General features: G+C 38.5%; 3 protein-coding genes across 4 annotated transcripts; all 3 read left to right on the top strand.

Moving 5' to 3' along the window:
- The first annotated feature begins 39,258 nt into the window (after nt 1–39,258).
- HBS1L (HBS1 like translational GTPase) lies at nt 39,259–99,544 on the top strand. The gene is made up of 18 exons (XM_084513331.1): nt 39,259–39,412; nt 41,277–41,342; nt 43,068–43,205; nt 46,289–46,483; nt 74,416–74,524; nt 82,408–82,664; nt 83,111–83,276; nt 84,249–84,366; nt 87,171–87,317; nt 88,018–88,092; nt 88,864–88,981; nt 89,166–89,234; nt 92,318–92,422; nt 94,448–94,538; nt 96,064–96,172; nt 96,808–96,908; nt 97,766–97,910; nt 98,876–99,544. The coding sequence occupies exons 1-18, from the start codon at nt 39,370–39,372 to the stop codon at nt 98,885–98,887; spliced, it is 2,064 nt and encodes a 687-aa protein (XP_084369457.1). The 5' UTR covers nt 39,259–39,369; the 3' UTR covers nt 98,888–99,544.
- LOC311433792 (uncharacterized protein) lies at nt 47,417–52,123 on the top strand. The gene has a single exon (XM_084513363.1). The coding sequence runs from the start codon at nt 47,811–47,813 to the stop codon at nt 48,615–48,617; it is 807 nt and encodes a 268-aa protein (XP_084369489.1). The 5' UTR covers nt 47,417–47,810; the 3' UTR covers nt 48,618–52,123.
- Nucleotides 99,545–101,796: 2,252 nt separating the features above from the next.
- ALDH8A1 (aldehyde dehydrogenase 8 family member A1) lies at nt 101,797–113,063 on the top strand. 2 transcript variants are annotated; one of them, XM_084514566.1, is made up of 7 exons: nt 101,797–102,175; nt 106,493–106,640; nt 107,031–107,186; nt 108,339–108,488; nt 109,102–109,358; nt 110,154–110,315; nt 111,682–113,063. In XM_084514566.1, the coding sequence occupies exons 1-7, from the start codon at nt 102,038–102,040 to the stop codon at nt 112,132–112,134; spliced, it is 1,464 nt and encodes a 487-aa protein (XP_084370692.1). In that variant the 5' UTR covers nt 101,797–102,037; the 3' UTR covers nt 112,135–113,063. The 2 variants fall into 2 exon arrangements, with proteins under 2 accessions (XP_084370692.1, XP_084370693.1); XM_084514567.1 differs by lacking the exon at nt 101,797–102,175 and adding an exon at nt 102,185–102,292.
- The last annotated feature ends 31,116 nt before the right edge of the window (nt 113,064–144,179 follow it).

Raw genomic sequence — 144,179 nt, 5'->3', positions numbered from 1 at the left:
ACTAGTCTTGTTTCTGCTTGCTCTTTCTGTGTATGCCAATTAATAATGAAGGCTATGCGTGTGCTTCCCCTCCCTATGGCACAATGTGGTTTTCTCTAGCTCTCACTTTTTGTGAAAAGTAGGCCATCTACTGTTGCTTTCTAGTATGTATTATAGATCGCCCAGTACATGTCCACATTTTGCATACAGCTTCAAAAGTGTGCTGCACAAGTGGAAAGCATATTCTCCTGTGTATATGCAGCTATTATTTTCCTATTATTTTCCAGAAGTATTGTGATGCAAAAGTCTCCATAGCAAACTGAATTACTTATTTATCTATTTATCTATTTATTTAGTGGTAACCAATACATTTGGGTTATGTGTTCAACTGTCATAATCTTCCAGTTTTTTATTTTTGTAAAGTAGTGATTTTATTTTATTATTATTATTTTTAATCTAAGAGTTTTCCCTGAATAGATGTTTTCCAGAATCACACATTAAGCACTCTTCCCCTTTCTAACCCTCACCCCTCACTGAAGTTAAATGCCAGGAGATGACCAGCTAATTTAGACAGTATTAGTGACAGTTTTTGTCAGTTTTGCACGTTTTTGTTGTTTGGTTTTGTGTTCTTTATTTATTATTTTTTTTTTTTTTTAGTGTGGTTCTGAACAGAAAAGTGACTTTAAAAATTGAATCTTGCTAGTACACATATCTATTCTCCATATGTCTTCTGAGTCATATCTGGATAGTATATTGACGAAAACAAGCTCTAGTGTTGTCAGCACTGTCAAGCACAAAGAGCTGTGAAGAGGGAGCTGGACCATCATCTGCCTGTTGTACCACAAGGTCAGCAGTTGGGTTCTGATTTCTCGGTTATTTTTGGAGATGCTACAGAAACTGAGCATTGAGAGTGCTTAACTTCTCGGAGGTGAACTTGCTTTGGGTGCAATTGTTTGGACTTCAGTTTGATGGGGATATGACTGCTAGATAAAGATCAGATATAGCCATATACAGCTTTTCTGGTCCATACATTTAGGTCAAAGGTGGATATTTTTTCCTTTTCTTCCTGTGAGAACTGGCTAAGGGAGTTGTCATGCAACATTATTATTGGAAAAAAATTTCCTTTACTTAGTCACCTATTAGTCTTAAGTCTGTAATAAAATATTTACTACTTTGTTCATTAAGAATAAAGCATGAGTGTACTAACTTCATTATGCTGAGTTCATTTTTTGTTCACTTTCAATCATATATTATTTTTTAGTGTCTTGCCTGTCTGTATGCTTTCGCATGGAACTCTCACTAAAATGGTTTATTCCAGTTTCAGGTACAATGCAGTTTTCAGGGATATTCCCCTTTTCAGTGAGAAGGACAGGATGACGGTAGTTTCTCTGCAGCACGATTTTTTTAACACACCTACTTTACATAAGCAAACATTACAATTCCATCTTCTTGAGAATCTGATTCTTTTTAAACTGGTCACTATGAGAAGGCAGCCTTGCACTGGGTGCAATTGCTGTGCAAAATAAAAGGGGGAAGAAAGGAGGCAAAACCTTTTGTAGCTCTGACAATGCTAAAATGAGGTGGATCCTTAGTGCTTAGTGGGTAGAAATACGGCAAGTAGAGGCAACTCACTTTTCTTAAATGAGACAATTAAGGCACCAGCTAAATAGCTGGGAGGTGCGTATGAATAAGTAAAGCATCCCTCCTTATTGATCTATAACTTGTCAGATGTTGCTTTAACTCAGTGAAGAGCCCAATGTCTGCTTATACCCCCACACTCTGCACAAATAAAACTGGATAGTAGGATGGCTGTTAGGATGAGGTACCAGAAATCAGCTGTGGCAACACACCAACTAAGTGCCACTATAGACCCATGACAAATGACTTCTTGAAAGGCATGTTATAACTGTATGATTATACAGGAAGGGGCAGGAATTAACCTCAGATGTCCTAAATTTCAGTATGGTAGGCTAACATACATACACACACACAGAAACACACACATTCTCTCGTCTGGTACCAGCATCTTCCAGAGATCCAGAATGAAGCTGAAGGCATTTACCCTGGCTCAGAAGAAACGTGCTTCTGGAGGAATCTGGACAGAACCAAGAAACATTTTGAATGTAAATGATGAAGTAGTAAACAACGACAATGTTTAAATGGTCAGTCCATAGTTTTCAGGCTTGGTCAAATAAGTGTTCTGAGCTGATTTCACTGCTTAGAGCTGCTGTAAGGATGTTTTAAACATTGGCAGAAATCTCATACCAGTTCATACTTCACAGGTTCCTTTGATTGTGCAGCTGTGAGGGATAAAAACATTCAACTGAAGTAGATACATATTACACGTATTTTTACATTTTGTATTACTAGAGGTTCCTTCTGTTGGAAAATCATGTGATTTTTTGACTTCAGATACCTTTGGGCCTTGCAATGTTGCTGTTTCTGTTTAAATGTGCAATTGCAGGCACTCCTGATAATACCTCAGCATTTTCTGTGGAAACAGCCTGATGATTTTGCTGAGACAAATTTTCATGTGATTTTGCAGATACTGTTCACCTTTGCTCCTCATCTTAAATTCCCATCTAAATCTAAATGGTTCCGAGACAACTGGACATTGTCATAATATAGTCTGTACAACCTCTGTCTTGTACAAATAGATGGATGAACAGACAGATGAGAGTTTTTTCAAGCATCCATCACTGAGAAGGCAAGTGCTTCCCTGTGAAGTCTGTTTTATTTAGCTGACATAACAGGAGCTGATCTGTACGTAACTGTGCCAAGGAAGGATCATCTTGTCTGCACATTTCTTCCAGTCTCTGCCTTTGCTTGAGGATATTGAAGGCTGGTGATAAAGCAGTGGAAATTATATCTTGCCAAAAAAGCTTTGAAACCTTGCCCTATAAACCATGGTCATTTTTTTTTCTTTTTTTTTCTTTTTTTTTTTTTTTTATAATAGTTCCTCTGGAATTCCCCAGTAAGAAAACATACTCTTAACCTTTCCAGTGACATTTTAGTTGTACTTGGCAATCACACAGTTCATAAGTATTTTGGCTAATATTCTAGCCCAACTGGCTATTTCTCTCTCTCTAGTGCAGAATGATTGACATCCACTGTTCTGGCCTTCCTCAGACAAAGCTGGCATTATCAGAAAATCACCCTTTCTGTACCGCCTTACTCATATGTCAGAATTCAGAGAGTCTCTGGCATTTTTTTTACGTGTTCCAGTCTACTATGGAAATAGTGGTGTTTTTTTTTTTGTTTTTTTTTTTTTTTTTCCCATCAGGTTCTAAAAGCCTCAGGGCCTTCCTGTCTTCTGTTCTCAGTTTCCTCTCCAGGTTTTAGGGATTACCCTTACCCTATAGAGGAATACAAATTTTCCTTGTAATTTGTGACTCACTGCTGTTCAAGAAGGCATGGTATTTTGAGATTTTGTTCTCTACTTCATTGGGTTTTGGTCAGGCAAATGTAGTTTTGTTTGTTTTGACTTTCCCAAAGAACAATGGCCTGTAGATTTCCCTGACCTTGTGGTGGCCTTACTTTCTTCCACAGAATAAATATATTTAGATTTTTGTTTCTGTAACTGGGTGACATGCTGGAATATCCATTATTATGAACACTTTTTGTAGGACAATGTCATGCCTGACTTTGGAGTATATTACTCCAATAGCTTACTGGTAGAAATGTTGTGTAAGGAACTAGTCATGGAAACTTTACATGATTTCATATCAAAGAGGAAGAAAAGGGGACTGTTCTACTCTTACGTGGAAAAGAACAACACCAAGAATACTTTTTGTTTTACAGGAAATGTCTTTAAGGCATTTGGTTACAGAAACACCATTCTCTCATAGGGTGTTGGAAAAGACCCATCACTCTGTGTTCCTTTTCTATTTGATATAGATGAGCTGACTGCAGAGAATGACCTCAGGGTTGCTGTAGACAACAGTGAAACTCACAAGAGATTCATTTGTAGAATATGTGTCTTCATCTGGTCTCATTTCACAGGAGAGCAGCATGAAATGCACTAGCTACTTCCTTTTGCAGGCGGAAGATATTCTCCCCTTGCAGTTATCTCCTGCTCTCTCTGAATTAGTAATGGTGATGTAGGCCCTTGTTCAAGGAAACACTTTTGCACTTACTAACCTTAAGGAAACACTCAAACCTTCATGACCTCCTTTAATCACGCATTTCAGATTGGTACTCAGTACAGAAGTACAGAGGGCTCAGGACTTCCCAAATTAGCTTCTTGTGCCAAAAAGTGGGGAAATAATGCCAGTACCAAAGATTAACTTCAAAATTTAAAATATTGGCCAAATGGAGAAGTAGGAAAATAATTTTGAGAATTTGCAAGCAGGAAGGCCTACCCAAGTCCACTTGTGATACCATATCTTGGGGAAACATATCTATCTGCATGATGGCTTTGGGAGGGTGGTTACCTGAATGCACTGCATTCCTTCCAGGATTTTGCCAGTTTGACTTTGGTCTACCTGTATGCTGTGTTGCTTCATTCTGCAGGAGCTGTTACTGTGACGCCGGGATCTCTGGGCTAGTTCTTCCAGACATTGTCAATAAATAATGTCTGGTGCTTTGCATTGCAGCTGCCAGAGCATTGCTACCTCTAGAGCATTCTGTCCTTGCCTCACGTTTTGAAAGACACACGTTCTTCCAACGCTCCCTTTGAACTTCTGTAGCAGTTGTATTGTCATGACGGCGCAGCTCAACTAATTGTTACCCTGTGGCCTTCCCATATGATGGATCCTAATGAACAGGATGTGCGTTGTCCCCTCTAAAGTGCCTGTTCAAGGCTGGTTCCCCCCCTACCTATCTAGGGCAATGCTGGTGAATTTTAGCTTGGATAGTAATGAAGATCCTTGTATACTAGCTCTGGCAACAGAAATTAATTTTAACTGTTTAAAGCTCATATACTTACCATGGATTTGGAAGTCCACTTTCCAGGCTTCATCAGCTACTAACACAAGTAATAGACCCTAAGAAAAATGTTCTGCATGCTCCTCCTTAGTGCCTTTTGTTTGGCACACAACTGAAAAATGACCTTTCCTCTGGCATTTCCTACATTTTGCATTTCTAGCACATCTATGATAAAGATCAGACTTTAGGTACTACCTACTGCTTTGATTATATATGGTTGCTATGCTTTTCTGTGTCCTGTCATTTGTTGGAAATACTTTTTAAAGCCTGTATCAAATATTTTGCTAAATGCCTGACATTTCTTAGGGTCATATCAGTGGTGTTCTTTAGGATGCCAATGGTGTATGACTAGAAAGCCATCCATCAAACGTTTTCAGAAATAACAATTACCAGGTTGTCTCAACTTTAATTGTTCTTACAGAGTTACATCTTGGCAAATACTTCACAGCCTCCCTTTGGCTGCACTACCACTTTTTAGAGCTTTATTTGGACATAAAAATAAATTCAGTTCAGTACAATTCAGTTTCCTAAGGCTTTCAAGGCTTTCATCATTTTTTATTTTTTTTTTTCCCTCCTTGATTAGGAAAACTGTGATCAGTAAAGCAGTGCTCTCCATTTCTACCCTGTTGCAAACTAAGGGATTTCTCCTTTACCTTTAACTGTCCTTGTGTTAAAACTTGGTAGCCACGTGAGAATTCCTTCCAGTCTTGCTGTTCGGCAACTGTCAGTATTTTAGTGCTTTGAAGCGTTAACACCAGACTTAGGTTTTTGTCTTTACAGAGATAAAGTTAAAATTGTTTAGCTTGAAATCACACTGGAAAGCACATTAGTGAAAACAGTGCAAAACACAGTATGAAAGCTATTAATATTGTTCAGTGTGACTCATATTAATTTAGCTTAACTATCTATTTTGGATAGTTAAATAATGCATAAAATAATGCATATGCATAAAATGCATATGAATTGCACATGGTTTGAACTGATCTTACTACATCAACTTAACTGAAAATGTAATTTTAAGACTATATAACTTTTAATGTAGAGAACCCTTACTGGTGATACATAAATAATATTATTTACAATTAAAACTATGTTTGAAACTTATCATTATTTACTTTTACATTCACTTCTTCATATTCTGAGTTAGTAAAAACTACAAGCCAAATTATTGGAGAAGGTGCAAGATACAGAGATAAGAAGTAGCTGACTTCAGTGTTTGTAGATCAGTTGCCTCATTTCTGTACTGAGGTTTGAGCATACAAACTGCAATTTAAAAAGCTCTCTTAAACTTTTGTGTGGCAGTTTCTGAGGTGGTGGGTGAGGATATGTAAAAAATCATGGAGAGGAGGTAAAGTTTTAAGTGGGGTAAGAAACAGGTTGTTAGAAGTGATAGAAAAATATGTGTACATATGAATATGTGTAAGTACATACATCGGTTTAGACAGACGAAATCGAGACTCAGATGTAAGCCTGAATTTAGTTCTCAGTTCTTTAACAGGCTGCCTTCATGATGTCATATGTCTGCTTCTGTTTATAGCAGAGTCAAAAGGATTTTTCTAGTAATCTAAATGAGAGAAGAACAAAGCCCAGAATATAAAGCATGAAGCTCCGTCCTACATGGGATGACCTCAGTAGCAATAGCCAGCAGCAATTTACACAGGTACAACTTCCTCAGGTGCTCAAGTGTTCTCCTGGAGTTGCTGAGATCACTTGTGGGGCTAAGAGTTTAAGTGAAGAGGATTGCATGCTGCCATGGACCCACTGCATGACGCAAAGCACATCATCTAGCTTAAGCATGTCCAGCTTTTGGACTGTTACAAGTGGTAATAACTTTTCCATTCCTTAGAGGACGTTGCAAAAGTTAGTCCAGTAATGTTCATAAGAGTCACTAAAATGATCGTGATATAAATCAAATGGAAAGTTACTGAAGCAAAAAGCTCTCTGAGAGATATCTTTCTTTTAGAACAGTCTCTCCTGCTCCACTTCCTTCTTTCCACACAGGTCAGCAGGGGCAGACACAGCTGTATTGACTCTACACATTTTATTAAATAGTAGCTAGGCAATTTTCTAAAAGGGGAGCAATACTTATGCCTTTTTTTAAAGCCTTCTACATCTTTGGCCTGAGAAAGTTCAGCTTGGGTTTTTATATCAGATATTTAGGTCTGTTTCTTCCTGGAAGACAATGCAACATGGAGGATAATGGTATCAGTGTCACCCATACAAGTGAGACCCGATTAAATAAGGTGGGACTTTTTTTTTTAATCTTAATTTTTCCAAAGTTTATTTTCCATAACACTTAATCACCACAAATGCCTAGACTATTTGTGAGAAAAACTTCCTTGTTCATTTTTAATATTCTTATCCTTCTTCTGAGGCTGGAGAGAGCTCAAAACGCAAGGAGGATTGCTAACAAGGGAAGGTCTGATCTATAAAAGCAGGAAGAAAACAAAGCAAGCAAAAATTTGCATGAAGTATATGTTCCTTTAAAACAGCAGGGAGAAACATACCATGCCATATTTTTTTATTCTTACAGAACATGTTGTACAGCAATACTCAGAGCCTTCGTTACAAATGATAATAGCAACAATATTAACATGGGTCCTTATCTGAGACCTACTGAAGTCAGTTAAGGACTTCCATTGATTGCAGTGGATACTAGATCAGGCCCTTTCAGAACACATTCTGGTCAACTCTTGTCCAACCGTTATTTCATATGAGAGAAATGGGTTTTATCTCCTTTGTGCACTCTGGGCTTCTATCAGCAGAGTGACATCCAAGCGAGCGATCCATGCCCAGGAGAAGCCCAGGCTGTTGCGCTAGTGAAGTGAGGAGGGAGTGGCAGCTTTTAGGGAGCATCAACATGACACGCGAGGGAGAAAGGGAGGGGAGACAGAAAGAGTGAGGGAAAATAAATCACAGAGGGAGACTGGAAGGTGAGGAGGTAGAGAGGTATGAAGGCAGTTCTTCAGTTTTTCTAAAACAAAAATAGTCCAGTCATGTTAAGACCTGAGCAGGTGGGAAAGTACAGCTTCACAGCTTTAACATTTTATATTGTTATTCAGCTGTAACACAAAGGAGAGTTTGAAAAAAGTGAAAAATGTTCCAGCAAGTTTCAGAACAGGAAGGAGGCCATGCCAAATTACTGCTGATGTTCAGCCTTTACAGGTGTGCTGTCTTCCTCACCTTGATGGGAAATCCCCACGTTTAATCTCATAAAAAGTGGCAGAGTGATTGCAAGCAACTTCCTACCTGGTGTCCTTTTCTCCTGCATCCCAAGCTGCAGTGAGGACACAGGAGTGAAGACCCTGCAGGTTGCAGAAGACAGATTAAGTCCTCTTGCCTCACTCAGCAACAGTGGCAGCACGTGCAAGGGGCACTGAGTGGGGCAGGGGCCAGCGTAAGCTGCTCTCTGTGGCTTGGTCTTGCCCTGAATACTTTTTCCCATTTCTCTCTTTAGCAGGGAAGTGTTGACTGTAAGAGGAATGGGCAATTGCATGGTATTATATTGGAGTGAATATGCTTCACAGGGAAAAAATACTTTAAACTCTATCCTTGCTTGTCCTTTCTCCATTATACAAGAGGAACTACATGTTAGTATCTCCAATTGCGTATTTTGTTGCCCCAAAACCAAAAAGGACAAAAAAAAAATATTGGAAAGGACAAACTAGAGCAAAATACATCACTTCCTAAGGATCATAAGATCCTAATTATTGGATTCCTTCAAAATACTAGCACATTTTTATCAGACAATACCATTCTGCTGTCAAAATACAAATATTTTAGAAAGTATTTTATTTATTTAATAGTTTGAACCTTACTGGCAGTATCAGCTTCTGTATGTTATTTCAGTTTTCTTGTGCTATTTCATTTTTACTTCACTCATTTTATATACATATATATTAAATTTGCATTAGCACTAATATGCTGTCTGTATTGTGTTTAACAATAAAAGAAAGAATAATAACACATATTGTCAAACTGACATCACATAGCAGAAACACTCTAATATTTAGAGTTTGTTTCAGTATAGTTGTTTTGGTGTTTATACAGAAACCTTTTGGAATTTGCTTTCTACAACAAACCTCAATATTTTGACTATTAGCCCCGGATCTGTAAATGCAATTTCTTTTTATCTGGCAATAAGATGCTAATCAGCACCATTTTCTTCTCAATTTTCATGGGGTGCATATGAGATCAGACATACTTCTTGTCTCATTTTCATTCCTCTTACCCACTCATTTCCATCCTAATGCTACAGCTGTAAAACCAAGACCAGCCCAAACCTCTTCCCTGTGCAGTTGCTCAGCAGTCTGGGATGAGAGTAGAAACTCTTCTCCTTCAGTTTCTCCTTCTGTAGAAGCTTAGATGCCAGGATTCTGATAAAAAACCTAGATAGTTGAAGCAAACCAAGGCCACATCTTACTGATATAATTTGGGTGAGATGGTATCTTATTTATTTATTTTTATGACATATTAGTATGAGGGAAAGAATGGAAGATGAATAACTCGATGAGCTCTTGTAGTAATTATGCAAACATACCACAAGAAAATGTACACTTCACAATAGTTGGTAGCAATGCACATATACATGCTACTCCTGTATATGCAATGAAAACATACAACGTTTCTCTAGCACTGTCACTGGAAAATGTGAGTTGTTGAAGAGCTTTTTCTAAATACAGAAAAAAAAATTAATTTATTTTTTATTATTGTTTTTCACTGGTTTTGCACAGAGTAAATAGAGTATTACAAATGAAGTGTTTGACTAAGATGAACTAAACAACAAGTTAGAACAGGCCTTGAGAAAAAAAATCTATTAATTATTTTTGAATAATTTATATCTCTTGAGATTTTTACTGTGATGAAAGATGTAATTATTTTTTCACCAAGGGTCTGATTCAAGGCTTGTGAAAGGTTATAGGTGATATCACAGTTTCATTAAAACTAATTGGCAAGACTCCTCCATCAGGAACAGATTTTGAACATGTAACTTGCTTGAGTTTTGAAAATTCAAGCCTTATATTTTGAGATTGAAATTCCTGTTCATGCAAGTACAGCTTGTAAAAAATAATGAATGGAAAGTTGGGTGGAAATCTTGTAGTGCTTGTTCAATTAAATCAAACTGTTTTCAAATTAAATTTTCCTCCTGTTGGAGGAACAACAAAATGTTGGCATCTCAGAGCCTCATGGGAGTGACATCACGAAGATGCACATTGATGTCCCACTTTCTTTAGTCATATGTCTGGCTTGCCAACAAGTTGTCTCGCTGAACCCAATCAAAATTTTACTATTGAGTGAAATAGGGGGATAGCTAGGAACTTTATTTTCTTTTACTTTTGATTAAACACAAACCTTTCTTAGCTGTTCTTTTTACCTCACCATTTCCCTTCCCTGTGCATCTCCACGGACATCTTTTGTTTTATACAGCCACGGCCTTTTCATACTCGATAGACCATGTGCCACATGGAGATCAAATTTTCTCACTCCAGGCAAAGGCCGCCTTATTGTGATGTCTTCTGGGCTGCCATCTCTCTGTGATCAAAAAACATCCCTGTTATGTGAATGTAAGCTGATTCTGACCAGCCAGGAGGAAGGACAAAAGAGGAAGGATGCTAGTGTGGTTATGGTGTTAGCCAGAGCCTCTGGGGATGAAGGTGTATTTCCTGCTTCTGCCACAAATGGCTGTAGTGGCCTCGGATAAATTATTTAATATGCTGTATAAGCCCCTAAAATGGTAATTAGGCAACAGAGAACACTTTAAAAAACAAGGCCCTGAAACACTTGCTTTAGCTGGTTGTGGTCTGAAATTCATCAGGCCCCTAAATTTTTGTTCCTATCTGCTTGTGTAAAAAAATAGTGCAGTGTGGACATGACCAAACAGCTCAGTGCCTGGCTCATGCCTGAGCCTGCCTGGCCAAAAAAGCCTTGGCACTTCTCCACCCATCTCCCGCTGGGGACGCGGTCTGCTTGGCAGGCTCACCTGCCGCCAGCCCACCAGGCTGAGTCCCCCATGAGGAGAGCCTGCTGCAGCTCTGAGGGGCTTCAGGTGGCACCCCCACAGTTGAGGTGCTGCTCCAGCCTTTGGGAAGATGAAGTGTGAGGCCCTTTCCTGGGTGTCTCCCCCCATCACCCAGCCCCATGTCCTCTGCTCCTGTTTGTGCTGCAGAGTGTCCCAGGAGTGCACGAGCAGGGTTTTTCCTTCCAGGTGGAAGTAACCTGGGTGTGTGCAGTAGGAGCACACCTAATGCACTGCTGTGCTGAGGAGCTTTCTGTGCGTAGTGCCAGCCTACAACTGCTCTCGATTAAGTCCTCCTGAAACACTCACCGGATGGACATGGGGACCCCACCTCCAACCATTCCATGCAGTTAATTCATTCCCGTTGAGCTGCTCTGCTTTCTAATGTCGACATAGGGTTAGGTGCTTAGATGCTCAGCTATGTCCCTTTTTTGTACCCAGCCTTAGAGTGCTCCGTATCTCAGCTCTCCATCTAGAAAAGAGGATGACTGTACATTTTTATCTTTCCGGTGTGTAATTACTGGATTTCACCAGTGTTTGCTTGAGAAAAGATTTCATGAAAATAAAAAATATTTTTTTCTCTTACAAAGATAAATGGTAGGTCAATTCTGTGCTTATTTAAATACAAAGAGCAACCAAGACCTTGGAGTTCTTTTCCTCTACTTAGACCTTTGCAAAGAGTCAGAAAACCCATTGTTTTTTCCCTGATTTCCTTTAGTAAAAGGCAGGCAACTGTCCTGTTTTTTTTTTTTGTTTTTTTTTTTTTTTTTTTTTTTGTTTTTTTTTTTTTTTTTTTTTTTTTTTTTTTTCCAAGACTATGGCTAAGGAAGGATGGGAACTCCACAATCTGTTTTCAGTGTTTTGTGGACTTTTACATTTCCCCAGTGTTTCTTAAGTGAACTATTCTCCACACCTCCTTTTTCACAGGTGTAATTAACTGATGTACATTTGACCTCCTTGCTTATCTCTCTTTGCACTTTGCCACTATCAGGTGGTTAGTCTAACTTCTCCAAAACTGTCTTTCTGTCTGTATCATTAAAATCTTTTATTTTCATATCCTGAATCTCCTAGTAATAACATAAAAAAGAAAAAAAAAAAAAAAAAAAAAAAAAGAAACAGCCTTTTTTATATTAAAAAAGGGATACATTTCAACCCATGCTAATTAATCTTTGATAAAATCTTGAGGAAGACAAGACAATTGGAGTGTTTAAGCCCTTTTAGCCAGTGAGGAAGAGCTAGGGATTTTAACAGAACTGTAAATACAAAAACAGTTTAAGATGTTTTGAGTATTTAAATCTTATGAAGTACGTTTTTGACAAAGATTAAAGCTGAGGTAGAAGTCTGGCATCAGAACACTTGAATGACTGGTATCCAAGTGACTCTGGTTTGCGACATATTTTTAAGCTCCAGAAAGTCCAAGAAAATTCAGAAGAAAGAGATAGGTACACTTCCTAGATACCAGTCAAAATGATTACAGTAAGTTCCTTGGGCACTTGTTTACTGCCAGAGAAAGCTTAAAGATTGTACTTTCCTTGGTTTCAGGATTGTAGCATAGATCATGAATGAACTGGATTAAAAACAGAATTCACTTTTTTGTGTGTATCTATTCCTTTTTAGAGAAGACAAGGTCTGTATATTAAGTAACTAGGCAGGTGCATAGAAAAGCAATATATAGTTTCAATATGAAAATGACCATCTCTCTGCAGCAGCACCCTGTAATATATGCTTTATATAACATGATCCAGAATATGTTGTGATTGTCACTTCCAGAGTCTTCAGAGTCATACCAGCCTACTGTGCCCTAACAGTAAATTTTGGATCAGGCCCTTGGTTTCCTTTTCTGAACTAAGACCTGTCTCACTTAAAATCCTTGAACAAGGCACTTGGGGAAATCTTTTCTAAAAAGTCCCCCACATTTTGGGTTCTTCTTTTTTTAGACAGCCCAATTTAGACACCTGCTGGTAAGTGCTTAAAGCCAGACAACCGTAAACAGAGGCATGCAAAGTCAGTGAATACTTTTGAGCCCTTTCAGCCTTATCTCTATATGGCTGATTAATTTCTGCTATGATTTGGGAGGCCCAGATGAGTTACATCAGGGCTGAATTGTAAAATACAAGTTAACAATTAAAAAAAAAATATTGATTTTTTTTTTTTTCCAAACTGGTCAAGATTTTTAAACTGTAAGGACTACAGGTAAATCTTCAAATCTATCTGCCTATTAAATATGGCCTGCTTGGATGGGGTTCTTTGTCTCTGTTGACCAGAGATGAACAAGACACATTTATTAGCTTCCATAATTTTAGGCACATTAGTTAAAGACTGAAGTGAACCAATCACTTCTGACCGTTATTACCAACAAGAAGTCCTGAATTGCGACTTAAATTGAAATTACCAGGGATGATATAATGAGAAGAAAGCATATTTGATTGTTACTGATTTTCAGTGCTAAGCTCATCATTGTCATGTGGAATTAAAAGCATAATCAAGAAATAAAATATTGAAAACAGAAATCCACAAGAAAAAGAATCTGACTCATAAAAGGGATGCCCTTACTTTCCCTATTGGTAAAAATGAATCACCTCTATGTGTGAGCTAGGTGAAAAAAAAAAGATCAACTGTAAATATTGCTTTCTTTTTCCTCCCTTTTATCCTGTTCTTGCACATACAAGCTGTGGTTGCTATGAAAAATAAATGACATTTGCTGAAGTGACATCCACAGAGGCAGAGTCCCAGTGATACTCAGCCAGCTAACATGGAATTTAATCTACCTTCCCTTATTCTGTTCAGTCATGGGCCGGATAGCATGAGACTAATTTTTAAGATTCAGTTGATCTATATTTTAATTTAAAGACGGTACCTTGCTATTTGGGAAGGTTTGTACTTGGTTAAGATGTAGGTGTGTTTTGCCTGAGCAGGCTTTTGAGTCTTTGATGCAGAAACTTTGTGCTTACCATTTGAGTTTACTATGTTTGATCAATCTTTATGGCACCTTGGTGTCCATAAATAAGCCTAGTCTTTTTCTGTGTAATCTGTAAGAGTAAAATAAAGAGATTCAGAACTAAATGTAATTTGACTGTGAAGCTGACAAAAAACATGGGTATGATTCAGTACTTAATGGAGATCCTGCCCCTCAGCTTGACTTCAGTGGATGCTGGCCTATGATATAAAGCCTAAGAATGGGATGTGTACCAATGTTTGGTAAAAAAACAAAAACAAAACCAACTCTACTGATTAACTTTTTCTTTTCTTTTCTTTTCTTTTCTTTTCTTTTCTTTTCTTTTCTTTTCTTTTCTTTTCTTTTCTTTTCTTTTCTTTTCTTTTCTTTTCTTTTCTTTTCTTTTTAATTTTACTTTTTTGACAAAAGATGACAAGATGACATATAAAGCAGAAATGTATATTTCTCTCTCTCTCTCTCTCTTTTTTTTTTTTTTTTTTTTTTTTTTAGAGACAATAAAACTCAAAAATGCTCCAAATAGAATAGCACCAACAATTCTGACTAACAATACTCATGTACTACTGGCTGTCATATTAGCATTTGAACAGTTGGGGCCAGACTACAAACCAGCTTATAAATCTAGCAAACTTATTTTTTCCAGGCAGGGTTATAGACAGCTTTCACTCTCTGAGCATCTGGACTACTGTTTCTAAATTAACATTAAATGAATGGTGGAAGCGTGGTGCCATCCCCAAAAGACTATTGTCATTGAAGTAGAAACAAGTGTAATTGTCAGATTATTGTCCAACCTGCTCTTGAAATACACCCATCACTCTGGCAGTGAAGTGACTAAAGTCTTCTGCAATATGTCCAGAAGACTTTAACACCCATCTTCATACCAGCACATAATCACTTGTATTAACTGGAGTGGCCTTTAAGTCAGATCTGTAACATTTGTCAACTTCACAGTATTCCTCACCAAACCTCTCCAGCACAGGCAATATCCTTCAACCTCTTACATGTATTTAGCAGAAGAACCAGGATGGCTACCAGGATTTGCAGGAGGACTGAGACACAGAATACATCCACTATGCACTCTGGATGTGAGTAACATACTTTTGGGAGCTCATAATACAAGCACATATAGGGCACTGTCAGAAATCTCCCTAGCAGAGAGTAAACCAAGATTTGCTTTCTGTCCTAGCCATGTGATGTTGTCTCTCCTCCAGTTTCTGGTCTGCCACACTGCCAAGATAGTTCCTCCTTTTGTGTTTGTGGTGTTTTGCTTCTGTGTAGCATTGGGCAGGTTTCTTGTTTGAATTTTGGTTCACTAAATTTTCACCATTCTTCCCATTTAAAAAGGCTAGCGTGAACTGTGATCCTACTTGTGGCTGCCCACAAGTTTCTTTATGTTGGATTTCCCTTGTACTGTGCAAGTCATTATTGAAATATTAAATACATCTAGAGTTGGAAGAACCATGGCAGAATCCACTTGAGATACTTTCTTTTTTTGTTGGGGAATTGCTGGTAACTGGATTTGAAACTAATTTTTCAGCCAATCTTATCTACCTGATGGTCACTGTATCTAGATTCTGCTTCCATATGAAAACACCACATAGACAATGACAAAACTACTGTGGTTGAGATACAGCGTATCTTCTCCTTCTCCCCTGTATGCTAGGTCTGTTAACCTATCAAAGAAATAATTTACTTTGGTTTGAAGTGAGCTGTTCTTGACACACCCTTGTTGCCTGTTTTTATCACTTTATTATCTTCAAGGCACTTGACATGGATTGTTTAGTAATTTGTTCCAGGATTTTTATAGACTGATTAGTTCATAATGCCTGGTATCTTCACATCTTCCTTTTCCCTTCTTTAAAAGGTGTATGTCCTTTCTCATTTTCAGGAGACTCCTTTGTCCTCCCTAAGTTCTCAAAGGAAATCACTCATATCTGGGAAAGTGTCTCTGTTAGTTCCAATTTCAGCTAACTTGGCTACTTCCAAGTTTTGCTAGTTTTCTTCTAGAGTAATTTTCATCTTGCTCTGCCAGCTAGAATGCAAGTCACTTATCTAAATCTTCCTTAGAAAGAATACACTTGCTCTTTCTGTGCTCTGCCCAGTATTTTTCTGTCCTTGTTAAAATACATTTTCAGACAAATGTCTTGATTTGATTGCAACTTATTTCTGTGTTTGTGGTGTGAAGGCACATTTACTTTCCTCTTACATAAAGCAATGGATCTATGCATTTTTTTCCTCTTTTCTAATACATTTGCAGCTTTTTTTTTTTTTTTCTTGCCTTTTATGCTTCATGATAATTTAAATCTCTATTTCTGAGATTTTCTGAGGTTTTCTTTTTTTTTTTTTTTTTTTTTTCCCCCCCACGAATATGTTTAGTAAATATATTTGTAAAATAATATGCCTCTCAAGACTGCTTGCTGTAACTGTGGAAATCCTAACCTGAAGGCCAGGAAATACAAGTTTAAGTACTACTTACCTTGCAAAATAAAGCTTCAAAATCAATGAGAATGAAAGTGAATAAGAAACAGACTACAATCACTGTTCAAAAAAAAAGTGACCTCTTCATCTGACTCGAAGCCGAAAAACAGTAACTATGTGTTATATGGCATTATGAACTAACTCAAAGATACTATATACACACACACACACACACACACATATATATATATTTTTGCCTGTGTCTTCTAATATAAGGAAATTCTAAAAAAAATAGTGACTGATACTATCAGGAAGATTGTGCTAAGTGTATAGTGGGTATACATATATATATGAGCTATTGTTTTTTCTGTAGAAGATCATATTGTAGATTTGACAGGGGAATACCATAGCTATATTATGAGATGGGTTGTACTGATCATGTAACTGACCTAAAATGTTTGGAAAATATCATATATACTTCACAAATAGCTTCTGTGAATACTTATTGTCCCTTGCATGATCATGCACCTTTCTCTCTTGTCTTTAGAAGTCTGTGTTTTTCTAAAGAGGATGTGTTTTCTTTTAAAAGCTGCTGTGATATGCCTTTGAGCATGTTTCATTTGCTGTTTTGACTGGCTTGACTTCTCACTTCAACAATGCAGCTGAACTACAAGTCTTGCATTAATTTTAATTCATCCTTTTGATAACATTAATAAAAAAGAAGTCATTCTTATCAGGGGTGAGGATCAAGGAGGATTAAGAAGCTGAAGCTTATGGAATAGAATAGTGTGTGAATCAGGTTTGCCAGATGGGAAATGAAAAGATGAAGAAAGAGGAGTAGGGGAAGGCTCATGAAATGGAGGAGGAGGAGGAAATTGGGAGTAGAGTGTTACTGTGAAACTTCAGGCTTTGTGGGAATTGACGGTTATCAGACTTGCCTTCAAATATCCCAGAATTTTCTTAGGAGCACTATGATTATAGACAGTACAGTTCTGACATTGATTGCAACAGAGGAAGGTGGCTAGCCTCATTATTGTACTGCATGAAGATGGGAGCGGGTCACATGCGGCTGCTGTGGTGAGATCATGCGATATGAGTCTGTGCAGGGGTGTGAATCGCTAAGTACTTCAGGATGCCTAGAGTAAAAGGCAGAGAAGGTTCAGATGCAGGCTGCCCAATGACCCAGCTCCAAGCCCTTTCCCACCCATTTCAGAAGGCAGTGGTGGGGCATCTGAAGGAAAAGTTGCTTTACCTCTCACCTGTCATCACATCCTCCCCCAGTATCCCTCTGCCTGGTCTCTGGAGATACATACTGAGTTTTCTTGCTCTTGGCCACATGTGGATTATTTTAAGTCACCTGAAGGAGCAGGGAAATTGACTGCAATGGATGGGTATCAAGAAAGCCAGGGAGCAGACTGGTTATGAATTAATGAACACAATTGTGGCCACATTAATTTAAAATAGAGACAGAGTTATTAGCATGTTACTATTCATAAGGGAATTTGCAAAACACTGAAGGGCAGTTTGTGCCTACTCTGCGGTGAAAGTCAATGATGGCTAGACACCTGACTCTCTTCCTTCTGAATCACTTATAAGGGCTGAGAGAAAATAAAATTAGGGAAGAGGTAGCCTAAGGAGTGTTGCAGGGGTGAGTGGAAATGAAAAGGGAAAGAAAAGGAACAACAAAACTTACCCACATTTTGGGCTTAAAGGAGTAATATCTTGACAGGGAATGGCAATTGGCAATGGGTAGTATGTGAGGCAGAAAAATACATCTGCATGCATCTGCAGAGAGAAGTATTTTTATTTTTATTTTTATTTTTATTTTTATTTTTATTTTTATTTTTATTTTTATTTTTATTTTTATTTTTATTTTTAACAAAAGAGTATTCCATGTAATTGCAGATTTCATGTTAAAATAAGTTGATGCTTCATTAGAGCATTTGCAGTGTGGCTGGTCAATTTGTAGATATATATAGACATCCTCTGGAGTCCAAGAACCTTTTCTCTGACTTCCAGTGCTATGTTTAAAATAGCACTATGCCTGTTACTATAACACAGCTTTATCATGTGCACTATTCAAGTCTGCCAAAATAAATGGGGATGCAAAGGGAAGAGGGACAGTGGCTGACTGAGTAATGTTCAAACTGTCAAATTCCTCATGAACAAATTAGCTGATCCTAATCTAGTTGACAATGGGAAACTGTCCAGGATTTTTTTTATTATTATTATTATTATTTTTTGATATAAGATGATGTTTTATTGGAACTGAAACAACTGCTTCATTGGCTTTGATTACATCCTTCCTCATCAGAGTGCTTGGAATGGCTATCAGAGAGAAGTCTTATTCCTTGCCTTACACATCTTGCATGTACATCAGTACAACAGGTTGGGGAAGGGGAGAAGGCGAACATCTTTACTGAAGGCAGCCTGGAGAGGAAAGCCTACAGTAGTAGAAGTGAAAATGCCAAGGGGTTGCTAGAAGGCTAAGCCAGAACTGAGCCGTTCCGCCATACAATACCAAGCAAGACTTTGTCCTGGTCTTTCTCAAATGGGGCCTTTCCTTATCCATCAGCTTGGAATAGTTATGTACTCATATTTTTTTCTCCTTGAGCCTGTTGGAATCAAACCTGACAACAAATGCAAAGACATGAAAGACTTCTGTTGTTGAGTTATGTGAGTGAACTGTGCCAGTTTTCTTGGGAAATCTCTCGGTGTGCATATGATGTGCTTAAATATGGTGCTTAGGAAAGCTCTTCAGAAGTCTGTTCTTCAAGTTTTGTTCCAGTTCCAGCAGGCTGGTCCACAAGCTCAGCTTTCTGCTTGAAGAATGAACAATTTGTTACTTCAAATACCTTTGGGTTATAGATTAAAAGTGAGGTTTGGCTAAGTATCAGTGGATGTTTGCTGGATGCTGGGGAACTAAAAGGCCACAACCAGAGGGAAGAGAAGGAATCTCACGTCTTCTGTTCAGAGACAAAGACAGAGGAAAAGAAAACCCTTGAAAGGGGAAAATTAAGAGTTACAGCAACCACATATTAGAGCTAATTGCCCGGACACTTTACGAAATTTGATTTCAGTGTGGGGGGAACTTAATTTGCTCTTGGCAACAGGGTAGAATGCTTAATTCAACTTAACAAAAATACGTTTTTTGAAAGAGGAAACAAGACTGACAGAATTTTGGCATGTCAACAAAAGGCAAGAATACAAAAAGAAAAGGATTAGTGAAAATGAAGATCAAGAAAGGATCAAAAATATATTGGCTAGAGTCCAGGAAACATTTGTTACATTTTATAAGCAGCACTATTCTTCCCAAGTGTGTAGAACAGAGGAACTAGCTGATCTTTACCTAAAGCGATATTGGCCACCCTGCGTGCTAATGAACAGATGTCCCCATAGGAATCAGAAAAGCATTGATCTCCATACTGTAACTGAAATGGAATAAACTGCCAGGTCCACGTGCATTAAAAACAAATGGCAAATTCATAAGGGACTTGCACAATTATATTGATTAATAAGTAAATATTAATGTCTAATACATTAAATATGACACAATAAACTGGTTTTACACTTCATAAAAGCTTTTCTTGACTTTTATTTCTACTTCTTACAATACAAGGACTAGAGTCACTCCGTAAAATTATCTGTAGAATTATCAGGCAACAGGTTTAAGTGAAGGAGCATATTTTTTCCAGGTGATGCCCAAGTGCCATAGGATACCAAGATGTCCAAAGTATAGATGACTTAAAAGAGATCAGATAAATCCGTATAGAATGTGTCCCTCAGGAGGTTTCAGCTTTCACCAAAACTGCTCATTGCTGATAAATACCAGCATTACTCAGTACTTGGCCTTGTTCCTTATGTTCTCTCCTTAGCATTTTTGCTGGTGGCTGACACACAGGTCCAATACGGAACTAGATCGGTCTTAGGTCTGATCCAATATGAATATTCTTACAGTCTACAGTCTAGACTTGCATTCCTATGCCCTGATCATATTTCTGCCCTATTTTTCTAACAAACAATTTAGGAAAAATTGACACCCAGCTGAGATTCCCAAGTGAGACTTGGTAACTAATACGTAAGCACTCCTTTAAGAAGTTGAGTGGATTAGCTCAAATGAGGTTGAGAGTGGTTCAGTTAGCCTCTCTGAAATGGACTAGGAGTATTCACATGGTGAGAAATGATGTCTCAGTGCAGTGCTCAATGAATAACCCAAGACCAGCTTTTATTTCATGTGGTTGCAATCACTGATGTATGCCTTGGAGTAGAACGAAAATTTGGAGCAGAATTACTGGAAGAATTATCTGACTATTGATGTTTCCCATCCCAAATTTTCATATTTCTTCTGTGTAATAAGATGCAATGGAATGAATAGACTGGAGAAATTCTTCCTGTGGTCTCAGCTAGGAAGTGTGTTGTTTATTTTATTCAAATAATTTATCTGCAAAGCAGATTTAACTTGAATGACTTTCTGAAACTATTCAAAGTTATTCCAAAACTGTATAATGTCAATTTTCAAACCTCTTGCCTGCAAAATTTGTCTGGATACTGTGAGACTGCTGGGACACTTTTTACCATGCCTAAATTCCGATCAAGAGAGGAAAGAAAAGGTTTAGGACAGAATACTGTGAGGACTGTCTGAAGGACTAGTAATAATAGAGCTGAGTCTGTCACTGCTAAACCCTGTCTAAATGGACTTTGCTGACTTTGATTTAGCTAGTCTCAAACAACCCACAACCGTCTTTTTCTGATATGGAAAAACTTTTTTTTTTTCAGTTTATGTTATGTCATTTGGAAAGGGATTCATGCTTGACTAGAAGAAACGTTCTCATACCTGACAGAACGTCCATGGTTCTATTTTTATCTGTGCAATGATACTGGTGTAAGCAAGTGATTAAACATTCCTGCATAAGCAAGGTATGAGTCACTGGCTTAAACAGAGGCCATGTTAGCAACCAAAAGATAGAATCAGATGGCATTCCAGTGGTCTCTGAGCATGAGCCCTATTCCCAGTTCCTAGGAAATGACCATGACCACCAGAAGTAAAAGTAATTTATAGTCGGAGTTGGAGCAGTCAAGTTCTAAATGTACCACACTAGAAATGGCCTTCCAAGAGATGAGGAACAAGAAATGCAAGCAATCTTAACCTAATAAAACACTAATATGCTTGTTTTGGGGCTTACAAAGAAGATGCACGCTTGTGACATGAAAAGCTGTCCAAGCCATTTGTTTGAAAAAACGTTTTTGGAAACAACTAGAGATTGTTATCAGAGTTTTTTAAAAATGGCAATGAATCATCAGAAGTCATTTGCAATGACTCATAATGTGGTCAGAGTTTTCATATGTCAAGCAGGTATTTTTCTTAAAGAATACCTTTTGGTATTTCTTTTTATTTTCAGTTATTCAGGATATTACTTAGTATTTAATCTTCTGCAGAAGTTCATACTATTAGGACATTTGGCTCAGACTGCCAGACTAGCTCATCGTGCAACACTACCTTCTGTACCCCTTTCAGTTCAACTCTTGCATGCTTCAATTGTCAAAACAAAGAGGGTTGAACTCACCTTTGGGTTCCATTAATTTGAGAGATAAATCTACGGGTAGGTACTCAAGATTGCAAACTGCCACAAGATGGGTTTCATGGGCTTCCTCTCTTCCAAGGCCAGCTTTTGTGCAATTGGGGCCTAATCCAAAGCCCACTGAAAGCCCACTCATGTTTGACTTCACTGAGCTTTGAATCTGGATTCTCGCTTAGAGCTAGCAGCAATATTGTTCGTCGACGTTACTGCCTGTCACATTGCCAGGACGATTTAGCTGTCTGCTGGAGCAGTGCTTAAAACTCTCAAGGCAGAGGGATGCAGTTGAGTTCCAGACTTCCTTCTTAACTTCTGTCTTGTTAAGCACCTGTGCAATAACAGTTCTTAGAGGTTCAACAGCAGCTAGGTGGGTAGGATTTCATTTTCCTGTAATGCATGATTTAGTGTGGTACCATACTACTTCCTTCAGGATACTAGCCTAAAACCACTCCACCCCAATTTCAATAACACCTGTTAATTATTCGGTAGAATTTTTTATTTTGACTGTACTCGGTCTCTGGGGAAGATTTGTGCTGATGATTTTAAAGGTAATTTTCCATTTGGCTTGTTATTTAATCTTCTTTTCTCTATTGTAGGTGACATACATTGGAATTTTTCATTATTTTAGCAATTAGTGCAGAACTGTAGCTTATAATTATGATCTATAAATGTTATTGCTTGTACCTGCAGTCACATCAGGAAGATGTAAAAAATGTAATAAAAGTACTAGAGAGTTTCCCCACATTTATTTCTTCAGAAGTCAAAATAAAAACAAATGCACATATAAAATCTCTGTACGTATTTTTAAAGACATCTATTGTGTGTTAATTTTTAGGTAATTACTTCATTTTAGAGTGGTTTGTTGATCTGGGCAGAAATATTCTTCACCAGTAAAATATATTCTTATATATAGGGATGGATTCTTAATGCATGTTCAAATTAAAATCAGGGAGTTTAAAGCTGTAATGCAGTTTTGCCAGTAGTAGCCCCCACACTTCTCCCTCCTGGCATTCTTGGAGTGAAATCCAAGGGTTTGCTGTAGGTGGAATAAGAACATCTTGGGGAACAGTTCCTGGGGCACCAATACATCTCTGCTGGGCAGAGCAGCTGGGATCATGGGATAATCTGCAGCAGTATCCAAGCTGACTCCCCACTGCTCTTGTTAATGCTAATCTCGTTTGCAGACAGTTTTGCCCTTTTGTCCGACTCACCAAGGCTTGCACTGAGTGGTGCATGGATGGATTTGATGAAGAAGTCATTTTGATTCTCCTCTTCTGGCATACTCGAATAAAGCTGTGGAGGCATGTATGAAGTAGTGTGGTCTACAAATGTGTTATCTCCTTTCTGTTGTTTGACAGACTTTTGATCCCCTGCTGACTCATAAAAAGGCGAGTTGGCAGAGAAGCCACGGTGGGCCATGTGCCCCACTGGTGATAGCAATAAAAAAACAATGTCTTGGACTGGAAGTTTTTTTCAGCCTTTGTTTCAGAAGATATTTTTCATTATCAGCCTTTGCTTTGAAACATATATTCTTTCAATTAATTATATTCAGTTTTGGTCTTGTAACAGTTTTGAAAGTGTTGCTTTGGCAAATAAATAAACGTATATACAGCATACGAAAATACTTTGGGATAGTTTTTAATTTTTTAATTTGACTTGAGATTTTTGTCACTAGTCTTTGGAGAAAATTGGTAGTGTTAATCAAACTGAAATAATAATCAAATTTGCTGGGTGCCTATATTATAACAGCTGTAATTGTACATTGTATTTGTATATTCAAGTAAGCATTTGAATATATAGAATTGATGCATAAACATATAAAAATATTCCTCAGCTATTTTGTACACATATTTAATGGCATTTAAAGATGCATTTGGGGTACATCTTCATGAATATGCTTATTGAAAAGCCTACTGCATACTGAATAATTCTGGTGATTGCAAAGATTTTTTGTATGGTTAATTAATAGGTGGTTCTATCAGCAGAGGAATTGCTGGCTTTTTACAGATTTGAATCCTTTGTTCCTTAACCCTTTCCACCACAATAGTCCCTTCTCTACAATAATTCCCTCAGTACCTCAAGAGGGAAAGAGATGTTGATACTGTGGTTAACTTGGGGGTAATACTTGGAGGTATTGTAGTATATCAGTGGCCAGACACTGTGAGTGAGTACATTGGCCAGTAAGGTAAATATTTTTTGTAACTGCCAAGTTCTCCTTCCCTGTGCTCTATTGCAGTATATATGTAGAATGCTATTCCACCTAGAAGCTGAATTCCATGAAACACTGAAAATCATAATTATCATTAAGATGCTTACCACACTTATAAGTTTGTAGAAACTGGTCAACGAAATCAGAAGATATTGGGCAGGAGGCACACAAAAGAAGGGACAGAAAGACCTCTGGACAGATAGCACAGTCAAATCCTCATTACATTAGGAAACCAAGATAAAAAAAATGAAGCCAAGCTAAATAAACTGAAAAATGAGGGCATCTGACTCATCTGAGTATTTTCCCCAACTCTTCGTTAATTCTAGGAGTGAGTTTGCCACAGACAACTCTATAGTTGTCCTGAAACTAAGTTTTCACTGAAAAAGTACAAAAGCTAAAACAGCAACAACAAAGTGTTGCATGGTCTTAGTGTTGTAAGCACAGTCTTCCAAAGAAACTTCAGTAAATAAAGCTTTTCCTACTTTGTTACATAAAGTCTGGAGTCGGGAAATAGGGTAGGGAAATTGTACAACACATGAAGATAAGGGCTATAAATACAATGTTCTTGCACAGTATTTCCTCTGGTCTAGCTAGAATGACCCATAATTCTCTTGGTTTGGGTTCTTTTTATCACAAAAACAATTGTCAAAACTTTTGGTGCTTTTGCATCCTCTTGGCCTAACTTTAGTGTTTCTTTTTTTTTTTTTTTTTTTTTTTTTTTCTTGCTTCTAGTCTTCAAGGTCTCTCAGCACCTGTTGACTGTCTCATTTCCCACACTTTGTGTCATCATGTGATAACACCAGCTGAAGGGCTTCTTCTAAAACAACAACCACAGAGGCAGTCTGTGGTTTTGAGAAAGGCACATCTTGCAGAGGGTGATATCCAACACTGTTGTGATGCCACCTGCATCTATGTTTGAGGTAGTCTCAAAAGTAATGTGAATCATGTGTGACTATATGAGTTCCAGAGGTCCAGTGTAGGACCTTGAAAATAAAATTAACTACCTTTAGAGAAGTAACTATCTTAGCAAAAAGAAACAAATTTTAAACATTGAAGTCAATTACCTCCATTAAGGTACTTTGGGGCCCTAGCTATGTCCTCACATGCCACAACTCCTATTTCTTAGCTCTTTCCCAGAAACTATGGCCCCAGTCTCTGTACCACATTCCCATCCTACCCTGGGATCCCAATAGAAGTTGTATCCATAGAAGGTCATTTTTATTCAAACTGCCCCTGATTCAAGGGCTGTGAACATCTACTTTCCTAAGACCTCATTCCCTGCCTTCAGACATATTGAGTGAAGAAGGAAGTGACATCTCCTGCCTATCTGAAAAGAAAACTCACCACTATCATGACAGAGTTATGATTGGACAAGAACAGTCAACAACTCCCTCCTTCCTCCACAAACAGATAAAACTAGGATGGTATCAGTAGCTGTCTCTCAATGTTCAAGCACCTCAGCTTGGAGGGTTTGGCTTTCTCACGTCACTAGTTTTCACTAGAGTATATGATGCTTTCTGAAAGATAGGTACCGCCAAAAAGAATACCAAATCATGAGAAATACTGACAAAAACCAATAGGGTATATGATGAGTAAATAGAAATTTCAACTACTTCACTAGCCCCCAGAATGAATGGGAACCTGAACCTGTGGAGAAAATTTAATGCTGTAAAGATTAACAGTGTACTCAAATTCATACTGAAAGATCGTCTGTGTAATAAATCTTGACTTCTCCTCTCACAGACTACAATTATGGTTGATTTTAAGACAGTCTAAGAAGACAACTGTATAGAGTTATGATTAGTTTGTTTCCTTTACCTTCACCTTTCTGTAAGTCCTCAGATTTTTCAATTATCAGTTTTTTAAAGATTTCTATGCCGTCTCATTGTTTTATTACATTCAAAATATCTTACCATTGCATACATCAAAGCTGTGACTTTTCCCTCACACACTGTTTTCGTTTGGATAAAACCAACCTAGTGTCAATCAAGATGGCTACCACCTGCCCATTTTCTCAGCAACTATGGTCAGGTTTCCATAGCTAAGGCAACTGCTTCATCCCACTGCTTTCAGCTAGCCGTTAGCCTGCTGTAGAGGATAGCTATTACATCACATTTTTATCTGAGGGAACAAACAGGAAACAAAATATGCAAGAACTGGGATGCAGGTTGAAACTGCAAGAGCACTCATCTCGGAGACCCTGAGGCCCCCAAACTATGATGGGGTGTAGCAGATAAGGTTTTTAGACACAGAAAAGTCAAGACAAATAGAAGGGAGGAGTGAAGGGATCATGACACAGAGAACTGAATAAATGACAAAGAAGTACACTGCAGATGGAGAAACCTAAGAGAAGAATGCTGCAAGCTTAGATAAAGGTCACTGAGCTTTTTTATCCTTGTAAATAAAACAGGGTTCAGGCTCATACTCATGCACCCTTCTGGAGTTGCTGATACTTTTACAGTTTTATCACACTTCCTAGCATGGCTTTAACCCTAGACAATTAGAATTACCCTGGAAAATGTGTGGGTATTACAAATTGGACAGCACGTTATATGAACGTTTCCATTTAGGACATTTGGATAAAATGGGTCTGGATTCAAGCCACATGATGTCTATGGTCTTCAGGGCAATCTGTTTTTCTTAGTTGTATTCTTAGTTGTAGCCTGTAAAACCTGTTTCAAAAATGGAGGTAGAAAAAAGTGGCCAGGAGTTTTTGATGCAGGCCTTAACTTTTTTTTTTTTTTTTTTTTTTTTTTTTTTTTCTGATTTTGAAGCATTTACTCATGAAATTATCATAAAATAATACAGTCTAAAAGTCATGCACCAATTCATAGAAGAACTCATTCAGATAGTTGCTGTAGGAGGTCAGATTATGTGATAACAGCAGTCTCTTCCTGATTGATAATATGTAAAATGGTCAGTATTCCCGGACAAGAGAGAAAAGAAGTTTGTCAGAAAAGAATAATAAACTTGCAGAGAAAACATGTACAGGTGAGTTTAACTAACTTGAAGATAATAGCTGCCTCAAGTTTAAAGACAGGAACTTACGTGTGGGTCATAAAGTGTAACACGAACATAAAATATTGTCTTCTAGCTCTCACTGATGTTACCAGGAAAATCTCATGGTCTTCACCAGCTAGTGGATGAAACACAAATAAATGAAATATTTCCAGTTATATACTACTTTTATATATTATTCTTGATAGATTACTTTCTGTCTTTTGTACACAGATCAGATTTAATTGTTTTGTAAATGTTCTCTCACTTTTATGCAGATCACTGTTTCCTTTTAGGATTTTTTCAGGGGAGAGATTTTGATTTTTCAGAATCAGGTGGGTTGTGAGAGCAGAGATGGAAATAGTGAAATCATCTCATTTTTGTTTCTCAGTGGGAGGCCCACAGGGAAGAGTAAAAACTAGTTTCCTCAGCCCAGACAAGTTTAGCAAGATAATGTGTGGTGAGGGTTGAAATATATTCTCTGATCATCTGCAGGCCATGGATTTGATGAGCATAGAGCCCTTATTGTTGATGCTGTACAAATCCCCCAAGAGTTGTCACACTCAAATTGCATAACCAACCATTCAGTGTTGAGTAGAACAAATATACATTACTGAATGAGGAAACTCTTTGAGAAATATTGTTATGTGAATTCTCACGTCCATGAATCAAGCAGCTAAAAAAATGGTTCTTACGTATAGCTAATTTTTTTGATTGATGGTGGCTTAGCTGTAATTCCTTATCAGAAAGGAACGCCATAAGTCATGATTGCATGGTTAAGCCTGTGGTCTTACCCAGCTGCCTGCAGATCACTCCCAGACCCACGAAGGCTAGTGTTTGACCCTAGCTTCTTCCCCCAATCTCCTTTGACTCCCATGCCAGTGAGTCACCACCATTTTTGTTCTACTTCCAACCACCTCACCACTTGAAAAGCTCTGTGCTGGCTTCACTTCCTGGTTTTCTGTGCTAAGTTTAGTTCACGAGAAGCTGCTGAACTTCTGTACACAGGTAACATGGAGCAGGGGTTCACCACAATTGCTAAGGGTGAAGCCAAGGTCACCAAGAAACAGGAAATCACTAGCTGAAGGAGCAAACACCATTGACAGAAGAGCTATTTGTTCATCATTTAGGAATGTACCTGTAGATGTGTGTGTTCACAGAGGCTGGATCCTACTTCTCCAGCCCACACAGTGCATTCCCCAGCAGGAACCCTGCACTCCAGCCCACCTCACCACTAACCTGCACTGCCCTGGCACAGTATGAGCCTTCTTCCAGCTGAGGACATTCAATTCCTACCAGCAGAAAGTCTAATGAAGAGTAATTTGAAGCTAATACTTGCACACACTGACAATAGAGCTCTACAGTTTGAAATATGTACTCTGCACATCTGCTGAGCTGTGGTTATACAAATCACTCTGTATTTTTATTAGACATTTATTCATCTTCTAAAGTCAAGAAGGGGAAAAGCATAAAGAGTAAACAAAGACAGGCTACATATGGACTGCAGAGAACTGGTAGAAATTATTGATTTTTCAGTAATGTTTAATTGGCTGGCTTTCCAAAGGTCATTATTTAAAGATTTGGAATCACTGTTATTACAAATGTCCCTTTTCCTTGAAGATTTTGTCATGGGGAACATGAATATAGAAGAATCCATTATTCCCTCCTTCCCTGGGGCTGCAATTATAATGTTAGGCCAGATAGTACCTATTACCTGCCTGCTTCCTGTTATTTTTGGAAGGATCTTCAACGGGGTGAAAGTGCTTATTCAGGGTGTGGGAATAGGAAGGTTTTATTTCACTTCAAATATAAACTCGGTATTGAGCCAGTATTTTACAAGACAAGCTAAGGACCAAAAAACATTGAATTTCATGTGAGTCTTACAATAATATCAAATAGATTTGGAAGACACCCTGAAATAATAAGAATGAACATCCTGTGAAGATCTGGAGACGATGTTGCATTATCATTCTCAGCAAATGCTCTACACCATGTGTCAGTGCTCGCAAACAGCATTTTTTTCACATAACCTCACAGAGTACTATTCACACAGTTAAGCGTGTTAGGTCTGTATCAGGCTTTCACTATAAATAATCACATTTGCTTATACCTTGAACAGATTGTTTGTTTGAGCGTTCTCATAGGAATAAAACTTGTTACATCGAAGCAACACTTTCATCCATTCACCAGCTAAAATAGTGTAACTTTCTTCTCAACCTTGGTGATGCTAAGAGATCAATTTTAAACTATATTAAAAGTCTGTCTGTGTTTTACTTCCTGCTACTTTATAAAGTGCTACAAGAGGCAGTGTTAGCTAGCAGTCTGAGAGACAGAATAGCAGAAAGACTAGCAATTTGTTTGGGTAAAACTTACATAGACCTACTTTTACGTGTTTTGCCTTTTCTGAAGGAAATATATGCAACCATTTTGACTTTCCTCAATTTTAATTTTCCTTTCTTGATATGTACACCTTTTTGTGGCAATAATTTTGCCTTCCATTTTCATTTGTTTGAGTTATGTCCCTGGTTATCCCCCAAAGACTCCAAGATATCATTTTGTACTTTGCAATAGCTCACAATCGGTGTGACTAATTAAGGCTTTTTTAACTTTCTTTGGTGAACAACACGATTTTCTACCATTTCACACATAGCTTTGGATACTTCTTAAAATGAATGCATGATGTAGAAGACAGGAAAATCAATTTATCTGGTCCTATAACTAAACAGGATTTATTTATTTATTTATTTTTAAAGCATGTTTCTTGCATCCAGGTTATCAAATGGAATCCTGCAAATTTAATGTGCAAGCACGTTACAGGTGTCTGTAAATGCATTAAATGATTCTCATTTGAACAACGTTAATATATTTCAGAGACTTACATAATTCGTAGATCTCATACAAATGAAAAACTACTCTAAGATCAGAAGAGGATTCTCAATACAATCTATTGGTATTCATATTTGTTGATATCTGCATTTGAAATACCACTGTTATATCACTATTACTTTTGTGGGCCAGACTTGGAAAAGGACCACATTGTACTCATCAGGGTGCAAATACAGAAAAAAATAAAGATGATCCCTTTTCTAAAGTATTTATAACCCAAGACAAGCATTCTTTCTGGTTGAGAAATAGTTGCGTTTCAACGTAAGTTATTTTTAAAAACTTCAAATCAATGGATCACAAACAATCTCTTTTTCCTCTTCTGTTCGAGAAGTGATCATTTTTCATGATATGCACTCAAAGATAATGTGTCAAGTCTGCTTTAAAATACTGGAAAGTGTCATGTCTTTATTCCAAGGTGAAGGAAGTCTTGTATAAGCAGACAGTACAAAAGATAAGCTCCTATATTTTTGTAAACTGGCAGGCTCCCTCAGCAGCCGGGGAAAAAAATCCGGCACCACACCCAAGCTTCTTTACGGCCCTTCCCTCAGGCACAGTTTATTATCTGAAATGCAAACTTTACCAAGCAGCACGACACAAGGTTATTTCCCCTGACTAAAACTACCCCCAAGGGCCCCTGCAACCAGGAGTCAACGGATCCAAACGAGTTTCTTGGGCCTTAGGAGGCCTCAATTGATGCCTTGCCTTGGGTCGAATAACTGCTCAGGACAGGCTGGTTCCAGTGCTCCTCTCCCACCCTTCTCTGACTCAAAGGGGCAGCCGCAGCTATTCGCCTCCTCTTTTTTTTTTTTACTCAATCTTGTGTTTTCACAGATAACATCCATTGACATTTTCTCACTGCCTGAGAACACAGATAAGAAGTTTTCTATACCTATTATTATCTTTTGTTGCTCAGCTCATGGTTCCTCTAGCAGTAATAGGGTGCCTCTCTAAAACAATTTACTCCACTGGAACTCGATGTACAATTTTGCAGTTTTGTTCTACCAAAATCATCTCCTTTATATGTTTTATTGGTCCGGTTAATGTCAAACTGATTCATGAAAGCCAATGCAATTATCTCCATTGACTTTCATGAGGTTTGGACCAGGCCCCAAATGCATTTCTATAAAAAGATGACCAGAATCTTCTAGCTGGAGAGTATTAGAATTCTGCTGTGGCATTTATTGAGAATGAAATGTGGATTTCCACATGAGCACAGCTGAATTGAAATGAAGTAGGAATATCTTTTGTTTCTTTTGATAATAATGCTTGTACTGATCCTGCTTGTAACATTTCAAATAATTCTAAACTTTCTTTTAACAAAGCTAAGTGACCAATACAGGATGCTGGCATTGCATCACAGCTGTAAATTATGATGTCAAAATTATGGCCTGTAATCCAGCAAAGCACTGATGCATCTGTCTAATGTTTCACCAGAATAAGGTTTCTGAATGGCAAGTAGATACTAAAATTTATTACTACAGGTTAAATTCATTCCTGATTAAATTTCATTGAAGTCGCTTTTACCTGCCTTGCCAAATAAATTACACTGATTTAATTCATCTACTTTTAATACTGCTGAGTATCAATTATTAAACACTGAATAGAAGTAATTTCATTATCTCCTGAATATCCTACCATCAACTTAAGTAATGTGGATAGACTGTGACTATTTATATTAAATACTTCAGACTCCAGGAACAGTTTCTGCCAAATGAGACAGGCTGTTCAGCAAACTGCGAAGTGATGAAACCCGGATTCTTCTGCACAGTAACTGTTGCACCCCAGATGCCCTTCACAAATGAAACCAGGGCTGTCTCTGCATCTCTGTGACGCTATCACTGGGCCCATAAAATGGCTGACTTAAAACTTGGTACATGCAGGACATGCAATTGTTCAGTTTTGGATGTTTTTTTTTTTTTCTGTCTGAGTGAGCACTCATTTGTGTCCTTCTCTTGTATTTACCTCACCACTGAATTTTGTGAAGGAATATATGTCAACCATTTACCCATAGGGATGTCTTCTACAGAAGCTTGTGAAAACAAACAAACAAACAACAACAGAAAACAACCAATCAACCAACCAAAAAAACCCAAACAAACAAAAAAAACAAACCACAACCACCCAGATTACTGATGTAGAAAGAAAAAAGAACTTAATTATTGATTTCTGAGAGTGAAGATCAAAGAGAGGGATCAGATTCAGGGACCAGCTCTGTTCATACATGATGTTGTTGTTATCAGAGCTCAGACACGTTAGCCTCTTCAAGGGTTGTCTGCAGGAATGATTTGTGCAAAGTACACTTGATTCAGCATGAAGTCTTGTGGGAAATGATTTTATCCATAAAAGAGGGATAGAAATAACTATTTCCATTGTGTACTTGCTTTTTTTTTGGGGGGGTGGGGGGGAGTGAGGGGAATGACTTTAGCTTTTAGGAGAACCTAGCTTACACTACAACATTGTGATCTTTTTCAGTAAATTTACTGCATGAATACAAATATTAAAAAGATGTGGACTTCAGTGCAAAGGTGAACATTGATACCTCCAATCAGCAATAAAATAATATAAAGCATATTATAATTTTAAGTATATTAAGCAAAATTTATATGTCGTTAGCCTATACTCAGAAATGGCTTAGAAAGTGAGAAAACCTTTCAGAACAGGATACTTTGGAGGTAGGACAAGCTATATCAGTTAAGCTTTTGACACCATTGTTAAAACATTGATTCATAGAGCCTAAACCATGTTTGTTTTTATAAACAGTGTGAGTATGAAGACTGGGCAGATGAGTAAGGTACCTGCAGTTAAACTGCCATTGCACACAACGTAGCTGCTGCAGCACCATAAGGCCACAAGTTAAATGTTCATTTTTGTAATATACGGTGTACAGACTAGGGAACTTTGGGCTGCTACTGTTGTTTTTAATTGGTGTTTCTCCTTTACACTTTGTGGCTAATGTTTTCCTATTATCAAGGTCTTGCATATTTTCTGCACCCACCCAACTCTGTGGTATTATATGTATTTTTTAAAGGTCTGAGTGACAAGTACATTGATATAAGTGAATCATCATTTTGCAGGCATAAAATTTTATCAGATTGGTTTTCAAGTAGATTTATACATTTAAGAAAGTGCATCTGCCATACAAGATTAGCGCATGGAAGATAGGACATTTGTTCTAATAGCAAATGATAGAATTTTATACTTTATACATGTGAAACAAACTAGATAGTAAGTTAGCAACTTGTTAAGTAGTTCCTGGTTATCAGATACATTAACCAAAGCTGAACTTAAAGGACATTACTGTGAAAGATTAGGCCAAGTTTCCATTCCTTGCTTTATGTTCCAGGACTCCATTCAACCCTAGGGCAAACAACATATCCTAGGTTGATAACCTAATGACAAAACAAGAAAAGAAAAATAAAAGACCATATGAAGTGCAGTATTTTCTTTAATTGCATGATGAATTAGCAATACCTGCTATGGGATTCTGTAGTCTGCAGTACATGAGAATTAATGAAGGGAAAAAAAGGGACTTGTTAATTTCATGTAGAAATACCCCTTTAAAGTGAAGATTCTGGGGTAAAGAAAGTGAAGACTTTAGTCAAAGACAGACTACAATCTCAGTCAGAATGACTTACTCATGTAGTGATGCTCCCTGTCACACTTCATAATACCATGTAAAGCTTTCCATCCTGACATAGCCAAATTACAAAGATTTTGCAAGGTGGACACATGCCACCATGGTGTGGAGGGCAGCAGGCCATACAAGCCCTGCCATGCTGCCAGTAAGGGGGTACTTGAAATGAGCCTAACAAACACTGTATAGCTGAGATTTTTTCTCCTTCAGGTCACCCTATGACTTGCCTAGAGCCCTAGTGTGAGTCTGCACTTCAAGTAAAACTGATACAGATTCACTAAGTTTGCCAAAGCCACAATTAATATATAACTATCAAATGACGATTCTTCTGGATGTCTTCCGGCAGTCTGAATTTATTCTTCCTCTGGGAGTCGTGATGTTTTCCATGTATTAGCCATGTATTGTTTGTTTGTTTGTTTAGGGCAATAGCCAGAAAGGGCAAAAAACAAGTCCCAGAGAGACTAGTATATGGAGTTTCCTTGACAACACATCCAGTCTGGTCTGCCCAGCTTATAGTTTATATAATGGAGTTTGCCAAAGGCTTGTCCCAAAAACTCAGAAGTGTAGGACACAGAAAACAAATTCAGAGTAATTTTGAGATAATATTCTAAAGTTTAACAAGCTGCCTTCCAACAATTTAGCTATAATTATGCCTCCCTCAAGGATATGTGTGTCAGCATTTCTTTTTAATTTAAGGCCTATACGTCTATATGAAGAGATCAACAGTGGAATGTCCTGGTAAGATTTGCATGATGAATGACTGTAACCAGGGAAGTGAGGGACTTTTCAAACTATGTTAGTCCTACTTTGATTTGCACCTATGTTGCTTAAAAGATATTTTTCAGAATATAAGTTCTGTTTTTCTGTTGAGTGAATAGAATAAGATCCCAATGGTGTTACTGGAAACTTGCCTGAATCCCTATGTTTAAGAAATATATTGCACCACAGATGTATTGGTGAAGACATACAGTTTATGATAGTAGCAAGGATCCATGACAAACTTGTGACTGCTAAGTTAATGTACACAATCACATACAAGAGAATGGTGCTACACCATAAGTATATGAGTCATCATAATATGCTTTAGCACAGATACGTGCATCTTGTTTAACCCTGAATCATAATGACAGCCTCATGTTTTGTCTCTTCCTTATGTCTGTAGCTCTCAATAATTTATTCTGTCAGTTGCCTGTAACAATTAAAAGTGGACTGAATCATTTATATGAAAATTTCAATCCCTTCCAAAACTTTTATACACATTTTTAAATATTTGCTGTGAACATGTTTAAATACTCTCATCATCTACACAAGTATCTAAACTTTTTGAACCCTGCTGAGCTTTTGACCTTGATATTTCTTCTGGAAGTGAATTTTACAGTCCAATTCAGTGTTGAATGAAAATTGTTTGCTTTTATCAGTTTAAATTTGGCCTCCTTTTAGTCTTGAGTAATTCCCTCTTTTTCTACGAGTGGAAGAAACAAACAAACAAGCAAACAAAAAGAAATAAAAAGAAACAAAAAAGAAACAACCAATGGCTGTTTCTGAGCCACTCCCTAGCATATGTTTTGGTCATGTCCCATTTTCTACATCTCCTCTGTAAGACAAAGTCTTAATCGTTTCAATCTTCATGTAAGAAATTTCCCATGCCCCTGATGATTCTCATCACTTATCTCACCCTGTATCAACTGTACACTTCATAAACCAATTAGAAGTGAATGCAACTCTCCAATTGTAATCATGTCATATCTCAACTTTTCATTTGCATTCAATGGTAAAAACAATTGATCTAAGATTTTCAGTGAGTGCTTTACTGTGGCTATGTTTACTATGTTTTCAGCAACTGTACTTGAATTCAAACTCCTGCTTTTGTAGCTGTGTGGTTCAACAACAGCACCCCTCCTCACAGAGGAGCTGAGCTTCCCTTTCTGGACCATCATTTGGTTCATTCCACATGAGAATTAGATGGAGAGAGAGCTGGGAGACAGCAGGATGACAGGAAAATTTGGGCTTGAGCCCGAAGCGGTCAGGGAAATAAAGACATAGTGAAAGTCTCTCAAATCCTTACTACAACGCTAAGCTTATAACTTGTGAGGAACACAAAATGCTCCACATTAAACCATCCAAACAGGCAAATTTTCCACACCAGATTGCCAATTTATTACCTATTCATCTAACTTATTTGGATCCTGTTGAAATTGTATAAGGTCTAGACTAATGTAAATCACTTTAACTCAAACACAAAACTTGCTGTTCTGCAGATAGATCCATTCTCAAAGAAATAAAAAATATATTCAACAAGCTCATTCATGCTGTAGGAAATTGGAAACCCTTGCTAAGTTACCATATGTACAAAATGATCATTTATTAATACTATTTGCCTTCTGACTCTTAATCAACTTCTGATATAGACGATTTCATTTTAAACAAAAACAGACATATTTAATTGGCTGCAGTTCTTTTGATCTAGTAGGATCGTTTATCAGCTGGAAGAGTACATAGTGACATTGATAATATCTATATTTTAAAACCTAACACACATAATGCATATGACATCTGGAATTATGCTGCTCTTTTCCAAACCATGTCTTGCTTAACTTTAGTTTAAAAAGAAACAATATTGAAATTGGCTGGATATTTTTTAACTAAGAATGTTATAACTGCTAAAAAGCTGGCTAATTTCATAACTTCACATCAAGAAAAAGTAACACCATTGAAAGGATTTTCTCCTTAGCTAAACAAATGATTAAATATTAAAATTACTTTATTCTGGATTATTAAATATTGTATTAGTTTTTTCTCACTGTTAGGAAAAAGAAAAAAAAAAAAACCAACAGTGGTGCTGGGGATAGGATTGCTCAGAGACTGATGAAAAAAACAGATTACCAGTACTGCCGCCACCTGGATTGAGTCTAGTGGTCTTGGTACACTTCCTAATGAACACGCTTTAAAATAATATATAATCTCAGTGGGCAGGAAGGAAACAAATGCTCATAGTGCTTACCAGAAGTGACCTCGTTAGTCATTCCTCAGAAGTGCTGGAGGCAGACTGACACGGTTCTCTGCTGGAACTGTAATTGCTGCTGAAGGAGTAATGTGTAGTCAGACTGCTTTGCTACCTGGTGAATACCTTTCATGAACCTTGCATCCACTTACAAATAGCACTAACTGAGCTATAGCTAGGGCTTGAGAACTAAAGCTCATTATTTCCTGAACACTTCAGTACCTCGTCACCTTCCATAAAATTAGAGTGAAGGAAAGGCAAGGGATGATCACTGTGTATTTATGACTCTTTGATGATACTGCTGTACTATGAAATAAAAGGGAATTTCTGTATGAAATTCTTGTTCTTGTTTTGCTTTGCAGATCTTTATTTGCTATAAATTACTATACTTTAAATGAATAAAAAGAGCCACCTCCAAGTTTACAGTTAATGTTGTGGAAAGACTGTACAGTATGTTGTCTCCTACACTGGGCTTAGATAATCTTTGTATTTTTTAATGCTATTATATTTTTTTCTTCTTTTAAATATTAATTTTGAAATCTTGAAAACAATGTTACATTTGAATATCAAGCAAATGAAACATGGGTTGTATCTGCAGAGGTCACAGTCACTAAAAATCAAGAGCGATAACATGCTGAATGTGAACATAAAATTCAAACATGAAAAAATGATTAGTTGATAAGCAGCTGGTGATTTGTGTAAAAAGTGTGATTAGAAAGGATAAAAGAAACATCTTTGGAATATGATGGTCAGGTTTTAAATGAGAAATGTTACTACTTGAGAGAGAAAAAAAAATCTAAATTTACGTGAGTAACTTTTATTGGACATTTAACATTTGAAAAATGGGATCTAAGTAATTTTGGAGGCTGAAAAAACTGCTATTTCCAAGTTAGAGCTGTTGGAGGCAGACTGGGAGGATGTTGTGAGGGTAGTAGTGCTACAAGATCTTAAGTTACCTTACTAAAGGCTCAGATAGTACATGCTGAAATCATTTTTTGAAATTGGAAGTGTGTCACTCAACAGGGGATACCACCACAACTCTGCACACTGTTACACAAACCTTTAAAGGATGTGGATCACATTTTAGAATTTTCTACATACATTCCTGTTGCAAATTTATTTTGAATGTATCAGTCTGCTCATCTAGTTGTCGACTTCCGCTGCTATCAGCAGCAATGGGAAACAGCTATTTAGAAATTTCACACATTTCTGTTGGGAATCACTACTGTTACAAATGGTTTTGGTACATTTTTGTAAGCAGCCTTAATCCTTTAATAACAGGATTTCAAAACACTCAAGACCTTCCAAAGGATGTTTTGTACCATGTAGAACTATCATACAGCAAAAGTGTAACATTAAATCATAATGTATAGTGGCAATTCTTCACTTCTGTATCTTTGACCCATATCAAGAGATTGGGACAGATAGCGATTAACACTTCTTCTGTCAAACCTCTGCCGTAGAGAACATTTGTGTCACTGAAGGTCATCAGTACACCAACTGTACTTAGGAATTTTTGTTTCCAGCTCCCCTTTAATCTTAGCGCCATGTGAAAGACATTGTATAGATCATAAGTTTGTGCAGCTGCATGTGCTGTTCTGTACAAAATAATTAGAAATATGCAAATAACACAAGGAAACAATCTGCACATTTGCATACAATTTGTATATGAACACAAACTTTGGCTTATGTTTAACACACCCTGCCTCTGGCGGTGACAAGGAAGGATGTGGGGCAGATAGTGACAGTTTTGGCTTGTGGGAGGGGACAAGACAGTAGCCAGTTGCCAGCTGGAAAACCAGGGCCTGTGTGCTTGTGGGGATGTGTGTCTGGAAGGTGGGATATCTGGGGACATCTGGGCCATGCAAGTGGCTGGAGGAGGCTGGATTTGTGGCAGTGTCTGAGGAGGACAAGAAAATGGTAAATAAAGTATTGGAGGTCTCAGGTGGAAGGTAGAGACATCTGACTGGAGAAATATTGGTGGGATCACCAGCCTAGCAGCGCGTGAGCACGTGGATGAGTGCAGGTATCTGGGGAACAGGTGAGCCGTGGAGAGAAGCAGCAGAGGCTGTGGGGCTGGAGCTCGGCAGAGGCACACCTGTGTTAGGGGCCTGGGAGCACCCGTGGGTCTGCGACTGTGCCACTGAGGCTGTAGGCGTGTGCTTGTGCTACCTGGCCTCAACTGGCTTTTGGGTGCTGCCTGTCACCGCATGGCAATGAAGTCAGAGCACGAACACCACGGAGCCCAGCACTGAATTTTGGGCATTTAATGCTGCCAGTAGCGACGCTGAACAACGCAGCCTGCATTCACCGACAGCCGCCCATGTAAGCGGGTCAGGCACTGGGCTGCACTGGGTGCGGGTGGCCCTGTAAGCTCAGTGTAAGTGCTTAGACACGCACGGTTCCAGCAGCTCATCACCTTTGTGCTTAAAGAATAATGCCACAGACACTGAGGGTCACACCTCAAATGTCCGGACAGTGAGGTTGGACGGCTGCGTGCAGGCGGGCAGCGTCTGAGGGGAGCAGCACCCACCCCTTCCCCTGCCCCTCCACCCCCGCCTGCTGCCACCCAGGCAGCGGCCGCGACAGGCGGGAGGGGGGGGGGGGGGGGGGGGGGGTGGAAGCACCGCGCATGCGCGAGGGCTGTCCGCGGGCGGAAGGGGTCTGGGCGCGCATGCGCAGGGTGACTCGGCCCGGCCCGGCGGAGACCAAGATGGCGGCCTAGTCCCGCCGTGCCAGCGCCAGCGCGGGCGAGCGAGGCGCCCGCCGCCATCATGTCCCGGCACCGCAACGTCCGAGGCTACAACTACGACGAAGGTAGTGGCGGGCAGCGGCCGCCGGCGGAGCTGCGGGGGCCTCCGCCCTCCTCAGACGCCGCCCCGGCCCCGGCCCCGGCCCCGTGGCGCTGTGGCAGCCCCGCGGCGGGGCCGGGCCCGGTGCCGGGGGCTGCCGGGGCGGGGGGGGGGCAGGGCAGAGGCGGCCCCGTCCCCCCCCGCGGGGGTTGGGCGAGGCCTCGGCCCCCGGCCCGGGTCCCCCCGGCCGCGGAGAGCGCGGCCCCGGCGCGCTGGGCCGAGTTGCGGCGGGCTGGGCTGGGCTGATCCGATCCGATCCGCCTGCCCCCGGCAGCGACCGCCTCCCGGAGGCGTGGGAGGGGCCTGAAAGCCGGCCCGGGGGTAACCGAGCTTGGGGTGCTGCGCCCGCGCTGGCCAAGGGGTGCCTGTATTCTGCCAGAGTACGGGGGAGTTGTCCTAAAGGTAGAGCTGAGCGTCTGGGGAAGAGCCACCTCCTCTGTGGTGTTTTACCCCACAGCTCGTTCGTTCCCTGCAAGCTGATGTCAGGGCTTGGTTCTTACCTGCAGTACGTTGACTTTCTTTGTTTCCCGTCCCATTAATTTACGCAGACTGTCAATTGTGCCCTTCACTCAAAGGTTTTGTTTGTGTTGGCCCTGGGTGTGGAAAAATGGACCTACATTCACTTGATACTGTTTCAGATAACGCTTTTAGGAGCAGCTTTTTTGTTGCCACTCTTGTCAGATACAAAACATTGCACCTGTCCACTGAATATTTCTTGCAAAGAGTGTAGGCCAGGTTTTGTGCTGTGTTTTTGCAACTTTTAGGGCAGGTCATTTAAATCTGTGTGAGCCATTACCATTGCATGGCCTGCCTTGCAGGTTATACTAGTGCAGGTATACCTAATAAATTACCAAATAATTCTGTGCCTCGTTTGGATGGATATGTTTGTAATGTCCCAGCTCAGTGGTTGTTAAATTGATATCAGAGTACCAGAGTACAGAATTTCCTTGTAGCTGCTAGTTTTTCCCTTTCACTCTTTTTTTAAAAAAAAAAAAAAACAAAAAACAAAAAACAAAGCAAAAAAAAAAAAACAAAAAAAAAAAACTCAAATGCAGTAACATCCTTTAAAAATGTTTTTCATGTATTTCATTCTTACTTAGCGAAAAGTGCAAATTTATTTTCAAGACTTACATAATATTAGAATAATTTATTTTTTATTTGGAAATAGATTACTTTCTCATTGTGATTCCTGATAAATAATTCTTAATATGATTTTTATTTCTTAATTGAGAGAGCATATGTCTGTGTGTAGGTAGTTGAATAGGATTCTTCCTCTTTGGTTGAGACAATTTTGCGTAGTCAAAGGGGATTGTGAATTGCATTTTTGCCTTATTGAACTTGAGTTGGCAGGTGGTTGACCATGTGGATAGACCGGAGAAGAGAGGTGAGAAATTGATAAGTATGGAGTAGAAATACCAGTGTGAGTTACTGACATAGGGATCTCTCCGTGGTTAGGCTACTGAGGTGTCAAGCAGAAATATCAAGAGAAGCGCCATGGATAAAAGCCTGTGGAACTGTAGAAAGTTGAGTTTGGCTTATGAGGACTGTCTTCCAAAGGAGATGATGAAGGAGGAGGTGTGACGCATTGCTACTTTAAAAAAATTTCAGCTAAGGAATAGTGTATTAAACGATTAATTCTGTTCTCTAAAGAGAAAAACAATTCTATTGTTGCGGCATTGAATTTCTTACCTCGGCAGATTAACAGTACTTACTTCTGAAATACTGGAGATACGTAATTTTTTAATACTGTATATGAAAACGGTCATTTGAACCAATGCATTAAATATTTAGAAATTGTGCAGACTAATCTTAATGGTTTTGCTTCATAGATTTTGAAGACGATGATGTGTATGGCCAATCAGTAGAAGATGACTATTGCATTTCTCCTTCAACAGGTTAGTTCCAATAATTACATGTAAGTACTGTCTACATGTTCAATCATGCAATTTTATTATCTTGGATAATGGATGGTCAGAATGTACTTGAAGATATCAAAAACCTGGTTTATGGGGATGTGTTGATGGTCTTAAAACTTATGGTGTCTTTAAAAAGTGTCAGTAGGACCTGGCTGGGCATAACAGCTGTGATTCTGCACCTGGTAATTGACATCTCATACCCAACTTTGAGTAAATGTTTGGCAAGGAGTCTTATTGTGGGATGCACCACTGGTCCTCAGTTCTCATGCAAGATTGTGTGGTGTTAAAAAGCCTCTGTGCTTTGGGGACATTGCAAAACAGGAGCAAATATAGTGATGTTGTGTGCTTGGGTAAGATGTGATTGGAGTGGCTGAACCTAGCTGAATTCAACTTGACTGTAAAACCATGAGGTTGTGTTCATCACACAATTCTCTGAAAGATTATTAGTTCAGGGTTTCCCCAGATTTGGTGGCAGTGTTTCTAGAGCTGAGTAAGCCCCAAAAATAGTATAGCTGATGTTAAGCTTGTGATACTGCAGGTAACTTGACTGGATCTAAACCCACTGCATCTGTGATGTAGTCTGTGGCCTCTGGCTGCAGGTACTTGAGTTAATTAGGTCTTTAAAAGTCTGCCCCTCTGTCATCCTGTTCTTTTTAGATAAGCTAATCAAGTTGTGTGTTCTTGTTATTTGTAGTCATGCTTCCTGATTTAAATTAAGATGGTCTCATAGTCAATTTCTAAGTTTAACTGCTAGTATTTTGCAAACATTTTCTAAGAAATAAGGTAGTTTCATATTTGGTGATGAACTCCTGTAATGTATAAACTACTAAATTGCAAAATTAATTCTGGTGTTTGTGCACAGTAATTTTCTTAAGGATTCTTTCTATTTAATTCTTTGTATAAGAAATAATCTCATATAATAGTCTTTTAATGTTAATAGTTGTTTCAGTTATGGTGATTGAATATGAAATAGTATCTGTTTGGGAAACAGTTGCTAAGGTAATACTACTTCTGGATATTGCATGTGGTTTCAGTAAGTATTTCTGAGCTCGGTAGAATATTAAATTTACAAGGACATCAGAAACATAAGGACATCAGTTGATGTTATGCTTTGTACATTTCTGAGAGTATGTCATGAGGTCACGTTCAGCATGAGCTGTACATACATGTCTGTATATATGTTAATGTGCTGTTAAGTCAGAATGGAGTTATGCACCTGTTAAAAGTTTGGTGTGAATGTACATTTTAACTCATGACCTGTGTTTCCAGTGAAATTCCACAAAAAGAAGAATGTGCTCAACTGAGCTAAACTGTTATCAATAGTTTAGTAGTGCAATACTGTAAAAGCAGCGTTTATTTTCATGCTTTTGTTTTTTCCTGGCACTGAGTTTTTTTAAAAAAAAAAAAAAAAAAAAAAAAGTGGAGTAAGGCTATGAAGATGTTAGGCCACAGGTGGTAATTCAATATGAAAAATACTTTTTCATATTGAATATATTTTTCTGGAATATATTTTTCTATTTGAGTACTGAACTCTGTAGAATAATTTTGTTACATAGAGAGATACAAGGGTTTTGCCCAGCCTGTCTTTTCACTTGGTGAAGACTGGTCAGCATCTTAACCTTTTTTTGTTGTAGATAGGTTTTGGTTTTGAAGGAAGAAATAATATTTGAATTGTTTTAATACTTTGCTTTTTACCTAATATAGCCGCTCAGTTTATCTACTCAAGACGAGACAAACCAGCAACGTGTGCTGAGCCGTTAGAAGAAGAATATGGCTACGAAGGTACAGAAGATACTGCTGGTTATTTTGCATCCAATCATCAGTTGGATGATGTTGATAGAGGTAATTATAGAAAAACAATATTTCTCAGATGAATCTCTTTTATGACTTAAAGACTAACTAAAATAATCCTAGTTTAGGGTTTATTACATGAAAAAGACTTGAATTCATTAAAATTTATTATTTTGTAATCTGGTACTAGAATAGCATTATTTTGTAAGCTGATATTGGAGCAGCACACTTCATGAACAGTAGCATTGGTGGTTCTTCAAATTTGTAACTACCTTTTGTGTGCCACTTGTAACTTTCTTGCATACAGTGAAATATGGTCTTAGTTTATAATTGGAAATGATGAGATTTGATATGAAATTCAAACATAAGAACAGCTGTACTGTTTCAGACATCTAGCTCAATGTTTTGACTAAAAATGGATGACTAGGGGAGAGTATAAGAAATAGAGTATTTATCGAATAGTATTACATTCAAAATTATTGCAGTTAGGAGTATTTAAGAGGTCTTCTAAATCGTGCTTTTCCTTGAAACAATGTCTGTAGATTCTTTTATCCTCTACAGTCTTCTCTAATATTGTTTTAAACCCACTAGGCTTTGGTTTTCATTCAGTCCTGCAGGTGTGAGCTCCAGGTTCCAAGCAGCGTTCCATGCTGATTGATGTGGGGAAAAAATCCTTGCTTTTGTATTTTAAACTTGCTAGCTGATAGCTTAATTAAATGTTTTGTGAAAAAGATTCACAAGTCTCTTTCCTAAGTATTAATAGCTAATTTAGTTCTTATTTTTGGGGGAATATTCAGGATTATTTTTATGATGTTAATAAGCACAAGGTAAAGTGTATCGGTGAATGAACAGACAACAAAATGTATGAATGAAATTTGTTACTTAAAACAGAACTTGCAGAAAATTTTGTAACAACAGACATCTAGATTCAATATCAAGTAAATTGGTAAAACCTACGATAATATGTAGACGTGGGTAAATCTGTTAAATTGGGGTGTAATACAGCAGCAGGAGTTAATGCTGCATAGGGTAACTTAAAAGAGGGTCAGTCAGTTTGTGGATAAAGGTAGTCTAGACAACACAGTAGACTGGGTTTTTGAGACCAGAGGAAGGGGGGAGAATCACTTTCCTCACCCTGCTGGCCACACTTCTTTTGATGTAGCCCAGGGGCTGGTTGGCTTTCTGGGCTGCAAGCGCATCTTGCTGGCTCATGTTGAGCTTCTTGTCAACCAACACCCCCAGGTCCTTCCCCTCGGAACTGCTCTCAGTCTGTTCTCTGCCCAGCTTGTATTTGTGCTTGGGATTGCCTCGACGCAGGTGCAAGACCTTGCATTTGGCCTTGTTGAACTTCATGAGGTTTACAAAGGCCCATCTCTCAAGCCTCTTCTGGTCCCTCTGGATGGCATCCCATGCCTCCAGCATGTGGCTTGGTGTCATCAGCAAACTCGCTGAGGGTGCACTCAATCCCACTATCCAGTGCTAAACAGCATTGGTCCCAGCAGTGATCCCTGAGGAACAATGCTCATTACCAATCTCCATCTGGACATTGAGCTGTTGACCGCAACTCTTTGAGTGCAACTATCCAGCTGATTCCTTACCCACCAAGTGATACATCTGTCAAATCCACGTCTCTCCAATTTAGGGATGAGGATGTCATAGGGGACAGTGTCAAGTGCTTTTCACAAGTCCAGGTGGATGATGTTAGTTGCTCTTTCCTTATCCACCAGTGCTGTAACTGTGTTGTAGAAGGTCACCAAACTTATCAGGCATGATCTGCCCCTAGTGAAGCCATGTTGGCTGTCACCAGTCACCTCCTTATTTTCCACGTGCCTTACCGTATTATCCAGGAAGATCTGATCCATGATCTTACCAGGTACAAAGGTGAAACTGACTGGCCTGCAGTCCTATGGGTCTTCCTGTTTTCCCTTTTTAAAAATGGGGGTTATGTTTCCCCTCTTCCAGTCAAAGGGAACTTCACTGGACTGCCACAACTTCTCAAATATGATGGATAGTAGCTTAGGAACTATAATCAGCAAGTTCCGTCAGGACCCACAAAATGGTCAGCAAACACATTGTCCAGGGTTCTTCATGTACTTGTTTTGAAGAGCAAATGTGGGAGAGCATAGGCTTCTGTTTGCGTTATGGATCAAGGCTGCTGATTTAAGTAACCTCGTGGAAGCTGGAGTTCTGTGGTGTTGAATTTGTTCAGCAGAGTTCTTTAATCCTCACCATCTTTGAGGAGGTGTTCAAATAAAGAACCTGCAGTTTTCTTCCTGTTGTTTAGTAGTCTTCCTGAAATCTGAACAACTGGCAGAAGGTATTCATGATATTCAAGATTTTCTTTGGTTGTGTTTGTATCTGATAAGAACACTACTTCCAGCCTCATGAATTTTCAGTCTCCAGTTGTGTGGAAAGTCAAGATGTAATAAGGTTTATTTTAGTTGGCAATTTTACTGGCTACTTTAACTTAAGAAAGTTTGCTTACCAAGTTGTATACTTTCTTTCATTGTGAGCTGTGCTCAAATTCTGAACATTAAAAATAGCTTCTATATATTTTTTTCACTTTTAAGATTTGATTATTTAAGTTTTGTTTTAATTTCCCTTTACGTTCTGTGACATTTTTTCATAGGAATGGAGAAATATGTTACAGATAAAATGAGATTTTGTGATCCAAAAGATGTTTTACAGTTTTAAGAAAGCTAAGATTGCAGGTAATTTTAAAGAGCTGACATGTTGATCCAGGGATGCTAGTATTTATTTATTTTTTGTTAGGGCCCGAAGGTCCCAAAAATGCTGTTTTATTTTAGATCTAAATTATACCATCTATAAACACTTAAAATGTGCTGTTAAAATTATTCAAAGTCATTTAGTAAGTCAATGCAGAATCCCATTTAAGGTGATTATTTGTATTTCTTCTCTGCGGTCAATTGTACATTAAGATTTTTCAGTGACTTTAATGAATATATAGTAGTCAGTAATATGTTCCTTGTAGCAATATTTGAAATGAGTCAAATATTCTGCAGGGTTTAGGGGTAAAATTTATCATGGCAAGAAATCAGGTGCATGGTGTTTGTAGGCTACTTTATTAAGACTTTATTTTGTGCCAGTTTATAACAGTTGTTTGTCTTTTGTAGCCCGTCTTAATTCATGCCTTGATCAAATGAGAGAAGTTTTGGCAGAGTCTGTACCAGAACAAACAATGGTGCAAGCAGTACTGGATAGTAAATTTGATGTACAGAAGGCTTTGGATCTCGTGCTTTCCCAAGGCAGTAAGCAAAATGTGAAGACCCACAATGAGGATGCTATGATTGTAGGAAAGACGACAAAAGGTATACTGCTATTTCATTGTTTGGATTCAAGATGCTTCATTTCTGTATACAATTTAATTTTGGCTTCACAAGCTGTGAAGGTGATTATTGTTGCATTAGTAATTTATTGTAAGTTTTAAAAACACCAACTTCTATTTCTGTGTTCTAAAAAGCATTTAAAGGAAGCAGTAGCTTTTCTTGGAAGTTGGAAGTCAAAACCTTAGTCTCGGCTTAAATTCAGACTGTAAGCAACCATCTGCATTTCACAGTAAATTTCTGTATTCTAATATACGACTTAATTGTGTGAATACATTTCCTAAGTTGTACTTATTGTTTGTTTGGTGAGCTGATATCTCCCATCCCAAATGCCTCTTTTTTTTTTTCTTTTTTTTGGTAATGTTTATACAGTAACTCTAGTGTTTTTGTTTATACTTTAAATCTTCATAACCTTTGCTGGCATTTCTTTGCTGATTTGTAAAGTTTCTTAAGTATTTCAGTAGATAACCATAATTTAATTGTAGAACAGTGGATATATATGTGAGTAACACTTAGTAATTAAATGCCTTTTCATGTTTCTTCTTGATTTTTGTTGCTGCTGTCTACTTAAAAAAAAAAATAATGGATGTTTCGTTGTGACTGCACTTCCATCTGAAAATTATTGGCTATTGTAAGGTAAGGAGACTTACTTTGTTGTCCAGAAATATTTATTAATAAAGACAGTTTCTCTTGTGCAGTAGAAAATGTTGCTGACAACACCAGCAAACCTGGGCTTGGAAACTTGACAGCCAAAGCTGGTTCAGCTTGTTACTCCTTAGCTGCAAATGACAAAATGCTCCTTAATGTTAAAAAATCCAGTGTACCTTCATCTGAAAAGAAAGGATTGAAATCCTCATCACTTGTTCTGTCTTCTTTCAGTGATGATTTGTGTAAAGGATCACTTTGTGAGCTTGTGAATAATCAGGCAGAGAATCAACTACCAGAATGTGCTAATGTAGTAAGTTTGATTCCTGACAGTGAAGATGTTTGCTTTAGCATAGGAAGTAACCCATCTGGAAATTCTTCCTTTAAGAAGTTCAAAAGCAAGGAGACACAGGACTTGAAATCCTTGCTGACGCAGAATGTGGCTTGTGATTCTCTGAGTATTCAAGACAGCATTCCTCTTGTTTCCTCAAACGTTTCTGATGGTAATAGTAATGCAAATTTTTATAGTCCTCCTTATATATCAAGTGCTTTAGGAAATTTGGCTCTTGCTAATGAAGTCAGTCATACTGCAGATAGAAAGAATGAACTTCTTGAAAATTTATCTTCACTTGCGCAAAGTAGAAAACAAGAAAGCCCCTCTTCACAGATGGCTGCTTTGCCGGTGTTAAGGTCTGGAAGTACATCATTGGCTGACTTACTTCAGGAGCACCAGGAAAGTAGTGCAAGCCACTGTTACTCTTTGGCTGATCTTTATACCCAGTCGACAGGAAGTCTCACAGATAGGAATTTGGGAGCGTCATCATTATCACAACTAGTAAGTCAACCACAAACTTCAGGTGGGATGCCAGAGTTAACAGGATCTTTGTCTTCGCTAGCCCTCTCTACGGTTTCTCCACTAAAGGAAGTTGAGAACTTATCACTCTCTGATTTAATAGCAGAGGCTATTGAAGTAGATAATGCTCAAGAAAAAAAGGACGTCTCCATGCTCAGTGTAACTGAGCCCTCTAAAAGAACAAACATTGATTTAAGTGTCCTTTTAAAAAATACAGATGCATCTGCAGAACAAAATATAGTAGGACAGTCAAATATCTTAATTCCTGAAACAAAACATTTAAAAGTAAAGCAGGGAAAAAGTTCTGGTTTTGCTAAAACAAATAAAAAGATCAAAAGAGGGCTTGCTTCTAAGAGGCAGGACTTGTCTCTTTCATGGGTGAAGGCTCTGTGTGCAAGACCTTCAGCTTTTGCTTTAACCTTATGTCTTCGTTATCCTCCAAAAGGATATAAGCGACACACGACTGGTAGGCACAAAGCTTTCCTATACAGTAGACAAGTACAAGATGTAAAACCCAAGGAAGTAGCTCCTGTAACAGCCATAACACCGTTTGACTTCAAATCTGCATCTCCTGATGATATTGTGAAAGCTAAACAACAAAAAGCTTTTACAAGACAGTAGTGCAAACAAAACTGAAATAATTGATGTTTATATGTTGGTATGTTGAAAAAAAAAAAATAGGACCTGTTTATAATCCAGAATTGAATTTTTAAACTTTTTAATTGACATAATAGTTCTCACTACTAAATTGATAACAAATTTGTATGTGAACTTCTAAGGTGTTGCACTGAATATTTTTATTTTTGCCTAATTTTCACTGACAATTTAACATTTTTAACTTTTATGAAGTCTTGAACTTGAGTGTATAGATAATTCATGTACAAAATTCTGTAAACACGCTTAGACTTCTTAAAACACCCCTCTAGGGGTGTATGTGTATATAGTTGGGAAAAACACTGACTTATTTTTGTAAACAATTTAGTTTTGGTATGTGGTGTATAGTTTGGGAAGTGGGAACCTCAGTTTATATTACAACTGTTCTATTGAATAGTCTTAAAGCTAAATATTCTCCTAAGGTATGTTACTGAACTACCACTTGTTACTGATTTATTTCTACTCAATGTAGCTATTCTCTTCTGTCTTTATTGTACTTAAAATATTACAACAGAAATACCTTCAGTTTTTAAAAACCTCACTAACCTCAGGTTTTAATTAACGGTTGTGATAGGACATATATAGCTTTTTGATAGGACCAAATTTGTTGGGGAGCAAGTTAACAAAGTTAAAATTGTGTTCCCTACTCTTTCCACTCTCCAACCAGCTGTCAAAATGTGAGTTTTTTGTAGATACATACCTGGCATGTGTTTCATAAAAAGATTTAGTAGGATTCTACAGTTTATTCTCAAGTATTTCAGAAAAGTATTGGAATAACAATTCTCCTTTCAAATTTAGCATGAGAGTCTTTGCTTAATGGAAAAAAAAAACATTTTGGGCGAAACATAGGTGCTGTTTGTATCTGCATCTTGCATGTTTTCAGGAAAATTCCCATATTAGTGAATGTGTGTTCTTTTCTACTGTTGGCACCCATCACTGTTATTTAAAGTTTTACACTGAAGATCAGAATCAGGACATTTTGGACTTAATTGTTTAGCTTGTTACCATATTCTGATGCCCTCGTAAGTCAAATCAGTAACTGCATGTATGTTTCAATTTTTCTATTAGTATACATTAATTCTTTTAATATACTTCCAGTGTCAGTGTTTTAGATCCTGATCAGCAATATTTACAGTAAGGGTACTGCTGCAACTAAAAAAGAAATAAAATACGTTTGTATATGTACTGCCATACATTTATCCCTACTAAACTAGGCAGCTAGTATGGAACAGGAGATAAAATTTTAATCTATTTCAAATCTAGTTTTCATTCAGCATGTTGCATCAAAAAGAATGCAAAAACTTAGGCTTTTTCTTGACTTCAGGTTGCACTATAATTTTCTTTCTAAATCAAAACAAATACGTTCCAGTGCTCTCAGGTACAGATTTCACGTTCTGTATATTTTGATTGTTCATCTAGTTGATGCTAGCTGTTGTCTTTTAGGACTATGCTGACTATGTTATGTTGACTTTTAGGACAGTTTGAACTCTGACCTCTTGAATAAAATTGATATTTCTTATCCTTACTAATAAATGTTTTATCCAATAGCAGTGCTGCAGTGTTTATGTTCTAGATTACTTCTTAAATGTAGCTGTCTGTATCTGTACTTATTTCAAGTGCCTTAAAGCATTGAAGACTAAGTAATATCATCCAGCATACATACTATGTTCTCATAACTTCATCACCAGGAACAGACTTGATACGCATTTTTTCACTTTTTTTGTTGAGGATCTAATCCATAAACTAACATCCAAAGAGTTTCTGGAGCCTTCTTGGTTAGTGTCACGTGCCTGTTCAAGATCTGTTTCAGAGTTCTGGCTGATACAGATTGTACATACACACTATTTGCTTCATTTGTTAGTCTTAACAGCAAATTCTGATTTTTGAACAGCCCTAAATACTTTTTAGCAATCTGTTTATCTGGAGTTAGTCCAACTATTAACTTCATACTGCTATGAAGTTGAAATGTATTTTTCCCGCTTGGGCAAAATGTCTTACTTGAAGAAGTTTAATAATTAAAGTTCAAGTTTTCCAAAATGGTTCATGTTTTTCTAGTAGGGGAATTATATATTTTAGAAGTAAAATATTAGTCCAAAGCTTGATGTAGGCATGCCTGGCTATGCAATGAGTTGTTTTTGCTTTCTTATGTTCCAAATACTATTTGGGCTCTAATTAACGTTTTTGTAGGTAGAGTTTTCTAATAACATGCCTTTTTTAATTTTATTTTTTCCTTCTAAATCTTTTCTCTTGTTCTTGTTGAACCTTTCATTGTTTTTGGTCTGTTTTCTCATTCCCTTGACTGCTGTTCTTTGCCTCAGACTTCTTAGCATTTGTAATAATCTCAGAGCCAAATACTGGATATATACCAAGATGTATGTTACATGGGTTCATTTGGGTTGTTTGTACAAGTAGTAGGTAGCAATGTGTGGTACTTGGAAATCAGTTCTGGTATGGGTTTCATGTAGATTAGACTTTGAACAAGTGAGTGAAGCTAAAGGGCATCAGCATTATATGTTTATAGGAGGTCTTACTAAGGATTGATACTGTAGTAAACAATTTTGGATCTTGTTTGGTAGCTAAATTTTCATATATAAATATCTTTTCATTTGCATGTATCTCAGTGTTGTCAGTGATCTTGAAGAAGTAATACATACTGTTCAGTGTATAAGGTGTGGAGGAGGGATTTTTTCTTCAGTTTGTAATACGGAATCCTGAAATGAGCCTTGAATTAGTACAAACCTGCAGGCTGAACGCTGCAAAGCTATGTGATGGATAAACCTGAATTCCAATGAATTTTCAGCAGAGATTTATTTTGATGCTTGCAAAATTTTAGTTTTTTTTTTTTTTTTTAACTAAAGGTAATATGTTACTATATATGTTGTTCAAATGAAAAAGGTATTTTAATAATTTCCTTAGTTATTCCTTAATTTTCTTGATATTTTTCTTAATGAGAACCAGGTTTGTTTGATCGGTGACAGTTTAAATTGTCCTAGAATCACAATGCTGCATGATATTATTGTGTATGGTATTTTTGCATAGGAGCTCTGTTCTGTCTTTGCACTGAACTGTGTCTGCTTAATGAACATTAGATTTAGTTATCAGTCTGTCTGTTTTATGCTTAAAACAATAAGCTTATTTTATTGATTTGTGTATATATACATTTTTTCCCCCATTGTGCATCTAGTATGTGTTTGTGTCTAATATGAGTTAGCTGTGTTATTTGTTTTGGAATTCACATATTTACATTGTAAAATATTTGTGTCTATGTTGACAAATACAGACATGCAAAAGTTAATATTTAAGCTACATAGACCTACTCCTGCTGGTATTGGACTGTATACTCTTAAGGTATTGTGTACATTAAATTTATTTTGTACATATTTTTTAATTAAGTGGTTGCTGAATATTTTTTTAATATAAAATTGCCTTTTGGATATTGCTTTATGTGCTTAAATAAAATGTATATTCTGAAATACTGACTTAATTACAATTTCTTATTCCTTTACCTACTAGAAATGGAGTTGTAATTTAATGTTCTATGATGAATTTTTCTGTTGTGGAAACAGACTGTAATTCTTATCTAGGTTTGCACAGCATTACTCTTCTTGTGGAGGATTCTTCTGCAGAAAGTAAGGCAAAAACTGGTATATGCTAGTGCATCTTCAGATGGGATACTGAGACTCCAATTGGCTTTTGGTTACAAATGGGTTTTTGAAGTTATTTAGATGCTCTTAATAGCTTTTTCCAACCTTATCAGGGTCATAGAAAGGAAAGGATATCAGTGAAAAAAAATAAAAACGCTCTAAAAAAAACTCTAATACTGGTTGTCTAGCTCTTTGTTAAAGTAGAAAGTCAAGCTACTACAGCTGAATAAAACTTTCTAAATACATCTTTGATTTTTCTAAGTTTCCTTTTCTAGCTGAACTTGTTTTGGAAAGTTAGGAAAGTTAGGGTAAATTGATTTTGATTTCTATCTGAACTTGTTTTGGAAAATCTGGGCAAATTGAAAGTCAAAATACGAGAAGAGTAGGAAAATAACAGCGCTTGCTGGGATATGAGAAACGATTGCTGCATTGTACACTCTGGAATGTGATTTTAATGTAGTTATATTTAGATTATTTTTAATCACAACAGAAAATGATATATTTTTTTCAAAGAACAGGATGTTCGAAGCATAAAATTCAGATTTTAAAACCATGACGTTAAAACTTCACATATCTAGCTTTTATTTGTTATTCAGAAATAGCTATATGAGTAATTTCTCATTGAATTGTTCAGACAATTCTAAGGATCTTAAGCTTCAGAAGCAGCCAGGTACTTGAATTTCTGGAACTATTGTACAATAATATTTCGAAGAGACTAGGTGGTACAGAGAGTTAGTCTTTGTAATTTTGTGTTCTGACTTTTTTACTCTAATCATATAATTCAAATACACTTTTCAGTAATCAACAATTTCTGAAACTTAAAACGTAAGCAAAAAGTTTCTGAGCAAGTACTACTACTGCAAAAATGAATAGCTATGCAAAATTGTTGTATGAAGACAGGGTATGATTTTTTATGGAGTATAGGTAGTTAATTACAGTACCTTTTAGAAGGGCACTGGTCAAATACAGTCTTCTGTGTCTCTGAAATCTTAAGTGTTCAGTTTTGCAAAGTTCTTGTTTAAATATTTTTTATATTAAATGTTGATTATGAGTTGGGGTTAGGAAGGGAAAAAAGCAAAATTTCATCACATTATAATTCACTAACTATTGAAAGTGGTTGCTTATCTGGTTTTGTTTCTTTGAGAATTGAGGTAATTTTTAATTGATAATGTCCTTTTTTTCTGAAATATAGACAGTTGATAAATTCTTAAGTGGATTTTATGTTCAATTCACAATGTTTGATCTTCTGTTTAGATGATGAGGAAATGTCATTACTCCAAATTATCTATACTTTTATGTGCTAATGGTTTTGATGTTACAGGATTTTTTCCATGGCGATGTAAGAGATTTCTTTTTCTGAAATTGTTGTTTATTGTCTAGTAGAAGATATGGATGAAACAACAATCAAAGCCACTAGCAATTTATTTACTTCTCAGCAGCTCTCTTGCGCTTCCTAAATCACTGGATATAAAGGGACGGTTTAATGAGAATGGGTCTGAATTTTAGTAATGCTGTACTCTGCAGCAATTGAGTAATTGCTCCTTTACATAGGCTTGTCTTTTGAAGTACTTTTTTTTTTTTTTTTTAATAACCAACAGTTAAAGCTAATTACAATTTGTGAATTAAGGTGATTTTGGGAAACGATTCTTATGAAATGGTTCATAAGTTTCTGGTGTCTGTGTGGTTACAGAAGTATGTTATCTGGTTTGTGAAAACATTATGTTGCATACTTAAAAATGGCCTGTTAGAAACAACAGTCTCTGACTTCAGAGGCATGTCTGTGGTTTGATCAGTTAATAGATTTGGATATTTAGTGTTGGTAAGATTCCTTTAGGAAGCGACTCATTGCCCTTCTCTACATTGTTCTGTTAATAAAATGAATGCGAGATGACCTTCTAAGAACTTGTAAAAAGTTGTTGTGAGCTTCAGAGATTACAATGGTAGATTTAAAAGAGAGTTCATGCTTCATGAACAATTTGATAAAAATTAGAGATTTATGAACACACAGTGCAAATTGTGTATAATGAGAATATGGGTGCTCTAGAGAAGTTTTTTGTTGTGTTTTTTTTTTTTTTTTTATTGTGAGGTGTTCATTTATTACGTCAATAGCAGATTAAGATGGACCTTATCTTCATATTTCAATTGGCTATCTTGAGTCTCTTTGCATTTATAAAATCAGAGTGAAATCTTTTTTTTTTTTTTTTTTTTTTTAGGTGATGATGTTCTTCACATATATAGCATTGCTCAGGTGTCTGCTTTCTTCTGAGCAGTGACTACTCTGTGATATTTAGAGATTCCAACTTGAAGTGTGCTGTTGCAGTGTGTTTGCTCACTGTAGTCAGAGAAGCTGTAAAGTTGAAATTTCTCAAAAATGTTTACATAAAAATGGTACCTTCTTAGTCAAAAGGATCTGCATTCTGTGCATATTGGTTTAATTTCTGTTTGCTTTTTCTGGCTAAACTACATTTTCATTTCTTTTTACCCTTGTTAGTATTTCAGAACAAATACAGATACTGGTGAGTGAGCTAGATTCTATTCCATTTCAGGCACTGTTAACGGAATTGTTAACCACTTTATGACACTAAGATTTTTGGTTTTAGTGATGCATGAGCAAGAAGGAGGTCAGATCTCTGTAAATGTGCCATCCTTGCAGGAAATAAAAAAAATACTGTGAACTGAGTATGGTTAGTTTGATTGGTGGTAGGTAGCAAGGGATATAATTTTTTGTTTTATTTTTTTAATGAAGCCATTGTCATAGTTGAACTCTTTGGGGGCACCAGCTATTTTGTATTATGGTTGCTTCTCAAGACTAGCAGGGACCTTTACAGGGCTATATATATTTAAATACCTGATGAGAAACAAGCTTTGCAGTAAAGAGGCAAAATTGAAAGTAAGGCACCGGAAGGTGAAAAGCCTTACTCATGGTGTGCCAGATAATCTAGGAATAGAATGCAGGTCTCAAGCTCAAGTCTACTTTTCTAAATATTGGACTGTACTGCTTTGTGGCTGTTAACAGAGAAATGTGTATTTCTTCAATGGTGTTTATCGAAGATTTATGATTTTTATTAATAGTCCAGGTATTCAGATTATTGACGTAGTTATGAAGACAGTCTAGGCAGTTTCAAGAATACAGCCCACAAGCAAAACAACTAGATGCTTAGCTTGCATTTTCTTAACATTGTTTATCTTTCAATTTTCTAGAATTCTTTCTTCGCCTCTATAAATATCTTCCTTCACTTTTGCTTTACACAAAAAAAAAAAAGAAAAAGAAAAAGAAAAAAAAAAGATGCTACCACAGTGTGACTTAATGTAATTAGCTTTTTCTTTTCAGTCAGTTGAATGCAGCAAGGTTTGTTTTTGATCCACAATGATGGGGGTTTCTCAGTCCAAGGACTGTCCAAGTTTTGTCTTCTGGCATTATAGCCAGAATATCAGCCGGACATTGATATTAACAGGTAGCTTTGGTGACTTTTATGTTGTTATGGGCAGGTGAAGTTGGGGATCTTACTGAAAAAACTCATGAACTGATATTTTTCGATTTTATTTTTAGGGACAATTCCAAAGAAAGCTTGGAGGAAAAAAACATTCTGAAGTTTAATGGTGATGTCCAATATATTTTCATTAGCCAAGAAGAAACCCTGAGGTTTTACTTCCACTTATCATGTTATCATGCATGAAAATCAGTTGGCTATGCCCATATGGCTCAGAAGAATTTTTTCCCCCAACTTCTATTGACTTTGCTAATTATTCAGTAACAGCAGTTCTCAAATGCCTGCTAAGCCTATTGTACTTAGTGATACTCAGGTACTGCATGTATTCAGTCTGAGACAAGGAGAGTATGTTCTTTACTGAGTGGAAATGTATGAAATCTGACATGACTGATGATAGATCTTAAATCATGGAAAGTAATGAGAATTTAAGACTTCCGTGTTTTGGGTAAGAAAAATGTATACACAGACTTTAAGAGAAGTTACTGAATCTTGACATAAGGTACTGTGTGGGTTTTAGAAAGGAAGTGGCTTATTTCAGGGAAAAATGTGTCATCAGCAGTGAAAAGCTTTTTAAAATCCTTTGAGATACCTCTTTGAGCTTCTCCTTATATATATTGCACACCTACACTGGAAAAAGTGACACTCCAGGCCTTTTCTGAGTTTTCTTTTACGGTCCTTTAGCATGGTTTACCTTTTTCAGACAAAGTATACATCAATGTAGAGTTGATCATTTTCACTGTTGACTACATCATGTATAAAAGTTGGATATTTTGGTTGGAAACTTAGAGTGCTTAGACTAAAAATGGTTGCATCCTTTTTAGAAATTCAGGATTCCAGAAGGACCAGATATATTGGGGGAACAGTAGCTCTACTTGCTCTTATAGTGGCCTTCTATGTCAGACCTTTCAGATTATGGTAAAGATCAACTACCATTTGCTTTTTCTATGTCTGTAGAAGGTAAAGTGAAAAATGTACAAAAATCTCAGATGTGATTGCTGGAGAGCAAGGATGGTATGGTTGGAGTCACAGTTTTTAAAAATCTTGCTAATTGGAAGTCTGCAAGGTAATATACTCTTCACTTCCTATTTTGGTAAAACATATGTTTTTCTGTCATGTTTATGACAAATTCTTATGTATGTGAATTTTCTCCGTTAACATGTGAGAACTATATATCTGTAGATTCATTGATACTGTTGAAGGGCAGTTTTCTTCCCTTAAGAAGATCATTGGAAAGTCAATAGAGCAGTGGGTGCAGGAAGTTGAAGTTCCTTCTTTCCTTGTGTTTCTTTTTAGTCTGGGTGGACCGTTTCTAAAGTTGTTTCGTAAACACTTTTAGATAGTATTAAATGTCCATTATCAATACGTCAAGGTTTTAAATACGTGGTTTATATCGCATCGCACTGTCATATTTGGATAAATATGGTGCTGCGAGCGCCAGTCAGTCTAATGCTGCTTCAACTTCAACATGAGCATTCTGAATAATCAAAATCATTAAAATAGGAAGCAGGCTGGTAGGAGGAATTCACACTATAATGGTTAAAAGATGTAAGAAGTTAGAAAAGAAATAAAAAGTTATTTTCGTCATAGGATTCCGAAGTTCTGAAAAATGGTTGTAGAATTATGTACAACTCATGAAAACTATATGGTAAATAAAGAACCTCGTCTTGGAAAACATAACTTAAGGAAGTAGTCTTTCTGAAATTAAGACTACAGAGATATCTCATACAAGGACTAGTTTATTATTTTATACATTTTTATCAGGTCATTGATCGGATTTTTGTATTGTCTGTGAGAAAAGGTTTTTTTTTTTCTCTTTTTTTTTTTTTTTTTTCTAATTTATTGGATTGACAGTTGGAGTTCTTCAATAACAGTGAGTGTTCAGCTTTACCATTCCCAACCAACACTTACCCCACAGCAGGAAACAGAATTCAGGGACATTTGCTTTAATAAGATATTAATTTGAAGGCAGTTTAATTAGATTACTTATATTTTATTCCTCTGTTTTCTGAGGTAGAATACTGTTCTTTCCAGAGACAATCCACTCTTTGCATAATGTACCACTTAGCAATTCTATGGATAAATGACTGCTGCTGTAGTGCTGTTATATTATCGATTTGGAAGTTGTAACTTGCCTGAAGTTTACATTTGAATACTCAAAACAAGGCTGTTGACAAGACTTAGACAGTGGTATTTCACAGATGTACATCAATACATTTCAGCTCTAGAAAGTGGTTAACCTAAACATTAGAAGTATTGGTGTATCGAATTCAAAATTGAGGAAACAAATGAAGCAGTTTAAAATATAATCAGTTACCAAGAAAAAGGAGCTTGAATCCTAATAGGAAGCACATTTAAAAATTCAGAAATGAAATTAAAAGGCAAAAAAAAAAATCCCTCAAAGATGTTAAAATACAAGAATAAAATACAACATTGCATTACATTGTATGTTTTACACTAGATATATTTCCCTGCAAAAGCTATTGTTCCCTGTAAAATTTACATTATCAGTAGCTGCTGTATCTCTCTACTGTCTTCTGGATGTGTTTCTGCAGTATCATAGATTTGCTTATTCTGTGTATTGTTACAAAACTTTTTAGTCAAACTCTACTGTATTATGGCATCAACAGAAATTCTGCCCACTCACTACTTGTGTGCCTCTGTTTTTACCCAAAGTGTTTTGGCCTTGGGTGTTAAAATATTACCCCTTTTTAATCATCCTTCTTGTGTATACTTTCATGATATTATGATTCTTTTATGATGTCTGACACATTTCAGTGTTCAGAGTAGACACTTACAAATGCTTTCAGTCTCAGGTTCTTCTCTCCCTACCCGTGACATTTAAAATTTGCAGTCAGAATCTGTGGTAGAAATTTATGCTTAAAAAGCCATAAGCTTGGAAAAATAGGGTTGTTGGTAACTTTAATATGAAAGATACCTGTGTTTGCAGAACATGTGATGCCCAGTTGACAGAGACTGGGAAGAGCTGTGACTCGTTGCTTCAGTTCTTCCATATTTTTACTGCATTTAAAAACTCATATTAAATGGAAATTTTATATCTAATAAATTCCAGAATATGAGTTGAAGTTGTTTTGGGTACTCCTTGTTTGAGTCCCTTTTTGTGGTTTTAGAATCACATTTTCCTATTTTTCAAGTTTTCCTTTTCCTTATTGCTGACCTATGTAAACAGGAAAATGACTAACTTTGCTTGTCAACTAGGCAAGATGGTGAAACTGAGTATACGCGAAGCGCTACTGCATATGTAAGTTTAAAAAAAAAAAAAAAAAGGAAGAGTATTGCCACTTTTTAAGTAAACATTATTCAAGACGAAAACGTGATTTTAATTGTGTGATTTAAAAGCAATTTTTCTGGCAATATACATATGTTAAGAAATACTGTGAGGTGGTGGTGGCTATCTGTATGCATGCAGTTACTACTACAAGCGTGAAGTGTTTTAACTCCACTTTCACTGCAACATGGAAGAAGAAGAAAACATTGAAAAAATGAACTTCAGTCCACACAGGTTCCTCTCGGAAGTCCAGGTAAAGTGAAATGCACTTCTTCAGACTGGCAAGTGAACTCTCCTCTTCCCGATATTCATCTGCATCTGATAAAGTTTACAGAATTTATTTGAAACTCTATATTGTGTCCTACTATATTCAGGTTTTATACTAGACTTGGATACACAGCTTTTTTATAAGTCATCTTGCATCTCTGAATGGTTTTAGCAATGAAGAATGGAGCCCCCAGTGCTGTTTCATGTCACTTTTATATTCAGGGTGTCTTTTCCACATAACGGGTCTCCCTTATTCAGAGTATGGTAACATTCAGTCTCTAGTCTTTTTCTAGTCTTAATTAATCAATTCATCTTTGATAACTCTGGAATGCTGATCTTTGACTTGGGGCAGAGGAGTTCATTGGAAACTGTGGAATAGTTAGAGTTATCAGAGGAATAATGTATGTAAATTAATGCAAATGTAATATAAATAGGTAATGTAGATAATGTAAAACGGGCTTCAGTTATAAAGGGAAAAGTTTATGTAAATGAATTATGCCAAAGAGTAGGGCAAATTTTATAAACTTTTCCTAAATTTTAACACAAAACATTTAATTTTAAATGTATCTTTTGCTTCTTAAATGTATGCTACTATGTATATATATAATATATATATATATTTTTTTTATTATTATTATTTTTTTTTAAAAAGTAGGTTACATTTTGCCTTGCTTACTTCTACCTTCTTACCTTAGCATGACCAGGGTCTTCTCGCAACAGTTTCCCTGATAAATACAATTAATTACTGCCGAATACTAGGATATTGTATCAGTTAGTGAAAGCCCTACTGTCAACTTAATCAACTAATTTATGTTAGGTTCACTAAATTCCTAATAGCCACTGTTACTGGCAGCATACATAATGTGTTCCCTATGGAATAATGTCTTGTGTATAATCTGTTTTTGCAACGTTTGCGCAAACGACATGGTGGGTAGTGGTGGTGCAGGAAAACTGCCTTTTTAGCTTTCCGGATAGCTTAAGATTTGTCTCTAAAGTTGTACTAATAGATGTTTATATAATAATTGACTGCAGATGAATTCAGTATGCTTGATCAGCCTACTGCACTGATAGAGCTTGTGTTTGTTTTGCAAGTTAGATTCAGAGATCTTTAGCAGTTTCACACCTAGGTTTCAAAGATCCTTTGTCTGTAAATGTGTTGCCACTAACACATTTAAATAACAAAGAACAGTAAAGCTTTTATTTTTCAATATGCTTTGTATTTTGAATAGCCATTGCTTCCTCTGCAATTTTCCTTTTTCCTTTCCTAAGGTTAGACCAGATGATCTTAGAGGTCTTTTCCAACCTAAATGATTCTATGATTCCAACCTAAATGATTCTATGATTTAAATGCAGTCATGAACAGGGCAACATAGCAAAGTGGCAAACCAATTGTGTTTATTTTGGAAATGAGCAGGGTGTCTTAAATTAGAATTAAAGGAAATGGCAAAAGCAGATGCTGAAGCCCGTTGATCTGACAGATGAGACAACAGAAAAAATAACAGTAACTGGAAGAAAATAACTTGGCAGTAAAGTATGCCTCAGTAGTTTCAGACTGCTTTATCTAATCATTTCCTTCTCAATCCATGCGTGGAGAATGTGGTTGTCCTTCCCTAGGAATGTGTTTAGTAATGTCTGCATTTCTATGATAGACGGTTGATGTTGATCTATTGAACTTTAATCTGTGTAGCACTGAGGACAAAATTGAGATTTTACTTTTTTGTTTTCAAATGACAGAAGTTGCTAGGGTTTAGGAGGTACATAAGTTTAAAAAAAAAAAAAAAAAAAAAGTCCTTTACAGCACAGGAGTATCTGGAAAATGTACCACCAGAGAGCTCCTAGAGGTGATGTAACTACTTATATCAGAAGAGTTGTGTCAAGAGCTTTGAATTGTAGTAGTAAGATATAATTATACTAGCAAATCGGCATTTTCATTCTGACCAGTTAAAGGCTTGTCCAGTGGAGAGTTGTGAACATACGGAATAATATCCCCCACTGATTTGGATGTCCTATTGAAAACTGGTAGATTGGTTTGAAAAGACCCTTAAAGGTTTAATTGATGTTGAATGTTTTTGAGTACTTAAAACTGCCCATCTAAATAGAAAACATTTTAAAATCTTATTTCTTTTTAATTATTCTATGTCATATACATATTCTATGTATATAAGAAAATCTGTTAAAAATTAAGTATTGTTAATGAAATTTCTATAGAAGAAATGTGATGCTGCAGTATTTTTTTTTAAAGCTACTTAAATTAATATCTTAGTTGAGGAATAATGCCATAACCCTCCCTCCCCCTGTAATCTAAAATCATCATATAGTAAAGGAGTGGAAGAGCAGGTATTTGATCAATATCAGCCTCTTACTGGGATTGAAAAAGAAAAAGCAACACCTTGTTAATTACTTCACTTGGTTTTGATAAGCGTGTGTTTTGCTTCATTATTTTACATTTAGTCCTAGTAAAACAAGTACTATAAAAGGTGTATGTTCACTCAGCAAATTTCATTTGAACAGATTTTGTGTGAAATGTTTAACTTTACCTAATTTGCATGTGCAAAGGAGAACAATGCATTTTTAATGTCTTTTGTTTCCCACTTGTCCTTTCTTAACAGTTATTCTTTCTGTTACATTAAGAATGATTAAAAAAAAAATTGAACCTGCTTAACATTATACTCTTCAAAGTAATTGCTTTATTTATAAATTGACTTTTAAATGTGTGTATTAAACAGACACACAGCTTTTTGAGGTCATTCAATATATCATTTACCTCTTTACAAGGTTATACATTTCCAGTATCTTCTTAGGTTTTGGATATTAAGAGAGTGGTTGGAATTGCAAAAGAGGCGGGATTTTCAAGTTACAGTTCCACCTTTGAGCTATGGTGTTTTACAAAACCCTGTAAAATATATCTGAAGTACTTCTACTCTGTCCTTGTTCTTCCATAATTGGGAGCTTATCAATTGTGGACTGGGAGTTATTTCCTGGTTTGTGATCATCAGCCGTGAGGAACCTTTCCATCAGCTGTATGATTAAGGGATGACCTTTTTAGTCCCATTTCTGTTGGCAAATACCATTGTTACCGTCTCTAGCTTTACCTTTAATGAAATTGTAATGAATATTGTCATTTCCTTTCATCTTCTTCATAGGTAAAACTTTCAAAATTGTAGTCAGGTGCTGACTTTTTGCAAAATGGGTAAGTAGAGAACATCCATCTTTTGCCATTTAAAAGAAAAAACAAACCAGAAGGGGGCGTTCCTGAGGATTTACTATTGAATTAGCATAACATTGCAAGCAGAAATGCAGAATTTCAGTTAGTGAGTTTGTCTCCCTTGTACTCATGCAATTCCTACTAGTGTGATTAAATACATTTGTTTCAATTTGCTGTAAGCTGTGTGTATATTTGTGTGTATATATAGTTTTCAGTAATTGATGTACTGCTTGACCATATCTTTATTTTTTTTAATTGTACTTAATCTGTTGAACATTTTTTTAATAATGTCTTATGTTGCTAAACTGCTTTTTTCAGTAGCTGATGAATTCTTGACTATATGATTAAGTTATTATTTTGGTCCCTTGAAGCCACACATCTTTCACTCTGAAATAAGGTTAATGTGCCCTGTGCTATGACATTGCAATCTCTACTGTGATCCCTTAAACCACAGAGTGGCACCAGTAAACGTATTTTTTTCTTATACAGGGCTGACTTTGCAGAGAAATAGAAAAGTGAATGTGTAGTTTTATTTATTTAATATACATATATATACACACACACACACATATATGTGTATAAAAGTAAATTTGCCTGACTTTTAAGAAAGCGTTGATTAATTTTCACATACAGGTTATCTCTCTGACCCAGACAGGGTCTAGTTTGGTTGTAATGTTACCAGCAGAGTGGGAGAGTTGCAGATTCAGAGAACCTAAATTAAATAAGGTTTTAGCTAATCTTACCTTGGAAGTTCTCACTGCACTAATAGCTGACAGTCTGGAACTCAAGCTGAAAATACTTGCAGTTTCAACATGCTGAATTGTACAGAATTACTAAATACATTTTTTTTTTCTTCTGCAACTATAAAAGGATACATCATTAAGTTTCTGGAAAAAGTATGGAACAGTTGTGGAAGAGCTGAACATATATAACATGATGCCACTTTCTGTGTGCTATCGGTTTGCCAGTATAGTTTTCTTGTATATTATTTTCCATATTTTTAACTTCTTGCTGAGGATTTTAATTTCTTGCTGAGGATATTTTGGTGCATAAATAATAGTTGCGGGTTGGGAAAGCTTCCTCTTGTAAGATGACTTGCATTCCTATAATACAATCAGTGGGAATGTACTTGTGTAGATCTAGTCTGTGTGTGTGTAAAAGGTGTGATGTGTCTGAATTACCTTGAGGATGTGCAGGCAAATAGCACCATCCTCTGGCATTATAATATTGGTTAAGAATTAAACTTGAAATTACTGTCTGTTACTTTTGGAAATTGAATTCTAATTGTAATAGAATGTACATATTGTACTTTCAGTTTTACATACTCATTTTGGGTCAAGCTTTTAACAGAAATTCTGTTAATTTGCATGGGCTGTGTGTATTCTGTCGAATTAAGTGAGCAGCAATGGATGTATCTTTTCAGGGTTATCCTGCACATTGTGCTGACTCTGCTCTTTGTATGACCATTTATGGTAGGAAGTTGCACTTCAGAAATACTGGACTGAGCCTTTTCTAAATCTGTGAGAGACAAATCACAGTCATTTAAGAAAAATTCGTTGAATTAGAGAACACCACCAACGACTCAATGTTGTGTCTGTGTGGGAGAGTAAACATGCGTGGTACAGAACAACTGTAAATGTCTAACACACAATATTTTTACAGCAAATTGTTACTTTGATTGCAGATTGAGAAGGAACATTATTGGCATTGCTAGAGAGTAGAGCAAAGAAATACACCTCCCACAAATAAGGTTTCGGTAGTTACAGGATGAGTTGTACTGTGTTACGATTACATGAAGGATTGGATTTTAGTCCATTTAACTATAAGCAATAGGCATGAGAAATACCTCAGGGACATTCTCATCAAGAACTTGACGGATGAGAAAGTCACTGTTTTGACAGTTGTGGATTTGTATTGGACCTTTAAATGTTTATGTGTCAGAAACATCAAAAGGAGACAGCTGATACTTGTGTAATCTCTAGAAGATGACTGGCACTCCCCCCCAGCCCCTCCAGGTCTGCCTTTTTGTACCGTAGACCTCTGTTCCTTTTACGCTGGAGGTGTGATGGCTTAACGAAACTGGAAATCTTGAAATGAGAGTTTTACTCCAGCAATAGTGCCTTTCTTTCCTCATTAGTAGATAAACTGTGAATGTAAACCTGACTAATTGTCCGTGTCTGTGGAAAGACCATACCAATTACCTGTATATAGAGCTGAACTATGGGTTCAGTTGTTGAAGTAAATGACTTGAAACATCACTTCTTTGAGGTGGGTGCTGGTTAGAATGCCATATTAAGCATCCAGAAACTGGGAGAGAACGGTTTAATTTACTAAGATACTGAATGTTTACAGTTGTGAGAAATTTTATATGTAAAATATACTACACCATTCTCAGAGACATCGTTTTTTTCTGGGACATCAGGAATTCCAAATTACTTTCTCATGTTGGGTAAAGACAGTGTGATTAAAAAAATGTACTAAAGTGGTGAAAAATAAGTTTTCTTGAGGAGCTTGCAGGTACAGTAACAATGGAAAAAAAAAAAAAACAACACGTGAAAGGAACATGGAAAAATGAACAATTTGGCATTTTAGAGGGCAGATTGGAAAAGAAAATATTCGCGACTCATTAAATGAAGTCAAAGGACTCATTGCAATAAAGGATCAGAGAAAAAAATAGCTTTAATTGGTAATATTAATTTTGTAATATTTAAGTATTCAAATACATACAATTAGAAGCCCTGATTGGTAAGAAGTTCCATCAGAAGGTATTTATTTCTAGTAAGAAGAACTAGAGTATGTATCAGTAACTGACTGCTATTTCTGCATCATTTGTATTCAGTTGGAGATTAAGTGTCAGTGGCAAGGGACTGGTGGGACTACAGCAATTTTGGCTAAGTTCCAGACAGGGAAGAAAATGTATTGTTGCCTAAGTATAACACAGTCCACCCCATCCACTTCAACTTGATCTACTTTCAGTGCATGCATCTTTCTCACTTTCTCATTCTCAGATTTATTTAGTCATGGTCCAAGTTTTTCATTTGACTCTTATTTCTGCCTTAAACATTCATGTCACTCTGAGTTTTTTATTGCATTTCCATTTTTTTACACTTCATTTTTCCAGTCTCTGTAGCTAGCCATCCCCACTCTCCCTATCTATTTTCCAGTCATTGACCTTGATTTTTTTCCTCACATTCACTTTTTTTTTCTGCCCATTGCTTGTATTGCTTTTCAGTGTTGATCCTCTTCTCGTTTGTTCATGCTTAGCTTCTGTATGTGATTTGTCCCTGAGTATGTGTCCTCTTGCTTTTTCCTTAAACACGTTTTTTCCACGGGTTAAGTCATTAACATTGTCAATCTTTATTTATTTATTTTTTTTCAGCTCTCACCTGCTTTGTGTTACTGATTTCTTGTAATTGTTGATAATATGCTTGCCTTTCTACTTGCCAGTGATCACTTTGCCATTGGCTTCTTCTCTTGCCCTCCAGTTGGGTTTAATTTTTAATGATTACCCCAGGCAGGTTCACGCCTTTGGTTTACTCGTGTGGTAGGAAACCCCAGGGAACACAGGAGAGGTTGGATTTGCTCTCAGGTGTCAGGACTTAGTCCAGCCTGGCCAAAAATAGCCAGAGCAGTTATATATTTAATGTTGAAGTATTTGGCTGATTTAGTTGTTAAAATTTAGGCCATGTGAGCATGTGCAAACTGTTTTCTAAGGCCAAGAAAAAAAAAAAGTCATCAGCCTTAGGCAGGCACTTCACTTGAGCAGATGACTTTTTTGGACAAAAGAGTTCAACTAGCCAAAAGTTGTAAGCATTGACAGCAAAGCCTGAACAGTGACAAGTGCCCACTAACTCTTAACAGGTGAAGCTGGCAGCCTTTCTGCCTGTGCCTGCTGGGCATCCAGTTGTTGTAGTAAAGCAAGATATTCCTGCATCTTGGGTCATGGGGAAGTAAATTGTGGCGGTTGCATGTTGTGGGGACTGCAGAGAATTGGCCAATGTTGGAGACACAGCAGGCTATTTTATGATACTCCTGAGCATCATCTCTTCCCCCCTGCTGTATCAAACCTTAAAACCAAAACAAAAAATTCATGTAGTCAGGTGTAAGTAAGGATTTTTATTTTCATAATTTTTCAGTGAAAATACCTGCTCCTAGTTTCATGAAAAAAGTTATATTCACCTTCTGAAACTTTGCAGAGAAGGTAATAGTTAGAACAACAAGCCAAAGTTACCTGGAAAACCCCTGACTGTGGTTTCTATTAGGAAATAACCTTTCTTTTAAAAAGAAAAAAATAAATGTTCTTGTTTGGGGAATTGTTTTCAAGTAAGATCTTTAGAATGGCTGTGAATCAGTACTGGGGGGATGACTTAGCATATTGCCTTTTATTTTTATAGACTTTTATTACTTTTGTAAGTGATGGATGCATCACTTACTACATCAACAGTAGCATCTGTTGTACATTGCAGTTTATAATACTACAATCCCATATCTTTTCATAAAATCAGTACTTTGAGCTGATGTAGTTTAAATACAGGAGAGTAACATTTTATTTTGAATTTTCACAAGTGACATATTTATTAGAGCTAGTTGGTATTTCTTTTTTATGCAGGTATTTCTGTGGGTGCTGAAGTTTTTGGGATTACAGAAGAGTAGGAGAGACTTTCCTAAATGATCTTTATTTCCTTTCTGTATTATCCTTTATTGCTTATATATTTGCAAAAGAAAGGATTTCTGCATGTTGAACTTTAGCCACCAAATTGTTGCATGAGAAGGAACTTAAATATTGGACTAAAGGGATGAGTACATGGCAAATTCTATGTATGTAGGCAGAATGATAGCAAACTGTGAATTTGGGAAATCTGAGGTGTTTTAAGTTTGGTGGTTGTGTTATGTGGCAGTGTAGGACATGGCTGGGAGTCCTGGGTTTCTGGTGCTATTCTCAGTGCTGTGATGTGTTGATAATATTAAAACTGTGCACCACCACCACTGATGATCCAGTGTGCTCTGGGGCAAACTTAACTGTGCCAATAGATGCCCCTGTGTTCTAGGGCATTTAATGGAATTTTTGATATTTTTAAATAATTCAGTTGGATTATACAAAGAAACACTTTCACTACTGTGCATGTCTCTAACTTGACAGGTTTTTTATATTTCCTGATATTACTGTTTTCACTGCATGCTGTGAAATTTGAAGGGAGAAAAATAAAACTATACTGTTTTTTAGTAAAATTAAAGGATAAGATCTGTTGAGTTTTATGGTGTATATGGATAGAAACATTATGAAGCATGTTAACTGGGGTATGTTATGGTCAGAATTTTGAAAAAAGATGACTACAATGATGGATGTGTGTGTTAAATGTTAATATAAGCCCACGTACATGTGGGCAAATAGGTGATAGATGCTTCTGAGCATGAGATTATATGTGATGAGTCTGGCATCTCTTCATCTATTGTCTCATAATCCATATTTTGAATATTTTTAGCAATTTTAGGACCTTGAAGTTAGTTTTAAATTGTAACATAGCATATAGGAAGGAAATTATTGGGATATAGGCCTCAGTTACTAAATCTGTTTTTCAGACACGACTGTGTCTTGTCTGTACTTTTATTGCTAATATACTCACCAGTTGTACTGCCAGTAAGATGTGCGAAAAAAAAAATATTTTTTAATCAGTGAGTCATGAAACACTTGGAACAAGCTCATGACATGATAGCATAGAGCGCAAAACCAGTGCCTTGCCTTTTCGCTTTTATGCAGTTGGTGGATGTTGCTGTATAATCAGTTGACAAAGGTTTAAGTGACTTGGTTGTGGTTATATAGAAAGTCTGTAGCAGAGCATGGGATGCAAACCATATCTTTTAGATCAGAAGGCATGGTTGTGTGTATATTTTTCCATGGTACTGCTGATTTACACAGTACCTAACCCCTTCCCACCCCTTTATTATTGCTTTTTTTTTTTTTTTTTTCGCTTGTATTACTTTGTGTGGTTTATCTAGAGTGGAAACACAGTTTAATGCAATTTATTGGGAAGTTTTGTAAAGCATAATTTCTAGTTTGAGGATGAACACTAGAGTTGAATGCACATTTTACTATATATAATGCTAGAAAAAATGTTTAAAAGTAACTTCATACTGAAAAATCATTTTCTGATTCTAGCAACGGGTTGGTGCTGCACAGAAGGATGAAGATTGGATTATCTGTAGTATTACAATACAAATTTCTTTGTCGCAAAAATGAATATAAATTTATTGGGATTCTTAGGAACATGCAGTGTTCAGCTCAGGGGGCACTTAGCTTTCAGCACAGAGGTGTCTATCAGAAATAGTAGTTCCAGTAATTTCATTGGGGGGAAAAAAAACAAAACAAAACATACAAAAGCATACAAAAACCTGAGTGGACATTCTTGTTTGAAACCTTGTTACTTGAGATTAAAAAACTCAGGCTGTGAGTAAAAGGTAAAGATTGCATGGATGCTGCATTTATTATGTGAATAAACAAATTTCATTTTCAGAATGACCTGCATATAAATGTAACATTTTTGAGCACCATTTAAAAATAAAGTAGATGACTGAGGGAGGGCCTGCTTAAGGTAATGAATTCTGTCTGTTGTCAGTAGCATCTAGGCTCCCAGCCACATTCAGAATAGGAATTGTATGCAACTTCTTTCTTTAAATGCTCACACCACCTTTGAAAGCAGAAGGATTAATATGCACCAAGTAAAAAATACCTGAAGTATGTAAATGGCTTAAAGCTTTAAAGAAAAACTGTGATCTGGCCACAATTAGTTAATACATAACTTCTTTGATGGTGCTCTCCTTTGCCAGTGCTGCCTTTAGTTGCTTGGTACATGGACTTTCTTTTGGTGGACTGTCTTTTTTCCCTGGTAAAGCTAGGTTTAGAGGTTCCTGTCCCTTGGTGCTTTAGTACTCTTCCAGTTGTAGTAATGCAGCTGTTACGAAAGATACTGAAACAGAATTGCTGAAATAAAGTTTAAAAAACCCATAAACAACGAACCAAAGCAAAATTAAAAGCGCAAAGTATTAACTGCAGATGGGTGAGCAGACCTGTATTCATTTAAAGGAATTGCCATCTGAGAAGGCATAGGCTTCAGGCATGCCTAACACCATGATATTTTATTCCTTTTGTGTGTGTGTGTGTTTTTGGTTGTTTTGTTTTATTCAGACATAATGAAAATTCTAGTTTATTTTATCTTAATAAGGATTCTCTTTGTAATGATAAAGTTGAGTTTAGAGTTTCAGCGCCATTGAAAATTGTATAATTTTCAATTTTTGTATACAAAAATTACATTGTATACAAAAATAACAATTTTTGTTTTACAAAAATTGTATAAATTTTATAATTTAATGAAGGGAAGCCAAATTGTGAGGACCAGTCCCTGTGCTTAGGAATTGAAAATGATGACATTTTTTCATTGTCATCTGAACTAAGACAGTGTGGTTTTAGACACCCAATACTAGTGTTCATTTCTCCAAATTTACCAGTATAAACACTTTTTGCTCCCCACTTCACTTGGCATCAACAATTCTTAGGTGAGATGGCAGCTGTTTAGCAAACTTGTGGTGTTTTTCTGCACCTCTAATTTACCTGGGAACAGAGTAGACCAATAATCGACTGTTTTAAGTAGTGAAAAGTAACTCTCCCATACCTCCAGCAGAGTTAAAGACCAGTTCTTACCTTCCTGTTACTTTCAATGTAAGTAAACAAACAAAAACTGAAAAAAACTCAAGCCTCAAACTTTATATGCGATAAAGAAGCTGAAGTAATCTGTTGGTTTGTTTTTTTTTTACAGGTAATCTTTACAAACGTTTTTTACAAAGGAAGCCCAGAATTTGGGGAGTTGCTTATGGTAAAGGAAGATGGTTGACTTTATCCATGTGCTTTTGCTTTTCTACCATGAACACACAGAGGTGTTCTGATGTTTCACTTGCTTCCTGTGTATATGTATCTGCCTCCTGTTTTTCAGACTGAAAATACTTTATGTTGCCATCAGGTTTTAGGGTTGTACTTTTAATTGCAGTCACAATAGTTGTCACTTTTAGTTTGAAGTTGCAGAAGGTGCCACTAGTAATATTTTTTGAGCAAATCAAAAGGATCATCAGTTGGAAGACCACAGAGCAGTCACAGGGAAGGGAGAAGCAAAGAGAAGAAAGAGAAAAGATATTTGGTTGTTAAGTTGTCACACACTGCCATAGTGAGACTGGAGTAACTTCAGTGCAGGACTTTCTGTTACGTTTTGTATTAAGCTCATCCTCATTTGACAGTGAGGCAAAGTGCATCAATGCATATTCTGCTTTGTGTTACTGTTTTGACTTGTAGCTACAGTATACAGGTGCAGTGATGTCAATGTAGTCTTCAACAGCAAGTATCTGTCTGAAAACTACTTTGCTTAAAATATTAAAATACACTGGAAGTTTATTTTTTTAATCATTTTGAGTTGTGGTAACTATCATGCTGACAAGCCTTTGTATTTTTATAATTTATGAATGATTCACTCTAATTTTTGCTTTTTGTAAAGCTAAAGTGAAGCGTAGCAAGGAGGAATTGGAGATTCTTTAGTAGTTGATTAAATATGCAAAAGTCAGTATCTCTCCATTTCTTATGCACTCTTGGTGTAGGAAATATTGCCATTTAGTTGCTTACATTTGCACTTAAGAAGGTCCAAATTGCACAGTGCATGAAGAATGTTTATCAAGACTTTCTAGGCAAGTTTATATCCTTTCCCCTCAGAGACTGATTTCCTTGCAGCTGCTCTTTTCCTAATCGGATTGGGATTACCACTCCTATGCTTTTTTCAGGGTTTTAGCAGACCTCAATTGCTATAGGATACTCTGCTTATTCAGAAGTGTTTCTCTTAAGAATTGTATCAGCATTGTGCATTGACTTCCTTTTAGTTCCAAGGTGCAATGTAAGGATTTGCTTTTGATCTGTTAAGTGTTGAATAGTTTTTGCTTTGTCTGCTAAAGCAGATAAGCATTTATCATGCAGTTTTCTCCAATGCCCTATAGATTAGATAGTAAAGTATACTCCTTTCCTGGGCTTCTGTCCTTCGTACTGAAGCTCGTAATTATTAATCTTTAATGGCACCTGCAGTACAAAAACGAAGGTTGGTCCTTATCTCAAATGAACTGTTTGATTTTATTGTACTTGGTTATAAAAACACTGGAGTTGATGCTTCTGTCAGTAATACTACTAATGATTCTTGTTTGCAACACGGTTGTTGCATCTGTTTGAGTGCAGCCTTTCCACAGTTATCTTCTGTGGGTTGGTTTGCCCTTATATACGATCTTGGTTTTCTTCTTCAATCCACCTATACTGATCTAAGTGGTGTTTTTTTTTTGTTTTTTTTTTCATCTTTAGACAGCAACAAACTGTTTTGTGCTGCGAGTGGACAATTATTTTACTTTCTCTTGTTCTTTGTACTTTTATTTTTTAAATGTTTTTTCACCTTTTTAGTGTTTCCTATTTTTTTTCCTCTGGTTTTATTCCTTTTTCTCTAGTTTTAGATTTCTGTGATTTCATTTGTCGCGTCATGTGTTTTAGTCTTCAGTTGTTTCTGCTCAAACCTGTTTTCCTAGCCATGTTAAGTGTTTTGCATATGGAACCTTCTCTCCTAACAGCATCGCTTCATTGATACGACAAAATATTTCCTGAGGGTTCATAATTTAAAATGCTCACTGCAAACTGAAGAATTACATTGTCTTATGACAGAATTATGCTGTCTCAGTGATGCAGTTTTAATGAGTCGTCTGGTCTTCTAGATTTTATCTAGAGAGTGAATAGCGTAGTACTTCTGAAATGGAAGTCAAATTCTAGATTCATTAAATGTATTTCATCTCCTTGTACATTTAGTTTGGATCAGTCTCAAACACCCCAACAGTTCAGAGTTTAATTTCTGTATTTACAAGATAATATGTATTTTTTTTTTATATTCATATGTATTCAATATGTATTATATTCAATATGTATTTTTTTTATATTCAGTGACTTTTGATTTTGGATCAAATGTAGCAAGTTTTGCAAATAAATTGCAAGTTATATGCAGGGTACATGATAACAATTGTTATCTTGTTTTCTTTCAACTAATCTAAGTTCATGTTCACTATGTGTTTGTTTTTTATTTGCAATTTTGAATTCCTAGCAGCCAGACTTCAGATGTGGTATTTTCTGAGAATTGACTGTCATTCAGCTTTCAAATGACTTGTAAAACATTCATGTTTAACTGGTAGTTGAAGGTGATGTCTGCTTGGAAATTGTTAGAATTGAAGTAAGAAGAAAACATACCAAGTTGGCAACAAAAGTAATGCCTTTTTTTTCTGTAACTCATGTGAGTAACTTCTCATTCAAAAATAGGTAAAGGTGACCTGTGTAGAAGCTTGAATGTGAAACAAAATCTTAGTTTAACTGGTAGTCCTCCTCCTTTAATGTGAGAATTTTTTATCCTGAATCCTTATGATTTGTTTGGCAGTTTTATCATATGTAATTGTTGTTAACCATCATTTGTGGTATTGCCTTTATTTCCTTGTTACTGTTTTTTCTTTATTTAGTATAATTGGTATGTAACTATTAATAATATGCATACAAAGTACTTCTTCCAGAGATCTCTAGGCATTTTATAACTAAAATAAGTATCAACAGATAAGATAAATGAAGGAGGTGATGACCAAAGTAAATAAACTAAAAAAAAGTTGCACAACAGAACAGCTTTTTTGGTGTGCTATATGTTGTAGACATGTCTCTGGTATGTTTCTGTACCTGAAACATACCTTCAACAGGCTTGACCACAACTTATATATAACTTGCAAAGCACTACAAGCATGAGGTTTTAAAGGTGTAGTTGTCATGATTTAGAGTGCAATAAAGAGTTCATCTGTATGAGTAAGACCAAATGACTCCAACAGTTCATCTTACAGTAGGAATCTAAAATAATTTAAATAAATAAAAATTAACTTGTTCTTCAAAATAAGTCCTCACTTGTTTGTGAGTATTCAGAATCAGGGTATTGCTTGAAGAGTATCAGCATATTTTCAGATGCATCAGTAGGTAAAGATTATTTCAAACTTTCAGTTTAATTCTGAATTCAGGTTATTGTTTTTGCTTTTCTGTGTATATGATGTCCTTCAGAACACAAGATACAGTCGTTGTCACTCATACTGTATAACGTTGGAAGTATTTTCCCATAGAGAAGGGGAGAAGGGAATTATTTAACATATTAAAGAGGGGGTCATGGAAAGAAAAGAGCTAGTTTACTATTTTTATTTATACTACTCTTCCCCATAGTAAATACGTAGCTAGTTTGGGTATTTCTTGGCTTCTTAGATGTAACTAGGTAGGAGACAACTCTGGTCACAGGTCTCAGGAAAGGCCTGGTAGCTTGTGCTGCTGTTAGCAGTACCTCAGGTAGATTAGTGTTGTGTTTTTTTTTGTTTGTTTGTTTTTTATTGGTTTAAACTTGTACCCTTGAGGCTTGTCAATGTTAAGGCAAAAGAAAACCTGTAAATAAGAATTAGCGTAATCAGCTAGTGAGCAGCTGCAAAGCGTTTCTTCATCCTTGTATAAAATGCTTCTGGCATTCTGCAGAACTGCTATCAAAATAGCAAAGCTCTTAAATGGTGTGGGTGTCAAGCTGATCCTTGGAGATACTGATAAGATTCTCACAATAAATACAAATGTTTGTGGATTAATTTGAATAAATATGTAACAGATAAAAGTAAAAGACTGAAGTGTGAGACTTCATCATTATCACAGACTGCTATCTTTGGGTTGATGAAAAGGAATGTAACTTGTTAAGCTTTATATTTAACACCTGTTAGTCACAACATTAAGTTCAAACTTATTTTTGTCTATTACTAGGAAAATCAAGGGATTCCCAGTCAGCCAGAATGGAATCTGAAATTGTGCCAAAAGTTACCAAAATGACAGTGTCTGGAAAGAAACAGTCTATGGGATTTGAAGTTCCATGGTAAGCCAAAGCCCTCATACATCAAGGTACATCAGCAGCCCTTCTTTCAGACTGATGCACCTGTAGCAAGCTTTCTTCTTCTTTTTTTCTATTTTTACAGCAGTTTTAGTGTCACTCTCCAGAACTAACCATCTCAGCTTCTTGTTTGACTCACAATTACTTTCAGAAGATGGTACCTCACGTTTTGAGTTTAACAAATCCTTTCACTATGAATAGTGCAGAGAGATATCAGCTAGTCAGATTATTTAAACATCCGCTTCATAGAATACTGAACTTTCTTGGGGTTCGTTTATTTTAAATTTAGTTCTCTAAGTGGAATTATGAAATCAATAAATCTTAACTGCAAATGCTTGTTCTTCAAAGGAAGTAATACATTTAAGAATAATTTATGGGGAAAATAATCACTTATAGCTAAACTTTGCCTTCCTCTGCAGCTTTTATTAACTTTAACAGGTGTTCGAGGTACAACTGTTATAGAGAAGAATAGCGTAGTTGAGTAGTAGTTCTAATTTTACCCTAACTTGGAACTGTTGGGGGGATGCTCTTGTAAGAGCATGAAAACAGACATGCTGGATCAGAGTCCATCTACATCAGTAGATGCAATGCTTCAATAAATGAATAAGGACATGTTAAGCATGCTGGGAATACATTCTATGAAACGTCACTGCATGAAGCATTCTGTGCCCCACCGCTTCTTTTGCATTGGTCTGGTTTCAGCTAACAGTGGCTAATGGATTTTTCTTGTTTGGATGTGCTTATTCTGGTTTTGGGTACAATCTTGCTACTCTGTGGCAAGAAATTCCATAGTTATGCTCAGGAAAAAAAAAAAAATTGCAAGCATGAGCATTGCCATCATCCTTGCCTCAGCCTGCACTGCTTTCAGTTCTGATCCGGAAAGCATTTTTGGGAGCAAGAGGGATAGCATGGTCTTTACTTTACAGTATCTTGTGCATGTTTGGTGAAACTATGTGGAAAGCATTATGATGCATCTACATAGTCTCTTCAGTGCATTTAATACAAGGATGTAAGACCGATGTCATTATTTTCTTAAAACTTCTAAATGCAATTGATGAATGACAGTGATGTCTCTTAGCTACTTAGATGCAATAAACTAAATGAAGAATTCCTGGGACTTTCATAAATCTTTCTGTGCTATTTGAGATCTGAAATGCAGAGAGAGAACACAATGTTTCGTTTTGTTTTCTTTTTTTTTTCCCCCCTCCTCATCTCTGCTAATTAGTGACTCTGGGTGTGACAACTGGACTTGATCATTAAATTCCTGTGAACTTAATGTAATCTTCATCTTTTGTGTTCCTATTACACCTCTTACAAAATGGAGTTTGTTTTTTTTTTTTTATGGTGACTTGTGTGGATTACAATGATTTACATGAAATTTTATAAAAAGAAAGGAGTCATGAAGGAGTCATGAGTGAAAAGGATCTGCCAATTAGTCCTTCATAAGATCACTATTGATTACATTTTTTTTAGCTGTAATAATAACTATTTAAGATATTTATATAGAAGTCCAAAATTTTGTATCTCTGTTATTGATTAGTGACTGCCACACCTTGTGTGTGTGTGCTCCATAGGGAAGGATGAAATGAGAAGAATGCTTTTTCCTTTGCGGACTGGAATAATTCCTGGATATGCTAATGGTGACTCAGTCTTTGAGGGAAAGTAGTTGTTTCTAACATGGCTCTCTCAACCACTCTACTTCTCTTCATGGACCTAGAAACAGTTTGTATCCTGCTTGCTTCTATTGTAGTGACATGGTCTTTTTTGTGACAAAAAGTGTTTAATTCTCCTCGCTTGTTTCAGCAGTACTGCTAAGTAAGAAGAAACCTCTCTTCTTGTAGAAATTGTATTGACATTAGGCATTTATTTTTAAGCTAGAACAAATAGGAATGGAGTGGTTTGGAAGATAAGAGAATAAGATTTGGAGTATAACCAGTGACTAGGAAAGAAAGCCCAGCTGAAATTGTGAAGTTACCTGCATGCGTAAAGACCCATGCTTCAAGGAAATGGTTATGGCCTCCTTTCTTTGACTGATTATAGGCCTCCAGAGGCACTATCAAGTCACTAGGACTTTGACATGAAGAACTGGGGAAGGAGGCCTTGACCATACTTGTATCTTATTTTTCCTTCTCTGCTCCAGGACAGTCTAATTTGCTCTGTCTCATTCCTTTCCTAACAGATGAAATTTGACTAGCTCCTGTCTAGTGTATGTGTAAAGTCTGTGCTAAATATTATATTGAAGTTACATGAAGCGCTAGCATTGTCTTGCAAGCTTCTAATGGCTTTATAGCTTTTATTCATCCACTTATAAACTAATAAAACAAGGAAACAAATGGGGGGGGGGGGGGGGGGGGGAGACACGACATGGGGGACAATACACACACACGATATTTCTCCCTGTCCCAATTCCATGAGTGTCAGTGTTGTTTTTTTCTTCTGCATTTATCTTCTGGATTATTGACGGTTTACATGAGGATGAGTTGTCAGGGAACACAGTGAATTTGTTTATTAATGCCTAAGAGACTCTCTTTCTTTTAATTCTTTTCAAACTCTCTTCATGTTACTTATGCATTGATAAGTGTACTGTGAAGGGTTTGTAATAATACAGATTTCTAAGTACATAGTTTTGTTTCACTCACCAAAAGCACAGTGCTCATAGCAGTTTTGATAAAATCTAAATTCTAAAACACCTGTAATTTATTAGCCTTTTCAGTTTATGCTCCCTGATCACATTCCTGAATGTTCGTGTGATGTTGGTGCAGACACCATTGAAGGTGATTGTACAGCATGTATGAATTAATTTTTGTTATCACCTCTTATGGGATCTTAAACACGATTCTTGGACAATGTTTTTAAAACCACTGGCCTAGCATTAGCAGAAGTAAACATTCTTTGACTAGCTACTCAGTCTTCATGGTTAAATCTTGTTATGAGGCATGATCTCATTTTAATGAAGATTCAGTTATTATTACGTAAATGGATTATTAGAAGTCATGAATTGCTTTGAGCATTGATTGCCTTTGCCATGTGTTCTTAATAGAATTGTCTCTGGAAAATGGAGTTTGCTTGTTTCTGACAAGCTGCCTTTCTGGTGCTCTAGCAAAACTAATTACCAAGCTTTTTCTTCTTGTTAAATCACGAAGGAAACAAGAAAAGGTTGTGAGCAAAAAGGGGTGATTATTTTAACCAGCCTGACCAATATTGTGTAATTAATAATTTTGAAAGGGGAAATAAATGTAGACATTCCTGTAATGACTATAAGTACTCCGAAAGAGTCGGTTGCATAAAAATAATTCACTAAGCATCCAGACTAGAAGATTGAAAATAATATTTAAAACCTAAGTTATGCAGAGTTAATCTTTAGAAGATAAACTTTCAGGTTCTTCTTTGAATGCCTGGTTGTGTGAACCTCAGTAAACACAGTTGTATGAGGATTAGTCTTTTAATATGTCTTTTAACAGTGTATGTTGTATTTCAGTGTTTCTTACTGTTCCCAGAAAACAATGTAACCATAATATTTTACTCAGTTTACTCTTACTGTCTGTCTTGGCAAGACAACATAGGATGTTTCTAGCCTGGCAATTCTAGTTTCAACTAAATAGTAATCCTTGCCAGGCTTCTGTATGTCTTCTGATTTGCTAACAAAAAGCTTCAGTAAGTGCTTTTGACATTTGTGACTGAATTGCTGGTGGTCAAGCCTACTGTAATACATGAGCTCAGTGTAAGTAGAGGTGCTTAATTGTTCTGTTAGTTCAAAGAAGTACAGAGTTAATCAGTTTAATGGCTCCACATTAGTGAGCTAGTAGTGATGTGGCAGAAAGGCACGGATGTTGGCAAACCAAATCTGCTCTTGGTAGTTTGAACAAGTTTGTATACAAAGATGCAAGCAATTGGCTAGGAATTGTTCCTCCTCCAAGTAGAAATTTATCCTGGTATGGTTGTTCAACATAATTCAGACCACATCGGAACTTGGCTACCAGAGATGTTTGCTAATACATTTGACCCTTATTTTATACCCTCAACTGCCTGCAGTAGCAACGTATCACATACTAGAGTGCTCTCTTATATGCTCTGTCTTTTGACAAATTTTCAATTAACTAATTTTGAAAAATCTCAATGGGAAAGACTGAAAAGAATTTTCAATGTCATTCATTCTTTAGACTGTTAGAAGCAAAGCTTCTTAGCAATTTTCTGAACTTCTGTTAGTTGTTATCAAGCTTTCAATAAATTACTTATCTAGTTGCCATATCAAAGTCTTTTTTCCTGCATCTAACTGCATGTGCTTCTGTGAGATGTGAATTGTATGTTTCACCTGTGCATCTTCCTGTTCAGGTATCTGGTAATAAACACCCTCTCCTTTTCCCCAACACAGCTCAGCAAAAAGCTGAGATGGTGTAGAAGTACATCATACACTCTCTCCATTCTGATGTTTCTCTTCAGAAACAATGAGTCTTGCATTAGCATGGAACAGTTTTTTTCATGTTTCTAGAACATGGTGATATCTGAAACCTGTAGAAGTCTAAATGGAGCGGTCTACTAACATTTTCAAATATTATACCATTGAAATAGTAGCAAGGCCTAATGTCATGACAGCTGGAGTCATGTTTCACTCATTATTTTACTCGTATGTCTAGCACTTTCTCTGAAGCACCCAAATGCAAACTATTTGACAGTATTTAGCAGTGGTAATCACACCAGAAGGTACTTGTTAGTAAGAGAATAGTTGTTTCATCAGGCCTTGTTTCTTTGAGGTCTTTAGTTTGAATGTTGCCATTCAGTGTCCATTGTGTTTTTTTGGAATCCTTCCTGACCTAGGCTTACAGGATCTTAGCATGTGAGACTAGAAAAAAATATTAGTTAAATAAATATAATTTAGAAGCTTACTGACTACCTGTCTTTCAAAATACATTTTCATCTTTTATGAGGCTTAATGTGACTGTCTTTAATGTATTTTGAAAGGTATAGGGAAAACATAGTTTTGGGTTACATTATTTGCAGTTTCATCTAAATGTCTTCCTTTTAATTTTTTTCATTTTTGAAAATTTGGTTTTAGAAGTAATGCAGACATTGAAAAGGATTGAAGGGACTGACAAATGCAGTGGCTGTTTTGATATTGCTTCTTATACAGATGCTTCTCTCTAGAACTTAAAATGTTGGAATTTCAAGGAAAAATAACTGATATTGATATAAAATATCATATTTGTATTACAGTATGACTTTTGCATATAACAGTAGTGTTTCAGTGTGAAAGTGTGTTTCAGTGTGAAAGTGATAGATGTTATGCTGACAGTGAACTGAAGGGTGTCTGGGGGAAAAAAAAATGAGTCTTGATGTAAAACTTCGATCACAACTGGGAAGACTTCTAACACAACTGAATTTTAACTATATTAGGTTCTCTTAATACATGGTTCAGGACAAACTGGTCTGGTGTGCTCTATATAATGTAGGTGCTTTTAAATATGTTGCTAGAATATGTAGAAAGCTCTGTCACTGCAATTCTATGCATATTGCTTTCTATCAACTTGATTGTTTTCAGTCAATTTTTATGAAGTAAAATGTCTGTGAAGAAACATTGGATAATAATGCCATTCCACAGTAGATTTTTAGCTTGAACTTAATGGAATTTAAAAAAGAGACTTCTGTTCAGACTGATAGAAATGCGCTTTTCTTTTACCAGTAAAAGAATGCGTGAGCAACTAGTGACTATTTTCCTTGGAAAAATTTTCCTTGTAATTGCCTCTTTCCCATAACTGCATGTAAGACAATGATGAGTCACTGATTTGGGAAGTTTAGGAATTTAAGTATATCCTCTTATAAAGTGCATTCAGCTTGTCAATGTGCAATATTATATATGGGAGCTTGTCAAAGGCTATGCTTGATGGCACAGTACAACTGGTTTCTGAGTGTCGAATCAAAAGTACCATGACTGTGTGACCGAAGGTGTAGATTGATATTGACTTGTTTTCCCTTAAAAGGCTTAGAAAATGTTGATAGGGTAACTTTATGTAAATAAACATTATACAGAATTGTACATCCACTATGCAGCAGCACAGGTACTAACCTTCCCCTGCAACCATCATGGCTGGCACTAATTAAGTTTGATGTGTAGCTAATTTAAGAAAATTGTGGTTGTGTGTCCACCCTTGATGCAAGATTTCAACCTTGGATTGTGGAACTGTAGCCAAGAAACCAGTGTTCACATTTCTGCTTTGGGGTCTCACAATCTAGAGCAAAGACTTGGGTTTGGGCCTTACAAAAAAGATGTCAAAATTAATCATTCTGCCACAGTACCAGATACTTAGGTAGGTTCTGAAACTGAGTTAAAAAAGGGAGGCCTTATAAAATGACCAGCATTGGTTCCTGGTAGTAGAGAGGCTAAATTTGCATTCGATCTGAATATTTCCTAGGTTCAATGTTTTAGATTGTAACTCATGAACTGCTTTGTTCAGTAGGCTGACATGGTTGGACTTCTTTGTTTCCTGAGATTCAGGAAATGGAAAGGGACTAATACAATGAAAATATAACTATGAAGGCCGATACAATGCAACATTACTATTCACTTTCTGTCTGTATTATCAAATGAAGATTCTATGAGATGGGATTCTGATGTACCAAAATAAGTAGTTTTGGTTATAAAAATTGAAAAGAGGAAAACTGTGAAGTTAACTGTGGTATGTAAATGGAAAGCGGAGAGTGAAAAATTCACTCTGGACATGATGACAGTTCTGTTTCCTTTTGGTAGCTCTCTGAAAGACTGCTTGAATCAGTTCCATAGAAAGTAGCCTGCACCACAGTGGTACTGCATTGAAAAGGGTTCCAGTTTTCCAGAGGAGGAAGTTTGTTTTTTTTTGTAGGAGGCTTCTTGTAGAAGAATTTTTAGAAAAACTTTCAAAATACTGGAATGGCCAGTGGTTTGTGTGTTAAAGCTTGCCATAACATGTTCTGATGCCTGTAGTAGCTGCTTCTGTTTCTGTCTTGCTGTACACATTAATGACTCACCGTGGAGCTCTGTCAGCCAGCAAGAAAGCTTTTGCTGTCTTGAGGATGTTATTTAGGTTTTGCTTTTAGTGGTCATCTTTGCCATAACATGTTAAAAAAATCATATATCCTCAGAACATGTACGTGAATTATGAAAATAACCTTATTTATAAATGGGAGAGAAAGAGTGTGAGAATAATAGGAGAATAATGCATTCAAGATATTTAGTATTAGCGTTAGTATAGTAATTTGTGGTAGAACAGGGTGGAAGAGAAGGTGAGTTGGGAAATCCAAATATCTGTAGTTCTAGATGCCTTGTTTTGTACGTAAAATAGGTTTTCTCAGTGTTGATATGTGGCATATCTGTTATGGCTGTGTGCAAACATTGCTCCTTAAGTTTCAGCTCTTAGTATCTAAGTATATACTTATGCTTAGTATGTACTCATTGTATTGCTGGTATTGTCTCAGTAGAATATCACTGCATTTAGCTGTAGTACTTTTAATTTAAGTGAAAGCTGTTTTAGGATGCTTCAAAGCTGACTTCGGCTCTTACTTCAGAGATGACCATGTCTATGGCAGTTCATCATTTCTCTCCCTGTCAAAAGAAGTGGCTGTGAGAAGCTTTTGTTTATGAGTTTCATGAATTTAACAAGATTATTTCTTATCTTGTTTGTGTACACAGTACGTCTCTTGCAAGATGTTCAGAGCTGGTATCTGTGTAGTTTGCATCCAGTTGCTTATCACTTCCACCTTAATGGGCTTGTTTCTACTTATCAGATAATATTTGTCTGGGCCTTTTGTGATAGTGTAAGGAGAACTCCATTTTTCTCCTGTATTTCTGCAGCTTCTTTAACATTTGCATTCACTGTTCCTTTGTTTTATTTTCCCAGCATGATTGCTGAAGAAAATGGCCATGCTAACACACCTCAAAAAGGACTGCTAAATGAAGATGCTAGCATAACTTCTGGGGTAATTGAGGCAGTCTCAAAATCTGCTCTTTCACCCCAAGTAGCGCAGGTTTCAGAAGAGCAGAATGCCGTGCCTACTCCAGTAAAAAAGACGAGCAAGACAAAACCACAAATAGATGTGAAAGCAGAGTTGGAGAAGAGACAAGGAGGAAAGCAACTACTAAATTTGGTGGTAATAGGTAATACAGTTAATTACATTTTAGGCATAGAGATTTAAAAACTCCATTGATTGAATCTGGAAGTGATAAAGAAACAAAAATATCCTCTCTTTAGGAAAGAGAAATCTTATACTGTTTTCAATTCCATCTGTTTGACCATTGTTATGTGGACATTCAGACTTGGCTAGACTGTGAGGTTGACATAGCTTGGTTTTGACAGACTAGTAGTTGGGTTTGATTTCATTCCTACAACTCTTTTTAGTATGGATTTGAATGTGGTACATGGCTATTGCGCTAATTACCTGTTTCAGGAAACTGTCAGTGAGTCAAAATCTTATGGATTACATGAGCATTATTGGTGTATGTGATTTGCATATGTTTTTATTTACTTATTTATTTATTTTCATGTTGTACATTTATAATTTGTAAATTAGTTAAATTGAAATAAATTTTATTTTCCTCCATAGGACATGTTGATGCAGGTAAAAGTACTTTAATGGGTCATCTACTCTACCTTTTGGGAAATGTGAACAAAAGAACTATGCACAAATACGAACAGGAATCTAAGAAGGCTGGCAAAGCTTCGTTTGCTTATGCATGGGTCCTGGATGAAACTGGGGAAGAAAGAGAAAGGTAGAAATATATTTAATGGGAATTATCATCGCTCTTCTGAAAGAAAAGCATATCTACTAATAATGCTGTGGTAGAAATATCCAAAAAGCATAAAGATATTTACTTAACACTTACTAGCAAATATTTTGCTTTGTCTAAGTATGCATTATCAAAAGAAAAATAATATCCTGGTTTGGTACACAAATATGTACAAGAAATTGAGTATTTCTTCACATATTTCTGTGCTGGGAAGTGCAGAGAATAACTACAACGTACAAATGCTTGAAGTAGCCACATTCATTTAGAGCTGTTTAGACCAGTTCGTTTAGACCAGTTCATTTAGACCAGTTTATTTCTGCCAACTTTTTCTCATCTTGGTTATTGCTGTATGCTGTATGTATTAAAATGTTTGTATAAAAGGGCGTCAGAAGTGTAAATTAAGCACTGAAATTTTGGTTCACACGTGACTTGGATTATATTGAATATCAAATTTATCCTAATATATTATGAATTATTTTATTTATTTGAAGATCCAGAGGCAACTAAACATAATCTTTAGAAGTAGCATGATATCAGTTAAGGCGTGTAATTAATTTTTGGTATTTTATTAACTATGGGTGGTGGTATTTGTGGAAATACTGTGATGAGCCTTAACACTTGCATCCAGTTATCTATGATTTTTTTTAGTATCTGTCAATTATGCATTTAAGATCCAGACTTCACTGCAGAAGATAAATTGTCATTTTTATGGGAAAAAGTCTCTGAGTTGGTATTTTTGCTTGACTTTTTTGTTTCTTTGTGACTAGAGTTACTCAAAACAGCTCTAAAGGTCTTTTCCAGCAAGCAAGTTTCTTTCAACATTTTTGGTGCAGGCTGAATCAAATGAAAGCTGTAACATGTAAAATTTCATTATTGTTTTTATCATAACTTAATTTATATCTCTGAAGCTTTTAAAAACATTACTAATGGTGTTATGTGTATGCTTTGTTTAAGGGGAGTAACAATGGATGTGGGCATGACCAAATTTGAGACAAAGACTAAAGTAATTACATTGATGGATGCTCCAGGCCACAAAGACTTCATTCCAAATATGATCACAGGAGCTGCCCAGGTAGAGCGAGTCTAAAACTGCCTTTCCAAAAAATTACATTTTTTTTTTTCTTAAATTGGCTTTCTTCTTCTTTTAAATTCTAAGATAAAATGGAATTATTGATGATGCTAAAATACCTTACAGGTTTTTATGAGCTTACTAAACTTGAGAATTAATACATTTGTTTAACTTTAAAAGTAGTTCTTTTTGGTAAGCTACCTATTTGGAGGAGAGTTATTAGGGAAGTAGTTTGAACGCTAAGTTGCAGTTTGATTAAATCAGTTGAGCTTTTAAAGCTATTCAAATCAAATGTGTCATATGCCTACTCAAGAATTTCTTTGAACTTGGTTTTGCAGGTAAAGATTTTTAGTGGTTTTGAGCTTAAAGGAAAAAAAAAGATTTATTAGGTTTAAACAAGACATTATTCTATTTAATATATTTATAAGGGATAACTAAACATAATGCAGACAACAGAGTTCACACACAATGCATCTGTATTCTTCAATAGGACCGCATGCCACCATTGTTTTGGGAATGGGAGGTAAAATAAAAAGCATTGGGCACTATACATTGAATTTAGTATGGCACCTATATTCTCATATAGGTCAATTATTTAATTTATGGTAATAATAAATGAAGGAGGATAGCACATTGTTAAATGACATAGTATGTGATTTTTTATTTCCACTTAATAAGGCATCGTTTTTTAAAATGGTAGAATGAATTCTCTGAAGTTGAAAAGTTGGTGTGTTGTGACAGATTTTCTAAGTTACCATGTGGAGGCTTTTGTACATGCTGTTATTGCAATCTAAAAATTGAGAGTGTTATCTTAAAATCTCAGAATAGATACTATTACTGTAGTTTTACAGAGAGGGACTATGCTGTAGGAAGATTGGTTTGCCCCAAACCATGTGCTAGCTCTGTAGCAAAGCCTGGGTAAGATAAGAGTTCAGATGTTGTAACTCAAGGTTAGGCCACAGGGTGGTCAGAAGTTCTCAAATTATGGTGTAGGGTATGTGTAGTAAACTATATTGTGGAGCATACATTGCAGGGAGATCAGGATTTTTACAATTAGAATAGACTTTTTAGTTTCATAAGCAGAAGATGGTGACTCAGCCTCATTATTTTGTTTACAATTATTTAAGTTGGTTTGTCTTTTTTTGAAAAAAAAAAAAAAGTAGTACAGCCAGCAAGTGTTATGATGCAAATTCCAGATCTACCAGCAGTTGTATCAATTCAGCAGAAGATGAGGCTGGCCAACTAAGACTTGATGTATCTCTGTTCCCTCAGCTCTCAGAATTGTGAAGGGCCAGTCTAGTCTGAAGCCTATCGAGGAAATCACAGAAACAGCACATTTCTGGTGCCAATTAGAGTAGCCTCAGCACTAAAGAAATGGGTGGAAAGAAGCAAATATGGAAATGTCCCTGTGCCTTTGTATCATGGGGAATTCTCTTACACTGTGAATCCCCAACTGCTGTTAAACTAAATGCAAATCAGCCTTATCAGGGCCAGGCTCTGGCTTTTGATGCATACGGTTAATTCACTTAGGTCCCTAGGTATGGGATTTTTTTTTTTTTTTTTTATGATTCAGAAAATACAGGATGCCTTTTTCTTGTGGGAGAAGTTTACTACAATGCAATTCTGAGGTTCAGAGCTGTGGGAAAATCATCCCTTGCTGTTTCACTGTTTTCACACATGCACAGCCTCTCTGTGTAATATGAGGTGTGGGGAATTTGCATTTAGGTCAGTGGGAGGAAGACTCAGGACTAGGACAACATGCTATCTTTGTTCCTTCTGCCCTGAAGCTTATCTATGTAAGGAAAGAGAGAAAGCATGGCTTTTTCTCTTCTCTTTTCATTATGTCCAATTCAACTATCCTGTGAAATTGACTGTCATACAGCTGTTTTGACAGCAATACCTTTAATATTCACATCTGTTGCTGTTGCTTGGTTTATGGTGATGGTTTAACTGGCTGTTACTTACTAAAGCATGAAAAGTGTTTTGTTGTTTTGTTGTTGTTGTTGTTTTTTGTTGTTGTTTGTTTGTGTTGTTGTTTTTTGTTTTTTTTTTTTTTTAGCAAACATATACATATTACATAGCAGCATTTAAACTGACAGCAAAATCCCCTTCTTTTTTTTCACCTGTGCTTACATGCTGACTTTTCTATAGCACCATAGATTGTATGGTACCTATTTGCTTTTAATGTCCTGACAGAGATGATAAAACTTGTAAAAAGCTACTTAGTCTTTTCTACCTCATGAGTAGAAAACTCATTTTCTACTCAACACATGTTCCAGTGTGTTGAGTAGATTGTGAAATATCAACATCTAACATGCATCAGACTGCTTGTCCCAATTGTCTGCTGAGGTGATTTATCTGTTACTTCCGCAGCTTCTCAGTATGAGTGTGTCCAGACTCAGGCAGAGTTTTGGGCTTACCCAGCAATGAGAACTGGTCATTGTGCTCCTACCTGTTCTTAAACCTCTGGAGTATCGTCAGCTTTTTTTTTAAGCAGAGGTCTGTGCAGCACAAAAGGTACTCTGAAGAAGACAGGTTCCCCACACCAAGTATTGGCTTATGTTTAATATAAAGTAGTGGTGTATGACATTAGATGACATAGTGCCATAATACCTCACCAAAGTAGGCATGAGATGGATAGAACTAAACAATTTCAGTTGCATATGAAGCACAGCAGTATTGCTTCCATGTAAAGTGCACTCTGTGTGGAGTATTGCTGATTGACATATTTACTTGAATTATTACCACCTTTTACACAGTTTTAACTGTATGTTTTTATTATTATTATATATATATATTTAATCTAGGCTGATGTAGCTATTTTGGTTGTGGATGCCAGCAGAGGAGAGTTTGAAGCTGGGTTTGAGACAGGTGGACAAACTCGAGAACATGGATTATTAGTGCGTTCTCTTGGAGTGACACAGCTGGCTGTTGCAGTCAATAAAATGGATCAGGTACTTATCTAATTTTTTAATTTAATTGCAGGACTTTCACCTAGGGTCGTGTACCATAAGTGTAAGGATCAGTATTGTGAAACTAATAATATTTTGTTTTTCTTTCTTTGATTCTCAGCTCTCAGTCTCTTCTGTACAGATTTTTCTACACTTTTCTTCCTGTTCATGATTATATTTTCAAAGCATGCAAGAAGGGTAGTGTAGGTGCTAAAACGAGTAGGGAGATTGCCTCTCATAGGTGTGAAAATTTGGTATAAACTACTAAGCCACTGACATCTGCAAGGGCATTGTGTGGAGGTCATTCAGGTCAAATCCAAGAACTTTATTTAAACCTGTGAAGTGTGTTAAGTATTACTTGTTGCATTTTAGATTGTTACTCTGTCCTATATGATATTGTCAAATCTGAATGTTCTGTTTTGTGTAAATACTAAAACAAAACAAACAAAAAAAAAGATCTTTAAGGACAAACCAAACTTAAGGAGCTTGCAAGTTAGTTAGTGTGTTGATTGCTGTCATTAATTGTTAATGCATATGCTTTTACCTATTCAGCTGTCAACCCACCTGGAAATCTCATATTTACAACATCACTGGGTCCTGTGTGTGAGAACACCTACTAGTACTACAGACCTGATGACATGCAGCTGTTGTTTGTTGTCATTAGAAATCTAGTTTTATTGTCATAAACTATTTTCTATTTTAGGTCAATTGGCAGCAAGAAAGATTTCAGGAAATTACCAGTAAGCTTGGCCAATTTCTTAAACAAGCTGGCTTTAAGGTAATGTAAATTTGAGGTCTTTGAGTAGAATGAGCTGTTGTTATGGTCGGGTTATTTTGGATCACTTTCCTGCTGTTACCATGTGCACGTAGTATAACAGATTCCTTTTCTTACTGGTAGGGTGCTTGCTGAGCCTTGGATAAGGTTAGTCAATTCTTTACTGCTTATTCTGTCATTGTTTTTGTTAGGCCTGTTGAATCTTTGGGATAATTCACATCATTCTTAGTCTATTGGGATTGTTTTCTACAAAGCAGGACAGACCAAGGATCGTTTAATCCAATGTTCAGGATTACATGAATGGCAGTAGATGGTTTTATATTGGAGCAGGTCTTGGTGTGGATTAAGAACTAACAAGACCTTTGTCCATTTGCCATTCTTAATTCTACTTCTCATGTTTCCTTAGTTCAAACCATTTGGATTGATGACAGTTTACCTGAAATCATTGTGCGTAAAATAGCAATTCAAACTGAAGCATGCTTGTCAGATACAGAGTTGGAGTTTGTTACCCAAACCTCAGTTTCTAGTTGTTAATGTTGCTGTCATCGTGTTTAAAATATCTCTTAACTCCTTGCTGGAGCATTGTGATGAGGAATGAGATGAACAGAGCGGAAATGTATTCACCAAGTAATCTGCCTTCTCCAGGGGAAGTGGAAAATATGCCAACTGTTCTTTTAGTATCTTAGATATGTAATACTGAAAAATGCATCCCTTGTTTTTTCTAGAAGATGCTGTTAACAATATGTAAATAAATTGTTTTATTTTCATAATTAGGAATCTGATGTGGCTTATATTCCAACGAGTGGTCTTGGTGGTGAAAATCTAGTGACAAGAAGTCAGTCAAGTGACCTTACGAAATGGTATACAGGAAAGTGTTTGTTAGAGCAAATTGGTGAGTACAATTTAAAAACAAATACATCTTAGTCTTGTGTGTACTAAAATATATGTATCTTTTGGGGAAGATGTGGGGAAAAGTTTTTGGAACACAATATGATTGATTTATCCTTAAGTGATATGTTTATGAGATAGTGCTTTAAATACAGAAATTCTAAAAGGTCTTATCAATTTCTTTGCAGATTCTTTCAAGCCACCACAAAGATCAGTAGAGAAACCATTTAGGTTGTGTGTTGCTGACGTTTTTAAAGGTTGGTTGTTTTTCTAATGTTTTCAGCATGTCATTGTTATTTAACACACGAAAGTTGAAAAAATTATATAAAAATAGGGCTTAAATAGGAGCTTTACAGCTATCAGTAGACTTGAACAGGAATAGTAATTTCTTAAGCACTGTTCTTTTTGGAATTTTAGGTGGTAACACTGTAGGAGAAACACATTTGTGTGTTTAAAAACAAAAAAACCTTCCTAATTGGCTATGTAATAAGTTGGTGATTCTGTGTACAAGATTCTGAAGTTCTTTCCCAAACTCTTTCTTTTTAACTAGACTAATGTTTCTCTGATTTTTTGCAGGTGCAACTTTGAGGTATTTTATCCTCTAGTCTTAGATTTTTTTTTTTTTTTTTTTTTTAAAAAAAAAGGTTGACTTTTAGGTTCATTTTTATAGTTGTTAATAAGACTTTATACCCAGCCAAGGAAAAAATGGAAGGCTGTTAGCTATTCTCTAACACTGATATAAATATGGACAACTAGTAACTAACTATAACCTATTTTTATGTCCGTTGTCTGGAGAAAATAGAATGCAGTAACCAATTAAGGTTTTTCATAGTAGACTTGATATTTTCTGAGTTAAATGCACTGATCTTGTTAGAAGCTTTCTGCAGGTACCTTGAGAAAATGTTGCAAACCAAATGACAGACAGGCATGATATGAAATGCTATAAATACATTTAATCAAATAATATTATAGAAATCAGTATTTTTAAAGAAATTTGACTTTATGTATAAGGTGTTTATAGGGGAAGTACAAACAAACCAGATCAAAATACTGATTGTAATTGGAAAAATCATTTCCATGATGTTCTGATTGGGGTCTTCGAGAAAATACTACATGTTATGCATGCCCTGGGATAGCTTACTTAGCATACTGAACCCATAATGGTAAATAGTGAAACATTATATGAGAATGTACCCTATTGTGTTACGCTAATTTTGTGATTAAAGCTGTCACTGTATTTGTGAGCTGTGGGAAAGTGTGTTGGGATTGTTGATTGAGATCTTTCAAAATAATATCACAACTCTTTTGTTGCAATAATCATTTCTGTGTTGAGTTAAGTTTCACAAAATGAGCAATTTTGATTAAATCTGCTCTCTGGAAAAATCTTTTTTTTTTTTTTTTTTTTTTTGCTAAGTAAGCAAACAAATATTGGCTTTGGAAAGAAACTCAATTTACAGATAAAGGGTTCATCACTAAATGTGGCCTTTTAGGTACTTTTTTTTTTTTTCTTAGCATGTGATCTCAAAACTTAATTAACTTGGATGCTACCAGAGGAAGTAGCTACTACATGGAAGCTACTACCAGTGGAAGGTGCCACTACATGAAGCAACAGTTGTTCTCAGCTCTATTCCAGTGTGCATTCATAGTCAGGAGAAGTGGTCCATAGAAGTGTGTAAAAAAAGAGAGTGCTGAGTTTGCTTTATAGTTTGGAAAGCTCTTTTCTTTGTTAAGGTTATCACAGGCACAATTCATCTAACTTGGCCTGGTTTTGGCTGCTGTCCTCCATAGCTGTCCTAATATTATCTCCAGGCAAGTTATCTCTTGACCCAAGAAGTATCTGTAAATTCATTTGCCTTGAATCCCCACTTAGGTCATTATATAGTGCTGTCTAGGATGTGATTTGACATGACTTTAGAAAGCATTGCCAAGTATTCTGGACAATAAATATATCCTGGCAGAACCCAAATACTATGGTGTGTAGAAATCAGGCCTTTTTTAGGCCCTGACTGTGTCGGCCATTATGCATTTTGTACTCGCATTGATCTCCTGGGGAGGGGAGGGAAGCTGGCACTCTGCAAGAAGCAATCAGCTTGTGCAAGGGCAAGGCTTCAAACAACACATTAGTTTACCAAGCCTGAGCTGGTGATGGTGTGACAGAGAAATTGGCTCTTGATTGTGTCTAGGGATGGTTGGGAACCAGGAACCATGATTCTGGTTGCCTGCATATGCTTGCAGAGCCAGCTTCAGGTTCTTTTGTATACCGTATCGAGGTGGCATGTGTACCATGATCTGTGGATTCTTTTTTATCTACTTCTCCAATTTTCTATTCTTTTGACATCCTATGTCATCTGCTAATTGACTGCATTCATCTTGTTTGCTGGAATGAATAGAGGAGATTAGCTCACAGGCAAACTGGTAATATTTTTACAGCTAGATAGATGGAAATGTTAATCAGTAATAGTGGTAAATGGAAAAGAAAGAGCTGGTGGTATGAGACTCAAGAATAATAGGACACACTAAAAAACTAAGACGCTTGCTGATCACTGGTTTCTAATAATTGACAAAAGGTGTATTTGCTTTTTGCATTGATACTGAAAATGACTGCAGAATCACTGCGGAGGATTCTTTTTAAACACACCCACAAACATGCGACACGGATGGGGAATTTCTTAAGGTTTGTATGCATAAATGTGGGTGTGTAGGACATCTCTTAAAAATAACTGATTAATTGCTGATCAATGAACATATTGGTAAGGTATGTGGACATTCGAGAAGAAAAATAAATCGCAGATCTTTTACTTAGAAGTGCATAAGTCATCCACAGATACAACTACTGTTAAATAGGACAGGATTATTATTATTATTTATTTTATAGGAGTAAAAAAAAACATGCAGACAAAGCATGTAGGATTCTGACTCAGTTAAAGAGTAAATGACATAGGAAGTTGCACCTGTATGCATGGGAATTTTAATGACTGTGGTGTATTTTTTTTAATTTGGAATTATAGTGAGGAAATCCTGAATTAAACAAAATCCCTAGAAATTAAGGGGCTTAATCTAATATTGAAAAACTAAAAAATATTTCTTCATGTTCCTACATCTGTGTAACGAAGGATATTTCTCCCTTAGTTCTCAAAAACATAAGATCTAGAGGTTTTGAATTTAATGTTTCATTTTCACTATGATGCACAGCTGGCTAACTTGCAAGTACTGAACTCTACAGTGGAAAAAAAAACCTTCGTTATATTAAAAAACTTATCTATGCATTTCTCAAGGGCTAGCTTGTGATGGGAAATTGACTTTATGAAGTTGTTTCAAATTATTACTGTGTTTATTGCAGACCAAGGATCAGGATTTTGTGTGACTGGAAAAATAGAAGCAGGCTATATTCAAGTTGGAGAACGACTTCTGGCAATGCCTCCTAATGAAACTTGCACTGCAAAAGGTACAGTCTTCAGAAGCATGTTTACTTTCAGGTCATACTGGGCTAGAAGCAGTTACTGAAATGGTAACAGACTGTCAAACTGATACTAACTGTCAAACATAAAATGTGAAAGCATAAAACGAATTTCTTTAGATGTGACTGTGTCTGTATAAATATGTCTATGAAAAGTATGCAAAATCTTGCATGTTTTTTTTACTTTTTTTTTTGCCATAACAGATATTCCAGATGTTATGGCCTTATAATTTTGACATTGTTTTATGAGAAAACTTTAAAAACTTATGAATTACAGCAATATCTGTAATAAATAAATAAATGCAGTACAGGAATCATTAATATTCAGCTTTGCTGTGCAGTGTTACTGCTGCTAGGAGGTGTGAAGATGCTGAACAACCTTTAGAAATGAATCTTATGAATTAGATGTGAAAAAGCATGAGAATTAATTTTATGCTGTTTGTTCTATGAGGTTTGTCACTAATCCTTTCATTAATATACAAACTTTCAGGATATAATTGTCTTGAACAACAAAAGAGAAGGAAATTGGATTTAAATTTTAATACAATTGATTTCTGAAAAGAGAAATAGCTAAGTCAAGATACTGAGTATTCACCTGTTTTAGCTTTCTGTCTTTGTGCTGCAAAGCTGGTTTTGTTCCATATGCAAACAGAAGGATAAAATTACGATTTTTCTACATGGATCAATGAGTAAAAAAATGAAGCCCTTATAATAAATGAATAGGTAACTATATGCCTGAATTCAGCAGTGTGCTGTTGTCACTATTCTGCTCTGTTCCAGAACCAGCTTGCTCAGTGTTAATCTGAGCAGCTCTTCAGTGTGCCTGTTTATACTGTTGTATGCTTGTTGTTTGCAATGCACAGGAACGTTACCATAGTGTGTGTAAGAATAGGTGTTGCACTGCTATAGTCACCCAACAGTTTTGGGAATGGGGGAAGTGGCATGGAAAAAATTTTGGGGGGGATCATATTTGGTTTGAGAATCCCCAATGGTACAAGTCTATGGTTTTCTTGTGTTCCGTCCTCTCATATGGCTAACATATGGGTGAAGATAAGGAGTATTAGTTCATTAAGCACGTATTATTTATATTTATTGTAAAGAAGAATTTAATTTATTGTAATATATTAATGTCGTGTGCACATTAGAATCTCAGTTTTTCATTTTCAAGAAACTGTACTTCGTTTATCATTCTGTGAGAATGACACATACGTGTGAAATAATTATCAACGCTGTTTAAAAAGCAGTACTTAACATGCTTGTAGTTGAATGATGCTTTCTGGCACGGCTTTGACAAGTGTTTTTGGAAACATTTGCAAATAAATAAATACAGTCTGTAGTGAAATAGAACTAGAGTCTATAAAATGTATGCAGTAATTATGAAGTGTTTTTGCTGAGAAATATCAATCTTCGTGTCTACCAAAAACCTCAGAATGTTTAATCGGGAATAATTAGTTTTATCCTCACCTACCAGCCAGGGTATCTTTTAAAATGTTTAAAATACATAGAAGTCAGAATAAAATGACTTTCAATGATGCTTTCTAATAGATGCAATGTTGTGAACGAAAGGCATCTGTTACGCTTTTTTATGAAAGAGTCAGCAAACCCACTTAAGGTAAATGAAAGTTGACATAGTACCATTAAAGTATATGAAAGATGCGGTCTAGGGTGTGCATGTGCCTCAAAGGAAGGGTGGGGCAGGCACGGAGATATTAGTACTACGGCATTTTCAGGACTGCGTCATCTGCGCTCTGTGACAAGTGCCAGGTCCCCTCTTCTGGCTTAAATAAAGCCATGTTATTGTGCAGGGTGGGGTGAGAGAATAGTGAGTCCTCACCAAGGAAGAAAAAATGCTTCCTCAGTGTTCTCAGTTAATAAGCTTTTACTCTCAACCCATTCATACTGAAAATTGATGAGTAATGGTTGATGAAGCACAAATGGCCCAAACAGAGCTGTTTGTTTGTAGCCCAGAACCTAGGTACTTCACTGTGAGGTTCTGTTCTTACTCATTTCCAGGAATCACACTGCATGATGAACCAGTTGATTGGGCTGCAGCAGGAGATCACGTTAGTCTCACTTTGACCGGCATGGATATCATCAAAATCAAGTGAGCAAAACGGAGTTTCAGTCTAAGTAACGGTTTGTTTTTAATGAAAAGCTTTATAACTATTACACTTAACAATCAGCGGTTTACTTGAAGAATGATGTGGCTACCAGGATATTTAAAACCGAAGTGATACATATCACCTGGCTTGCATGTACAAACGTTGGAAACATCTGCTATATGTACAACGGCAACCTCAGAAGAATACTGTTAGCTGTCGTATGTCGTGCTGACACTGGCAGCCTTCAGAGCCTTTTTCCTTAAGCTGTCTCCTTGGGTATCTGAAGTGCTGAACTAAATAAATCCTTATTACTAAATGAAAGAAAAGATTTTTGAAGAGCTTATGAAATCATAAATCATTCTAAAAAACACATCCAAACAATTGCCATTGCATACCAATAGGCAAAACTGCACAAGCCAAGTTGGTGCTAAACTTTGTTCAACACATTGAGATGCTTTTTCTTTTAGTTGACCTTTTTTTTTTTTTTTTTTTTTTCCCTGACATATTTAATGAGACACAGCAAATAATTTTGTGTCTATTTCAGTCTGTAGGTTTTGTGCTAAGCCTTAAACTTTTAGGTAAGTGACAATTGTTATTCAGGCTAGATAATTGGATCCATAACTTGTACAGTTTTTTTACATTCCTGTTGGACTTCAAACATGAAACTTTAAAGCTTCTGTTTGGAAAACACCTTGTCTTGATAGTTTGCAAATTTGTACTCTGTTTTTAAAGAAAATAAGTCGGGCTTTTCTGTATTTCTATTTCACAATGGTGAGTGATTCTCTTCGGTAAATGGAGAAAAAGGCTTGATTCAATTCTTTGATGTCATTTCTCTTCTGGAGATGTAATAGATTTGTCAAGAAGAGGTATAAGTTTTAAGTCCTCTTGATTTTGATGCAAATACATCTGATATGTAGGTTTAATCATGCAGCTCACTATCTGTGTGGGATTAATTTTTTCTTTCATTTTAGATGGTTAAAATTTGCTGCTCTTGAAAAGCTGTGTCTAGTCTATCTTAATGAGCCTTCCTGTGCTTGAAGGCATCAGCCTTCTTGTGACTCAATTTATTAGAAGTAAAGCTCTTTGGAAGTGAGTGCTGCTGAGAGAGCTTAAATTTTGAGAGTCCTGATCATGATGTTCATTTATCCACAAAATAGTTAAATTACAGGCAGCAGCACTGCAGTTTTAAGCACCTGGAGGTATTTCATGCTGTTGATCTGGAACAATTAGTCTCTGAATGAAAGTCTAATTCTTCAAAGTACCTACACACAGGAAACGGTGACATTTTTAGAAACTGATTAGCAATGGATGTAATTGTTCATTGAACTAGACAGACCTCTTCATGCATGCCCACAAAACAGCATAGACATTGTATAGAAATTAATTAGGTGACAGTTTTTAATACAGTGTTCCTGATTATTTTTTTCAAGCTACTGTTAAAATGTTGTCTTTGCTTTGTTTTTCTTTCCAGTGAAGCAATTAATATTTCTAAATCAAGATGTCAAATTTTGTTCTCATTTCTCGTAGCGTTGGCTGTGTATTTTGTGATCCCAAGGAGCCCATTAAAGTTTGCACTCGATTCAGAGCTCGGATTCTCATTTTTAATATTGAGGTTCCAATCACTAAAGGATTCCCTGTAAGTCTCTTTGAAAATTCTTACTTTCATTGCAGGTTGCTCAGGGCTTTTCCTCTCTGCATTCTTTCCCACACCCCCCTAATACAGAGTCATTTATTGTCCAGATGTACTTCCCTCCCTCAAGCAGAATCTCATTTTTCCTGCAATTTGAAGAGGATGTAAGGTGCTTTAGGGTTGCTTATGCACATTCTTACTGACTTCTGATACCTACCTAAGCATTTCAGAGAACATGTTGTTCTACCACAGTCAGGCTAGGCTGTTCTTTTGAAAGCACGTACCCTATAGGACTATAATGATGCATTTGATTATAAGATACCTTGGGGGTAAGGGGATGGGGAATCAGTTCATGCTACACAACTGCAATGACATGACACAAGCAAAACACTGAAGAATGAAAAATGTAGTTATGATGAACTAATACATGACCTTTTTGTCATTTTGTCATATTGGCAGAGAACACAAAGTGTAGTAAATTACTTTTGTAAGTTCCTGAATACAGTAACTCTTCCTGTGAGAGGATTTCTATAAGAATTTGTTTTAAAGATCACTCTTAAAGAAACTTGATATTTTCAAGTATTAACACCTAGGATTTCTGATTATTTTATAATACTTAATAATTGAAAAAATATTTTTAGGTGCTTTTACACTATCAAACCGTAAGTGAACCCGCTACTATTAGAAGATTATTGAGTGTCCTGCACAAAAGCACTGGTGAAGTGACAAAGAAAAAGCCTAAGTAAGTGTTTTAAATAGTTAATGATTACACAAGAAATGGGCTGATTTTTAGTTAAAATATTGGTAGCAAGAAGGTTCTATTAAGAAGCAATAATATGTTTATAAGGACATAAAAATATACTTTCATTGTTATAGTTGGTTCATGTTTAGATTTCAGAGTGCTTTTCAAAGTGAAAAACTTTATTCCCACTTAATGAGTGCTGAGCACCTGAGAAATAAAATGACATAAAATTATCTCTTTTCTTCCTGAAACAGTGTGGGAACCTTGTTGCAATTCTGGATATGGGTTACTTTCTAAAGTAAATTCTTCTACACAGTCAATCAGAGAAAAACAGAGAATCTTCCCATACAAGTTAAACTATGGGAACGTTGCTCTTGTTGTTTAAAGCTGTATTTGGATAGAGGTGTTATTTGATATATGCAACATTATCAGAATAATCATTTTCCAGAAATAGCATGGCTCAGACTGTTACTGAAAAGTAATGGGAAGAAAAGTCATGACTTCCACAGAATAATGAATTGGATCTTCAGTGTTAGGATTTGGGTTTAAAACAAGACTGATTTCTCCTAGATGTAAAAAACAGGTGCTAATGGGATAATTACATCCTAAATAATTTTCTAAATGTTGCAGTGGATGACCTTCTCTGGAAGCTTTAAAATTAAAATCAGATACCTTTTTAATAGGTGTGCTCCAGGTGAATGAGTTTTCAATCTGGTTCCGTGGATTACACTTGAAATCAAGTTCGATCATTATACTTTTGGCATTACAAGTTTATTTTTTTTTCCATTTACTCACTATTCTTGTTTTCATTTATACATGCATATATTTTTAATAGTTGTCTCCATATTTACCTTCAGGTTCCTGACCAAAGGCCAGAATGCTTTAATAGAACTACAGACTCAAAGGCCTGTTGCTCTAGAGTTGTATAAAGATTTTAAAGAGCTTGGGAGGTTTATGTTACGCTACAGTGGTTCAACTATTGCTGCAGGAGTTGTCACAGAGGTATGTCATTGTTATAGTGGAATTTCTGTACTCTAAAGGAATAGTGTTGACTTCATTTAGCGTTTATTTTTTATGACTACGACAAAGTTGATTTTACACCCTTTAACTTTTAAAAAGTGAATTTATTTTGCTGAAAAAGAGGCCAGGCTTCAGAAAGGTATAAGGAAAACTTGCCATAGTTATGTTCGATTTATTAATAAAAAAATTTATCTATTTCTAACTTTTGAATCTTGTACGTTTTTTCCCCTCTCAGTAGTTAAAAATAGCTCTTCACAGTTTTAGTATACATTAGTCTTTTTCCAATCGTGTAAGTGGGAGGAAGCTGTGGGGCTAAATAAATATACTTTACCTTGTATTAGGAGCAAAAAATAAAAATGTCCCTTTATCTGTCATGTGAAAAAAATATTGCTATGATCTTAAAATTATGATTTAAGTTCTAATTCTAGACCTGAGGGAGAGAAATTTAGTCACATTAACCAAGTTCTGGTACTGACACTTAAAGCTAAGTCACTTAATGTCAAAATGTGCAATTAGAGCTTGAAAATTTTGGGCTTCTCTCTGGTCTACCAGAGGCTCTCTGCTTTATGATGTTTTAATGGTTTTAAATCTGGTTTTAAGTAGGATCCAGAATGAGGGCTTGGATCTTGCACTTCTTTCTCTCTCACGCTCTTCCCCCCCCCCCCCCCCCCCCTTACTAATTTGAACTTGTAATTATTACTAACTTGTATTTTGAAGTGAGTAGGGTGATATTTAGATCTATGATGTCTGGTATTTGTGGAACTGGGGACTAAACTGTTGTTTTAGATGTTAACTGTTTTAGTCCTTGTAAACTTGTTCCAGAGAATTTCAGAGGAAAAGGAGTTATTTTTCCCATGTTTAACAGTACCATGTTAAAAAGAGGTGATCATTTTACAACTAGTACTTCATTTTTCACCAGTTTTTCTTTCATTTGCTTTTATTTTTAGATTAAAGAATGACAGTGGTGCCAGGACTTCCATAATCCAACCAAAATGCAATCAGATAACCAAACATCTGTTTAAGAATCCAGTTACTTCAGCTGAAGGAACAAGTGCAATTAATTTGGGGATAGAAGATGGTGACAAAAGTTACTTTGTGTTAGACTTCTGGGGAGCCCTTCAGCAGTCTCTCCCATTACAGAACAAGACGCCAACTGACAAGAAGTTGCTAATGTTGCACTTAGTGATCACAAGAGTCCATGTATTACTCCATGTGGAATTTACCCCTTAAAGAGCTTGATGGAAAAATGTTAGAAAGTTGAATTAGAGAAAAAAAGTGGTGAATCATCACAAAACAAACTTCTTACTTCCAGACATAAATTGTTTACATATTTTCTTTGATTTGCTTTTTTTGCTGCACATTAATTCAGTAAAGTAACTTTATTGGTCTAATATATTTTGAGGTTTGAATTGAATGCATATTCAGGGAAAAAAGAACTATCTACTCTGGTTCCAAGAGACTGGCATGTAGTGTTGTCCCAGGATTGTTTTTCCTGTCCCAAAACTTATTTAAAAAAAAAAAAAAAAAGTTTCTTTTGCTGTGTAGTGGAAGCTGTGCCAACATTGGCTAATTTTATTTTTTAAAATGTAAAATTAATAAAATAACTTAGAGCATAATTTTGACTCTTTGTTTTTTTTTCTTATTGAAGCACTTCTAAATTCTTTTACATCTTTCTTTGCTTTCCCTAATTCATAAATTTCAATGTAAACTTTCAAACTAAAATGCAAAATTGGCAAGTGGCTTGTCTTTCTCTGGAAATAATTTCAGCTTTTCTCCCGCTGCTTCTTAGTGCAGCTGCTGTGCGTATACGTCCTTTTCACGCAGATGTAGTACTCTTTTGAACAAAAGCTGGGAGTTTAATCTTGAGATATATGCTGAAGCCAGCTTGTTCTGGTTACTGAAGCCTGTAACTCCTTCCCACTTTTCAGGCAGAGGGCAGGTGAAGCCACCCAACTGATGAGAGTTCTGTAGAGTTCTTCTGCCATCTCCAGAATAAACTCGGGTCAACTCCCCTTTACCACAGTTTGGAAGGTGTGTGGGTTTTTTTCTGAGAGGTCCTCAGGAACTCCTGGAAATGTACACAGCTGCAGCATGGAAAGAACTCTGGTTAGATCACAGTGTGGGGGGAAGAACTAGAGTACTCAACTGAATGCATCAGTCACTTGGTTTAACTGAAGCCTGTAAAGCTGTGTTCTGCATAGTAAACACAAGAAAGCTATGATTGTTATTTTGTTCAAAATCATGCATTTGTGCTGGTTCATACCTACTCTTCACACAAGTGAAAAGCAACCTGTTTTGTAACTGCATGCTTTAGCCCCAGTTCAGTAGGTATTCGATACACTTGACCACATATATAAATTTTATTCCTTGCTGCATGCATGTCTGTAGAAGTATCAAGAGATTCTTTATGTGCAAATGAATAATGCCAAATCAAATGAATACCTGAAAACTGTTATTGCCAAAATTGAAGCTTATGATATATCACTACTTAGTACGTCTTCTCATAGTCCAGAAATTGCGTTTAAATATGCAGCAGTTTCAACATGTCAATCATGAATGTTTCAGTGCATTTGTAAGATTCTAGAAGTGCATACTGCCAAGCTCCTGTTTTGAACCTGTTCCACTTGAACTTGTGTTCAGTCCTAGAAAATGTTAAGGTTGATTTTACGTCAGTTTATTTCTCAGTTTATTTCTGAGGTACTGCAAGCAGAAGAATGTGTCTTCCGTTTTAAGACTTTGGTATGTTCCTTGCTGCTTGTAGACAAGGAAGTGTGATATGGAATGAACCTCTGATAACCCTTCTCACACATAGTTGCCATAAATTTTGCTACTCTGTATTCTGTGACTGCAGAAAAGCTTTCCCCCTGCATAGCTTAGGAGAGCCAGAGATATTACCTAATCCAGTTTCAACATGACTGCGCTACCTTTCGACACTGATTTGAACCCTTCCCCAGAGGCTCCAATTGGTTGACGAATAGAAGATCTGTTGTTGAGCAACAGAGCCATATCACCTTTATTCAATCAAGATTTGTGTTGATCCACAAGAAATTTTATGGCTTGGCGGTGGTCTAGGTTTCAACACCTTGCTAGGCTGCTGACTGAGATGTCCACAATCTCCTGGTGATCATAGAATGGCTTGGGTTGGAAGAGACCTTAAAGATCGCTTAGTTCCAACCCCCCTGCCACAGGGGGCATCCACAGCTTCTCTGGGCAAGCTGTTCCAGTGCCTCTCCTCTGAGAGAAACTTCCTGTTAACCTCTAATCTAAATCTCCTGTCTTTTAGTTGAAAACCAGTCTCACTTGTCCTGTCATTGTCTGCCCAAGCCAAAAGCTGCTCTCCATCTTTTTTTATAAGCCCCCTTTAAGTATTGAAAAGCTGCAGTAAGGTCGTCCCAGAGCCTTCCCTCTCCAGGCTGAACATCTCCACCTCTCTGAGCCTTTCTTCATAGAAGAAATAGGCATTCTGCTCTTCAGTATGGATGTAGCAGTTTGATTAAGTGTGGAGTGCAAAGAGATAACATGCAATATTAGAGCCATTTGATAGTCTTAAGCGTTCTTTCTTGGAGTAAAATATATTTGAGACAGCTGTTACTGGAAAGTTGAGGTTCTTGGGAAGTTGAAGCAAAACTTAATTACATATAACAGGCTTCTCTATAGTCCCTGGCTAAGTATTTGAATCTTGATTTTATTTATTTATATATATATATATATATATTGTATAGCTGTTGCAGAAGGACTTTCTGCAGACTGTAGCTTGAAAAAGTCAGGGAGAAATTTTCCTGTGAGACAACTGTTTTTCTCCCTTTCTTCAGTGCTTTTTTTTTTTTTTTTTTCTCACAAAGAGAGAGGAACTCTCTTCATAGATCTTAATCTGATCCTGCCTCCCTGCTTCAGCTCCTGGGGTGGGGGAAGTCACAGAAATAATAATTTTCCCCCTTTACTCTTTGTTTCTGTTGTTGCCAGAGTTTCATCTGACTTATGAACGAGCAATGCAGGGAAGACGGAGAGAGAGGGGAGGAGTTCAAACTTGCTGTGCAAATACTTACAGAACTACAAATCTAAATTGACACCTCTTAGGAAAAAATCGCTGATGAAGCAAGCAGCTAACAATGGCTCACTCAAAGGCTCTCTTAGTGCTGGAAAACTTTATAGCTGGCAAATTTGTTCCCTGTTCCTCCTACATAGACTCCTATAATCCATCCACGGGAGATGTCTATTGCAGTGTGCCAGACAGTGGCAAGGAAGAGGTGAGTACTATCCAAGGGCATAGAGAGGTAGAAATGTTAAATGCGTATCGTGAGTGGGAGAAGTTGGAAGGTGAGAGATCAAAAAAATAAATGCTGAAGACTTCAACGTTTAAAAGAGTAAGTTCTTGATTGTGTTGTAACAGTGAACAGTGTAATTTATTGCTGCGGCAGCAAATACTGTTTTTTTTTTTTTTTTTTAATTTTGCTATTCAAAAGTTACAGGCTAGAACCTAAGCCAATGTAAACAAACTTAGAGGCACTGTATACAGTGTTCTACGTTTGTGTCTTGATCATTTGCAAAGGATTTTGGCATTCTGGCTCTTCCCCTGAAGTGTCATAAAAGAAGAAAAAAAAAGCTGCAGAGAGTGTACATTTCCTCATGAAGCAGTCTGTCCTCTGCAACAACGTAATGCTTCCTAGACCTGTGCTCTCTGATGGGATGAATATCTCCTGGTACCCTGAATGTATTCTAGTGTGGAAGGGTAACATAACGTTTATTGGGTGATCTGCAGTTTCATTGCTACTGCTTTATAAGGGACCTAGAAGTGTCTACCATATTGCTTCAGGTTTGGCATGGAAAGAAACAGCTGGAAAAGATAACACAATGCAAAAGGCTCAGAGACTTGGAAAACAGTCACTAGTAGTGACTAGTACCATTTTCATTTTCAAAACATTTATTTAAAAAAAAAAAAACTTCTACTATGTGTACCTGTTTCCTCCACTTGTATTTCATCCCTGTTGACATCTAGCTTCTTTCAGCAGAAACCTTTGCACTGTAATTTCCATTGAGTAAATATTTGCTAGATGCTGATGACCAAGGGTTAAAGTGTAACAGGTTGGGTTTGCTAGAATTCATCTGTGTAAGTTCACTCTAACCTTTAACTATGCCTGAAAAGACTTCTCTTTGATGTGCAGGTGCAAATCTTCCTGTTTGCAGAATCATAAAAACAAGAGAGATGTGAGAATGCCAGAACAACTTAACAAAACTAGGCTACTGGCCATGCTGGAGCTGTAGTTCAAATGTATGTGCATAACGATGGCGTTTCTCTTTCAGCTTGGGGATTGTGCATAGTGTTTGGGTCCTGTAAAGTCAGCAAGTGCTATACTCCTGCCTTCAGACAGCTATATAAAAAGATTGGGCTTTGCAGAGCTGGCATCCACTGGTGACTAGTGGAATGTGCTGGAAGAGTAAGTGCAATCTCAGACTGCTTAGAGGATATCCAGAGATTTCAAAATAAGCATCTAAGTCCAGGTTCAATGAAGAATTCATGTTTTTCTCATAAGGCTCAACATCCTGTTTGAGATTTTGTGGTTGTTTTTTGTGGAAAGTTAGGACACAGAATGGAGACAGAGGGGAAACCCATTGCTGGCCATGGTATTCAACACCAGGTCAGCTGCAGGGGCCAGGTGAGCTGGTTTCTGCCAAAACCACGATGCAGGCTGCACAAGCGCCCTGTATCTCCAAAAGACAGGCTGATGATTGCTAATTAGGCCTGGCAAAAATCTCTTTTAAAAAAAATTCTTTAAAGAATCTTGCTCCTATGCATCATACCTTGGGGAATGCATATATAATGTCCTCCTCAGGGCAGTTTTGGGTATTTTGATGTGAACCTTTTATGATAGCTTTAAAGTGTGTTCTTTCTGCCTCTTTCTTGTGCAGGAGAGGAAAGCAGAAGGAAGTGTTTCAGACACAAGTTCATAGCTGAATTCTTATGCATGTCTTCTTTATGGCTTGACTTCACTTCTTTTTGCGAGTCAAACTAGGTGGCTGCTCCCTCTTACTACTTCTGTATGAGCCTTTTTTTTTTTTTTTTTTTAGACTAGTCTACTGTCACTTCATATTCCTTCCTTTGCTAATTTTATCTTCTGCTGTCCATGAAAATGTGACTTCTTCCTTTTAAACTTGCTGGAGGGTTTAAAAATGCAGATAGCCTTACCTTCACATCAGCCTCTCTTGGAGCATTGCAGCACCAGGTGGAAAAGACAGCAGAGGAGAGGACAGATGAGAAGCAGCACCACAATGGCACCTAATGACGGGAGGGTGGAAGAACAAGTTAATTACTGAAGGTTGTATCGTTTCACAGAGGATGAACCTTTTCAGGGTAGCCTGCCTTCCACACCTGACTCACTCCAGAGGCTGCAGTTCCCCTTTCCCAGGCCTGCTTTGGCCCTACTCCAGCAGCTTGGTGGTTGAACTACAATCAAAAGGGTAGAGTCTGGGTTTGTGGGCTTGGCCAATGATCTGTATGACCTTGCCTGAGCTGGTTTATCTCCCAGCCTGGCCTCCAGACCACTAACATCCTGTCCCTCAAACTCTGTCTCTTATTTTGAGGAAAACTATAAATTCTCCTGTGCATTTCCAATGCTGTGACATTAGTGGGGGCCAGAATCATATAATTTATATTACACGGACATCCTCCTGGTTAATGACTTGGTTAGGTTACACAAAGCTGAAGAAATTTTTGAGCAAAAATGATGGGAAACCAACTAAGCTTTGGCTAAAAGCCCACCTTGATACATACATTAGGCAGTAGAAGCAATTTAGTGATATATAATCAAAAGTTGGTTAAATAGTGCATTTAATTAAAATATGTAAGGGTGTTGGTAGCCATTTTAGCAATCTGGGAGACTGGTAAACAGCATCCAGAAGGACCCACTTATAAATCAATAGACCCAGGTAACTACTTTAAGTGCCCAGAGAAAAAGACTGATGAGGGAGAGTGCTTTCAGTTGAATTTTAATTGTTTTAAGCCTATTCTGCTTTAGAAAAGTGCTGGTATTCTGCCAGTATTCAGAAAAGTCAGGCTGAAGGACCATGCAGAAACTATGTATATCTCAGGCAAAACACACCAGCAAAACAGCCACTATTGTTTTATATTTAAATATAAATATATTTTATACAATAATATATATAAATTATTCTACTATAATTATAAAATATTATGTGTTTATAGTAAAATGATATATTTATATTTATGAAGTGCTTATGACCATATTGATGAACACTGGAACCACACTGATGGCAGGGGTAAGAATAGGAGTAGGCCTGTTAGTGCCCCAGCATTTCTGCTTTCAACCGATTTAAACAACAATGACAAAAAAAGCCACAAGACTTTGCTGCCAGCCTGGTGGGCTGATGTTTAGTACTGCCGCTCCATCAGGGGTGGAGGGAGACCTATTGTGAATGTGTTTGTGCTGTGCCTCCTCCAGCTGTGCTGCAGAGCAGAGTCGCAGAAGGGCAGTGGGACGTGAAAGCTTAGGCCTGCTGCCAGCCAAAACACCTCAGCAGCAGTTCTTTCCTAGGAGAGAGCAAACTAACCATGTGCACAAAGCTCTTGCTCCCCATGCTTAAGGCAGTGAAGCTTCTGAACTCTTCCCAAGTTTCAGAGCATCGGCAGACAGAAATACATGTCAGTTATAAATGTATTATGTCAGTTGGGGGAGGAAATTTAGAATGGGTAAAGGGAAGAGAGAAAGGAAGAAGACATTTCACATTTCCAGTACTGCAAACCGCAGTTTTGACCTCACACAGTAAGTCACTGGTCCTTTTCAGTAGTCTTATCTAGCTAATGTCTAGCATCAATGTAAATGCATATAAAGATATTTTTTTTTTATTTTTTTTTTTACATCTGTAGACTCCACTAGGTATTTAATGAGAGAAATAACTAAAACCCAAGAGTTAAAAATAAATAAATAGTGCTCCTTTCTAATGTGGGGACAGTATTGAGTTTCCAGCTGTGATCAGGTAAGTTTTTTTCTCTGAGTGGCTCTTCCATAGGCATGCTCTCAGTCCTTGATTGATCCAACTGGGCAAAGGGGAAAGGGAATCAGAGGTTAGCAGGGTATGCAATCTTTTCCTTCCACAACCCCTTACTTTCATCACTTATATCCTGTGTTGCAAGGCCAAACTGTGGACATTCAAACTGAGGCTCCATTTGCTCCAGGAAACTCTTGTACCTTCCCCCATGAGAAACCAGATTTTGCATGGGTTGGACCAGTGGTGCTTGCTGGTGCCAGGTGACTGGCCTGACACTTTCTCCAGTCCTGGAGGGTTGCCTGCAAGTTTAGAGAAAAGCCAGAGTGAGAGTGAAATGCAGTATCAAGAAAAGAAATGTTCAAAAGCATTTTTCAGTTATGGGATAGTGTCTTGAGAAAATGAAAATGGAGAATCTATCAATAGTCACAACTCTGGAGAGATACAGTGTTCCCGGCAATGTGATTTGGATTATTAATCCAAATATGAGCAGGTTGGATTGATTGATATTCTCTCTAAGGCCTTTCATTAATATTCAGCACTGCTCTTTTGCTTTTTTTTAGGTGGAAGCTGCTGTCAGAGCTGCCAAAGATGCCTTCCCAGCTTGGTCCTCAAAAAGTCCATTGGAAAGATCTCGGATCATGAACAAATTGGCAGACCTTATTGAACATGACCTGGAAGAATTTGCCCAAGCAGAGTCAAAGGATCAGGGTAAAAATGTGAACTGTTCATCTCAAATACATTGTCTTGATGAGCACTGGAACAGAGGACATGGTCCAGATTTTTAGCTGTGAGCTGTTGTTTCAAACTGTTGTAGACGTGCATGAATTTTGTAGAAGTCCCTGATCTGGGATTCCTGTGGCATCTGAAGTCTTGCTTCTCTGACTTGCAAAGTGTTGACTTGAGCTGTTACATATTTGTGATGCAATATTACAGGGGAGCTGTTATTGATGGTGATTATGCTGTGCTGGGGATTACTTGGGTGCAGGACAAAAGACATTTCTCCCCAAGACATGAAAAAACATGCATTGTTAGCAGTGGTGTTTAGAGGAGCTATTTACTGCCTGTAATAACACAGCACTGTGCTTGGTTTTGTTTCAGGAAAAACTATTACGTTTGCTAGAACAGTGGACATCCCCCGGGCCGTGCACAACCTCCGGTTCTTTGCCTCATCTATCCTCCATCACACCACAGAGTGCACCGAGATGGCAAGCATGGGCTGCGTGCACTACACCTCACGGGAGCCTGTGGGAGTTGGTACGATGCTCCTGAAACCCCGAAAACCGGGCAGTGCCTGCCTCAGACAACTGGGAGATGTCTTTTTTTCATAAAGCTAGCATTTATTGTTTCCTGGCCGCGTGCTAAACATGACTTGGCTGCTAGATCCGGAGCCACCCCATGTAAATTCAGTTATGATACTTTGTCGTTGAAGTGCAGCAGCTGCTCGCAACGCCACGTCTCAGCCGGGGCACGGGGGGCTTCGAGCCGGGGAGATGCTCTGCTCGGCCACTAGATGCTGCTCTTGCTTCACAAAGTGCCTGGGCCCACTTTACGAGCGATGGAGTGGCGAGGACTCCATTATTAGTTTTATATGATTAGGTATAAATGTTCCAAATTCACGTTTCAATTGCTTAAAAGCTAGAGGACCCTTTATAAAGTTTTATGAGCAATGGAGAACAAGAAATCTGGTGAAATTGCTCATAAAATTCACTCTTTCTGAAGCCCCATTCCTACATCTGCTCAGTCAAGCAGTGAGGAATCCTGCTGTGGCTTTTATGAGCAGTCACACCGAACACTTACAGATATTTTTTTCCTTCCATTTTCTATTATTATGTAAAGTAGAAGTATTCCCAAAGGCAGTTACTGAAAAGGAAAAAAAAATCTGGTAATTCAGCAATTTGTGGAAACAGCAGTTAGCACATTGATAAACTTTGGCACTCATAAGTTAGACCAAAATTTATCAGGAAAAAAAAAAAAAAAAAAAAAAAAAAAAAGAGTCTCCAAGTCTCCAAAGAGTAGCATAAAGCAAGAGTGATCTAGGCTAACACAGAATGTTACCACAGACCAGTTGACGTAAATAGTTTTTATGGCTTTGCCATAATGTTCCTAGAAAACCCTGAAAAGCAGTTGTGAATATGATTCTGTCCCAAATAAACAGCAAAACTCAGAGTATGGCTGATCAATTTAGGATCATTTGCACAGATCTTTTAAAATTATCTGCCTGTGAGAACTGGTTCTAGCTGCAGCTTTATTGTGCAATTGTCTGGAAATGCAAGTCATATCTAAATTTCCTTCATAAATTTGAACTGGTTTATAACTGCTTGAGGTTACAGGATCAAGTTTTGTATCCCATTAGACTGAATTCCTGCTTTTTATTTCTATTTATTTATATATTTTTTTTCCTTGTAGCTGGTTTAATCAGTCCTTGGAATTTGCCACTGTATTTGTTGACCTGGAAAATAGCTCCTGCCATTGCGTGTGGAAATACTGTAGTTGCCAAACCAAGTGAGATGACATCTGTTACAGCTTGGATGATGTGCAAACTCTTGGAGAAAGCAGGTAAGTCCCTTAATGTGTTAGGCTGGATGAATTGTGTGGACCTGCTGCACCATTTCTGTTGCAGAAATCGGAGTGCTAAAAAAAAATGGGAAAGATGGTCTACTGCAACTGATTATTGCACTGGAGAGTGAAAAGCTCTTCCTGTGATCATACTACTCCATCTGTCCACCCCAGCTATTTCCCTATTTTTTTCCACTATCTTCTCATGAAAAAGTCTTCCCATGTCTCCCTCCCCACTCCTGCTCTCCCCTTGAGAATTTCCTATGTCCATTATGCCAGCAGAGGAACTGCAAGAGCGGGAGATGGTGAGAATCAGCTCTTGGTGATTCTCATGGTTGCATTTGGTGTGCTTTTTAGAAAAAAATGTGAGGAAAACTGCTTTTTCCCTATTACAGAATAAATGAAAATTGAGTTACTGATGATGAACGTCAGGCAAACTGATGAGTGGAATGGGTTTTATTGTTTAACTCATGACTATGCATGTCAGCCGCTGCCTAAGTTGAGGGTCAGTCTTTGTCTCTAGTAATTTTCGATCTCCAAGGACAAAACAGACAAAAGAAACCTACAAAGCAAGGGAAAGGGTGTGATCACTTTGTGCCTCTCTTCCCATGAGGGATGCCCCACGGGGTAGTGAACGTGGTGTTTGGAACGGGTGCCAAGGCAGGAGAAGCCCTCGTCTGCCATCCCGACGTGCCCCTCATCTCCTTCACGGGAAGCACGCTCACAGCCCAGCGGATCACGGAGAAGAGTGCCCCACACTGCAAAAAGCTTTCTCTGGAGCTGGGAGGCAAAAACCCCGCAATTGTCTTTGATGACGCTGACTTGAGCCAATGCATCCCCACGACCCTGCGGTCCAGCTTCGCCAACCAGGTGCCTCTCACCTTTGTACTCTGCATTTGCAGCAGGAGGTTTATGTGTGTTTGAGAGTGAGCACATGTGTCTGTACTTTTGAATCCAAATCCTAAATTGTCAAGGGCTGTTTCCAGATTCTTTGTTATGAGCAAACCCCAAGTGGAAAAATATGAAAATATTTTCATTATTCCACAAACAGGGAAACAAAATAATAAGGTGCTCTTCCTAGGGCTCTCCATAAGAGGTAACAAAGTAGCCTTATCTCTCTCAAAATAGATATATTGTTTATCCCCCCAGGAAGCAGTTGCTTTAAATCCCTTCCTGCAAGTTAAGTGGAAAACTTTTGTTGGAATTTAATTAGGAGACTTCCCCCAGATTCTACCAGTGTTCCCGTTTCTTCTTCACCATCCTCAGGAGAGATCACCAAAGCCATGAAATCACCTCAGGACTAGCATTCAGAAAAAAAAATAGTCTGGCATCAGGAAGGAAGGGAAGGAAGAGAAAGATCATTCAGAAATGGAAATCACATTTTCTATGAAAAATGTTGGGGAAGATGGCATGTAATCAATGAAAAAATCAGATCTGCTTGGGTTAGTAAGTGACTGAACAATCCTGTTATTATTGTACTTTTTTTTTTTTTTTTTTTTTTTTTCTTCCTTTTTGATCTGGGAAAAATCCTGCTTTGCAGTGTTGGTGATTGTAGCTTGCACTCCTGAGGCTGCAGGGACCCAAGTCTTATTGTGGGAAGTAACTTCTAAAACCTGTGAGTTGTACAATGTAATATGAACTGATTTTGTTTGCTTGTTTTGATAGGGTGAAATCTGTCTCTGCACCTCCAGGATCTTTGTTCAGAGGGGTATATACAGTGAGTTTGTGAAGAGGTTTGTAGCAGAGGCCAAGAAGTTGAAGGTTGGGAACCCCTCAGATCCTACAGTCAACATGGGAGCACTAATAAGTAAAGAGCATCTAGAAAAGGTAATGTTACATGGAGTTTACTTGATCTTATCTCATCTTCTAGTGCATTACAAAAGGTGTTTTTAGAGGTATATGCCATGTTCTCTCCAAGATTAGATGTGAGGGATTAGGATTCAAAGCCAATATAAGGTATTTGTTTAGTAAAGTTTCTGTTGGCTGTGCCCTGGGATAACGTGATTACTCTGGAAAAATCAACTGCATGGGGAAAATAATTTAAAATAAAAGATTTCCCATTTGAAGTGAAATAAGTCAAAACGGGTATGCCCAAGTCATGAATTTATACTGACCAATGTTACAGCTCAGCAACATTTTAATGTATTTTAATGTTGCATTTGCTGAGACCACTTATTTGCCTCATCAGTTAATGGCTGAGGTAAAAGTCTTATTTTTATAACACTCTGCACATTCTGGTGGGTACAAGTGCAGTTGCCTAGGAATGTCAGCAGGAATTTGGAATTGCATGGGTGTAGAGAGCTGAGAGTGCACAATTAAATGCTGTCTGCTTCAGTGGCTTACATGAAATGATTTTTTGTGGTCTTAGACAGAGTTCAGGACAGCAGATACTCATGTCCCCAAACTATCTGACACGATCAGTATAAACAAGAAGCTTCCTGAAAACCGCAGACTGAGAGAGAAAGACAAACCTCTTCCTGAGGCCTTGGCACATTCACCAGCCTATTGTGAAGTAGAGTGGTAGGAATGCCCACTGCTTGAATGCCCTCTGTCTGTGGTACCACAGAGGACTTCCGAGTCTAACCTACAAAGGTGCTTAAGAAAATAAAAAGAGAAAGAAGCACAGTGGTATCTCTGTGGTTTTCTATAGGGAGATAAATGAGGAAATGATTTTGGACCAGAAGAAGTTCAATAGCATAACCAATGATAACAACATAACCATAACGATAACGACAGTCATGGAAATAACTTTATTAATGAGATTTTCTGTAGACTTCATCATGGCTTCATCATTCTATTGGTATGTAAACTTTTAATAAGCCTGCCAGTAAAGTCGAAAAATATTACAGATCACTCAAAGTAAGTGAGTGAACCATGGCACAAGAGATATGGCAAATTGCCCAAGCTCCTGGAAAAAGGGAGGGATGTTCTGGGACCACTTGTATTTTCACCATGGGTCCTACCCTTTTGAGAATACTTACTGAAGGGCTGAAAGTGATGCCTGCTAGGTTTTTACAGGAACGTAACAACAAAAGTTGGGGAATAACCAACCCTCTGTCATTAGAAAGGAAGTAATGGCAGTGTGATGCCATTAGAGATATTCCTGGACTCTGGTTGGTTTGTCCAGACTGGAGAGATGAACTCTGAGAATGTTGTATCCTTTAGGAATGATGTTTTCCTGCTGTTTCCTCAGGTAAGGAGCTATGTGAAGAGAGCCCAGGCCGAAGGGGCTAGAATCCTCTGCGGAGAGGGAGTGGATTCCTTGGATCTCCCAGCTGGCAACCACAAAGGCTATTTCATGTTGCCCACCATTATTACAGAAGTCAGGGATGAATCTTGTTGCATGCAAGAAGAGATCTTTGGTCCTGTGACATGTGTGGTAGCATTTGATACAGAAGAGGAAGTGGTTGAAAGAGCCAATGGTGTGAAATACGGCCTTGCAGCCACTGTGTGGTCCAGCAATGTAGGACGCGTTCATCGGGTGGCACGAAGGCTACAGTCCGGATTGGTGTGGACCAACTGCTGGCTTGTTAGAGATCTGAACTTGCCGTTTGGTGGGATGAAAGCCTCAGGTATAGGAAGGGAGGGAGCAAAGGATTCCTATGAGTTCTTCACTGAGGTCAAAACCATCACAATAAAGCACTGATGTAAGTCAATGGAAGAATTTTAAGGTAAAATACATGACAGTAATTAGTGTTACCTTAAATGGTTTTCTGGAATACAGACTACTGTTGTGGCCATCTTTTTCTTGAAATTTGTTCAGGAAACATCAATGAAATCTGAAAATAACCACCCCAAATGGTAATGTTGAATGTGGTCTTTCATGCTAGATGAGATGATTGGTGTGGACTCCACAACCAACCCATCCTAAACCAGATTGCTTGGTTATCTTACTGAACTTAAAGTAAGATTTTTTTTTTAGAGTAACTATGTCTCAGAAATCTTTCCCTCTAAGGCAGAAGAAAAAATGATGCATAACTGTACCTGTGTCTGGTGAATTACATTGAGGGACAAAGAGGCAAATACATTGTGAGGTTGATATTGTAATGAGAATGAGCCCATTTCCACTATAAATAGTACATTCCATGTACCAATCCATTTTACACTTCACTGATGTCAGACAAAGATTAATGCTATAGCACACTGAATGCCTGAGGCAGTACCTTTAATCTATTAAGTGGTATGAAATCATGGGGTCATGATATTCTCATGATATACAGAGGCAATAAACTTTTTAATTATAACTTGTTTTACATTACATTGTTAAAGCATCCTAACACTTGTTCTTTAACTGTTCTGAAATTACAGCTTTTTGTCAGTTGTCGGTCTCAGTGGTGATGTTTTTCACATCCCTGTACACTGATTTGTCTAGAACGGACAGCATAATTCTTCATTAGTAGAGGCTAGAAGTGACGTCTGTGAATCTGCTGTTGGAAATATTTGTCACAAATACATAAAACCACTGGAAAAATTCCCCATTCATTTACAGAGCTTTTTAAAATTAAGTATCTCATAAACTTGTTCACATTCCATAAAAAAGAAAAATAAATTAAGATGTATGTTTTTCTCTGCTGAGATGACTATGTTGCTATTGAATTTTCTACAGCAGCCTTTTGTGATTTGTTTTCCAAGTTTTGAGCTGAGTTTCACAGCACACAATACTGCATGGGGTTTCACAAACTCCTGTATTCTGAGAAGAGATAACTATGCGTTGCAATATTTTTCCAGAACTGTTGGGAAAGAAATGCTCCTCTAAAATATAAAAGAAATGATGAAAATTACTACTAATGAGACATGGGAGAATGGAGTAGCAAATTACTCTGCTGTTCATCTGCACCTCAAAGAGAAAATAAAGGAAGAGGTTTGGGATTCATAGGACATGCAATTTTATTATAATGTCTATAATATTTTTAGAGTTATGAAGTTATGATATGCAGGGCAGTAATGGCTTGTAAAGGTGGTTTCAGTCAGTCTAGAGTACTACCTAGACCTTTGATGCTAATCCATTCCTTTATGTTTCTTCATAAAACTTTTTCTTCATAGCATACCTTTCAAAAGCATATTTTCTAGAGAGGATGTATTTTTCTTTCAAGAGTTTGGCCAAGCTAAAGCAAAGATTTGCACTTTCCTTAGTAACAATCAAAATGCCAATAAGGTGTTTTAAATTACCTTTTTCCTATGTGCTTACTTCTTGCTCTCTGTAAGTGCCTGATGGTGAGAAGAGTCACTGGCATAACAGCCATGCCATTGTCCTGTCCTTGTGTAAGCCATGCCAGGGACTGTTCGCAAGGTCTTGGAGTGGCAGTGGGTCTCACCTGCTCTTTCAGGTTTCACTCCAGAGTAAGTCATTGGATATGTGGTCCCTGAGATGTCTGAAAAGCTAGTTTTCTCTCTCAAGAGGCTTTTTGAAAATAATGGGTACCTTAGGACTGACACCCATGTGCATAATGAACCTTGAAATCTCTGGGTCCGGCTCAGCCCTAGCGCAGACCTACGAGGCAGGCTGGGAACTTAATCATATCATGGGCTTGATACAAGTGCCCTCAGCTGGAGATGAGTTAAAGAAGCACATAAAAATGATAAGCTTAATGAATCAATGTATTCTGAAGAAGCATAAACATTTCTATTTTAAAGCTCCTGTTTTACATGCCTACATGTATCCATGACCGTATGGTGGCAGCAGAACCCCTGTTTTACTGTTTTAATCCCTCAGTTACTCATTTTGCTAGGAGGTGAATGAACAATTATATAAGTGCATGTTTTACTCCATTTTTTAAAATATATATAATTCTATTTACAAATCCAGTTTGAAAGAACAAAAGAAACTGTGAAACACTTCATTAATTTGGGGGAGTTTTCAGCAAGAGCAAAAGGATATTACACAATTTGTAGGATTAAAAAATTCCTTCACCCACCTGGGTCTGGTCTGGGTTCACTTTTAATGAGCTGTTTTTTCTTTCAGATGATAATTTTGGCTTAGTGTTAGATGAAATAGGAGATTTCCAGATATGTTTTGTGTATAGGAGACAAAGGCCTGTGTATCATCCGTGTGTTTCTGGCCCAAGATGACAAGGTATTTCACAGTGAGGTGGAGAAGTAGGTGGGGAGGTGACAGAACTCTGCAGGACCCCCAGGTGAGCTGTATGGAGGTGGTGGCTCTGTGCCCAACATGGCTCTGCAGGTTTCCCTGAGGTGAACTTCTGGAGTGCCCAGTTTTGCCATCCCTATATCCAGCACCATAGAGAGGTAAGGGAGGTCTGCTGATGCTAACGGTGATACTTACATTTGGGCAGGAGGAGAACCCATGTGAGGATACAAGGTTTTCTCTCTCTATATATATTTACCACCTGCAATGGACTCCTTTTTACTCCAGTTAAGGTGCAGTTTAAGAGCTTTGCTAATTCTCCTACTTGCCTCTTTAGGTGAGTAGAGTTTTGCACAGGTATATACACATGTGTATTGCCTGGCGGGGAGATTTCCTGTTTGTATTAATGGGTAATTCTTGCATTTCAGATAGCCACTTCCAGCCTCAGGGCCCTCGCCCACAAGAGCGCTGCTGGTGCTTGTTGCTGGGAACATGAGTGACACAAGAGTGGTTGCTTGCTTGTACCAGGCAGCTCTCTGTGGGGATGCTGATTTCTCCCTACATATGAAAATTTATGAACTTTCCTATATTTTCTTTATTCAGATTGACTTCCAGCATAACAAGGTGTGAAGGTGCGTGGATAACTTTCCATCCTACAGATGAAGTAGTCAAATAATTTTTTCCCGATGAAGGCAACTAGAGCTGCCCTCAGTCCCAGTGTGCAGCGAGAAGGATATCCTGAAGGATGAGCCAGGTTGATCCAAGGCTCATGGAGCTGTCAGGGCTGGAATTTTCCAACCCAGCAGCAAAGCTTTGACTACCCTGGCTTGTGTGTGAAATCATGTGGCCATTGTGAGGATTTGTTTAATTACTGTTATGTAAAGCCTGAAGAGTTGCTCCATCTGTTAATTGTTACAGACCGAGACAGTACAGTTCTTTTTAGCACCAGAACTGTTATCTCACGGGTGTGAGATGATTGCTTTACATGGGTAGGTAGTAATATATTTCCTGAAATGTACATCTCTCAATTAGCATAGTGATTTTTGTTGTTGCTGTCTCTTTCTTAGCATGTTTATATCTGTATCCAGCTATTGTGTAACGCTTGAAAACAGCTTTGCTTAGGGAGACTATTGGCGTACTCTGGAGAGGAGACAGATCAGTTTTAATGTTTATATTCAAATCAAATTATGTCCCTGTTCCCACAGTGTTTGTAACTTTTACAAATACTTCTTGTTTTGCCTAACTCCTAGTGATGAAAATGGAATTCAGACTCTTGCCTTATTGGGTCAAACACAGTTTAATGTCTAACTTAACTCAAACATACAGAACTCAAATATAAGCTAGACTATTTTTAAAACTTTAGCTTTGAATTTCAATGCTTTAAAAACTATATCTTAAGATTCAGATTCATGGGTAGAGACAGATCTCTTGTCTCTTCCAACTAGAAGGAAAAAAAAATTAAAAAAAAAAAAGGAAAAAAAAAAAAAAAGAAAGGAAAAGAAAAAAAGAAAGGGATGGTGTGTTCCTGAGGGAGTTATGAGGACCTTTTCATCAGGCTATCCACTTAGCTGAGGTATAATTTTTTGCCCAGACTGACAGGATGTTTGCTCAACACCTGCCTCAGCTATAGAGGGATGTAATCTGAAGTGTCTGAGTACTTTATTTCAAGTTTATCATTAAGCCTGTGGACTTTCTGTGTGGTGAGAGAGTGAAAAAATCAAAACTGAATGCAAATTTCCTGAGCTGGGGGAAGACCTGGGTCCCACTTTCCACCTCAGTTAGTAGTTAAGTATGCTATAAAAAGCTGAATGTAATGACCAAGGGAGGCTCAGAACAGTCCCAGGAAAGGTGGCTGGGGGATTTTCTTGGTTGAATTATTTTTCCCTTCTTTTCAATCATTTTCTTTTGCAAGCTGAGGGTGCAGCTTGTGCTTAGAGGCCATGATGCACTAGTTTTGTTGATCTAGAATATACAAAATCCCCACTGGTAACACCTGAGAACTAAGTGGAGAGTGTTGAGTAATGAGAAAAGAGGGAAGTCCTGATGGATAACTGGTTCAACTGGCTATATTTTATTGCAGCTGAATTTTAATTTATGCATCCAGAAACTATGTGTACAGCACTGCCTCCTGAAAAGGACTAGTTAAAAAGGATTTGGAGGTCATGAGGGAAAGCACAATCAGTATGAGAATACCAGCCCAGGTGAATCAAAAAAGGAGAACCCAACGTGAGCTCTGCTACAACAGTGCAGCTAATGGGGGAGACAGCATGGTCCTGGAAAAGATAAACAGAGTGTGCTGAAACAGCAAATAATCTTTTATTTTGTATGTATTACTGTCATGTCATACGTCTATTTCTGATATCTTTTAAAGTGTGGGGAAGAAGGTAAACAATTTCCAGGTTTGAAAAAAAAAATACTTAGGAGAATCTCCATCCTTTACTGGATGCGGGGGGAAACTTAGTTACAAGAGATGAGGAAAAGGCGGAGGTGCTCAATGCCTTCTTTGCCTCAGTCTTTAGCGGCAATACCGGTTGTTCTCTAGATACTCAGTACCCTGAGCTGGTGGAAGGGGATGGGGAGCAGGATGTGGCCCTCATTATCCATGAAGAACTGTTTGGTGACCTGCTACGGCACTTAGATGTGCACAAGTCGATGGGGCCGGATGGGATCCACCCAAGGGTACTGAGGGAACTGGCAGAGGAGCTGGCCAAGCCACTATCCATCATTTATCAACAGTCCTGGCTATCAGGGGAGGTCCCAATCGACTGGCGGCTAGCAAACGTGACACCCATCTACAAGAAGGGCCGGAGGGCAGACCCAGGAAACTACAGGCCTGTCAGTTTGACCTCAGTGCCAGGAAAGCTCATGGAGCAGATCCTCCTGAGAGCCATCATGCAGCACTTGCAGGGGAAGCAGGCGATCAGGCCCAGTCAGCATGGCTTTATGAAAGGCAGGTCATGCCTGACGAACCTGATCTCCTTCTATGACAGAGTGACGCGCTGGGTGGATGAGGGAAAGGCTGTGGATGTGGTCTATCTTGACTTCAGCAAGGCTTTTGACACCGTCTCCCACAGCATTCTCCTCAAGAAACTGGCTGCTCTTGGCTTGGACTGGCGCACGTTTCGTTGGGTTAGAAACTGGCTGGATAGCCGGGCCCAAAGAGTCGTGGTGAATGGAGCCAAGTCCAGTTGGAGGCCAGTCACTAGTGGCGTCCCCCAGGGCTCGGTGCTGGGGCCGGTCCTCTTTAATATCTTCATCGATGATCTGGACGAGGGCATTGAGTGCACCCTCAGTAAGTTCGCAGATGACACCAAGTTAGGTGCATGTGTCGATCTGCTTGAGGGTAGGAAAGCTCTGCAGGAGGATCTGGATAGGCTGCACCGATGGGCTGAGGTCAACTGCATGAAGTTTAACAAGGCCAAGTGCCGGGTCCTGCACCTGGGGCGCAATAACCCCAAGCAGAGCTACAGGCTGGGAGAGGAATGGTTGGAAAGCTGCCAGGCAGAGAAGGACCTGGGAGTGATGGTGGATAGTCGGCTGAATATGAGCCAGCAGTGTGCTCAGGTGGCCAAGAAGGCCAACGGCATCCTGGCTTGTATCAGGAACAGTGTGACCAGCAGGGCTAGGGAGGTGATCGTCCCCCTGTACTCAGCTCTGGTGAGGCCGCACCTCGAGTACTGTGTTCAGTTTTGGGCCCCTCTCTACAAGAAGGACATCGAGGTGCTTGAGCGGGTGCAGAGAAGGGCAACGAAGCTGGTGAGGGGCCTGGAGAACAAGTCCTACGAGGAGCGGCTGAGGGAGCTGGGCTTGTTCAGCCTGGAGAAGAGGAGGCTCAGGGGTGACCTTATCGCTCTCTATAGGTACCTCAAGGGAGGCTGTAGCGAGGTGGGGGTTGGCCTGTTCTCCCACGTGCCTGGTGACAGGACGAGGGGGAATGGGCTTAAGTTGAGCCAGGGGAGTTTTAGGTTAGATGTTAGGAAGAAATTCTTCACTGAAAGGGTTGTGAGGCACTGGAACAGGCTGCCCAGGGAAGTGGTGGAGTCACCATCCCTGGAAGTCTTCAAAAGACGTTTAGATGTAGAGCTTAGGGATATGGTTTAGTGGAGGGCTGTTAGCGTTAGGTTGGAGGTTGGACTCGATGACCTTGAGGTCTCTTCCAACCTAGAAAATTCTGTGATTCTGTGATTCTGTGGGATTGAGACCTTGGACCATGTGTTGTGACATCCTTCGGCTTTAAAAGTATCTGCTTTACTAAGACTGGTGGGATCAGATGAAGGGAAGCAATTACAGGGATCTGTGATGAGTCCAGAGGGGAGGATGCACACTGCTGGACTCATATTTGGAAGACCAAGTTTTGTCTTCTAGAACAGGGGAGGTGGTGGAGCATATCTGGCAGACTTCCTCTCTCTTGAGCAAGTGAGTTAACCAGAGCAGATCCTGGCCTAACAGTGCCTCTCTCTGGCACAAGGTGTCCTTAATTGTCTCCTAGAAAACATAATGCTCCCATGGAAAGGAGCACGAGGGTGTCTCAGCTTCAAATGCTCTATGGCCTGTTGTTAGAAGTGTTCTGCTTAGGGAAAGTGAGAGATGTGGAGCTGTGACCTATCAGGTAGATCTGGCCAAGGTTTCTCACCTGGCTACGGCTACTCTGTCTCTGTGCTGGGCCTTGGGAAGATGTGATGGACTTTGCAGCCCTACTCATGTGAGGGTAGGGTTGCCTGGTCTGAGGAGCCTGCTGGGATGTGGGTAGGTGTGGGATAGATGCTAAACTGCAGCTGAGACTGAGACACAAGTATTTGTGCAACTTCACTGCAGATGGGTAGGCATGTGGAGCTCTGCACAGTTAGGTGTAAGATGAAATAAGAATGTTTCCCTGTGTATGAGAGGTGCTCATTTACTATAATGATGAGGCATATATAAGACCCCACAAGAGCAAAATGTTTCTTTCAGGGTAAGGCTAATAAGAACTATCTCCCAGTTTCAGAAAAATGGAAGTAATTATAAACCATTTATTATGGAGAAGTAAGGACACATTCATTCACAGAGTGCTAAACTTGTCCAATTAACTCTAGGTTCCTGAAATAATAACATAAAAATTATGCTGCCGTTCTAGTAATTGAATTTTCTCCTCCTTTGGGAACAGTGCATATTAAAATGATGATTTACTCTCTGTTACAGAGAGATTTCTTCGTTTTCTTCAATTTTGGCTCCCTCAACACAAAAGTCAGGCAAAAGTTGCATTTTCTGCAGCTGTAAAATAGCATTACAAGGGTTTATTAAAAAAAAAAAAAAGGAAATAAAAGAAACATTTTCTAATCTTGTCTTCAATTTTTAAAATGGCCTTGTTTACACTGGCTTGACTTGAGTGAATTGCTGTGTTTACCTGCTGAAAATGCAAACTTTTGTCCTCAGGAGGAATATCAAAATATTTGTTGGTGGAGATGGCTGGATGTAAACCTGATATTCTGCTTGGGATTCTTGTGCTAAAATATCCATGTTTTCACATGAGTACTTGCTAGCTGCAAATAGACAATTTCAGTTGTGCTTAATGGTTGTATTTCAGTCACCCTTTTCCAAGAAAGTACTGGAGCCAGTTTGCCATGTAGAGGACATTGAGTAGCTATGATAAGATAGTAATGGAAATTTGATTAGGAATTTATCTCCTTCCTGTGCTGTTTTGCTCCCAGAACTCCAATAAACTGTCTGAGAACGGAAAGAATAGTTCTGGAGCTCATAATTACATTTCTATGTTTAATCATATTTTTTTTTTCAGAGCTGTCAGCTCTGACTCTTCAAATGCACAGTGTGGATTTCTTTGTTTATCAGGTACATCTTTGGACTTTTTTTTTTTTTTTTTTTTTTTTTTTTTTTTTTTTTTGTGGCTTTGAATCATATGGCACAGTTGAAAAAACAATATCCTGCAACAGCCATGTGCACAAAAGTCAGTCAACTGTTCCAATAGGAATTTGCTCTTAGAGTACTCTGAGATTCTTCTAAATCAGTACTCTGAGATTCTTCTAAATCAGTAAACTCCTGTGAGAAGCTTCAGGCTGCTTCTTTTCTTGGTGAAATATTTTGAAACCTATGTTTTGCTTTTGTACAATAAATACGTGTATGTGCATAAGCATTCAAGTATGTCATGTTCTTAGAGTGGTGCTCCAGTAAGGAGTGTAAGCGGAGGTATTGAGTCATGTGCTACTAAAAAGAATCTGTCTCTGGTCTGAGACCTTGTCTTCCTATTCAGTTTCTTTCCATGAACAGCCTAAAAGAAAAATAGTTTTGATTCCTGAGCTCTTTAGAGTACAACCTGATGTTTATTTGTAGTGCTTAGTCCCGTAGGCTCATCTAAATAATAAAATTCCTTTATTTTAAGAACAAGGGTTCAGAGGAGGTCACATTCCTCTCAGCTGAGATACACTGATGTCCACTTTTTATCAGCTGATGGTCCTGTGGTTTAGTGGAGGACTTGTTAGTGTTAGGTCAGAGGTTGGACTCAATGATCTTGAGGTCTCTTCCAACCTAGAAATTCTGTGATTCTGTGATTCTGTGTTGCTGTCTTCCTTTCTAAGACTCTATTTTCTTTTCCTCCCAGGGTCTAATCAATATCACCAACCCTTGTGAGATTAGAACCAAGTCAGTAGGAATGTGAAGTAGTGAAGGTAGGCACATGCTTTGCTAACCAATGTGCCCTGCACTTTGCCTGAGAAACATGGCTTTTTACCCCGGGTAGAAATGTACATCTCCAGTTACTCTTTCTGAGGTTTGGCAAGGTTACTGCAGCTTTTTGGACAGGAAGGCGAGAATGTTCTATCCAAGAAAAAAAAAATCAATGAGAGGTTGTATCTCTGATTTTTACCTATGCCTAATCATTATTTCCCTCTTAATTGATATTTGGAAATGAGCTTTCATGCACTCAGATTCACTTGTTTTGCTTCTAGATACCAGTTCTCACTAGTGTTAGTCAGTGATATAAATTATTTAATGGGCACACTGTGCTTCAGAAAGAGCTTTTTATCTGGGCTGCTATGTACTTGGACAGGCACAAAAAAGATCACTTTTGGGAGAAGCTGTCTAAAATATCCTGTATTTAAACATCAAAATTGTTAGCTCTGAATGTTGAAGAAAATGTCACAGTGTTCTAGCAATATTTACTCTAATGTCCCACTTGAATTGCCTGTCAAAGATATGTAGTGAACTCACATTTCCAACTGAGATACAGCTTGGAAATACGAGTTTCTAAAGAATCCCTGAGGCTTCAAGCAAAACTTTGATGAATAATCCTATGATTGGACAATTTTTCTGGCATATATTTTCTCTGCAATATCTATCTGCTTTTTATATTTTTCTACCAGAAAACATGGATACCGGCTATCTGTTTTTAGAACTTCACTTGGAGGTCTTCTCAACTTCAAAGCTTTAATATCAAATTTAGCTAATTAAGCCTCCTTGCACATCTTACATCTAGAAGTGTGAAACATATTTCACTTTGCTGCTGAGGCAATTTGTGTGAAGAATATAATCTAATACCTGCAAGATATTTTCTTCAAAGACTGTCAAGGGTGTTTTTTTTTAATCTTGTGCAGTCATGACCTGAAAGGTTTGGATAGCCTTGCCAAAGAAGAAAGTCTCTTTGGAAAGGGGAGGCAGAATGGTAAAATGGTCCTGTCTGGAATTGTCTTGTTTATTCCTTCCTTTGGTTGTAATGTGGTCTACAAGTTCTCCAAGCACCCTGGAAAATGCTCACTGCTGAAACAGAGGGAAAAAGACACTGGCTGTTGTGTATCCTGGCTGCTGTGCATCTGCTGGGGATGAATTGGAGCATAGATGAGATGGGAAAAGAAGGAAAGCATTCAGTATATATTACTCAGAGGACCGACTGCTTTAATTCAGGCTATGCCTGGGTAGTATTTATTTCACTGTGGATGGCTCTTGTAGATCCATTTATATACTTTGAAACCATAAAGAAACCATAAAGTACTAGTAGATGGTATTTACACCACAAGAGAGTTCATAGATGTAAAGATGCCAGAATTTAAGTGAGAGAGACTCCAGTGAAGGTCAGAAAAAAGAAAAAAAAAAAAGTGTTGGTACTCAAATCATGCAATACAGTATTACCTGAACACAGAGAAAAAGTGACAGCTGGCTCACATGCATGCACAAGACAGGAAAATCTCTCAAATTCTACAGCAATATTCTGAGCTGTATTGAATTTTCATTTGGGTTTCACTGCCATTAGTTGTGTAAGAACTCAGTTTATTTCGTATTAAGCAAGCAGACACTAAGGGCTGGACTTGAACTTTGTGGGTGTCATTGGAACTGTCAGATTTTGACAGCTTTTGAAAAAGCTCTGTTCCCTGAAACTAAGTCAGATAATTTTGGAGATTAATTCACAGCATTATGCTACTTAGCTATTCTCCTGGATAAATTTAAGAAATGAGGTTGTCTTCAAAGCAGTGACTGTACATAGACTAAGCCTTGCCTGGCCAGAGCAGCAGGAGCATTAGGCAGGCCAAATCAGGATTGTGCTGCCTTATCTAACCTGGAAGTTGTTCAGGTTTTCACAAACCTTGTCTAAAATCTTTTGGTATGCAGCCCTGAACAGTTTGCTGTGCTTTGAACATCTACAGGCCTCATTTTTGAGCCTGCATGCTTCTGTCTGAAACAGCAGGAATGGGAGTAACTCTTATTTCTCTGTAGGGGAAACTGGTCCATATTTGCATGTTGTTAATGGGAAAGTGTAAATGAGGAAAATGCTCTCCAGTCCTAGAGAGGCCTTTGAATGCAACATTTTATTCTTCCAACATAAATGGATATATCTCTACTGCCGAGGGCAGCTCTGCTCTGCTCAGGGGAACACAGTTCTGGAGCTCAGACCAGCCCTGCAGAGCTGGGGACACTCGGCCCATTCCCATTACTTAGCCTTGGCTCATCACAAGAGGAATTTGGCTGAGCACTTGTTAAATCTGCAGGCCTCTTAGCTTTCCACTCAGAGGCACAGTTCTCCACTGCAGACAGCCATGAGATGGTGTGCCCAAACTATCATTTAAAGGTGACTCTATATCCTGGATCAGCATCTGTCTCATTTTCCCCCTTTGCCTCCACAAGCTCCTAGAAGGTTAATACAGTTCATGTTTTCAGACAGCGTGCAGAAAGCGCAGCACTGCACCCTTTCCTCAGGATGTATCCAGTGCAGGGTAATCTTTATAAAGACTATGTCCTGAACTGGGAGGTGAGGGTCATGTTGCCACACATGGAAATGAGAAATTTTTCCCCGCACTTCTTGTAAACGTCAAAACTAAGTGATGAGCTCTGTGAGAGGTGAGGGGAATCTCCCCACCCCATCCACGGACCTTTTGGCACCACATTGTGCAGCGTGAAGTCCACTCCACCTCGTATGATAAAAGGAGTGCTTCTATTTCTGCCTCTTGGCACTGCTGTCCCCCTGCCACAGGTTTGCAGTGATAAAAGGGCTGTCAGGTCCTTAGGCTGTGTGGCTGTGGCCAAGGCTGCACTTTGTCCCATTGTTGTAATGCAAAGCTCACAGTCCGGGAATGAGGAGTGGCTCTGCTTGGTAGCAACCTATTCGTGATACGTTCCCATCTGTTCTCAAGAAGAAATACGGGCAGGGTCATACACTCCTTCCTCAACAACACCCTTATTACCTTGAAATTACAATTTCCAAAGGGGCATTACTCTTGCTTTGTGTAATTTAAAAATTATGGCTCCACACTCTTTTTAGGGTGGTACTTTTTTCTACTGTAAAATGTTTGCGTGCAGGCTTGCTTCCTCCACCCATAATTCTGAGAAAAATATGGTGAAATTATGAATAAAAGCAATCAGATTTAACATCCCAAGGGGACCTAAATGTGTTCCTCTGCAAATTGAGGAAGATCAGACAATAACTTCAGCAGTAGGGCCTCTTCTCTGCCCTGCTGAGGCTAAAGAGAAGAAACTCATTCTCAGCATGGACAGAAACTGCCAGGAAAAGTGCCAGCAGTCAATGTTGTTGCCAAGAATCAGATCTAACTCATCCACTTTGTGCCGCTCAGCAAAAAAGCATCGGGCAGCACCAGCTTTTGGGCTACAACCCTGCTGTGATCCACGGCTGAACCACGAGCCTGGCCTACTGAAGGCCCTGCAGCATGTGGCTGGCTCTGAGATATTTGGGGAGAGGCAGCAAACTTGTTTTTGTCACGGTGACAGGAAGGCGTGCACACACAGGTACACACAGAAACAATTGTTCTATACAGTGAAATTGCACCAGGATCTTTGTAGTCTCCCTTCTGACAAGGAATCTGCTTTAGCACCTGAAGTGTCAACATATCTTTTGCCAGGGCCTGATGTGGTGGTTAGCCACTGAGGTATGTATATAAACACATGTAGTCTTCCTCAAATCCCATTATCTTACAATTTTCCAGAGTAGCCTAGACCTTGTTTCGTGCTGCTTTATCTCCTATCAGAGTTCAGAGAGAGCAGCTGAGCATGAAAATAAGATCCCTGATTTTTTTCAACACTACTGATGAGCTCCCTGGGAGCACAAAACTGCCATGCAAGCATATTTTTCCTGTAATCAATCTTGAAAACAGTAAATATGATGGTTGAGTTGCTATTAGCCCATCATATTTTCTCTTATTCTGTCCCTGTCTACCTCCAGTCATGTTTGGCATGTTTGAGTTTGATCTGTAACTAGTACCCATGCAGTTTTGGCAATTTCCTTGGTTTATACTGATTGGCAGTTTGTCCTTGTTCATTGGAGTAGCTCAGAAGGGACACTAAAAGGACACAAATACTCTGGAGTGTCTTTTAAAAAGAGTCCTTACTCAGTCTTTTGTGCCTGCCAGGACTTGTGAAGCTGCATGGGCTTATAGGGCCAGATTCACCAAAGGCTTTAGGTGGACAAGGCAAGACCTCAGTGCTATTTAGACAGTGACTTTTCATGTCACCATTTCTCAAGCCCTTGCTTAGAGACCATGTAAAATTGCAGTCTCCAAAGGTCTGTTGTCCTTTCTGCATTTAACATCAAAATTTAATTTACAAACCTTCCTTAGAGGTAGCTTATGACAGAGCAGGACTGCTGGGTACACAAAACTTTCATTTTCTTGCCTCCTGTCCAATTTATCTAATGAAACTTAATGCAATTTTTAATAGAAATATCTGTGAAGATATTCAGCATGGGAACACAGACTATCTTTTTCTCTGTGCTGAATGTTTCTGTTCACTTTCTCTGGGCTCTTTATGCACGCCCAGGACCACAGATTTTACTTAGGGAACAGGCATGTAAAAGTTTGGTGTTACTATGTGTAAATTGCACAGGGCTGTTGGTCTTTGCGTGACTTCTTGAATGTTTTTGAAAGGTTAAAGCTGAAAGGAGAAAATGGTGTCATTATCGAGGGAAAGGAAGATCACACTTTTCCTATCACTGTGTATCTGATTGCCTGCTCTCTCCTTCCTCTGCCCAGCCCAGGCTATGAATAGGGAGTTCGGAGGTGTTTCCTGCAGGCCAGCTGCAGCATTGCTGCTGGAGAGCCTCAGCCGCAAGTGAGGAACACAAGCCAGATTGAAAGCGACATTTTACTGATGACTGATCTCAGCTGATGGGGGAAAAAATGACTCCTTGGTGTACTGGGCTAGCTCCCAGAAAAAGAATCCATCGCTTTGGAAAAGAGATTAATGAAGGACATTCAGCTGCTCTGCTGGCCAGTGGACAGCAGCTTGCACTGCAGCCACCGGATTAGGCGTTTCGTTGTGTCACTGTGTGATTGTTTATATCTTCCGTTGACTAGCACATTCACTTCCCTAAAGCAGAGTGGGTGTATAATTTGCTATTTTTTATTCTTTATTAAGTTCTAAATATAAATCAACCCTGAAGGGCATGCAGAGCTGACTGATTTGTATGGGATGGGAGGAGGCTGGGGAACTCCCCCAGCCCACAGAGGTCTCCTCTCCATCTCAACTTTCACAGACTTCTGAGCCTAGCTAAGAATTTTCCTTTCTGCCTAGTTGCTGCTTATTCAATGAACAGTTTCCCTTAGTCTGCAGAATTAAGACCATTTGATATCTCTTCTCTCAAATGCCACAGAGAATTTTACCCATAAAATCATTTGCAGTGTTGAATGTGTTCCTGATTTTTGCTTGTGCAAGCATATGTTCTGATATTTATAAGCCTCTTTGTCAGTAAGTGGCTGAGAAAGCTAAGATTATAGGGTATTTTAGTAGTGTTGAACTGCAAAGTGAAACCTTCTTGAACAAAAGTTGTTGATAAATGTAATGCTTTTATATATACACATATATTTTATATAATGTTTATATATGTATATAAAGAGAATGGATGGAGCAGTTCTGCTACTTCTGCAAAACATTTTGAATAATGTCAAAACAAAAGGGAATATGAAGTTCTCATAGTGGTAACATATACCCACGTATAGCATGCAAGGTGTGTGGCTGGAAGGCCCCATTAATTTTAAGCAGGAGATCTAGTGTCTGTGAAGAATGAACTCCTGAGGCTTTCCTGTGCCACTATCAAAGATGTTTTCCCACCAGGGAATTGTTTAACTTACCTCTGGACAAGGAAGAGATACTGGTTTTCATCTTATAGCCATTGATCTTTATCAGACCACTGGGGTACATGTCCATTGTTAAAGACAAGGAAATACAACATTTTAAATTCATAAATAAGAATTTAAAATAAGTAGTTGCCTAAAGCTCACCAATTTCTTGAAACAGAATTTGATTCAGATAGTTTCCTCTAGTCTAATTTTCACCTCTAGTGACAAATTATAATTTTATTATGGGATTTTTTTTTTCAGCCTCCTTTAGCTAGGATGAGACTTAAGCTAGTGTCTTTAAGTGGGAGGGTGTCGTGGTTTAACCCTGCCGGCAGCTAAACACTGCACAACTATTCACTCACCCTCCCCTCTCCCTCTCTGGGATGGGCGAGAGAAACGGGAAAGTGAAGCCCGTGAGTTGAGATGAAGACAGTTTATTAAGACAGGAAAAGAATAATAACAATAATAATATTAACAATAATAATAACAACAACAATAACGACAATAGTACTACTACTACTAATGTGTACAAACAAGTGATGCACAATGCAATTGCTCACCACCCGCTGACTGATGCCCAGCCTAACCCCGAGCAGTCTGGCCCCCTCCCCCAGCTAGCCACCCCTAGATGTTGTTTAGCATGATGTCAGATGGTATGGAATAGTGCTTTGGCTAGTTTGGGTCACCTGTCCTGGGTCTGTCCCCTCCCAGCTCTTACTGCACCCCCAGCCTGCCCGTTGGCAGGACAGAGCCAGAAGCTGAGACGTCCTTGGCTTGCTGCAAGCACTGCTCTGCAACAATTAAACCATCGGGGTGTTATCAGCACTCTTCTCATCCTAAGCCAAAACATAGCATTCTACCAGCTACTAGGAAGACAATTAACTCTGTCCTAACTGAAACCAGGACACCCTGAAAGACTGGCTGACAGCAAACTGTGTTCAAATGTGCAGTAAGCTCTGATTCCTGAACGAACACAATACTCAGGAGATGCTCTCTGTGGCTTCCCCTCCTTTGCAACGGAGGGCTCTGTCTGGGCAGCAGGAGGGAGATGTGATTTATGAAACCACGGCAGATTTATTTTCAAGTTGATGTCGTTTGTTGTCTCCAGTGGCTGGGGGTCACACTTTCCATCAGGATATCTCTGAAGTGCCCCGATGGCCCCACAAGGATGGTACTTTGTGCCTGAGAGTGCAGGTACCAAGCATGAGCCAGGCAAGCTGGTGCTCTATACATACAGCCACCGCAGGAGCTTGCAGCGACACAAGGACTGAGCTGCAAGGAAGCAAGCGTGCCTTGTAAGCACTGGAGGAATGAGCGGTGCTGCTGCTCGTCTGACAGCAGCAGTCCCAGCAGCACGGTGGGACAGAAAGAAATTCAGTCTAAGCACTGTAGAGCCCCTGTCAGAGTGTTTTGTGGTCAAAGACGGAACAAATTGCTGAAAGAGGGAGCAAAGTGGTTTCCAGAGCCACGCCTGCAGACTCTGCTCTCAGATTAGGACACTTAATCTCCTTTGAAATTCTCTTGGTGCCAGCAGCTGAAGAAGCAGAGGCTGGTGCACTCGCTCTTTGTGCAAAAGGCAGAGCCCCCCGAGGTTTCCCCAAGAAGGGCAGGAAAAAGCAGCCGATGAGGTTGTGAATCCGAAGCTTTATTTGAACAAGGTTTGAGAGACGTGGGGTGGGGTGGGGTGGCGCGGAGGCGTGCTGAGCTCTCTTGGTCCATAGCTGCGGGGCCTGTTGCTGTGCTTGTAGGCCCATGGCCGGGTAGGGACGGGATCCTTGTGTGCTTCCTGCTTCTTTGGTGGCTGTGGTTGTAGAACGCTGCACCAGCCTTCAGGTCAGCAGCCGTGGAGGAAGAGGACAGTGGCAGACGTTGTTGTGCTCGGGGCTCTGTGATGGGGTGCGAAAGGAAAATGATCCAAAAGAGCAGCCCCAGCCTGTTGCCAGGGTCAGCCCCTGTATCCCCGGGAGAGGCTCTGTGAGCCTGACAGCAAGGCTGTCCATCCCGGGTCTCCCTCATGGCCAAGAGTCAGCCGTGTTGGGCCAGGCCTTCCCGCAGGCAGTGAGACTGTGGTGGGGAAAGGGTTGGGGCGATCTTACCTGTCCTGGAGAGCGTTGGCAGCTCTTCCTTCCAGCTGAGTGGTTGAGGGCAGTGAGGCCAGGTTGTGCTGTGTTCTGGTCCCATCGCTGTGTGTGTTTCCAGCTCAAAGAGAGAAAGCCAAAGGGCAGCAGCCTTCCTCTGTGGCCAGGAGCAGCCCCTGCCTCCCAGCCTAAGGCTCTCCCAGCCTCACCACAGTGCCGTCCACCCAGTTTCTCCCTGTGGGCCTAGAATTATCCATGTTTAACCAACTCCACCGGCCTTGTGATCATGGTGGGGAATGGGTTGGGGGTAGCTTATCTGTCCTGTAGAGCGTTGACACATTTTCCAGCTGAGGTCTCAAGGGGAGAGAGAGGCCAGGAGTGTGCCGTGGTCTGATCCCATCGCTGTATGTGTCTGGCTGAAAGAGGAGAAGCAACAAAGGGAGCAGCATCCCCTTGTGACCACGGGCAGCCCCTGCCTCTGTGCCCGAGGGTCTCTAGTGTCTCACCAAGGCTCTTTGTGTCCTGTTGTCCTGATGGAGTGGTCACTGCCGTCCTGGCCTGAGCGTGTCACTGTCCTGCTTACTATGAGACCGTGGTGGGGTGTGGGTTGGAGCAATCTTACCTGTCCTGGAGAATGTTGGCACATTTCTAGATGACTTCTCAAAAGGAGAGGCCAGGAGTGTGCCATGGCTTCATTCCCTCGCTGTCAGTGTGTCCAGCTGTAATAGAGGAGGCAACAAACCAAGGAGCCACTCCCTGTCAGCATCAGAAGCCATCCCTTCTTCCCTGTGTGAGTCTCTCCCAGCCTCCAAATAGTGCCATCCATCTCACATCTTCCTGATGTCCAGGAGATGTTTGTTGTAGCTTCAATGTGTCCCATTCCCACTTAGTGTGGTGAGACCGTGGTGGGGAATGTGTTGGGGATAGCTTATCTGTCCTGTAGAGTGTTGGCATTCTTTCTGTACAGGTTCTCAAGGGGAGAGCGGCCAGGAGTCTGCTGTGGTGTGGTCTCATCCCTGTGTGTTTCTAGCTGAAAGAGAAACACCAAAGGGAGCAGCATCCCCCTGTGACCACAGGCAGCCCCTGCCTGTGTGCCCGAGAGTCTCCAGCTACTCACTGAGGCTGTCTGTGTCCTGTCGTCCTGATGGAGAGGTCACTTCTGTCCTGGCCCAATTCTGTCACGTTCCTGCTTGCTGTGGCCCATGTTGGGTGTGGGTTGGGGTGATCTTACCTGTCCTGGAGAGTGTTGGCAGCTCTTCCTTCCAGTTGAGTGGTCGAGGGCAGTGAGGCCAGGTTGTGCCGTAGTCTGGTCCCATCCCCAGACGCACATCTTAGAGCGTGTGTGTTTCCAGCTGTAAGAGAGAAAGCCAAAGGGCAGCAGCCTTCCCCTGTGGCCAGGAGCAGCCCCTGCCTCCCAGCCTAAGGCTCTCCCAGCCTCACAACAGTGCGGTCCATCCAGCTGCTCTGTGTTGGCCAAGAATTGCCCACGTTTTACCAACTCCACAGGCGCTGAGACCATGGTGGGGAATAGGTTGGGGGTAGCTTATCTGTCCTGTAGAGCGTTGACACATTTTCCAGCTGAGGTGTCAAGGGGAGAGAGGCCAGGAGTGTGCCATGGTCTGGTCCCATCGCTGTCTGTTTCTGGCTTTAAGAAGAGAAGGAACAACAGAGCAGCATCCCCATGTGACCATGGGCAGCCCCTGCCTCTGTGCCCGAGGGTTTTGAGCATCTCACCACGTCCGTCTGTCTCCTGTCATCCTGATGGAGCGGTCCCTGGTGTCCCCGCCGGATCGTGTCACCTTCTGGCTTGCTGTTAGAGCCTGGTGGGTGTGGGTTGGGGTGATCTTACCTGTCCTGTCGAGCGGTGGCAGCTCTCCCTTCCAGCTGAGTTCTTAAGGAGAAAGAGACCAGGACTGTGTTGTAGTCTGGTTGCATCGCCGTGTGATTCCAGCTGAAAGAGAAGAAGCACCAAAGGGAGCAGCATCCCCCTGTGACCACGGGCAGCCCCTGCCTCTGTGCCCAAGAGTCTCTAGCAACTCACCAAGGCTGTCCGTGCCCCATCATCCTGATGCAACGGTTGACTCCCATCCTGGCCCGATTCTGTCACCTTCCTGCTTGCTGTTGGAGCCTGGTGGGTGTGGGTTGGGGCAATCTTACCTGTCCTGTAGGGCGTGGAGAATTGTCTGGCCCGGTGCTGGCAAGGAGCGGCCAGGAGCGTGCCATGGTTTAGTTGGGTCCGTGTGCTGTAGGGCGCTGAGAGCCATTTGAGGTGAGGGCCTGAAGAGAGAGGAGAGAGGAGCTGAGTTCCTCTGGTGGAGTTTGTGTCCAGAGCTGAGGCTGAAGCAGGAGCAGGCAGCTGAGCAGCCTCCCCATCAGCACGGGCAGCCATGGCAGGGCTGTGTGGCCGTTGGGACCAGCGTTCTGGGGCCAAGGCTGTCCCCGCCCCTTTGTGACATGGGGCACCCCCTGCCTGCTGTGACATAGGCGCTGCATCCCCATCCCCGGGGGGTGGCAGCAGGTGATGCGGAGCCCAGGCCCAGGCCGGGCAGTGGAAAAGGTGCCCAGGTGTTTGGGCAGGGCTGCGGGGCCGTGCCAGGCAGCTGTGCGAGCGTGCTGGGGTCTGGCTGGGGCTGTGCTGCCTGCCCTCTGAGGAACCTGCTTTGGCAGCTGGGTTGGACCCGATGATCTTTCCAGGTCCCTTCCAACCCCTACAGTTCTGGGATTGATTCTGTGATCCCCACAAGCAGGGCAGGGAGGCACTTTGCACCTAGAAAGAAAATGTGTGGAGCCCTTTAGGAGAGCTGGAAGCAATTTGTAAAGAGGGCAAATGTTAACCTTACTCTTTTGTATTGGGAATGTTGTGCTCTCAAGAGCTGCTTTCATTCTGCACCTGTACAGCAAGAACCCAACAGGTTGGGGCCCCAGCCTGGGCCAGGTTGCCTCAGTATCCCTGGTGAAGAGCAATCAGAAGATCATCCCTCTTTCAAGTGAAAAGGCCATAAAATATTCTTGCTGAGCAATTCTTACTGTCACAAAGACTTACAGTTTATGTGTTTTTTTAACCCTGTGTCGTGGTTTAACCCAGCCGGCAGCTAAACACCACGCAGCCGTTCACTCACCCTCCCCCCTCCGTCTCTGGGATGGGCGAGAGAAACGGGAAAGTGAAGCCCGTGAGTTGAGATGAAGACAGTTTATTAAGACAGGAAAAGAATAATAACAATAATAATATTAACAATAATAATAACAACAACAATGACGACAATAGTACTACTACTACTAATGTGTACAAACAAGTGATGCGCAATGCAATTGCTCACCACCCGCTGACCGATGCCCAGCCTAACCCCGAGCAGTCCCGACCCCCTCCCCCGGCTAGCCACCCCTAGATGTTGTTTAGCATGATGTCAGATGGTACGGAATAGTGCTTTGGCTAGTTTGGGTCACCTGTCCTGGGTCTGTCCTCTCCCAGCTCTTGCTGCACCCCCAGCCTGCCCATTGGCAGGACAGAGCCAGAAGCTGAGACGTCCTTGGCTTGCTGCAAGCACTGCTCTGCAACAATTAAACCATCGGGGTGTTATCAGCACTCTTCTCATCCTAAGCCAAAACATAGCATTCTACCAGCTACTAGGAAGACAATTAACTCTGTCCTAACTGAAACCAGGACATCTGTGCATACCTTATTCCATACTATTTATTTCATGCTCAGGTTACACTCTTTCCCATACATTCTAATTAATCACCATTTCATCTAGGGTATGTAGTAGTAATGGTAGTGATGACATACAGTATTATATAGTAATTAACATGATACAATTCAATTCATGGGCTATTCTCACCCAGTATTAAATCACCTTGAGGTACACACCGGACCTCTCCGTTCTTTTGCATCACCCACCAAGTGTATCCAGGTCCCTGAACAAAAGCAATTCCATGAATGGGTTTGCGTTTTCCTGAGGCAGGAGTAGCCCAGACTGTTTTACCCAGCATATTTTTTACGTGTACTACAGGAACTTTATCCCCTTCTACAGTACGTAACAGGTTTGATTGGGCAGGTCCAGCTTGGTTGGCAGATCCCCTAGTATTGTCTAACCAGGTGGCCTTTGCCAAATGCATATCCCAATTTTTGAATGTTCCAGTGCCCATTGCTTTCAATGTAGTCTTTAACAGTCCGTTGTATCGTTCAACTTTCCCAGAGGCTGGTGCATGATAGGGGATGTGATACACCCACTCAATACCATGCTCTTTGGCCTAAGTGTCTATAAGGTTGTTTCGGAAATGAGTCCCATTGTCTGACTCTAGTCTTTCTGGGGTGCCATGTCACCATAGGACTTGCTTTTCAAGGCCCAGGATAGTGTTCCAGGTGGTGGCATGAGGCACAGGATATGTTTCCAGCCATCTGGTGGTTGCTTCCGCCATTGTAAGTACATGGCGCTTGCCGTTGTGAGTTTGAGGGAGTGTGATATAATCGATCTGCCAGGCCTCTCCATATTTATATTTCAGCCATCGTCCTCCATACCAAAGAGGCTTTGACCATTTGGCTTGCTTGATTGCAGCACATGTTTCACAGTCATGAATAACCTGTGCTATAGCATCCATGGTCAGGTCCACCCCTCTATCACAAGCCCATCTGTATGTTGCATCTCTACCTTGATGGCCTGAGGTGTCATGGGCCTATGGGGCTATAAAGAATTCACCTTTATGCTGCCAATCCAGGTCCACCTGAGCTACTTCAATCTTAGCAGCCTGATCCACCTGCTGATTGTTTTGATGTTCTGCAGTAGTCTGATTCTTGGGCACATGAGCATCTACGTGGCATACCTTTACAGCCAGGTTCTCTACCCGAGCAGCAATATTTTGCCACAATGCAGCAGCCCAGATGGGTTTGCCCCTGTGATGACAGTTGTTTTGCTTCCATTGCTGTAACCATCCCCACAGGGCGTTTGCTACCATCCATGAATCAGTGTAGAGATAGAGAACTGGCCATTTTTCTCATTCAGCTATGTCTAAAGCCAGATGAATGGCCTTCACTTCTGCAAACTGACTCGATTCACCTTCTCCCTCAGCAGCTTCTGCAACTCGTCATGTAGGACTCCATACAGCAGCCTTCCATCTCTGATGCTTCCCCACAATACGACAGGACCCATCAGTGAACTGGGCATATTTCTTCTCATTCTCTGGTAACGGGTTGTACAGTGGGGCTTCTTCAGCACGACCCACCTCCTCCTCTGATGAGATCCCAAAGTATTTGCCTTTGGCAAGTCCATAATCACTTCCAAGATTCCTGGGCGACTGGGGTTTCCTATTCAAGCCCGCTGAGTAATCAGTGCAATCCACTTGCTCCATGTAGCATCAGTTGCATGATGTGTAGAGGGGACCCTTCCTTGGAACATCCAGCCTAGTACTGGCAGTCGGGGTGCTAGGAGGAGCTGCGCTTCAGTACCGACCATCTCCGAAGCAGATCGAACTCCTTTATACACTGCCAATATCTCCTTTTCAGTTGGAGTGTAGCGGGCCTCAGATCCTCTGTAACTGAAACCAGGACAGAGGGTATCTGATATTCAGAGTTATGTAAGACCTGACTAATATTGCAAATTAGACTATGGCCAGTTACAGTGAATGAAGAAACACAGCAGTATTAAAGATGTAAGTGGAGAAAATTAATAAACATTTTATCTGATGAAAACAGGGAAAGTCTAGGGTATACAACTGATTTAATGAGATGTTCCTGACAAGACCAAAAATGGGTAGCAAAACCAAAAGAATTTTCCATGTATGTGGTCCCACTTCATTTCGAAGTAGCACTTATTAATATGGTTCAGTCTTTTTACTTAATTTCTTGCATTAGCAAGTTATTTTTATTTTACATGAAAATTGCCCAAATAAATACCGATTAATTTTGAAATATACTGTGGAAAGTACCTACCGTGGTTTTTGTTGCTGTTGTTGTTGTTGCTGTTGTAGGTGTTTTGGTTTTTGTTTTGTTTTGTTTTGTTTTCCAACTATACTCTTGGACACTTAGTGTAGGCCTCTTGCTGTCCGAGGTGTATATGAATTGGATTTCAGGGATGTTGTTGGTACTGTACTTTTAAAAGGTCATCAGAGACACACTCAGGACCTCACTGCTTCTGTTGATGTCTTTCGTAGCTATCTGCATTCAGTTACAAATCCTGTATGCTTTTGTGGTAAGTGATATCAACACCCTGAGTAGGAATTATCCTAAACTGATGTCAAGGAAAGAGATCTGACATTTTTCTACTGGGCATGGTCACTGAACAGATGGGATAACTGTAAGCTGCAAAAGCTCAACTACGCTTCAGCTCAGTAATGGGGACACTCTACTGGGGAACCAAGTTTTCCCTCACGAATTCCAAAAAATATAGTCCAGGATCAGCCTTCAGAGTGTCTCCTAAAGCAGGCAATTTAGGGGGTCTGAGGTTTCTCAACACAGCAAATTAATTTCAAAAATTTGTATAAACTTACATGTGACCTTCAAGCCAGACAATAATTTCTCTATTCTGTCCTCATCAATACTTTTTTTATTTATTATTTCCCACATATCTATTTTTGATTCTGGCTAGTTGTTGGTATTTCTCTGCTTACACTGAACAAGATGATGCTGTATTTATTCTTTGCTCTACAGGGCTCTGATTGAAACTGAACTCATATTTTGCACACAGTAAAGTATGGGCTTATGATGATGAATTGGATATCCCCTTTTATACCTCCTTCCGTCATGATTAGCATTTGCATAATGTAGTCTATTAGGTGTTAAATTTTGAGGAGGATGAATTTTCCTTACCAAGGTAAAGATGGTTGCCTTGTAGATTAAGTATCTGTTCTACAGTGTCATCTTTGGTCAGGGAGGCAATTTCTTGTTTATTCTGCAGTATCAAGCTGTCAGAGCATGCTGTAGACTCATTGACTTGGTGCAGCTTATCAGAGCTAATAAAGACTTGCTGTGGTTTGTTGAGCAAACAGGAGGGACATTAGCTATTAATGAAACAATTTAATTCTGAAGCTTTAAATTTCCATTTAAAAACCAAAGCACACCACCTTTTACCACAAGCACTGTTCTACCAATTGTTGTCATAGCAGCTATATTGTATTGGAAAAATAAAAGTCATTATACAGAGTTAACCACAGATTTATTTTTAAACATATGCAATTCTGGCTGACCTCAGAGGAAAACTTGCATGCTTAAATATCTTACTGAAGTCAAAGAAGTCTCAGAAATACTATTATGCCTTAAGACAAAATCTTAAATTTAGTCAAGTTGAGGTGCCTCTTTAATAGTCAGGGTGGCAATAAACAATGGAAAACAAAATCTGGCATTCAAAGTTAATAGCCTGAAGTTAATGATTGCTTATTTTGGTATTATATTTAGAAACAGTGGAAAATCAGGAGCTATGCCAGAATAGAAATATAAGGACATAATTACCAAATAATGTGAGAAATAGCAAACTTATTGCACTATTCAAGCAAGAGCATTACTGTTGTTTTCAGTGGAAAGTTGTCTTTGCTTGTCCCTATCAACTATGGGTATATGAATAGCTTCACCATGGTAAGTCAAACTGTCCTGAGTCTAAGCCATTGGTGGTTAAAAGAGGCTTGAGCCTGAGCTTTTGATGTCCATAGCTTCAGATGGACTTCTCATTTTACCTTGGCCTTGTCTTCAAGTTGAGCTGGATAAACTTTGCTTTATTAGCTCCTGGCATAAGAGTACCTTCTTCCTGCTTAGTTAGCTCACATTCAACATTGTCTTTAAAAGTGTGTTAAACAGGAAAATGTCATTGTTACTTCTAGGATAAGAGTGTTAAATATAATCACTACTACACGCAATACCCTGTGGAAGCTAGGTCTTTACCATCCCCCTTACCCCTGAGCAGAGGAGATTTCTGATGCGCAGTAGCTGATACAAGGCTTGTCCTTGTCAGTGAGTAAGTTGCCTTAAAGCTGATGGTGTACTGACTACCTTGCCCATCATGGTAAATAGAAGGAATGTTTAAATGCTCCTGTATGTAATGAAAACTGCCTATGGATGTACAAAAGAGCAGTGGAGTTTTTTGGAAAGTGTTGGGTAAGTGATTTCCCTTGGGACAGGATGCAAACACAGAAGTAAAGGTACCTATAGGATGTTGTCAGTTGTGTTGGTAAGAGTCAGGCAACCTGGAGACAAAGTGGAAAAATGTGAGTTAATTCTGCTGAGGCTGCTGGGAGAGTCATTAATTGATTTCAGCAAGGGAAATCACACTGGATAACAGTGCTTATCTAGAAATAAAAACTAGTTCTCCCAGTAATTTTCTGAATTCCACTGGAGGTCCAATAAGTGGGAATTCATTTCTAAAATGAGGTTTGATATATCTGCTATGATCTCATTTAATTACCTGGGGATATGCAAAGCACCCTACAAATGTAAATGAACTAATCACCCAGCAGACTTCTGGGGTGAGAAAAATATGATCTCTGTGTTATAAACTGGAAACAACTGGGGCACAGAGAAGATCAAAGATTTAGATAGGCCCTTTGGTTCTCTTCATAATTAATACATGTACCATGTATAAAATTAGCCAGTTAAAAAAAAGAAAGTTATGTGAAACTGCTAGCTACAGAAGTCAGAAAAACTGGTTTATTAAGCAGAGTTATATAAAAAAAATATACTGATCTCCAAACCTTACATCAGTGAGTATAAAGCATGGTTTAGGGGCATCAAATCATCTTATTTTTCTCCTGGCTAATATTATTTTCCATCTTGTTACACTCCTCAGGTGCCAAGATAATGAGGTGATGATACTGTTGTAGTTATAAAACCCAGAATAGAACAGAACAAAGAAACTAATATGGGTATAAAAAATATCTTGAAATTGCTGTGTGTTACACTAAAATCTATTAGATTAAGGATCCTACACCCCATTTTTATGGGCATTACAGCAGCACAATTCCACAGCCTTTAGCTTAGTGGAATCTGATTTAGACTAATGTGTGTGAAATTGGGCTGTACTTGTAATTTGATTCTGTGTTTGCATTTGGAAGGAAGCTCATTTTTTTTCTAGGCTAGAATTTTAGTATTGGAGGCTCATATAGCAATGAAGAACCTTGTGAGCTTGTCTGGGCTTTGCTTCTGCTTAAGGCCAGAGCAATTATATCTATAAGTTTATTAAATTTGTCCTTAAAGAACTCTGATGATAGTGAGTCCGCAGTTTCTCAGGTACTCTATTGCAGTGTTGCTACCCATACAGCTAAAATGCTGTTTGCTAGCATCCAATCTGAATTCTCCTAATTACAAATGAAGGTCTTACAACTTCCTCCCATCCATGATGGACAGGAAGACCTTACTACTTCTTTATTATTTTCAGTAGCTTTTTATATAGTGTTAGATGATTTTATGGCATTCAAGCCTTCCTTGTGTGTTGTATTTTCTAGATCACTCTTGTTGTTCACTCTTTTCAACTGGATTTCTTCACACCCTTCATGAAGGTGGCACCAAATACGAGCTACTACAATCCAAATGGGAGCTTTCCAGGATGGAATAGGGCAAAGGATGGCTTTGTGTGCCTCGTGTAATCTGTAGTCTGTTGGTACTTATAATATGATATTTGTCTTTTTGACAATTACATGACAGCACTGAACAAAGATTGGATCTCAAATATTTCAGCTCCCAGGATCAGTTCCTCTATTGTTCAAGAAACCCTTTCCCCACTGTTTTCAACAGACCTTTCACATTCCGTATGACCATGCAGTTATTATGGCCCAGTACAAAAACTATAATTTTCCAGAAAGTATTTCCAGTTGAAGGAAAAAACAGTCAAAAACACACAGAAAACTAGCTCAAACACAAATGTACACTAGTTCCTATCTGGTTCCATATCAACAGTTTGACTTGTGCGGGGATATGTTTTAATTTTTCACTAAAAGAACGTGGGAGAACAGTTACTGCTAATCCTTGCACAATTGTGTTTCTTCTTTACCAGCACTCTCTTTACTACAATTAGAGAGAAGAGCATGTTCTTGTTGGAGACCTCCCTCCCCAGTATGGGGTTAATCCTGAAGTCCTAACACAGATGGTAAAAATGCATTAACATTCCTGGAATGTTTTCCTAAGGCTTTGAGGAAAGCCTGAGGATCCATGTTTTGAGTTTGAAAGAAGTCTTTCCTCCTTCATTTACACTGGTGCTGTATTAGCAAGTTCTAGTAATGGTTAAGTTCAGTACTTTGACTTTCATCATGAAACATGGCTATTGTGATAAAGATAAGGTACTACTGGTGTTCTGAAATACCCTCAATGGTCTTGAAAGGTAATATATTGTTGAATGTTCAGTATTTTAGTGCTCTCACATTAATTTTTATCTCTGAACATAAATCTAATCCTTTCTGATGTGAATCATGAAATTGTTGGCAAGGATATTATATGCTCTTTTAAACAGTAATTTTCAGTGTGTGTGCAGTTGTCAGGAAAATTCTGTTACTCATTTTTGGTTTCATAGTACTATTAGACAAGCTATGATAAAGACAGTGCTTTTTGGAATGGTACATTCAGCACAGCAACTGAGCAAAAATAAAACAATCCTGTGCAGATCTTGATTGCATCTAACCCTCTGACTCCTGAGGAATGGCAGTGCTTTATGTGCTCATTGCATGCTGATCACACATTTGTTGTGGGATGCAGTGACTGACAGGACCAGTTCTCAACATCTTCTGTTATTTACAACTGGAAATCCACAAGGAAGGTCTAGTTTGATATTTCTTGAATTCCAAGTAGGTAGGAACACCCTGATTAAAGGTATGTACTTTACTCAAGCTATTTTTTAATACATATTATATCTATCTAGTATATCAGTTATCTATATATTATACATATTAGCTAGCTACTCCTGATTTGCTGGTGGAGCCACTCATTCGCCATGGGAGGCACAGCTGCCTGACAGGCTTCAAACCAGTTTAAGATCTCAATGTTCTGATCATTGTTTGTTTCCTTATTCCCTTGACTGGCTGTCTTTTCATTCTGGTCCTTGTTTTCCCTATCTGTAAAACAAGATAATATTATTAACTTCTCTCATCTCACAGGCAGAGCTGCCATGAGATAGCAGGCATCAAACCATCCATACAAAGCTGAAGTCCACATTAGGAATTTGTAGACTTGGAATTTGTCTATTTTTTTTTTTTTTTTTTTGCTGATAGTCTTCACAATTTTTTAGAAGGTTACTTACTTCAATTCCAACATTAAGCACTTTGGCCCAGACAAAACAAAAACAGCCTAAAACAGTGCACACACACACAAAAAAGCCCACCAGACCTGGACTGCTGAGCTGTAGGGATTCTTGCCTCCTTGAGCCTCCTAGTCTCTTGCTTTGGTCTCTCCTAGATGCGATGGGCTTTCTTTGTGGGAGAAGGGGGAACAGGGGAAGAGGAAGGGTATGATTTACTGCTGGGTCGTACCTCAGAGCAAGGACTGGATGTTGCCAAAGAGTGCATTCAGAGTGGAAGTTGGGTGGCACTCCTGCACCTCCTGTGCTTAGGGAAACACAGGGTCACTGTGCTCTAAGGTGGCATAGGAGCTGTGTTTGGCACTCCCAAGTCCCAAGCTGGTAGGCTAGTATTCCTCTTAGTCATTTTGCTTTTGGTTAGCAATGAAGAAGATGAAGCATGGATTTAGTGGTGAGTGAAAGGTAGTAGTCCTCACCCACATCTGCTGACACAGGGGTTGTCACATATTGATGTTGAGGCCACGCTGCTGTCCCCCAATCCCCACCTGTATGAGCAGCTTGTAGTGGTCTCCTGGTCTGGGGCAGCAGTGCAGCAGTGAAAAAGGGTGGGTTTCTTCAGGCCAGATGGCAGCAGAAACAGAAATATGTGCTCTTCACCTGTACCCAGCCTGGTACTTTGTTCATGAGAACACGTGGCTTCTGGACAGCACCAACACCTGAATCACATCTCACAAGGACAGGGATAAATCAGCTTTTAAGTAACTGTCAGCATCAAGAGATCACTGTATGTTCCCAGAGTTGCCTGTGCTGAGCAGTTTGGGTTTTACTTTTCTCTTAAAATAAGAAAGTTCCTTCTCGGTTTTGTAGTTTTCCACACTTGTAAAATAAGTCTTTCAGAATAAAATACCTCTTTGATATATTTATTTGAGATAAGTAAGCACCAGTATTGCAAAGCTGATAGCTGGCAGTATTAGATATTATTCTCTAGGACTTTGGAATCGTGCAGTAACATTTTAATCACTGTTTGTTGTTGTTGTTTTGAACAGATTTCCTTGGTTTCCTTGTTTCTTTTGTTGTTGTTGTTGTTGTTTGTTTGTTTATTTTTAAAGCAAACAAACCAAGCAAACCTGTTCTCATGACTGCTCAGAAAAACACTGACATCACGAACAAATTGAACAGGTCTAGAAGGCAAAGAGTACACTCAGATGCTACTCACAGAAAAAGCTCATGCCTTCAAGCCCAGCTGACAGCCCAAGAGGCAGTGGGTGAGGGAAGAGGTCCTTTTAACTGGTTCGTGGTTGCAGCGCTCCTGCTGGCATTGAGCTGCAGCAGTTCTCCACTCTCACACAGGCACCAGCTCTTGGCACTGACGTATCGCTGCCTCTTGGGAGCTGTTATTTAGTACAGCAGCAGCTAATTAAACCCTGGGAAGCAAAGTGCTGGCTAAGTGAACCCCAGCTACATCTGCCGAAGCTGCACTGCCTTTTACATGGGCCTCGGGGACCCTTAAATTTATTATTAAAAAAAAAAAAAAAAGTGTGCTTACATGCTGGCTTGCCTGCAGCTGGCAAACCGATGATGAGATCCATTGCCCACCAGTTCTCAGTGTCCAGGGCCAGGCACTGAGGCCCGAGGTTCCGAGGTTGCTCCCTGGTCCCTGTCCCCGCAGAGGGTGGTGAAGGGGGCAATGACTTTCATCCCAAACCTCCCCAGCAGCTGTTGCCCACTCACCCCACACCCTGCTGTGGGAACAGGCTGCTTGCCAGGCTCTTTCCCCTACCCTGAGATGTAATTTAGGTTTTTCTTAGCTGAAGGTGTAATTTAGTGGGTTTTTAAATTTTATTTCTATTTTTTTCCTTGAGGGAAGGACTCGCTAGATGGCACTGTGTCACTGCGGGACATGCAACCTCCCTCTGTCTCTCGGATGGATGAATGACATTGCCTACGTCTTTATTTTCAGCTCTCTGCTTTCAGTCTTTACTAACGGTGTGTGCGTGTTATGGGGTGCCTAAGCCTCTGTTAATAAAACTGTGCTTTAGCACAGTTTCCCTTTCTAGCTTCAGTAGCCCCAGATCATTTGCCTGTAGGACTTTCTTGTTAGAATAGACTGTATATGACCTGATTTTCTACGTTGTTCTTTCAACCTGTTTCCCTCCCTCTGGTAATGCCAATGCAACAGGCTCTGAAGACAGGGTGAAAAAATGGGACTGAAAATTTAGTTTTAAACTGAACTCCCCCAAATCTGGGTGTTTGGCAATGCTGATCCCCAGCTAGGCTTATAAATTTTGGAAAATGAACAAAAAAACAAAAATGATAAATGTGTGTGCTTTGCTACATGTACATAAATGACTAACAGACAGCCATCCACTGACACATGAGCACAGATAACATTGTTCACCAAGCTGTAGTTTCAATAAATTATTGCTTTTATGTGCTGAAAATATTTGGGTAGAAATACCTTTAAGTAGAGGCTTGACCAAAATTAACTTTAGCCACTGAACCTTCAACATTGGGCTGAAAGTCTCATGACTACGGAGTTGCTTGGAGTAGTTCAGTATTTCTATACCTTGTTGGGTTCCATAAATTCATTGCTTGGCAGAAAAGGGGGATAAGTTTATGAAAAAAGCATTAAAAATGCATAAAATGTTTACTTTGGTCTGAAGCCTGAGTGAAAAGCTTATGGTCATTTCCTATTGGCTCAATGAACCTTAATATACTACTGTTTCTGCAAGAAACATTGCCAAATAGAAGCACTTGGAAGGAGTGGGTGTTGGAGCTCTTTGCAATGTCAGGGAATCATTCTCACTACTGTGCTGTTTTGATTAGTAGCTGGTGTGGCTGCAGCACAATTACCAGGGACAGAAATTCCATTGTTGGTGGAGAGACCAACAAAATTTGTGAGAAACAACACTGCTCACAAAAATGTGATTCATGGCTTAACGCTGCTTTAATCTTTTTTTTTTTTTTTGGGGGGGGGGGGGTTGCAACACCATTAAAACAAAAAGTGTTTGAGTTTTTAAACTGAATGGCTTAAAAGGAGAGGTGCCCAGTTCCCTCTCTTTTATTAAGGGAGTTCGTTATGAAGGGGGTCTTATGATAGTTATCAGCCTACAGGTAATGAAGGATGATAGATGAGATTTGTCAGATAATTCATGTTTGCCAGCAATCATTAGACGCAGATTTTAAGTTATTTTGTTGTATTTCCCCTTTAAATTCACAAATAGATATCTAATTCTGTGAGATTTTGCTGCCACTGGAGGATGTGGTACTTCTGCACGCTCCAGTCTCTCCATAGCAACTGTAAATGGGTCAAGTACTGGTGCAGCTGAGCACACAACAGCTGTGGGAAGGCAGCTACAGGAGTCGCCCCGTGCAAAGCCCTGTGTGACCCTCTCCTGGAGCTCCCACGTATGTTGCCTCTTGGGACAGTGGATTGCTGCAGCCAAGAGGTATCAAGGACAATGTTGCTTGGTGGTCACTAAACCTTGAGCATCCCCTGGCTATGCTATGGATTTTATTAGAGGCAACTTGTTTAGTCATCATGATTTTAGGCCCCATTTGGTGTTGCACAAGCCCATATTCCAGGTCCATGTAATTATTGAGGGTACTTTCCCATAGCAGTGCAGAGCTTGTTTAAAGCCATGTTCCAGACTCACAACCACGAGAGTCTGGGCCTAGGCAGCCTGAGGGAAGCACTAGGAGGAAAGAGGAGGTGGTGGTGACACTGTCACGTTGTGGAGAACACATTGAGGGTAGAGACACTCAAGGAAGCAGCGTGTGAA

The sequence above is a fragment of the Aythya ferina genome (assembly GCF_964211825.1).
Source record: "Aythya ferina genome assembly, chromosome: 3".
NCBI classification, from domain to species: domain Eukaryota; kingdom Metazoa; phylum Chordata; class Aves; order Anseriformes; family Anatidae; genus Aythya; species Aythya ferina.
This window is presented reverse-complemented; position numbering and strand designations above follow the sequence as displayed.

Coding starts and splice junctions, on each gene's coding strand:
- ALDH8A1 (XM_084514566.1), top strand. CDS start 102,038: ATGGCTCACTCAAAGGCTCTCTTAGTGCTGGAAAACTTTATAGCTGGC. Junction 108,489..109,101: donor CAAACTCTTGGAGAAAGCAG/GTAAGTCCCTTA, acceptor TCTTCCCATGAG/GGATGCCCCACGGGGTAGTG. Junction 110,316..111,681: donor GTAAAGAGCATCTAGAAAAG/GTAATGTTACAT, acceptor CTGTTTCCTCAG/GTAAGGAGCTATGTGAAGAG.
- LOC311433792 (XM_084513363.1), top strand. CDS start 47,811: ATGGCTGCTTTGCCGGTGTTAAGGTCTGGAAGTACATCATTGGCTGAC.
- HBS1L (XM_084513331.1), top strand. CDS start 39,370: ATGTCCCGGCACCGCAACGTCCGAGGCTACAACTACGACGAAG. Junction 43,206..46,288: donor GTTGGATGATGTTGATAGAG/GTAATTATAGAA, acceptor TGTCTTTTGTAG/CCCGTCTTAATTCATGCCTT. Junction 89,235..92,317: donor TGTTGCTGACGTTTTTAAAG/GTTGGTTGTTTT, acceptor TGTTTATTGCAG/ACCAAGGATCAGGATTTTGT.